This window comes from Trachypithecus francoisi, unplaced genomic scaffold (assembly GCF_009764315.1).
Source record: "Trachypithecus francoisi isolate TF-2019V2 unplaced genomic scaffold, Tfra_2.0 Lachesis_group0, whole genome shotgun sequence".
NCBI classification, from domain to species: domain Eukaryota; kingdom Metazoa; phylum Chordata; class Mammalia; order Primates; family Cercopithecidae; genus Trachypithecus; species Trachypithecus francoisi.
This window is the reverse complement of record NW_022681453.1, coordinates 53,793,871-53,895,002: the sequence shown is the minus strand read 5'-3', so window position 1 is coordinate 53,895,002 and position 101,132 is coordinate 53,793,871. Positions and strand designations below refer to the sequence as shown.

Below are 101,132 nucleotides of genomic sequence, written 5' to 3'. Positions count from 1 at the left end.
ACCTTCTATATCACTTAATTCTGCCCAGCGAAAATCAGTGACCCTGAGGCACTGCCAGATTCTAAAGTGCCTTTGGGATCATCAGAGACCGGCCATAAATAATGCAAAATCTTGATCTGGATGTCAGTATGTGAAATCTTATCAAATCCATTGACAAATCGGTGCGATACTGGAAATGGCTACTCCTTTGGGTGAAGGACCTCACTTCCCAGTTGCTGGGAACGAAGGAGAATTTACATATTGCTGCAAGAAGGGAGAGACGGCAGTTGTTGGTAGACACGTGGATAAGGGGCCCAAGAATAATTCCGTCTGGATTAAAGGTCCCAGGGAAGTGACAGGGTGCCATTGCTGTACCAAGAGGTGAATATAATTTGCATGTTGAGTGCAGTCATGAAGAACATCTTGACTCCACAAATTAAACCATCCTGTTTTCTTTGCCTATGAAAATGTTGCCTCTGTAAGTCACTGACAACCTTCTGCCGACAGTGAGGACTGTCTATCTTGGGCCAGTGTAAGTCACTGACAACCTCCTGCCGACAGTTAGGACTGTCTATCTTGGACCAGTGCAAGTCACTGACAGCCTTCTGCCGACAGTTAGGACTGTCTATCTTGGACCAGTGCGGGGAGTCTAAGATGAAAGAGATGTGAACCTTGCCCTCAGCTCACAAGAGAGAGACACATAAGAGCTTTTTAAAATTTTTTTATTATTTTTTTAGAGATGGTACCTCACTATGTTGCCCAGACTGGTCTTGAACTTGTGAGCTCAAGCTGTCCTCCTGCCTCAGCCTCCCAAAGTGCTGGGATTACAGGCATGAGCTACCATGCCTGGCTAAAAGAGACCTTTTTTTGAGGTCACTGAATCTGAGAATCTGGAATCTCTGACCCTGGCCTCCAGAGCAACATATGTGGGCATAGACACGCACACGTCCCTCTAAAGCTTATTCATAATGACCCGCAGACCCAAGTTAAGAAACCCTGACCTTTAACAATAGTTAAAATGGCTGCTTACACCAGATATAAAAGGAACAAGTGTTCACAGGGGAGCTAACCTTTGACCTGGGTCTTGAAAGACTTCCCCTGTGTGGAGGGCATTCCAAGCAGAGAAAACAGAATCAGCAAAAGCCCATGGATTAAACTGTCTGCAATTCATTGCACCCCAAGGAAGTGGGGAGTGGTCCAGTATGCCCTGGAAAGGTCCAGGTTGGGTAGCATGCAAATGGTAATTGGTGATTGAGTGGTAGCCACCTCGTTCCTCTGCATCAGGAGCATTTGAGTCTGCCTCTTCACTCACACAAGGTTTTACCTTTTTCCCTTGTTAGCAAAGGTGGGTGGTTAAAATGTGTGTGACCAGCCTGGCCAACACGGTGAAACTCCGTCTCTACTAAATATACAAAAATTAGCCAGGCGTGGTGGTGTGCACCTGTAATCCCAGCTGCTTGGGAGGCTGAGGCAGGAGAATCACTTGAACCTGGGAGGCAGAGGTTGCAGTGAGCCGAGATAATGCCACTTTACTCCAGCCTAGACAACAAGAGTGAAACTCCATCTCAAAAAATAAAAAAAAAAAAACTGTGTGTGAGACTTTCCTGCCCCATTGTACTTGTAGCAAATGCACAGACCTGTCCTTGGCATCAGCAAGTCAAAAGGAAAAGCCAAGTTTGTTTTAGTAGGCTCTTTCCAGAACCACCGCACAGGTTTAGGGAGCAGTGCTTATTTGTGTGTATTTCTTGGAGTTTAATTTGGGCCAGGCTATAAATGAGAATTGCATCTCTTCATCCACCTGGACTTACCGCCTGATACCATTTAGGACACCGCAAATGTCTACTTGCTGATCACGGTATGGAACAGGGACGTCCAATCCTTTGGCTTCCCTGGGCCACATTGGAAGAAGAATTGTCTTGGGCCACACATAAAATACACTAACACTAATGATAGCTGATTAGAGCTAAAAAACAAATGAACAAAAAAACAATGTTTTAAGAAAGTTTATGAATTTGTATTAGGCTGCATACCAAGCTGCCCTGGGCCGCATGCGGCCCGCAAGCCAGACAAGCTTGGTATAGAAAGTACCATACAAGGAAAGCTAAATATTGACAGTCAAGCACAAAACAACTCAGAAAAATACAACTTAGATTTGAGGTGAGTAGGTAAACCCGTGCTTAGATACAAGCTTGATTCCTCTGTTTGGTCTGTAAGGTGTGTAATGGGTATGTGTGTATGTGGAAGAGTGTTACTAACTGGATGAGAAATATTGCAGTTGCAGGTGACAAGCTGAACTCAAGCAATTAAAAAGGGATGGAAATTGACTCAGTAACTGAAATGTAAACTGGTTGGCTTCAGGCACAGCTGGATCCAGGGCCTCTCAAGATGTCATCAGGACTCAGTTGCTTTCTCAAATCTGCTTCTCAGGCAGTTAGTTTTCTTATAGAGGCACGAGATTAGTAATCCCAGTGAAAAGAAAGCACCCCTATTTTAAAAATCTAGCAAAAGTTGGCCGGGCACGGTGGCTCACACCTGTAATCCCAGCACTTTGGGAGGCCGAGGTGGGCGGATCACGAGGTCAGGAGATCGAGACCATCCTGGCTAACATGGTAAAACCCTGTTTCTACTAAAAAATACAAAAAAATTAGCCGGGTGTGGTGGCAGGTGCCTGTAGTCCCAGCTACTCGGGAGGCTGAGGCAGGAGAATGGCATGAACCTGGGAGGCAGAGCTTGCAGTGAGTCTAGATCATGCCACTGCACTCCAGCCTGGGTGACAGAGCGAGACTCCATCTCAAAAAATAAAAAATAAAAAATCTAGCAAAAGTTAGGATTGCATCTAACTAATCTGCCTTGGGTCATGTGCAAATTCCAGGAATCGCTTAGCTTTTCATAAATATAAGAACTGAAGGTGTAATAGGAGTGATTCCCCAGAGGAAAACTGGGATGCTGTTGCCAGAAGTGGCATGGGTACCAGACAAAAAGTATCTTACCTTTAATGATCTAAACCATCTGGAATGTTCCCAACAGGAGGTGCTGTCCCTGTCCTTGGAGGTAATTGCATTCTGCAGACATTTGCAGGGTTTCTACAGTGTGCTCAGGGCCATGCTAGATATTTTCAGATCTTTTTGTTCATTCAACCAATAGTGAATTGAGTGTTGCCAGGCACCGCATATGAACAAGACACAGTCAAAGACCTTAGAAACTCAGACTACTATAGTACATGCTGTGACAGGGATGATCCTAGGGAGGCCGTGGGAACATCCTGCAGGTCATCCAATCAACCCAAATGGTCAGGGAAGCCTTCCCAGCAGGAACATCTCAACTAAGATGTGAAAGATCATGAAGAACTTGCCAGAAAAAAATTATACAGACTGTTCCAAACAGAGGAAACAGTGTGCACAAAGTTCCAGAAGCAAAGATGGTGTTTTCCTGGAACTGAAACAAGACCTGCGTGACCCTGCAGTGTAGAATATGAAAGGACACTGATAAACATTTGGATTGTACACTTAAAATGGGTGAATGGGGTGGGGTGTGAATTATAGCTCACTAAAGCTGCTTCAGAAAACGTGAGGAGGCAGCACTGGGGCCAGATGGCAGAGGAGTTCGTAAGTCATCCCTCAGACGCACAACTTCATCCCGATGGTGGCAGCAGGAAGCCTTTGTAGGGACTGGTGTGAAGGGATTTGCTGCTGGGCAAGGAATGGAATCGAGGGGCAGAAGTGGGTAAGGAGAACACTGGAGTGAGAGAGATGGTAGTGTGGTCAGAGGAGAAGGCACGGCATCGAAGTCATGTCCGTGATTAGCTCCTGCTTTCTCGCACTCACTGTGTTGCTTTGTAGAAGACAGTTTTCCTCTTTGGGCCTCAGTCTCCCCATCAGTCACAAGGGGATCATATGGTGCAGCTACTTTGGAAAAGTCTGACAGGTCCTCAGACGTTTAAATGTAAACTTTCCATGTGACCCAGCAGTTCCCCTCCTAAATAGATATATACCCAAGAGAAGTGAAAACATATTGGCTGGGCGCAGTGGCTCATGCCTGTAATTCCAGCACTTTGGGAGGCTGAGGCGGGCAGATCGCAAGGTCAGGAGTTCGAGACCAGCCTGACTGACATAGTGAAACCCCCGTCTCGACTTAAAATGGAAAAATTAGCCAGGTGTGATGGTGCGCACCTGTAATCCCAGCTACTCGGGAGGCTGAGGCAGGAGAATTGCATGAACCCGGGAGATGGAAGTTGCAGTGAGCCAGGATTGTGCCATTGCACTCCAGCCTAGGCAACAGGGCGAGACTCCATCTCAAAAATAGAAAAGAAAACATCCAGATCAGGTGCGTTGGCTCACGCCTGTAATTCCAGCACTTTGGGAGACCAAGGCGGGTGGATTGAGCGTCCTGTAGTCCCAGCTACTCAGGAGCCTGAGGCAGGAGAATTGCTTGAACCTGTGAGCCAGAGGTTGCAGTGAGCTGAGATCGCACCACTGCACTCCAGCCTGGGCTACCGACTGGGCAACAGAGCAAGACTCTGTCTCAAAAAAAAAAGAAAGAAAGAAAAACAAAAAAGAAAACATGTCTACACAAATACCTATACATGAATATTCATAGAGCATTATTCATAGTAGCCACAAGGGGAAACAACCCAAATGTCTATCAGCTAACAGATGGATAAATGAAATGTGGTATATCCATACAATGGCATATTATTCAGCAATAAAAAGAATGAAGTACTGCTCACGCCAGTAATCCCTGCACTTTAGGAGGCTGAGGGGGGAGGATTGATTGAGGCCAGGAGTTCAAGACCAGCCTGGCAACATAACAAGACCCTGTCTCTACAAAAAATAAAGTTATCTGGGCATGGTGGCGTATGCCTGTAGTCCCAGCTACTCAGGAGCCTGAGGCAGGAGGGTGGTTGCTTGAGCCCAGAAGTTGAAGATTAGAGTGAGCCATGACTGCACCAGTGCACTCCAGCCTGGGCAACAGATTGAGACCCTGTCTCTAAAACAGTAAAATAGGCTAGGCACAATGTCTCATGCCTGCATCCCAAGTACTTTGGGAGGCTGAGGCGGGAGGATCACTTGAGCCCAGGAGTTGGAGACCAGCTTAGGCAACATAGTGAGGCCTCATCTCTACAAGAAAATGAAAAACAGATCAGCCAGGCATGGCGGCACACGCCTGTGGTCCCAGCTACTGGGGAGGCTGAGGTGGAAGGACTGCTAGAGCCCAGGCGGTCAAGGCTGCAGTGAGCCATCATTGCACCACTGCACTCCAGCCTGGAAGACAGAGCGAGACCCTGTCTGGAAACAATAAATAGATAATAATAGGCCGGGCACGGTGGCTCACGCCTGTAATCCCAGCACTTTGGGAGGCTGAGACGGGCGAATCACGAGGTCAGGAGATCAAGACCATCCTGGCTAACACGGTGAAACCCCGTCTCTACTAAAAATACAAAAATTAGCTGGGCGAGGTGGCAGGCGCCTGTAGTCCCAGCTGCTTAGGAGGCTGAGGCAGGACAATGGCGTGACCCCAGGAGGCGGAGAGTGAGTGGAGATCGCGCCACTGCACTCCAGCCTGGGCGACAGAGCGAGACTCCATCTCAAAAAAAAATTAAATAAATAAATCTAAGTAATTATTACCATTTTACCAGTTTTTTTTTTTTTTTTTTTTTTTTTTTGAGACGGAGTCTCGCTCTGCCGCCCAGGCTGGAGTGCAGTGGCCGGATCTCAGCTCACTGCAAGCTCCGCCTCCCGGGTTCACGCCATTCTCCTGCCTCAGCCTCCTGAGTAGCTGGGACTACAGGCGCCCGCCACGTCGCCCGGCTAGTTTTTTGTATTTTTAGTAAAGACGGGGTTTCACCATGTTAGCCAGGATGGTCTCGATCTCCTGACCTCGTGATCCGCCCGTCTCGGCCTCCCAAAGTGCTGGGATTACAGGCTTGAGCCACCGCGCCCGGCCCTTTTTTTTTTTTTTTGAGACAGAATCTTGCTCTGTCACCCAGGCTGGCGTGCAGTGGCATGATCTTGGCTCACTGCAACCTCTGCCTCCCGGGTTCAAGCAGTTCTCGTGCCTCAGCCTCCCGAGTAGCTGGGATTACAGACACGCACCACTGCGTCTGGCTAATTTTTGTATTTTTAGTAGAGAAGGGGTTTTACCATGTTGGCCAGGCTGGTCTCGAACTCCTGACCTCAGGTGATTCATCTGCCTCGGCCTCCCAAAGTGCTGGGATTACAGGCTTGAGCCACTGCCCCCGGCCCAGAATTTTTTAATGTATCTCCCAAAATCACTTTTTTGTGGGAGGGGAGGGAGCAGGGGAGTTGGATATTTTAAAAGTAAATCACAAGTATGTTATTTCACACATAAGTAGTAGGTATCATAACATAACGGAATTTTTTTTTTTTTTTTTGAGACGCAGTCTCACTCTGTCACCCAGGATGGAGTGCTGTGGCCAGATCTCAGCTCACTGCAAGCTCCGCCTCCCAGGTTCACGCCATTCTCCTGCCTCAGCCTCCCAGGTAGCTGGGACTACAGGCGCTGCTACCTCGCCCGGCTAGTTTTTTGTAGTTTTTTTTAGTAGAGACGGGGTTTCACTGTGTTAGCCAGGATGGTCTCGATCTCCTGACCTCGTGATCCACCCGTCTCGGCCTCCCAAAGTGCTGGGATTACAGGCTTGAGCCACCACGCCCGGCCCATAACGGAATTTTTTACACATAACCCACAAGGCCATTATTTCACCCGATACAAACATGCTTATACTTTAATATGTCCTAAGGCGCAATCTGTGTTCGTATTTCCCTAATTGTCTTCGAATGTCTTTTCCACAGTGGATTTGTTGACTGAGGCTCCCAACGAGGCCCCCACATGGCATTTGGTTGCTATCTCTCTTAAATCTCTTATATAACAGGTTACCCTCCCTCCCTTTTTTTTCAAGATACTCATTTGTCAAAGAAACCATGTTGTTTGTTGTCTCTGTAGAATTCTGTGAATCTCTGAAAATGTTATCTGAATGGGAAATTAAATCTTCAGATTGTTTTTCACTTTAAGAAAAGATTAAGGGGAATGAATTAGTGATAGATGCATAGAAAATTAAGCAAATGAGGCTGGGCACGGTAGCTCACGCCTGTAATCCCAGCACTTTGGGAGGCCGAGGTGGGTGGATCACCTGAGGTCGGCAGTTCAAGACCAGCCTGACCAACATGGAGAAACCCTGTCTCTACTAAAAAAAAAAAACACACACAAAATTAGCCAGGCATGGTGGCACATGCCTGTAATCCCAGCTACTCGGGAGGCTGAGGCAGGAGAATCGCTTGAACCCGGAAGGCGGAGGTTGCGGTGAGCCGAGATCGTGCCATTGCACTCCAGCCTGGGCAAAAAGAGGGAAACTCTGTCTCAAAAAAAAAAGAAAAGAAAATTAAGCAAATGAAAAACCAAGCAGTACTTACTGCAGGAGAAACAGAATGTCTGGGGAGGGAATTACTATACTTACAGTACACTTCTTGAATCAGCTTGAATAATTGTTTCACAGTTCTAGTATTGTAAATGCAGAATAATGATATCAAAAAACTACAGAAAAATGTGGAAAGTAATAGAAGAGCTACATTTTCATATTATCTTCATAGTAGTCAATAGATTAACCCCCCAAACTGAAAATAATTAACATTAGCAGCATAAATCTGATGTGAAAATAGAATAAATACCAGAAGAAATAACCAGAAGTACCAGAAAGAGTTGAAAATAATTACTTTCAGCAAGTGGGAATTGAGAGTGAAAGGGAATGGGGTAAGGATCTGCTGATTTTAAAGTGGCATCAGATTTCACCAAAAAAAAAAAACAACTCTTGGCTGTGGGCGGTGGCTCCTGCCTGTAATCCCAGCACTTTGGGAGGACAAGGCAGGCAGATCACTTGAGGTCAGGAGTTCGAGACCAGCCTGGCCAACATGGTGAAACCCCGTCTCTACTAAAAATACAAAAATTAGCCAGGCGTGGTGGTGCGCGCCTGTAATACCGGTTACTGGGTAGCTGAGGCAGGAAAATGGCTTGAACTCAGGAGGCAGAGGTTACAGTGAGCTGAGATTGTGCCACTCCACTCTAGCCTGGGTGAAAGAGAGAGACTCTCTCTCAAAAAACAAACAAAAAATCTCTTTAAAAAGATCAGGTTTGTTTAGTTGGTGTTGGTGGAAGCTAAAATCTGAGAAGGAATAGGTTAAGACTCCAGGAACTCTTCAGGCTGCATTTGGCCAGTTTAGTAAAAGAGTATAACTCCCCTTGCCCTCAGAGTTCAGGACAGTGGGCAGAGCACAGAGAAGGTTCGCCAGCCTGCACTGTGTCCCACCTGTTCTCCCTTTTGTTTATTTGCTCATGCCTGCCAGAGCAACCAGCCTGAACGAAAATGCCAGGCAACTGTCCTGGGCTTTGTCTAAGCAGGAGATTTCATCATCGCCAGCCCCATCTTCTTTGCCTCTTCCTTCCCTCTCTTTCCTTGGGGAGTCACAACTTTCAGCTCTGTTGGTTTGAAGTCAACAGAGATCCAAACTGGAGGGCCTATTTTCATGGACTCAATTAACTCCTAACACAGTAGGGGCTGCCTGGAAGGCCTGGGGTTTCCATCTCCCCCACTTTCCTCTCTCAGGTTCTTCCAGAGGGGCAGGAGGGTGTCATTACTATTAAGAGCACTGGTTCTGGCCGGGGCGTAGTGACTCATGCCCGTAATCCTAGTACTTTGGGAGGGCGAGGCAGGCTGATCACCTGAGGCCAAGAGTTTGAGACCAGCCTGGCCAACATGGCGAAACCCTGCCTCTACTAAAAATACAAAAGCAAGACTCTGTCTCCAAACACAGAGCACTAGTTCTAAAGTCAGGCCTCTCCCTTCGTTGCTGTTTACCAAGTTATTGAACATCTCTGAGCTTCAGCTTGCCAGCTGTATAATGAAAAGCATAACACCTAGGGTTGTCATGAGGACTTAAAAAGAATAATGGTGTGTAGCATAGTTTTTGGTAGACCAAGTGCTTGGTAAACAGGAGATATTGACCACCTCTTGTATACTTGGAGTCATCTTTCACTTATCCCCGCCATCCCAGAGTCTCCAGAAGGATGCTGGGAGCTCCATCTGGAGCTGAGATACTCTCCATCCACACCTGCGTCTCGTGTTCCCCACTTAAACATTCACCTCCACCCCAGCCAGTCTCCTCTTTCCATAGGATCAGCTTTCGCCTTGCCTCTAGCCAAAGAGATCCTAATCTCTCTTGCATTTGTTTGGAATTTCAGAACCCCTGCCAGTTGGTGGTTTAGAAACGCGATGGGATTGGGGCCCCTGGTTCCAAAGAGGGCAGCCAGGAAGCAGCCAGATGGCCCTGCATGGACTGGGAGGTCAGGCAGTCACACACCTGCCCTCCTCAGGAGAAAGTGAGGAAGGGAACCGGGCCAGCTCTGAGCCTGCAGAGGGAATCTCAACATCTCCAAAGGAGGCTCCCAGCGAGTTCACAACGGGAAGTGAGAGGAAGGATCCAGACTCCTCAGCTTCTGTAGGGGGCCCTAGCACTGCCTTCTGGCCAATACTGCTCACAGGGGAAAAGATACAGGTCCCCCAGAGGAAGTTAGGATGCTGTCAGGAAGGGAAATGGTTATTGCACAACCCTCCAAAATGTCAATTAGCTATATGTAGAATCAGGATCCAGTTAACTTCCTACAAGATTGTAACAACTGGATAAATCTAACAAGATAAACAACAAACAAATGTAGAATCCTGCATTAAGCGTCAGTCAATAAACCAGTTGTACATGAAGAGATGGGAACACCTTACTACTAGATCAATTGGGTAACAACATGATGTGGCTGCTAGAAACATTAATTCAGTGTGAGGCCGTATGAATGGAGGAGAATCCTGGAAAGGAGAGGTGAAGGTTCAGCTTTACTCCCAACGAGGTTCATTTCCAAGAGTCCTACTTTAAGGGGGCCGTTGTTGAGCTGGTAAGAAGCAAACAGTGAAGAGATCCCACATGGTGAGAACCCAGAATGCTGTCCTGCAAGGAACAGCTGAAAAAGAGTGTTTATTCTGGAGAAAGAAGACTCTAGAGAAATGAGAGATGCCTTTACAATTCTGAAGGGGCTGTCCAACAAGGAAAACAGAGCTGGTTAGGTCATGTGGTGAAATGGGTAAGGCCTGCACTCTCTCCCAGAGTCAAACAGCTGAATGCAGGCCCCACCATTTACCAGCCATTAGGGATGGAATATTCTTCAAACCGCAACATGTCAGACACGACTGGGGGCTGAGTATTGCTTTTCTGTGAGAGCTAGAGGTAGGAAGCCTTTGGGAGGGGGATGTCAGCTCAGCCCTAGGAAGAATTTTTTCTTTTTCTTTTTTAAGTTAAATTTAACATTTTATTTGATACAGGGTCTCTTTTTGTCACCCAGGCTGGAGTGCAGTGGTGCGACCTTGGCTCACTGCAACCTCTAGCTCCTGGACTGAAGTGATCCTCCCACGTAACCCTCCTGAGTAGCCGGGATCCATGTGCGCACCACCACACTTGGCTAATTTTTTTTTTTTTTTTTTTTGGTAGAGATGGGGTTTTGCCATGTTGCCCAGGCTGGCCTCGAACTTCTGGGTTCAAGCAGTCCTCCAGCCTTGGCCTCCCAAAATGCTGGGAATATAGGCATGAGCCATTACACAGGCCAAATTTTCTTCTTTCTTTCTTTCTGTCTCTCTCTCTCTTTCCCTCCCTCCCTGCCTCTCTCTCTCTCTCTCTCTTTCTCTTTCTTTTCTTTTCTTTTTTTTTTTGTGACAGAGTCTCGCTCTATTGCCCAGGCTGGAGTGCAGTGGTCATTGCACTCCAGTGACACAGCTTGTGGTCAACGGACAGAGTGGTCAGTGCGCTCCAGTGACACTCCAGTGGCCATAGCTTACTGCAACCTTGACCTCTTGGGCTCAAATGATTCTCCTGCCTCAGCCTCTGGAGTAGGTAGGACTACAGGCATGTATCACAACGCCCAGCTAGTTTATTATTATTTATTTATTTATTTTTTAATTAAAAAAGTCTCACCATCTTGCCCATCTGGTCTTGAACTCCTGGGCTCAAAATGGTCCTCCTGTGTAGGCCTCCCAAAGTGCTGGGATTACAGGTGTGAGCCACCACACCCAGTCCTGTCTCTTTTTTGATAACCACATATATTTCCTGTGTGGATTTCCCTTAAAGAATTGAGCTTAATAGTGGGTGTTTAGTATATCAAGAGGTGTTCAAAGAAAGACCAGGAACATTTTGACAGTGTTTGCCAGCCCCATTATGCAGACCCATAGATTTTACTACCATGCCTCGGCTAGGCAATTATCTGGTAGGTGCACTAGTTCACGTGCACAATGATATGTTAAGCATTATCCCTGCTCCGTTATCCCTGCTAGCAAAAGGCTAGAAACAACCTGTGTCCAATCACAGGAGACAAGATAAAGAACAATAACTAGCTGACCATATGCTGGAATTCTGAACAGTAGATACAAGAAATGAGATAAATCTATAGATATTTACATGAAAAATGTGCCAGAATATATTGTAAAGTGAAAAAGGCCAATTACAGAAATGTGTACAGTGGCCGGGCACGGTTGGTCACCCCTATAATCCCAACACTTTGGGGGGCTGAGGTGGGCTGATCACCTGAGGTCAGGAGTTCGAGACCATCTTGGCCAACATGGTGAAACCCTGTATCTACTAAAAATATAAAAATTAGCCGGGCATGGTGTTGCATGCCTATAATCCCAGTTACTAGGGAGGCTGAGGCTGGAGAATCACTTGAACCTGGGAGGTGGAGGTTGCAGTGAGCCGAGATCACCACGCCACTGCACTCCAGCCTGGGCGACAGAGCAAGACTCCGTCTCAAAAAAAAAAAAAAATTGTACAGTATGACGTCATTTCTATTTAAGATATACATGTAATTGTGCATTGAAAATAATCTGAAGGATACATACCAAGCCGTAGGTAGGATTTACCTAAAAGGATATAGGGATACAAAGAGGAAGTGAGCTCCCCGTCCCATGAGGTATGCAAGCAGAGGCTAGCTGCCCCGTTTTCAGGGATGCTGCAGAAGGCATTTCCACATTCCTCAGAAATGACTTCAGTTCCACTCAGCCCTGAGAATCCCTGAGTGAGGGGAAGTCAGGGTTGGGAGAAGAGTCCACCCCTAAGGGGAAAGAGTTAAGCAGGGCTGCGCTCCTGTGGGCGGGCTCGCGATCTGCAGCGCCGGGCTCTGTTAGCCGAGTCTGAGCATCTCGGAGGATGCGGCGCGGCGAGCAGCTGCAGGGACGCGCGCAAGGTGAACGCGGGGGCTGCGGCGCGCAGGTGAGGAGCTGGCCCAGGGAGGGGGCGATGGCGGGGCCCCGGCGGGGAGCGTGGCCTGCTGCCCCCGTCGCGGGCGCAGGCGACAAGGCCTGCACGGCGCCCACCCCCATCCAGCACACTGCGGGAAGGCGCGGAGCCAGGGAGAGCGGAGACGGAGGACGAGAAGGAGGAGGAGGAGGAGAGGTAACCCGAGATGGACCAGCTCCGAGGCTGCCCTGCAGCGGCCTCGCCCTGCCCCCAGGCCGGCCTCTCCCCAGTCCCTGCGACAGAGAGATCCGCCACCCCCCACAGCCTCTCCAGCAGTGGGAGCCCAGGGCTGGGCAAGCGCCGGCCTTGTCCGCAGGTGCCCACATCTCTTGGGTTGGCGGTGGTAGGCAGATGGCATGTTTATCTTTGGAGGCCCCATTCAGCCGTCCAAAGGCAAAGCTTTTTGGACCTCATGTGGAAGATGAGCCTCCGAGGGTTTCACAACCCCGATTGTGTCCACTCAGCTGTGTGACCTTGGGGGAGTTGCTCACCCTCTCTGAACCCCCGTTTCTTCTTGTGAAATGGCTAGTCCCACACCTTGTATTGGGAGGGCGGAATGACATGTTGCTAAGCTTAGCACAGGAGCCTAACTGAGGAAGAACTAAACACAGGAGCACTGTTTTTAGCCAGTACCTGTGTTAGGGGCCTCTCAGCACACCCCTCCTCTCAACCCTGGAGCTAAGCCCTGTCTCTGGGCCCCCAGCACCTATCCTAGACCAGGAGCAGCCCACGGGGCTCCGTGAATGTTTGAGAAATGAACTAACAAGGCTTTAAGACAGAGTCTAAACTCGAGTTTGGAGGATGGGACTCAGAGGTCTTTGAACCCCTTGAAATTGTCCACAACTTTTGGTGAGCCTGGATCTTTCCCCGGGAGGGCATCAGGGATTTTCAGTGGCTTCTTAAGGTGTCTGTGAGCCACCACGGGTGAAGAGCCTGGAAGCTCTGGGGACAGCTGCTCCCCAGAGAGGAAAAGAGCAGGGCCTCTGCCCCTAAACACACCCAGGCTTCAGCTCTCACACCCTCCATGTACCCTCTCCTGGTGGTGCCTCCCTGGCCCACCGACAGGCTCTCAGGAACAGGAACTTTTAGGGGATATCCACCTGGGGCCAGGTATATACTGGAGGCTGCAGGTTTGAAATAAGAGATTATTACAGAATCAGACCAGGGTGACAAGTGTCCAGGAAGGTGAGGGAAGGAAGGCGGGAAGAGGCATGTCTAAGCTGAAACAAGCCACCATCCTATCTTACCTGGGTGTTTACACTGGCGTCTCTCTCCCCGTCTTTTTTTTTTTTTTTTTTTGAGATGGAGTCTCGCTCTGTCGCGCAGGTTGGAGTGCAGTGGTGCAATCTTGGCTCACTGCAACCTCCATCTCCTGGCTTTCAAGTGATTCTCCTGCCTCAGCCTTCCACGCAGCTGGGATTACAGGCACACACCACCATGCCTGGCTAATTTTTGTATTTTTAGTAGTGATGGGGTTTCACCATGTTGGATAGCCTGGTCTCGAACTTCTGACCTCAAGTGATCCGCCCACCTAGGCCTCCCAAAGTGCTGGGATTACAGGTGTGAGCCACAGCACTTGGCCTCTCTCCGTTTTTTAAAACACGAATAAGGCTTTGTCATCCCCGTGCTTCCCATCCCCACTAGCTGCCTGTGACATGTGGAATAAAATTCAGGTGCCGCGTCGTGGCCTACAAGACACCTGTGACCTCACCTCCGCCTTCCTGATTTTCATTTCCTGTGCTCCAGCCGCACTTGTGTTCTTTTTTTTTTAGACAGAGTCTGACTCTGTCGCCCAGGCTGGAGTGCAATGGTGCAATCTCAGCTCACTGCAACCTCTGCCTCCCGGGTTCAAGCGATTCTCCTGCCTCAGCCTCCCGAGTAGCTGGGATTACAGACACCCGCCACCATGCTTGGCTAATTTTTGTATTTTTAGTACAGATGGGGTTTTGCCACGTTGGCCAGGCTGGTCTCAAACTCTTGGCCTCAAACAATGTACCAGCCTCAGCCTCCCAAAGTGCTGGGATTACAGGCCTGAGTCATTGTGCCCTGCCCACGCTCCTATTCTTGGTCTGCAGTCCAATGCTCTAACCCTGAGCTATACCCCTCCTTCCTATTCTTATTTCTGGAACTCACCCAGCTCATTCCTGCCTCAGAGCCTCTGTACTTGCTGTTCCTTCTGCTAAATGCCTTTTCCCCAAATCTTCAAAGAGCTGACTCTTTCTTTTTTTTTTTTTTTTTTTTTTTTTTTTTTTTTTGAGGCGGAGTCTCGCTCTGTCGCCCGGGCTGCAGTGCAGTGGCCGATCTCAGCTCACTGCAAGCTCCGCCTCCCGGGTTTACGCCATTCTCCTGCCTCAGCCTCCCGAGTAGCTGGGACTACAGGCGCCCGCCACCTCGCCCGGCTAGTTTTTGTATTTTTAGTAGAGACGGGGTTTCACTGTGTTAGCCAGGATGGTCTCGATCTCTTGACCTCGTGATCCGCCCGTCTCGGCCTCCCAAAGTGCTGGGATTACAGGCTTGAGCCACCGCGCCCGGCCAGCTGACTCTTTCTTATTCAGCATTTAGCTTAAACGTCACCTCAGAGAGGACATTCTGGTACCCCCTGTGTAAATGGCCTCTCATCCATCTCTTAGCCCTCTTTTATTTTCTTCATAGCTCATCTTATTTAAAAGTATGTATCATCTGTCTCTCCCCTAGAATGCCGTTCGCGAGGGCAGTCTCATCAGTCTTTTCACTGCTTTATCATCAGGGCCTGGCACATAGTGTGTGTGCAAATTATTTGTTGAAATAGTTAAGGGGAATGGAGAGACAGAAAGCTTTCTGGACAGAGGGAAAAGTGAAAGGGTTCTAATGCATTTCAAGCATCAGGTATGAACCTCACTCATATGTGTTTGGTTATTTAAGTCTTATAAGAGCCGCCTCAAGTTAGACAGGCTTATTATCCCCCATTTTACTGATGCAGAGAGGTCAAATGACTCCCCCAGGAAATGAAGATGCTGGGATTCAAACTCAGGCCCCTCCCCAAAGGCAGGTGCATATTCCTCTCCTCTCCCTCTCCATCTCTCTCATTTTTGAAATGGGCTTTAGGAATAACATTTCAGGCTGGGCGCAGTGGCTCATGCTTGTAATCCCAGCACTTTAGGGGGCCAAGATGGGCAGATCACCTGAGGTCAGGAGTTCAAGACTAGCCTGGCCAACATGGCGAAACCCCATCTCTTAAAAATATAAAAATTAGCCAGGTGTGGTGGCACATGTCTGTAACCCCAGCTACTCAGGAGGCTGAGGCAGGAGAATCACTTGAACCCTGGAGGCGGAGGTTGCAGCAGTGAGCCAAGATCACGCCACTGTACTCCAGCCTGAGCATCAGAGTGAGACTATGTCTCAAAAAAAAAAAAAAAAAAAAAAAAAGAACAGGATTTCAGCAAGTGAAGGAGAAGGGAGAGAACATTTCCGCAGAAGCAAAGGCATGGGAGTCACACAGTCCAGTGGATGTTGGAGGACAGATGAACAGCCTGTGGTGGCCAGGGTCTTGGAAGGCCAGGAGAGGAGCTTATGTTCTTTCCTGAGGGAAATGGGGAGCCACTGAAGGTTTTAAAGCAGGCAAGTGCCACATCCAGCAGTTTTAAAAGCAGAGAAGCTGCTGCCTTGCATTGTTTTTCTTTCCTGCCAGCCCCTTGAGGAAGGCATGGGGGCCCCCAGCCCTCACATGTCATTCCCCCTGTTTTTTTTTTTTTAGGCTCATCCAGTGAGGACTGGAAGGTGGGGGCTTTAGGCCCAGGCATCGGAGTAGACCATGGCCTCCAGCCCATGGGGCTGTGTATGTGGCTTCCTGCTGTTGTTGCTGCTGCCACTCCTGGGGACTGGCCCTGCCCTGGGGAGAGGCTTTCCCAGGCCACTTGAAAACTCCAAAACCCCTATGATTCCTGGAGCCCACCCTAAGGGCTCTCTGGGCTCAGAGCCCCACTCGTTTGACATCTACCCGGACAACCTCAGAGCTGAGAGTCACAGGAACTCTGATGTCCGCCATGCCCCTGCTGACGAGATGCCTGAGAAGCCTGTAGCCTCTCCCCTTGGGCCAGCCCTGTACGGGCCCAAAGCAGCCCAAGGGGCTCAGAGAGAACGACCCCCAGTAACTGATGACCTCCAGATGGCTCGAGGACAAAGCTCCCACGGCTGGACAGGACCTCTGGATTCACAAGAGCTTCTGGAGCAAGAAGCAGTGGCTCCGCACCCAGTGGGCCACCCTCATCTCACTTTCATCCCCACAACTCCCAGACTTCAACTCAGGGTAGCCACAGTTCCTCCCTCCCTGCAGCACGGAGGCCAACAGGGACAGCAGCCACCTAGAGATAAGGGTCTGAAGGCCAAAACCAAGAGCAGGGTCCCACCCACTTCTCCCTCAGACTACCAGGGCCCACCCCACACCCTTGTTCCCCACTCAGGTACTGTCAAGAGGCCAGTCCTGGAAGGACAGGGTGGGTTTGAGGAACACTTCCAGGAGGCAGCTCAAGGCCCCCTCTTCACCCAGCAGGATCCAGCAGCCTCTGATGTTGGCTCAGTACCCTCAGTTGAGGTGGTGTACTCTCAGGAGCCAGGGGCCCAGCCAGACTTGGCATTGGCCAGAAGCCTTCCTCCTGCTGAGGAGCTGCCGGTTGAGACCCCCAACAGGGCTGGAGCTGAGGTGTCCTGGGAAGTCAGCTCCCCAAGTCCGCTGCCCAAGCAGGTTGACCTCCCTGGTGCTAAGGATTCACCAGGACTCCAGCCCATGGATCCACCTGCCTCAGAGGCTCCTGATGGGCCGTCCAAGCCAGGTTGGTATCAGTGAGCGTGCTGAGTGATGTTCCGGGACAGCTGGATGCCTCAATTCTGTTTGACCCTGGGTCCCTCTAGGTCTCATTTTCCTCTCTGTGGCAAATGAAGGTGATTGTGACTCAATCCTGAGGGATTAGGAGCACCATAGGAGGGTCAGGTAACTACTGCTTAGTTATAGTCAGATGACTACTTTGTCATTTCAGAGACAGCAGCAATGAATGGAGCAGACCCCATCTCCCCCCAGCGGGTGAGAGGAGCCGTGGAGGCCCCAGGCACCCCCAAGCCCCTCATCCCTGGTCCCTCAGACCCTGGCCCAGCTGCAAACCACACAGAGAGCCCCATGGGGGCCCTGCAGCCAGGTGAGGGCATGGCTGGTGTGTGGGGAGAGGGAGTGCTCTGTCCAGTAACTGAGAACCTCTGTTGGGGGTGTGTGAGGGGTGGCGGGCAGGGAATGAATGGAGACAATCACCTGCTTAAAGGAGTTGCCCAGGGCCTCCTTCAAACAACCTAGAATAATAAATTCATACTCACCGGGAAATCTGGGAGAAGTCATTTGCCCTTTTGGGGCTAGAATGTTCTAATATGTAACATGGGTATGTTTTAGAACAACAACAAAAAAATACAACAATTAGCTAGATGTGGTTGTGCATGCCTGTAGTCCCAGCTATTCTGGAGGTTGAGGTGGGAGATCGCTTGACCTGGAGGTCAAAGCTGCAGTGAGCCCTCATTGCACCACTGCACACCAGCCTGAATGACAGAGTGAGAACCTGTCTCAAAAAAAAAGAAAAAGAAAGAAAGAAATTTCATTGTCCAAGCCACGTTCCAAGAAATTCTTATTCCTTGGCCTCCAGACGATTTTAATATGCAGCCCATGTGTCGAACTGCTGGGGTACTGATAGTACCCTCAATAAAAACGATAGGTGACATCCATTTAGCACTTACTGGGTGTTGGGCACCATGCTAAACATTCCATCTTCTTCATAACCCAGTGAGGCAGGTGCTGTTATCTCCATTTTGCAGATTTGCTTGGAAAAGTTAAATGACTTGCCAACCACACTAGAGGGTGATGGAAAATCAAAAGCACTTTTCAAAAGGCGGTTTTAATATTGTTATCATTGCAGATGACGCCGAGGAGTGGCCGGGGCGCCCCCAAAGCCATCCCCCAGCACCCCCAGTCCAGGCCCCCTCGACGTCACGCCGGGGCCTCATTCGAGTCACCACACAGCGAGCCCTGGGCCAGCCTCCCCCTCCGGAGCCCTCAGCCAGCTCCATGGCTTCAGCCCCAGCCTCCAGCCCCCCAGCCAATGCCACTGCACCCCCGCTACGCTGGGGCCCCCTGCGGCGGGTCCTGAGCTTCTCCTGGGAGCTGCACGTCTACGGGGTGGGGGTGCTCTTTCTGCTGCCCGCGTTGTTGGCGCTGGCTGCGCTGGCAGCCGCCCCAGCAGGGCCCCGGCTGACATTGGTGGCCGCGGTGCTGGTGCTCGTGGCTTCGGGGCTGCGATCCGCCTACATGCTTACAGACCCTTATGGCTCGCAGGCGCGGCTGGGCGTTCGCGGGGGCTTGGTGCTCTACAACCTGCCCTTCCCCTTGCTGCTCACGGCGCTGGCAGCCCTGACTCTGCTCGGCCTGGGCGCAGGGCTGCCGCCACCGCTGCAAAAGCCACTCCTGCTGGGAGCAGTGGCGTTGGTGCATGGTGTGGGGTTGCTCGCAACAGACCTGCTGTCCACATGGTCTGTGCTCAACCTCCTGACGCAAGGCTTGTCGTGCGCCTGGGGCGCGGCCGTGGCTTTAGGCACACTCTGCCTGTGCCGTCGCCGCCTGCTGGACGGCCCACGGGGCTGGGATGCAAGCCCGGGCCCTCGGCTGTTGGCCGTGGCGGGCGCGCTGGGGCTGCTGGCCAGCGGCTTGCAGCTGGCGGCTGCGCTCTGGCTGTACCCGGGCCCAGGTCGCGTGGGCCGCTTCTCGTGGGCCTGGTGGGGTGTCCACTTCTGGCTGCGCCTCCTGGAGCTGACATGGGCGCTCGCCCTGTCGCTGGCCGCGGTGGCTGCCGCGAGACCCAGGCCGCCCACGGAGCACGCTTGCTGGGCTAAGCTGATGCGTCTGGCGTGCCCGGCGCCGTCGGGCAAGAGCGAGGTGCCGGAGCGACCCAATAACTGCTATACGCGGCCCAGCAGCGTTGGTGCAGGCAGCTTGGACATCAGCAAGAGCCTCATCCGCAACCCGGCGGAGAGTGGGCAGCTGGCCACGCCCAGCTCAGGCGCCTGGGGCTCGGCTGCGTCGCTGGGTCGCGGACCCCAGGGTGGCCCAGGACTGTCCCACAACGGTGTGGGACCGGCGCCATCGCTGAGCGAGCTGGATCTGCGGCCGCCATCGCCCATCAACCTGAGCCGTAGCATCGACGCCGCGCTCTTCCGCGAGCACCTGGTGCGAGACAGTGTGTTCAAGCGCTGCGGCCTCCGCGGCGTGGCCTCCCCGCCGCCTGGAGGCGCTCTGCGGCCGCGTCGGGGCAGCCATCCCAAAGCCGAGCTCGGCGACGCTGGCTCCTCGCTCCTCCGCGGCCGCTGCAGGTCACTCAGCGACGTGCGCGTGCGCGGGCCGGTCCCACAACACGTAGTGGAAGATCCCGACGGGGCAGCCGCGGCGGCTTCTGGCAGCTCCCTGGACAGCTTCTCCAGGGGCTCACTCAAGATCAGTTGGAACCCCTGGCGCCACGGGCTGTCATCAGTGGACAGTCTGCCCCTAGATGAGTTGCCCAGCACAGTACAGCTACTGCCTGCCCCGACCCCAGCCCCTGACTCTACCGCTGCTCGGCCGGGGAACGGCCAGGGAGAGGTCCAGCCGCGCAGCAAGCCTGGGGAATCCCGCAGCGCCTCCAGTGATACCATCGAGCTTTGAGGAGCGGTCCTGACGCAGGGTTAGGACCCTGGCCGATGCCCACATGGCATGGCCGACTGGGACAGTTTAGCCTTTAAAAAATGGGCATCCTGGCCGGGCGCGGTGGCTCACGCCTGTTATCCCAGCACTTTGGGAGGCCAAGGTGGGCGGATCACGAGGTCACGAGTTCGAGACCAGCCTCTTAGTGTCGAACATAGTGAAACCCTCGTCTCTACTAAACATACAAAAAAATAGCCAGGTGGCACACGCCTGTAGTCCCAGCTACTCGGGAGGCTGAGGCGGGAGAACTGCTTGAACGGGAAGACGGAGGTTGCAGTGAGCCGAGACCACGCCATTGCACTCCAGCCTGGGTGACAGAGTGAGACTCCGTCTCAAAAAAAAAAAAACAAAAAGACATCCCCAGGCCTCCACCTGACGACAGCCCCCCGGGGGACAGCCAGGTTTGAACTCACCCCACCCCCACGCCCTGTTTTTTGCTTTTAATATTTCTGGTTTTTTTCAGCCGGTATTTTGCACAGAGGCCGTGTCTTATGCGGAATACAGGGTGGGTATGCATGGATTTGGGCATGAAGAACAGGGAGCAGGTGCCCCAGACTCCCCAACATGGAGTGATGAGCCTCGCTTGTCTAGATTGTCCTCTTTGTGCCAAAGAAATAAACCCTTAGGACTTGGCTCATGCTTCCCACTGGCCATGCCAGGATCCTGTATTCATAGGAGGAAGGAGAGACTGGAGGCCCTGCCTCCCAGTCATTCTAAGTCCTGTGTATTGGACAGAGGGGAAGAGTTCGAGGAAAGGTTGCTTGAGGCTTGGAGGCCCTGGTCATAATGGCGACCACACTTATTGAACATCTCTTGTGTACTGTCCAGGTCTTCACATTTATCACCTAATTCTCATGTTAAGTCTTGAGTGGAAAGCATTATGAAGCCCATTTGAGGAAAGAGAAGAGTGAAGTTCAGAGGCAAAAGTCATCTGTCCAGGGTCCTTTGCCAAATGACAGCTGGCATGGAACCATCCTAAGGCTGGTTCCTCTACCCTCCTTCTCCTAACAGCACTTCAGGGGCAACCTTCTCCTCTATCTTTTCTCCACTCACCATCAGGGAATCCCTCAATTTCCCAGGATTCTAGGAAATTTCCCTAACGTGGGGGTGGTGGAACAGGTAGTAAGACTGAAGCCTTTTAACTTTCCAAGACCTTTCTTTATTTCCTGAGATGAATAAATAAATGGCAATGAGGGGTGGGGATGTGGTGAACACAGAACGAGCTGGCAGCATGCAGCTGGCAAGAGGGGGCTGTGACGGCCCCACCACTGTGAGGACCCCCTCATCCTGAGCAGGGGCCAAAGCTCACTAGCAGCCACCATTAAGGAAAAACTTCTGAAATTCACACATTGTGAAGCCTGCCAGTCCCTGCCAGGTGAAGAAGTCATGGTATCCACCTTCAGGGCTACTTTTTACCCTAGGGGCCTTGTCTGCCCAGACCTGGGTACCTGGGCTGCTCTGTAAGGCAGGTAGGGTTGCTTACCCCACTCTCAAAAATAAACCAAGCTGTCCTGAGTGTCCAGCAGGAGGGCAGCCCAAGCTCTGGGGGCAGCGTAGGTGGGAGGAGATCCTACAAGTGGTGGCCGAGATTATCTGCCCTTGATGAAGCCCTCCAGCACACGGTCACTGCGCTCTGACAACCAGTAGCCAGTCATGGCCGCCACAGCCCCAATGAAAATGGCAGTGAACACCAAGTCGCCCTTAGCAGCCAGCGTGGCCAGTGCACAGATGATGACGCCAAAGAACATCTGCTGCAGCACCACCAACTCGTCCTCTGTCATCTCTGAGAAGAAGCCCGCCGACTCTGCAGAGGAGCGAGAGATGCAGCCTGGCACTCGTATCCCTGTTCCTGGCAGTTCTTGGAGCCTCCCCAGAACTCCCATGCACCTGATCATCATGGCCACCAGGCCTGCCCAGCAAGCCAGGCACACAACATTTACTGCTCAAAACCACTCTGCAAGAGGCAGTTATACCATCCCTGTCTCACTAAATGGGAAAGTGAGGCTCAGAGAGGTAAAGGGGTTGGACTGGCCAAGGCCATGTGGTAGACAAGTTGGGGGCAGAGCACTTATTACATGTATGAGTCTCGTTCCACGGTCAGACTGTCTGGATTGGGATCCCAGCTCTGCAACTTGCTTGCCATATAGCCCTGGGAAAGTAGCTTCATCTCTCTGCATCTTAGTTTTTACATAGTTAGAATGCGGATGAGAACCCGACCTCCAGCGTCGGGCTGTTTCAGGGGTTAAATAAGTTAAGATGAGGAATGCACCTAGAACAGCATCTCACACAGTAATTGCTGGGGAAATGGTCCCTGCCATCATTGTTGTGATTACCCTGCATCTCACCACACCCCCGGCCTAGGACAGCTCTCAGCAGGCCAGGGCAAACACTGATCCCATTGCATAGATGAGGAAACAGGTTAGGGAGGCAGACTGATTTGATGCCAAGTCTGATTCCCTTTGTACCCTGGAAAGTGTAAGGCTGCTGAGAGCCAACCTGGAGATCAGACGTACAGTCTGGTCTCAGTGCAGTCTCCAGGGGGCTGGGTGGCAGTAGGGGTGGGGCAGGACTCGAGCTGCCACTGCTACCTGGGGAAGGGGCTTGCCTGCCCTCCCTCTGAATGAGGACCTCCCCTCTCCCACCCTAGGGCTCACCTGGGATCTGCTCCTTCACACAGATGCCTTCTATCTGCTTGTAGCCCTCGGCACAGATGCAGCGATAACCGCCCTCGGTGTTTTCACACTGCTCATTCTCTCCTGGACACACCTCTGTCTCACACTCATCCACGTCTTGGGGGAAAAGGAGGGGTCAGAGTCCTGCTAGGGCCCCCCACCCAGCACCTCGACTCCATCTTGTCCATCTCTCAACACTACCCTCTGCCCTTGCAGAGGCAACATTCCACCCTTCCTTCCCCATATTCCAGCCCCTTCACCATTCATGCTGGGTGAGGCACTCCCAGGTGCCTGTGTCCCATCAGCAGGAGACTCACCGAGACACTTGGAGCCCACCTGCTGGTAGCCAGGGCTACACTTCTTACAGCGACCTGGCCCTGCCCCCATGCAGCCTAGGCAGGCCTTGGCACAGTCTGGAGAGAGGAGAGAGATGAGGGTGAGATGTGCTTCTAGGCCCAGGAGAGCCATGCTCCAGAAGAGGAGGCCTGGGGGTGCTCTGAAGCCTGAGAAGGGGAAGGTTTGGAGGGACAGGTGTGGAGCAGCTCCTCCTCCCCTCCTCACATCCCCACTGCAGAAGCAGACACTGACCTCGGCACTCATAGGAGCCCTCAGTGTTCACGCAGAATTGGTCGGCTCCACAGTTGGCTCCCTCTGTGCCACACTCATCAATGTCTGCAGAGAGGTGAGCAGGGTGAGAATTCTGATCCCTATTTAGTAGGGAAGCTGAGGCCAGAGCCATTGGGGAATGGTCTTGCCTGGGATTAAATGGTATGGCAGGGACTGCAAGCTGTCTACCAACACAGAAGCAGACGTGCAGCTGGACCTCAGGCTGCCCAGCCAGAGACCACATTTTCCAACCTGTCTTGAAGCTAAGTGTGTCCCTGTGATTGAGTTGTGGCCAACAGGATGTAAACAGGAGTGGTGAGCTCCACTGTTAGCTTGGTCTTAAAACAATGCTTGGACTCCTCAATGCACTTTCTTTCCCTTCTCCCTTCCTGAGTGCTGAGACATGGGACACGGAGATGCCCAGGACTCAGCTTCCACCATGCAGACAATGCCCAAGGGGATGATTGTACAGGAAGTTACAGGAATGATCTGGGTACTGGAATGATTGTGACCAGCAGAGCTCCCTGCCAGCCTGGACTACTCACGTTGGGACTGTAATATGAGGAAAAAAAATAAACCTCTACCCTCTAGATTCTTTTTTTTTTTTTTTTTTTTGAGATGGAGTTTCGCTCTTGTCACCCACGCTAGAGTGCAATGGTGTGATCTCGGCTCACTGTAACCTCTGCCTCCTGGGTTCAAGCAATTCTCCTGCCTCTGCCTCCCGAGTAGCTGCGATTACAGGCACCTGCCACCACGGCTCGCTAATTTTTATATTTTTAGTAGAGACTGGCTGGTCAGGTCTTAGTAGAGAATGGCCAGGCTGGTCTTGAACTCCTGATCTCAGGTGATCCACCCCCCTTCGGCCTCCCAAAGTACTGAGATTAGAGGCGTGAGTGAGCCACCATGCCCGGCCAACCTGTATATTCTTTAAGCCACAGTCTTTTGAGGATTTTTGTTATAACAGCTTAGCCTCTACTCTAGTCTAAGTAAGTGGCTAGGCTGGGACCAAACCAAGTCCTGAACCCAGGTTTCCTGACGCCAAGTTCAGGGTCCTCATTCTCCTGGCCAACCCTTCCTCAATTTTTTTTTTTTTTTTTTGAAACGGAGTTTTGCTCTGTTGCGCAGGCTGGAGTGCAGTGGCACGATCTTGGCTCACTGCAAGCTCCGCCTCCCAGGTTCATGCCATTCTTCTGCCTCAGCCTCCCGAGTAGCTAATTTTTTCTATTTTTAGTAGAGACAGGGTTTCACCGCATTAGCTAGGATGGTCTCGATCTCCTGACTTCGTGATCTGCCCTCTTTGGCCTCCCAAAGTGCTGGGATTACACGCGTGAACCACCGCGCCTAGCCCCTTCCTCAATTTTTAAGACTTGGCCAAAGTAGCACCTCCTCCAAGAAGCCTTTCCTGATTCCCCATCACGACTTCCACTGAACTAGATCAGAGGCATCTCTCACTGTACACAGGGACTATACTACACAGTACCTGTGTACTGGACTGTAAGTATCTGGTTACTTGTCTGCTTTCCCAGCCAGGTTGAGATGTCCATGAAGGTAGGGCCTAGGCTAGTTTAGCCCAGGCTTGTGTTGAGAGAATGAGGGACCAAGCCCAGGCCCCTGCCCATCTTCCCCAGACCTAGCTAGAGCCCCACTTACCTACACACTTGAGGTGGTGCAGGGCCCAGCCCTTCTTGCATTGCAAACAGTTTGATTCCTCAGGTCCTGAGCATCGGGCACAGGGGCCAAAACAAGCTGGGTAGAATGGGAGCAGCATGAGGATGGGCAGGCAGATACCCCATCTGCCCCTGCCCAGTGCCACACCTTTTGGCTACCTACCCGAACATACCAGATGGCTGGCGTTGCGTTCTGCCTCGAAGTAGCCGAGGCCACACTGGCCACAGGCCTCACCCCCGTAGCCGGCTTGGCAGTCACACTGCCCGCTGCCCCCTCGTGTCCCTTCCCCTTCACACTGCCCGTAGCCACCACAGGGCCTCTCTGTGCCCCCAGGACAGGCTGTGGGAAGACACCGAACCAGGTGAGGTCGTCTATACAACCTTGATATACAAGAGAATATTTTCTGCTCTGCATATCAGTAACATTTTTGGAGAAGAAAATTAATTTTAGTGACATAATATTTTGTCATAAAAGTGAAATTTACTTAACCAATTTCCTCTTGTGGAACCATCAGATTTTACAAACCTTTTATTTATTTATTTATTTATTTATTTATTTATTTTTAGTGACAGGGTCTTGCTCTGTTTCCCAGGCAATGACATGATCATAGCTCACTGCAGCCTCGAACTCCTGGGCTCAAGCAATCCTCCCACCTCAGCCTAGGGGGACTACAGGCTGCACTACCATGCCCCACTTTCTTTTTTTTTTTTTTTTTTTTTTTTTTTAAGAGACAGGGTCTTGCTATGTACCCAGGCTGGTCTCTCAAACTCCTGGCCTCAAGTGATCCTCCTGCCGCAGCCTCCCAAAGTGCTGGGTTTATAGGCACGAGCCACTGCACCAAATATTTTCTTTCTTTTTTTTTTTTTTTTGAGACAGAGTCTCGCTCTGTCGCCCAGGCTGGAGTGTAGTGGCGTGATCTTGGCTCACTGCAAGCTCCGCCTCCCAGGTTTACACCATTCTCCTGCCTAAGCCTCCCGAGTAGCTGGGACTACAGGCGCCCACCACCACACCCAGCTAATTTTTTGTATTTTTTAGTAGAGACAGGGTTTCACTGTGTTAGCTAGGATGGTCTCGATCTCCTGACCTCATGATCCGCCTGCCTCGGCCTCCCAAAGTGCTGGGATTACAGGCGTGAGCCACTGCGCCCGGCCAATATTTTCTTTTACAAAGACTGAATTTGCCATCTTTGCAGCTATCTCTTTATCTGTAGCTTCAGGAAAGACTGTTCTAAAAGAGGCTGGTAGTAAGTTTGGCTCTTGTGCCAGGACTGTGTGTAAGGATAGATGGTGACCATGGAGGCTCCAGGGCAACACCCGCCTCTCCCCAGGAAGATACCATAATCCGATCTGGCATGGGAAATGAAGGGGCTGGGGGGGTCTATCATTTCTTTAATACATGATGATAACCATACTGCATCTGACTCAGTGTAGCCCCTGTACTTTCTCCAAGCCTTTCCCCACTGATTTGCCCATCTCCCCAACCCTGTGAGGCGGGCAAGAACTGAGGTCCAGAGAAATTATCTGAGTAGCCTGAGTTCACACAGCTAGCTAGGGACAGAGCCAGGACTGGATACCTGGACTCGGCGGTCCCCTCCCATCCCCAAGAGCAACTTAAAAACTCACGAAGGCAGGAGGGCCCAAAGGTGCCTGCGGGGCAGCAGAGCTTCAGGGAATCTGAGCACAGCCACTGGAACAGGTCCGGGGCCTCCTGCTGCCTGAAGCAGGGGCAGGGTGGAGGGAAGTGGGGAGGAGGCGCTGAGATAGTGTCAGAAGTGCTGTTCCCATTCCCCCATGCCTGAATCTGTGATTCAACCCCGCTTGGACGTAAGACCCAAAAGGCCATCTGACCAATGCCCTTTCCCCATTTGGCAGAGGGGTAAACTGAGGCTCAAAGTGGTGCACAAGTCCCCCTGCAAGTCCTTAGCAGATCTGGGTTTGGAAGGAGCAGAACCAGGACATGGCCCCCACCATGCAACCCCCTGCTTCTTGGCCAAGTCAAGGCCTTATCACCAGGCCCCACCTGTGACCCACTCCCAGGGAAGGCCCCCTTGCCACTCACTTGTGAAACCACCAGCTCTCCACCAGCTCCTCACTCAGCTCCAGCAGGCGGTGGCACTCGAAGTCCGACTTGCTGCACACGCCCTCCAGCACCTCTACCAGGCGGGTTTCACTGACCGGACAGGGCAGGGCTGGTGGGAAACACGCCCCATCCCGCCCACCACCCTCCTCAGGTCTCTCTCTACCCTTCCTCGTGCCGTGACAATATGAAAGGAGAGGCCATGAGGTACAATAGAAGGGATCATGGTTCTGGGAAGCAGACGGACCTGGGTTCAAATCTAGTGGTAGGACCTTGGGCAAGTCACTTAACCTCTTTGAACCTCTTTGTTTTGTCATCTGTAAAATGGGGACAACAATACCTTCCCTGCAGGTTTGTTGTAACATACATTAGTTCCTGCATCTGAGCAATGGAATATAATACCCTTGCTGGGTAGATATAGCTAAAAATACATCCTATAACAAGTGTTGGCAGGGATGTGGAGAAATTAGAATCCTCCCACACTGCAGGTGGGAATAAAAAGTGGCATCACCACTGTGGAAAAGCAGTTCTCAATAAGTTAAACATGGAATTGCCATAGAACCTGCCAATTCCGGCCGGGCGCGGTGGCTCAAGCCTGTAATCCCAGCACTTTGGGAGGCCGAGACGGGCGGATCACGAGGTCAGGAGATCGAGACCATCCTGGCAAACACGGTGAAACCCCGTCTCTACTAAAAAATACAAAAAACTAGCCGGGCGAGGTGGCGGGCGCCTGTAGTCCCAGCTACTCGGGAGGCTGAGGCAGGAGAATGGCGTAAACCCGGGAGGCGGAGCTTGCAGTGAGCTGAGATCCGGCCACTGTACTCCAGCCTGGGCAGCAGAGCGAGACTCCGTCTCAAAAAAAAAAAAAAGAACCTGCCAATTCCACTACTGGATATAGACTCAAAAGAATGGAAAACAGGTGTTCAATGAAAACTTGTACACAATGTTCATAGCACCACTACTCACAACAGCCAAAAGGTAGAAACAATGCAGATGTCCATCAACTGATGCATGGATAAACAAAATGTGGTACAGCCAAACGAGAATATTATTCAGCCATAAAAAGGAATAAGTATTGATATATGCTACAGTATGGGTGAATCTTGAAAACATTATGTTAAGTGAAACTAGCCAGACACAAAAGGCCACATATTTTATGATTCCAATGAAATCAGCAAATCCATAATTTCTGCTTGACTAACACAAATTAGTGATTGCCAAGAGCCAGAGGAAGAGGAGAATGGGGAGTGGCTGTGTAACAGGTATAGGATTTTTTGGGGGGTAATGAAAATGTTCTGGAACTACATAGTGGTGATGGTTGCACAACATTGTAAATGTTATTAAATGTCCTTAATGGGAAATTTTTTATGTGTATTTTACCACAATTAAAAATATATATATATATATTTGATGCCTTATATCCTGTATTTAAAGGGTCTTACACAGTGCCTGGCATATAGGAAGTGATTTTAAAAAGCAAGTAACGCAGGAGCCATTACAAAGCTGGAAGTGCCTCTGGGGTTGTCTTAGCCAATGCCCTCATTCCTGAATGAGGAAACTCATGCCCGGCAAAGGAAAAGAGAAAATGACCAATGTTACATAATAACAAAACCTTTATTTCTAGTGGGCATCCCAGTTAAGCCCTTTCCACACTCCTATGAAATAGGCAAAGCAGGTATTAATATCCCCATTTTACAGGCGAAGAAACTGTGGCTCTGAGAGGGTAAGAACCGACAACCAGGTCTAACTCTGAGCCTTTGCTGACTTCTCTTCCATTTGACTTTGAAAAGCTGGAGGGCTCAGGACTCAGGGCTCAGGGCTGGGCTTTCTGTATCCTTCCCATGCCTTTCTTTACATACTGACTATATAATGGCTTTCTGTATTATATATACTGACTATATAATGGCTCTCCTCATAATGACTTTCTTTACATACTGACTATATAATGATGACTCTCAAATTTCTGTTTCCAATTCCTACTCTTTTCAGAATTCCAGATTTGGATGGAGTCTACCTGGATGTCTAATGGACATTTCATTTCAGCCCAATACGTTCAAAAAACACCACATCCCACCCCTCCCCTAAACCTTCTCAGTTTCCCATCTCACCATCTTAGAAAACAGCTGCACTATTCACCCAGTTGGTCAGGCCCAAAAATCTAGTAAGCATCTTTTATTCTACTGTTTCTCTATACCCATAATGAATCTATCACCAGGTCCTATTGTTCTCTCTGCAAAATATACCCAGACTGTGACCCCTTCACCATGTCGTCCACTAGATACCACACTAGCTCGTATTGCCTTCATACCTAGATGATGCACTTGCCTCCCAAACTGGTCTCCCTGCTTCCTCCACCCTTGCCCCTTACAGTCTGTTTGCTACATAGCAGTGTGAGTAATCTTTAAAGGTATAAAGAAGACAATATCACTTTTTCTGCTCATAATCTTCCAAGAGCTTCCCATTACACTCCGAAAAAAAATCTAAACTCTTTTCTGTAGCCTTTGAGGCCTAAGCCTCCGCCTTCACCTTCTACCACTCTCCCCTTTGCTCACTCCACTCCAGCCACTTCTTGAATACACCAAGCTCAGTCCCATCGTCTGCCCAATTTCCTTCCTGTCACATAGCTCGCTTCTTCACTTCAGGTCTCTCTGTTCAAATGCCACATCTTGAACACGCTGCCTCCCACCATCCTGCAGTCTACCGTGCTTCACTGTTTGTTCTTTCATCTGACATAATATTATTCACTTACTTATTCATTGCTTGTCTTCTCTACTAGAATGTGAGCTCCAGGAAGGTGGGATTTTGCTTGCCTTGTTTACTGCTATACTATAGATGTTTAGTGCTATTTGTTGAATGAATAAGTGCTCCCCAAGAGTTCCTAGCCCTCCACCAGTAGAGCAGAGATTTGGCAGAGAGGGGAATATACACCCGTTCCCCCAGCAGCCCCTTACCTGTCTTTGTATTTGGACAACTTCTCTTCCTCCCAGGCAGTGTTTCCACCTCCAAAGTTGTCCCGGATGGTTCTCTCCAGGCCCTGGAAACAGAAAATTAATAATAGCTAAGTACAGTGCTTGGCACATGCTAGCACTTCACTGTTCTACTGACCAGGAAACTGAGGCACAGAAAGGCAACCTGCCTAGGGCCATACAACTAGTAAGAGACCAAGATGAAACTTGAATCCACGCAGATTTGCATCCCAGAGTTCCCCACTCTAAATCGCTGTGTTCCCCTCCAAAGAGGCTGCCGGTGCACCCACCTTGTTGAAGCTGTCAACCAGTCCCCGGCAGGTATGACACGGATGGGGCTGAGGCGGGGGAGAAGACTGGGGAGGTGGAGAGGGCTGGAGCCAGATGGGGCCTGGGAGGCTGAGGAAGAGGCTCAGGCCCCAGAGCACAGCTGGGACCAGGCCCTTCGGGAGCCATGGGGCCATCTTTACCCAGGCTGGGGACCTGCAGATAGAGGGCGTGGAGAGGCTTCACTGAAGGAGTCAGGCCCCACGCGAGAAAGAAAAAGGTCTGTTCTGAGGTGCCGTGGCGTTGGGATCTGCGTTATTACAAGCAAAAGAGGCCAAACTGGGTACTGCAGGGGCTGTAGGGATGGGTGGGGAAAGGCGCATAAGATGCAGTTCCCGAAGAGAAATAAGTTATCCCCGTTAGCATGGGTTGGGGAGAGGAAAGTGGCCTCGCTCCTTGGCAAGGGGGCAGAAGTCAGCCTCTTGTTTGAGGGTCTGATAAAGGCTATTAGGGGCCGGATCCGCAGAATTAGGGAGAAGAGATCAGATTCCAAGTACTGAAGGAGAGGAGGCCAGAGGGGTTGTTTTGGGGGAGGTGTCCGGAACCCCGGGCTTTGGGGGAGGAGCCCGGATCCGGATATGAAGGGAAGGGGTCAGATTCAGGGCCTCGCAGAAGGGCAAAGGCACGGCCCACGAGCCGGCAGAGAAGGATCCAGACCCTCGTAGGCCACGGAGGAGGAAGAACCGACCGCCCCAGCTCACGGGCGCCGTGAGCCGTCTCCTCACCGCGTAGCTGCCACAGCCTGCGTAAAACGGACAACCCCCACCCGCGCTGCAGTCCCGGGGGCGGAGCGTGCCGCACAGCCAATGGCAACGGGCCATGTGCCATTACGTCACCCCATGCCAGCCAACCACAGGCGGTACCTAGCTGCACCTGTCCGGGCTTTAAAGGGCCGCGGGGCTAGGGGACGACGTGTGCCAGCCCAGTCGCGGAGACGGAGATGCGTGTGGGCCACATGGGTAGAAAAACAGCGTCTGCCTTTATTCAAGTCCCATCCCCCGCCCCAGGTCCCACCCCGCGTCCAGGCGCGGGAGTCCCCGGGGGATGGAAGTAGCTATCCAGGGCTGGCTGAAGGGCCCGGGACACTTGCTCCGCCCTCTCTTGGAGCCGCCTGGGACGCGGGGCGCGGGGCTGCTGCAGGGCCCCTAGGAAGTCCGGCAGTTGGGAGGGCAGTGAGAAGACGGGCACGGTGCGGAAAAGGGCGGGTACGGAGTCTGGGTGGAGCAGCCTGTCGAAGCAGGCCCCCACGTAGCGGCCGGGCGCCCGGCCCTGCAAGAAGTCGGGCAGCACGCAGCTGAGCGAGGCACGAAAGGCGTCGTGCGGGCCGTGCGCCCCGGGCGCGGACATCCCGTCCTGTAGCCACTCACTGCACAGCGCCACCGCCCCGGGCGAGAAGAGCAGGACCACCACGCCGCCCTCCTGCAGGGTCTGGCGCCGCTGCGCGTGGAACCAGGCCACGGGCCCCTGCGCGCTCATTTCACGACGGCTCCACAGGTCTACGGCCACGCGCAGCGGCAGCTGGCACAGCGCCGACGCCAGGGCGCCCACCAGGCGCTCGAAGCCCGAGTCATCGGCTGAGTAGAGGAGCAGAGCCGCGCGGCCCCTGGCGGCCGCTGCCGGAGAAAACAGATGGGGAGGGAAGAGGTGAGCTGGCAGAGGCCTGGCCCCCCGGGGCGGCCCCCCGCCCAGCGCGTGCTCCCACTCACCCCCCGAGCGGACGTCCTGTTTCAAGAGCCTCAGCCACCCTGTTAGGGGAGAGGGGCGGAGGCAGCCTGTGAGCTCGGCCGCCACCTTCCCTCGGAGAACTCCCACAGCCACTCTGGTCCTGCCCCTGGGGAATGGGGAGCCGGGAAGCGCTCACCTTTCGCGTGATCCTTTTTGAGAAGGAGGATGAGGGAAAGCGCAGCGGCAAAGAGTAGGCAGGCCAGCCACAAGAGGGCCCAGCGCTTGTGGATGTCTGGGAGACCCAGGGAAGAAGAGTTAGAAACTTACACTCACCTTCCACAGAGGAGAAAAACTGAGACTTGAGAAATGATTTGACCGCCGCGCGCGGTGGGTCACGCCTGTAATCCCAGCACTTTGGGAGGCCAAGGCGGGCGGATCACGAGGTCAGGAGTTCAAGACCAGCCTGGCCAACATGGTGAAACCCCGTCTCTACTAAAGATACAAAAAATTAGCCGGGTGTGGTGGCGCACGCCTGTAATCCCAGCTACTCGGGAGGCTGAGGCAGGAGAATCGCTGGAGCTCGGGAGGCAGAGGTTGCAGTGAGCAGAGATCGTGCCATTGCACTCTAGCCTGGCCGACAGGTTGAGACTCCTCTCAAAAAAAAAAAAAACATGATTTGTCCAAAGTCCACAGCACAGTGTCAGAGCCAGTGGATGAATATATAGCTCCATCTGTTTAGGGGTCTTTGAATAAGTAATGTCACCTTCTGCCTCAGTTTTCTCCTCTGTAAAATTGTAGCTATGTCACAGGGTTGGTATGAGGACTAAATATATTAATATATATAAAGCACTTAACACAATGCCGAGCATCTTAAGTGCTAAAATGTCAGCTCGTATTATTCTCCTCTAAGCTAGGGTTGCTGGGCCCTTGATCTTGCTGTCCTGGGTGTCTGCCACTATCTGGTGTCCCTGCCCTGTCTTTTTTTTTTGCCTCCAATCGATTTGCCTTGAATTAATTCATGCCAGCCTCAGAAATCTTTTAAAAATGTAAATTTGGGCCAGGCACGGTGGCTCATGACTATAATCCCAGCACTTTGGGAGGCCAAGGCGGGCGGATCACGAGGTCAGGAGTTCAAGACCAGCCTGACCAAGACGGTGAAACCCCATCTCTACTAAAAATACAAAAATTAGCCAGGCATGGTGGCGGGTGTCTATTAATCCACACTACCTGGGAGGCTGAGGTAGAGAATTGCTTGAATCTGGGAGGCAGGGGTTGCAGTTAGCTGAGATCGTGCCATTGCACTCCAGCCTGGGCGACAGAGCGAGACTCTGTCTCAAAAATAAATAATTAAAAAATATATATATATAATATATTATATATTATATATATATATATATTATATATATATATATATATATATTATATATATATTTGATTGTAACTCCTGCTGCTCTCAACATAAGATCCAAATCCCCTACATGGCTCCTGCATCTTTATCTCATGACAGAAACCTGCCTGTCCAAGACCCTCTATCTCTACCCCCTTCCCCTAGCTCAGTCTTCAGAGTTTTGCTGAAACCTTCCCCCTGAGCCCTTCACCCCACCCAGGTCAGGTCCACATTGTATGCATTTACAGCACTGAACACTGGTGGTGCTTCAGTAGCTCACACTTTAAATATAAGTGACTGGCTCATGTCTTGCTAGTCGTCTAGGGGTGGGGGGCAGTTATTTATCTTTTTGGTGTTCCTGGGATCCCTGCAAGCTCTCATCATATTTTTTGAGTGAGTGAAGGAATGACCCTCTGTTTATCTGATCTCAGGGAAGGACAAGGCCATTGCATGTGCTGTGCCCAAGAGTGGTCCCTGTCAAGATCCGCGCTCCTGGTACAGAAAGGAAAGGCAGTTCTTACAATACTCACATTTGTCCATGGAGCAGGCCCATAGTGCTCCCAAGTCATTATCCCATAGCTGTAAGATACAAACAGAACCAAATCCAGGGCACCAGCCAGGTGTTTAACATTCACTAAGCTCTGGTGGCCTGATCTGCAAATTCCCAGCATCAACTATGCATATCTCCCGGCTAAGGTTCCTGCAGCTGCTCTGCCTTTGTTTATGCTGTGCCCACTGTCTATGGTATGACTTCTTCCATACCAAATCTGGCATATAGGAAGAAATTCTTCCCGGAAGCTCTCCCTGGAACCCAAAACTTAGCACCTCTAGGTGTGGTCATCTGTTTACGGGTGTCTAGCCAACAGTGTGCTCCTTGGGGATAGGAACTATGCTTCGTCTACTCTTAACTTTCCCAGGGCTGAACATAAAATAAGCCTAAATAGACAGGAGGTGAGTGCTAGTTTTAGGCCTGTTGCCCCTGGGCATTGAAGTGGGGCCCTTCTGCCACCAGCTCACCTGCAGACATTGGCCTGACTGCAGGTCTTGTAGTAAGTACTCTCCAAGGCGAGCTGCCCTCTGCCAAGCCAAAGGATGGGGGCACTGTTACCTGGAGGTAGCACCCTTAGGGCAGCACCTACCAGGCTACAGCTGGGTAGAATGGGGTAGAGGGGATTGGGAGACTTTGGTGATGCCGCCGAATATGGCCGTGGTCTGAGTCACCCCCGTGTTCCCAGAGACCGGCACAGGGTGGATGGAGTGAAAATTTGAGACCAGGTGTGAGATGCATTTGGAGAGATCTGTGGAGGAGGGTCACCCAGTCCTAACCGTGGAGGCTTTGCTGGGTAGTGAAGTACAGCCACTGGGTTCCAAGGCACAGAGGGATCTGTTGTCCTGGGGGCCTCGTGTCTCCAACAGTAGCACATCGTCTTTGAGAGGCCCCAGGGAGTCTGGAAGGGGTGAGAGGCCACTCTGACCAAGACCCAATCTTGCTGGGATTGGTCACTTGCCCACCTCCCATGCCCTGACTTTCACCCCTAGGAGGTGGCCCTATCCCAGCCACCCCCAGGCCCAACTCACCAGCCCACAAGCACTCCTGCAGCTGCAGCTTCTCCCAGCTGTTCACCTGCTGGGAAGAGACCATGGTTAGGGCCACTAAGAAAAGCAAAAGCCAAAGGCAGAAAGACCAGAACAGGGCAGGCAACAAAAGGCCTGTTGAGTTGGGAATCTGCACTCAATCTGACCTTAGGCAGATGTGGATTCAAGGCTGGGTGATTAGGAGTCACTACATCTTTCTCTGCCCCAGCCTTGTGAGGTCATCTGTGTAAAGTGTCTTCTGACCCTAAAGCTGTTTTTATGTCTTACAAAGCATATTTTCCCCTCTCATCTAACCTTCTCAAAGAGATTCCCTTCTCACATGACCATTGTGCTAAAAATTGCAACCCCAGTCCCACCTTATCCCTTTCCCATAGTATTTGTATGCAATTTTAAGATATTATATAATTTATTTACAATGTCTGTTGGCTGCCTTTGTCCGTTACAATATAAGTTCTATGAGGGTAGAGATGTTAGGATCTATTACAAGTGCCTAAAACGGTGACTCGCACTGCTAAAAACATCTCGAATGAGTGAATATTCTTATAATCACCCTTTGAAACTGTAGAGTAACCCATTCTACATGTATGGAAATAGAATAAGGATAGCAATAACAAAAGTGGCTACATTGATTGAGCATTTAGTCTGTACGGATTCCTAAGGGGAAGCACTTCTCTTATTTCATCATCACAACCACTCCATGAGGCAGTTACTGTATTATCATCTGCATTAAACAGATGAGGAGACTGATGTTCAGAGAGGTGAAGTGACTTGCCCAGGGTCCCACGCACTGCTAAAGTAAATAGTGGAACTCCCAAAGAGGAAGCTGGCAACCACTATGCTTTAGCGGCCCAAGAACTAAGACCCCCTTGGCTAGGGGGTCTGCCCAGGTCCAGCCCCCAGCCCAGCACTCGGCACCCCTTTCTGACCTGAACACAGAGGTTAGGGTGGCCTTTCAGCAATGGGAACTCGAGAACCTTCTGTGGAAAGAGAGGAATGGGTGGGATCACAAAAGGGGGACCCTGGTTCCCACTCTCCCCTCACCACAGGAGGTGTCCTCTGCTTCACTTACGTCCACAGTGACATTCTCCCAGGAAAGCGGCGGGACCAGCGGCTGGCAGGGGTCCCCACCTGGAGCCTGCCAGCACAGTGCAGCTTCTGCGGGCAGTGAGCACGGCGCATCCAGCAGCCAGCTCTGCAGGGTCAGCAGTCGCAGCCGGGCTGCTCGCCAGAGGTTCTGGTGTGCGCGGGGGTCTGCAAGGAAAGGGCGCAGTCACCGCACGCTAGGCACCCATCGCTTGCAATGCCCCAGCCCCAACCCCAGCCCCAGGCCGGTCAGCTCACCCTCCCTGAAGGGGCAGATGTTTGTCCTAACGGAGTCAGGTTCCAGAGGCCACACCTGGAAAGGAAACGGGGGTCTGCTCAGGTCCCCTCCATGGGCATGTGCCTGGCCCTCTGCTAGACACTGGGGACACACTCATTCAGCAGATATTTCGCAAGTACGTGCTGGGTCTTCTTGCCTTTTACGAAACCTGGGGATGCTCACATCTATTCTCCCAGCAAACATAATGCTGGGCACTGGCAACATTTTCATTCAACAAACTTTTTTTTAATCTTATTTTTCTGAGATAGAGTCTCACTCTTGTCGCCTAGGCTGGAGTGTAGTGGTGCAATCTTGGCTCACTACAACCTCCGCCTCCCAGGTTCAAGCGATTCTCCCATCTCAGCCTCCTGAGGAGCTGGGATTATAGGCGTATGCCACAACGGCAGGCTAACTGGTTAATTTTTGTATTTTTAGTGGAGATGGGGTTTCACCACGTTGATCAGGCTGGTTTCGAACTCCTGACCTCAAGTGATCAAGTGATCTACCCGTCTCGGCCTCCCAAAGTGTTGAGATTACAAGTGTGAGCCACCACACCTGGCCCATTCAACAGACTTTTAATGGGTGCCTATCATTGTGTCTTAGCGGTATGACAGGCACAAGGGACCTTGGATACTTAAATATTTATTTATTTATTTATTTATTGAGACCAAGTCTCACTCTGTTGCCTAGGCTGGAGTGCAGTGGTGTGATCTCAGTTCACCACAACCTCCGCCTCCTGGGTTCAAGTGATTCTCCTGCCTCACCCTCCCGAGTAGCTGGGACTGCAGGCGTGCATCACCACGCCTGGCTTATTTTTGTACTTTTGGTAGAGACTGGGTTTCACTATGGTGGCCAGGCTGGTCTCAAACTCCTGACCTCGTGATCCACCCACCTTGGCCTCCCAAAGTGCTGGGATTACAGGTGTGAGCCACCACGCCTGGCGGATAATTAATTTTAATTCATTCCACAGTCACTTTGTGAGTACCTGGTATGTGTCGGGGAATGTGCTAAGTTCTAAGGACACATTCATTTATTCTTTCAACAGACGTTTTAAGAGTGCCTATTACGTGCATAACTCTGTGCTAAGCACTAGAGGTAATATATAAATTTATTCATCAAGCCTTTAGTTAGGAACACCGACTATGTGGCAGGCATTGTGTTTGGCAATGAAGACATTTAAATCACAGCATACATCTCATGAACATCTGCTGCGTCCTGTGGCTGTGCGAGGCAGTAAGATTTATTCACTCATTCAACAGTGAGGACCCTCATACTGTTACTTTGTTTAAAAACAAAACAAAACAATGAGTAGGTGCTATATGCCAGGCACCATGCAAGGCTCTTGCAAAGCTATTACATTTGAATTAGATATGATTTGCTTGCCTTCAAGGAAATCACAAACTCACACTTGTAGTAAGGATAAAATATTTATATAAATTAGTAAAGCACTCACTCATTTCATAATATTTATTGAGCATCTGTTGTGTACAAGAAGAAATTAGATGCCCAAATAAAAAAGGAAGTGATTGAGCTGGGTGTGGTGGCCCATCGCCACAAAACATTAAAAAATGAAAACAAGCTGGGCACGGTGGCTCATGCCTGTAATCCCAGCACTTTGGGAGGCCGAGGCGGGCAGATAATGAGATCAGGAATTTGAGACCAGCCTGACCAACATGGTGAAAACCCGTCTCTACTAAAAATACGAAAATTAGCCAGGTGTGGTGGCGTGTGCCTGTAATTCCAGCTACTTAGGAGGCTGAGGCAGGAGAATGGCTTGAACCTGGGAGGCAGAGGTTGCAGTGAGCCGAGATCACGCCACTGTACTCGCCACAGCACTCCAGCCTGGGCAAAAGAGTAAAACTCAATATCAAAAAGCAACAACACAAAAAAGGAAACAATTAGCCAGGCATGGTGGCCCATGCCTGCAGTCCCAGCTGCTCAGAGGCTGAGGCAGGAGGATCCCTTGAGCCTGGGAGGTTGAGGCTGCAATGAACTGTGTTCATGCCACTGCACTCTAGCATGGGTGACAGAGCAAGATGCTGTCTCTAAAAAAAACAAAAGAAAAAATTTTAAGAAAATAAAAGAAATGGCCGGGCGCGGTGGCTCAAGCCTGTAATCCCAGCACTTTGGGAGGCCGAGACGGGCGGATCACGAGGTCAGGAGATCGAGACCATCCTGGCTAATACGGTGAAACCCTGTCTCTACTTAAAAATACAAAAAACTAGCCGGGCGACGAGGCGGGCGCCTGTAGTCCCAGCTACTCGGGAGGCTGAGGCAGGAGAATGGCGTAAACCCGGGAGGCGGAGCTTGCAGTGAGCTGAGATCCGGCCACTGCACTCCAGCCTGGGTGGCAGAGCAAGACTCCGTCTCAAAAAAAAAGAAAAAAAGAAAATAAAAGAAATGAAGTGATAAATGGACAAGGAAAGATAGAAGTGCAAGGGGATTTGGAACTAGGAGAGGCTGGGTGGTTGGGGAAAAGCTTTGGGAAAGAGGTGAGGGTATTTGAAGTAATGGGAACCACCTGAGAAAAGGCAGGGAGATGGGTGTATCTTGGTAAGTAGCTCCACTGGATGTAACAGTGTTCTCATGAAGGGGAATCATGGGGAAAATACAGTGAAAAGGCACCACTGGGGGCAGAATATGGGCCCAGAAGGCCAGGAAAGTGATGGGAAGGGAGGGGAGCTTGGAAGTATTGAAACAGTCTAGAAAAGAGATGATAGAGCCCCAAGCTGGACTGAGATGGAGAGGAGGGGGAAAGAGAATGAGAGACATTAATGTCAGAGGTAAGATGGATGAGACCTGATGACCAATTAAATGTGCAATCAGGGGCCAGTCATGGTGGCTCATGCCTGTAATCCTAGTACTTTGGGAGGCCGAGGCGGGTGGATCATGAGGTCGAGAGATCGAGACCATCCTGGCTAACAAGGTGAAACCCTGTCTCTACTGAAAATACAAAAAAATTAGCTGGGCGTGGTCACAGGCACCTGTAGTTCCAGCTACTCAGGAGGCAGAGGCAGGAGAATGGCGTGAACCCGGGAGGCGGAGCTTGCAGTGAGCCAAGATCGCGCCACTGCACTTCAGCCTGGGTGACAGAGCAAGACTCCGTCTCAAAAAAAAAAAAAAGTGCAATCAGGGCCAGCCACAGTGGCTCATGCTTATAATCCCAGCACTTGGTGGGAGGCTGAGGTGGGAGGATAACGTAAGCCCAGGAATTCAGAACAGCCTGGGTAACATAGCAAGACCGCATTTCTACACAAAACAAAAAAACTAGCTGAGTATGGTAGTGCTCACCAGTAGTTCCAGCTACTTGGGAGGCTGAGGCAGGAGGATCACTTGAACCCAGGGGGCTGAGGCTGCACTGTGCCATGATTGTGCCACTGCACTCCAGCCTGGGCAACAGAGTGAGACCTTGTCTAAAAAAATAAATAAATGTGCAGAGGAAGAGGAAAGAGCCAGCATATTTAAGCCTGGATGTGGCACACATTCTTATAACAGCCCCAAGAGGCTGTTACTATTATTATTCCCATTTTATAGACGAGAAACAGGCTCACAGAGGTGAAGTGACTTGCCCAAGGTTACACAACTAGCAAATGGCAAGAGCCAAGATTTAAACCAGTCCAAGTTCATAGCACATGCTCTGCCCTCCAGGGGAACATAAAGACAGAACTGGAGGAGTAGGGAAAGGCTTCAAGGAGAAGGTGACATTTGAATGGGGCCATGAAGTGTCAGTAGGAGTTCTGTGGAGGATCAGGGAGAGCATTCAGGGAATGTAATAGAAGAGCATAGGACAGCAAGGGTCAAGGGAGGGCCAGCCACCCCAGGGAGCCATAGTCTCCACCTCAATGAAGGGTTTGAAGAATGGTGAGACCAGGAAGGCAGGGATCACCCCCATCATCATCTTCCCACTCCTCTTCTGGCACCCAGCTACACTCTGCTCCTACCTGAATACAGAGGCAGGGAACCAGGTCTGTGTGGTTCAAGGTAATAATCTGCGGTCCAGTCTGTGGAACAAATAAAGGAAGGAGGTTGGAGAAGATAAGGAGGAAGAGGAGGAGGCCAAAGTCAAGGAAACCAGGAAGGCAGAAGTTCCCCCACCAGTGTTCCCTTGCTTGGGGTGAGTCCTCTTCAAGGGTCCTCTTTGATAAGGCACTGCATCCTTTGCACAGGCATTGGCCTACAGTGGGAATGGACTTGGGAAGGGGGAGGCCTCACCAGGTTTTTGTGCCACCGGGGTTTTGGGGGGCCCTGGACCTGATTCCAGTACAGGGAGAGGCCAAAGTGCTGCTCCTCAGAGACATTCAGAACTAGATGCACATTGTCACCATCTGCTGACACGTTGAGCCAGGGCAGGGCTGGTGGGAGAGGCAAAGAGAGAGAGCACAGCTTAGACTTCCTCACCTCTTCTGCATACCTGACTGACTCTTTGGAGTTTCTTTCAAACCCCTTAGACTGGGAGGCTCTTGGAGGACAGAGTGTGTGTCCTCACCTCAGACCAGACTTTGCCCCTAGCAGCTGCCCAGAGCTAAGCCTGTGGAGGCCCTAATGTGTGGTCTGAGGACACCTATTTTCCCTCTGCAGCCAGAAAGATCTGTAACTTCTTTTTTTTTTTTTTTTTTTTTGAGACGGAGTCTCGCTCTGTCACCCAGGCTGGAGTACAGTGGCCGGATCTCAGCTCACTGCAAGCTCCGCCTCCCGGGTTCACGCCATTCTCCTGCCTCAGCCTCCCGAGTAGCTGGGATTACAGGCGCCCGCCACGTCGCCCGACTAGTTTTTTGTATTTTTAGTAGAGACGGGGTTTCACCGCGTTAGCCAGGATGGTCTCGATCTCCTGACCTCGTGATTCACCCGTCTCGGCCTCCCAAAGTGCTGGGATTACAGGCTTGAGCCACCGCGCCCGGCCAGATCTGTAACCTCTTTAAAACAAGTCATTTTCCTCTGCTCAGAACTGTGACCTTTCTGATCTCACCTCTTGACACTTGTGTCCTTTTTTTTTTTTTTTTTTGAGGGGCAGTCTCACTCTGTTGCCCAGGCTGGAGTGTAGTGGTGCAATAGCTCACTGCAACCTCCACCTCCTGGATTCAAGCGATTCTCTTGCCTCAGCCACTTGAGTAGCTGGGATTACGGGCATGCATCACCATGCCCGGCTAATTTTTGTATTTTTAGTAGAGATGGGGTTTCGTTCATGTTGGACAGGCTGGTCTTGAACTCCTGACCTCAAGCAATCCTCTTGCCTCAGCTTCCCAAAGTGCTGGAATTGCAGACGTGAGCCACCATGTGCAGCCTATGGCACTTGTGTCCTTAATAACTCTGCTGCAGTGTTATTAGGGACCTCCTTACTATTTCTCTCTCTTTTTTTTTTTCTTGAGACAGTGTCTCACTCTGTCACCCAGGCTAGAGTGCAGTGGTGCAATCTTGGCTCACTGCAAGCTCTGCCTCCCGGGGTTCACGCCATTCTCCTGCCTCAGGCTCCCGAGTAGCTGGGACAACAGGCACCCACCACCACGCCCAGCTAACTTTTTTGTATTTTTTGTAGAGACAGGGTTTCACCGTGTTAGCCAGGATGGTCTCGATCTCCTGACCTCATGATCTGCCCGCCTTGGCCTCCCAAAGTGCTGGGATTACAGGCGTGAGCTGCCACGCCTGGCCCCCTCCTTGCTATTTCTTAAACACCCCTGACATACTCCCACCCCAGGCCCTTTGTGCTGGCTATTCTCTCTTACCTCAGATATATGGCTCCTCTCTCACCTCTTTCAGGTCTCTGCTCACCAGACTGAGACCATCCCTGACCTCTGCCACTCCCAACCTTCCCCACCCCTTCCACAAATGTTCTCCTTAGCGCTAATCACCGTCTAACTTACTGCATTCTTCACATTTCCATGTGTTTGTTGTGTCCTTCCTCACCGCCCCCCCAACCCTGACACCAGTTCCATAGGGTCGGGGTTTTTTGTCATCTTGATTTATTGATTTATTAATATTTCCAGTGTCCAGGGATTTGCCTGGTACACAGAAATTACTCAATAAATATCTGTTGAATAAATGAATCAATGTCTACTTAATGAAGGAAGAAATGAAATGCATGATATATGTCTGTGTTTTCTTTTTTTTTTTTTTTTCTGAGTCTGGCTCTGTCGCCCAGGCTGGAGCGCAGTGGCCGGATCTCAGCTCACTGCAAACTCCGCCTCCCAGGTTCACGCCATTCTCCTGCCTCAGCCTCCTGAGTAGCTGGGATTACAGGCGCCCACCACCTCGCCCGGCTAGTTTTTTGTATTTTTTAGTAGAGACGGGGTTTCACCGTGTTAGCCAGCATGGTCTCGATCTCCTGACCTCGTGATCCACCCGTCTCGGCCTCCCAAAGTGCTGGAATTACAGGCTTGAGCCACCGCGCCCGGCCTATATGTCTGTGTTTTCAAAACTCTGGTGTTGAATAGTCTTTAATTAGAGTTGTCAAAGAGGCATGCCAACTTTAATTTTAAGAAGCCAAAAAGAGGCCGGGCGCGGTGGCTCAAGCCTGTAATCCAGCACTTTGGGAGGCCGAGACGGGTGGATCACGAGGTCAGGAGATCGAGACCATCCTGGCTAACACGGTGAAACCCCGTCTCTACTAAAAATACAAAAAATTAGCCGGGCGATGTGGCGGGCGCCTTAGTCCCAGCTACTCGGGAGGCTGAGGCAGGAGAATGGCGAGAACCCGGGAGGCGGAGTTTGCAGTGAGCTGAGATCCGGCACTGCACTCCAGCCTGGGCGACAGAGCGAGACTCCGTCTCAAAAAAAAAAAAAAAAAAAAAAAGAAGCCAAAAAGAAAATGAAGTTGAAAAAATTTAGTAATTCAGAAAACATCACAGTATTTATGTATTGATCTGGGTGCTAGTTATGCAAGTGTATACATACATAAAAATGAATTGGCTGGAGGCCACGACTCACGACTGTAATCCCAGCACTTTGGGAGGTCGAGGCGGGAGGATCACGAGGTCAGGAGTTCAAGACCAGCCTGGCCAACATGGTGAAACCCCACCTCTACTAAAAATACAAAAATTAGCTGTGTATGGTGGTGCATGTCTGTAATTCAGCTACTTGGGAGGCTGAGGCAGAAGAATCACTTGAACCCAGGAGGCGGAGGTTGCAGTGAGCTGAGGTCGTACCACTACACTACAGCCTGGGTGACAGAGAAAGACTCTGCCAAAAAAAAAAAAAAAAAAAAAGAACTGGACATGAAAATCAGTACCCTTTACATACTTTCATGTATGTATGTTATACGCAATAAAAAAGAAAATATAAAACCAAAGCAAAATCCAAATAGTACATGGGAAAAAAGTCAGACCTTTGACTTTCTTAGCTTTTATTTCAAGTTTTTTGTTTTTTGTTTTTTGTCTTTTGAGACAAGAGTCTTGTTCTGTCACCCAGGCTGTAGTGCAATGGTGCAGTCTCGGCTTACTGCAGCCTCTGCCTCCCAGGCTCAAGTGATTCTCCTGCCTCGGCTTCGCAAGTAGCTGGGACCACAAATGCACACCACGATGCCCTGTTAATTTTTGTGTTTTTGGTAGAGACGGGGTTTTGCCATGTTGCCCAGGCTGGTCTCGAACTTTTGAGCTCAAGTGATCCTCCCACCTCCCAAAGTGCTGGAATTATAGGCGTGAGCCACTGAGCCTGACCCAAGATTCATCTTTCTATTCCCAGTGCTTAGCACAGAGGAGCAGATACTGCAATTAATGTGTTATGAATGAATGAATGAATGAATGAATGAATGAATGTGTTCTGTGAGCTTCTGAGATGTGGCACCCCATATCAGAAGTGGACTCCAAGGGTCTCTCATACTCTAGACCCTGCCCCTCCCTCCTCCCAGCCCACTGGCCCTAGCCCCTACCCCAGCAGCTCGGGATGCTGTTCCGGACTTCGAGCCCCCTGCAGTCTGGGGAGAGATCACAGAAGAGCCTCCAGTGGGGCTGGGGGCCGAGGAAAGAAGTGGGGGCAATCTGACTCCCAGGAGGGCATTAAGAATGGCTCCCCATCCCCTGCATACCACCCACATCTATCCAATGCTCAAAGCACCTTCCCCAGGGGCTGGAAAGCCACGTCACCCAGGGAGAGAAGGTCCAAGGGACTGACTCTGGGAAGGATTAGAGCTCAGACCCCTGCCAGAGAGTGGATGGAGGTAGAAGAGGGTGAAAGCAGGAGGGGGAGTGACCAGAGGGGACAGAGGCTATGGGGCCAGGACTTGGGGGTCCACTTACCAGGCAGCTGCTGTGTGAGGTTGAGCTCCTTCTCGTACCTGGGCTGAGTATAGGACCAGATTCGTACCTCACTCCCTAGGGCAGCCTCGAAGCAGTCATATACTACAGAGCCCTGTGAGGAGAGGGGTGGGGAAGGCTGGTGGTGCAGGGCTCAGATCCAGGCCAAGGGCTGTGGGATCATCTGCAGGGACCACTGTGCTCACTGCCCTTCTCCCACAACCAATGACTGTATTTATACTGTATAGCCTGAAATCTACCATTCACCTTTCCTTCAAGAGGCCTCAATTCTAAAGCAAATGTCCTCAGTAAGAGTGTCACCAGGACGGGAAAAGGCCCTAGACATTTAAACCCCTGCCCCCACCCTGCTGTGCTAGATCACCTGGCCAAAGCTAAGGAGATGAGATACCCCAGCGCCATGTGGGATGCCCCTCCCCACAGAAGTGGTTCTCCCATTCAACCCAGTGCCTCAGTGTTCCTTACAACTACTTGTGACATGGACCAAGCAGATGTTCTCCCAATCTACAGTTCTCCAGATAAAAGGATATTGGCTGGCGGCTGGAGGTTGGAGGGTTTGAGTGATTTGACCCCAGTGGAAATAGATCTTCCAAGCACATGTGGCCTCCTGAGGCAGGGAGAAGCCCCAACACCCTGCCCCATGGTACTTACACCATGGTAAATATATCATGGTATGTATGGTAGGACTCTTCTTTTGGTCCAAGAGTACAGAGAAGTGCATCCAGCCCACAGACCTCCCCTTTTCAAGCCTCACTTTCTCTATCTGGAAAATGAGGATAATAATAATGCCTAGTTCATCAGGTAGCTTTGAGGATTACAAAAGAATTAAATTTATCGAAATTCTTCAGTGCCAGGCATTACATCCAGTGTTTTACAGGTATCAACTTAGTTTATTTTCATAACAGTCATATGAGGTGGGACTATTCTTTTTTTTTTTTTTTTTTTTTTTTGAGACGGAGTCTCTCTCTGTCTCCCAGGCTGGAGTGCAGCGGCGGGATCTCGGCTCACTGCAAGCTCCGCCTCCTGGGTTCACGCCATTTTCCGGCCTCAGCCTCCTGAGTAGCTGGGACTACAGGCACCCACCACTATGCCCGGCTAATTTTTTGTATTTTTTTAGTGGAGATGGGGTTTCACCGTGTTAGCCAGGATGGTCTCGATCTCCTGACCTCGTGATCTGCCCGCCTCGGCCTCCCAAAGTGCTGGGATTACAGGTGTGAACCACCATGCCCAGCCGGGACTATTCTTTTTTTATGTGGCAAAAAAAAAAAAAAAACTTTAAGAGATGTTTCACAAGGAAGTTACACAAATAGCCAATAAGCATGTGAAAAAAGTGCTCAACTTCATCAGTCATTGGGAGATACAAATTAAAACCACAATGATAAACTGCTACATATGCAGTAAAATTATTACAATTACAACACCTATGCTTGTTTTGGCACCGCATATACTACAACTGGAACAATACAGAAAAGATTAGCATGGCCCCTGCCTGAGGATGACATGCAAATTCATGGAAGGTTCCGTATATTTAAAATTCAAATATATTTAATTTAAAAATAAAATAAAATTACACCATCAAGTGCTGGCAAAGATGGGAAGCAACTAGAACTCCCATACACTGCTGGTGGGAGGGTAAAATAGTAGAAGCACCCAGGAAAACTGCTTGGTGGTTTCTCATAGTCAAGCATATGAAGTACAACTATTCTTATCCCCATTTTACAGGCATAAAAGCTGAGGCATAACAGGCTGAAGGGACTTGGCCACAGCGCTGATCAGAATCAAAAGAATAGTCCCACCTCACATGGCTGTTGTGAGAAATAAGTTGATACCTGTAAAATACTGACTGTAATGCCTGGTACTGAAGGGTTTCAATAAATTTAATAAATAAATTTAATTATTTTGCATACCACAGACTGACCAAACTGCACAAGGGCAGCAGGCACTTGCACCTCCAGCAGGACGCAGCGGGTAGTAGGGTAGGCCTGGAAGGAGAGCACGACTTGGGCCTGGAGAGAGGCTGTGGGCAACAGGGCAGGGGTCGGTCAGGCCCAGGAGCAGCAGGCCAGGCCTTGGCATGGGGCACTTGGGCCAGCCAGGTTCTCCTCACCATTCCTAGGTTCCTCCACCCCTGGATCAGCCGCTCCTCCAAACTTTTCCTCATCTTCAGGTTCTTCCCAGTGCCCTAGAAGGACCCAAGAGCAAGGCCCTGGGTGAGGCCCCCTGCTCTGGGCTGACTGGCTTTGGGGTTGGCTTCCTTCTGGAAAGCCCAGTGCTGGGAAGCAGAGGCTGGGGAGACCACACTGGCCTGGAGTCCTTCTGCTGGTGTCCTCCAGGAGAACACTGAGGATGCCCAGCGCTGCCTGAGAGATTCCCTGGCTCTCATGCCCACCCCAGACACACTCAAATGCACTGTCACAGGATGACTTGCTCACCATGCACGGCCAAGTGGACAGCCACACGCACACAGAGGTCACAGTAGGTCTCCTTGCGGCACCTCAGCACCAGCTCTGTCTGCAGGTGCGTAGGCGACAGCACGGGGCCCGGAGCAGGCACGATGTCCCCAGGCAGGCAGAGTATGTCACTGTCTGTGTGTGGAGGGGTGGGTGGGAGCTGAAGCTGTTCCAAGCCCAGAATTTGGTGGCACCTGACATACCCAGAGAGCCAAAGAACTTGGCTCACCGGGGCTGAGGTGGGCATGGAGGGCATGGACCTGAGGCACAGCTCTGCTCCCTTCAGCCAACCTGGGAAATTCTTTTTAAAAGTAGGGATACTTACCCCAGAGGTGGCAGGAGAGGCCCTGGGAAGGAAGGAAAGGAGAGTCAGAATTTGTGCCCCCACCTTCTAGGCACTGTTCTCTGCCTAAGACCTCCACCTACCTTTTTCTGGGGCTCCGTATTCCCAGACCCTCCCAGAGGAAGACAGACCCAGCTCTTGCCCCTTCCCCATTCTTCTCTTCTCCCATCAGCACCAGACAGACCAGACAGGGCAGTTCTGGCGGTGGCAGCAGTGACAGGAGCCAGGCTAGGGCTTTGCTGAGCCAAAAACTGAACTCTGAGCCTTCCCCCATCTCCCCAGGGTTCCAGACTCACCGGAGAGCAGTGGGTAGCATCCTGAGGCCCCACAAGCCTCTCCAGAGAAAGGACAATGGGGCTTCGACCCAGTGCCAAGGACAGCAAGAACCAGGGCACAGGCATCTTCTAGATGCCAGGCAGCACCCAGGCCTGAGGCCCTGTGCTGCCCCCCCTAAGGGGGGCAGACACCCTACCCCTGACCCTAGTCAGCCCGTGTCTGTGGGTGGCAGGGGCTGGAATCCCTCCCCAGCCTCCAGAGGGGGCAGAGGGGGCTGTGCTGGATAGTTTGTGCACTCCCTGTCCTGCGAGTTCCAACTCTCGTCCTACTTCCAGTCCGGAGTGGTTTCGTTTTGGCTCCCGGCAGGCAGCCGACTGTTCCCGCCCCTCTCTGTCCCTCCCACCAACACCAGGCTTGGGAGCCAGCAGCCTTGGACTAGGGTGGTGGCCCCACCTCCTCCTTCTTTGGCTCTCCTCTCCCTCTGCTGATACCTGGCTGGGAGGGGCCCCGAAGAAGACAGCAAATGCATCATGGCTGAGTAAGGGAGCTCTTACTCACTCCAGCAGCCCTAAGGAGGACACAGCCCTGGAGTCCTGGGCCCACTAGGTCTCCCCTTACTAGGCACACTCGGTCGCCTCACACACTCTTTGGGCCTCAGTAATCCTTTGTGGGACAGGAGCTCTAAAAGCACCGCCAAAGGGCACCACAAAGTGGGCTTTTCACCACTGCCTGCTCAAATGCTGTATAGAGAGTAGAAGGAACCCAGGACCCAGGGCCTGGCAGAAAGGGGTCCCATCTGTGCTGTTGCTGTGGGCCGGTTCTGTGATGATGGACACACCAGCTGGCGAAACCTCTGTTTTTCTCTCTCCTCTTGTAAGAATCACTAGGGGGATCAAGGAGATTGCCCCGTCCTCCTTTGCTTTCGGAGGCATTGCTTGTAGGAATGTGATGGATGCCACACGGTGTGGACGCGGAGGATTTGGGCCAGCGCACTGACACATACCCCCCAGGCAGGCTCCTCAGCCATACTAGAGAAGCACACTGTGTTTTTTAGTTTGTCATGTTTGTCTTTATTCATCTTTCCGGATCTTGGTCCCCACCGCTAGCAACCACCCATCCCACCCCCAACTCCCATTGTCCTGAACACCCAGAGCCAAAAGCCTCTTTTCCTAGGTCCAGAGTCCTCTCTCCCACTGGGCAGAGCCTCAGTGTGGGAAAGGGAATCCCTGGCCCCCAAGGAGGTTTTCTCTCAGCCGCCCCCCGCCCCCCCACACTCCCTCACCCTCCTTCAGAACTGCCATGGCTCCTGCCTCCCTACCCCGGCCCCAGCCTCTCCAGCCTGGACTGGAGCATAAGCACACTGCTCTTTCTGGAGTTCTGGAGAGGAAGTGGGAAGACCGCCCTCCTCCATCAGAACAGGGGTTAGAGGAGCTCTCAGTCAAGGGAAAGTATGAGGAGGAAGAGGGACGCGCGGGGACTGGGCTGGGACTTCCGGTCTGTGAGGCAGGGAATAAGGCTTTTCGGCCAGTCGTCCTCGAGGCACCCCAAGGATTCCAGGGTCTAAGGTTCATTCCGGGGTTCTATCCAGTGTCCGTTGCACTGCGGCCGCAGACACCCGGGACTGCGGTGGAGCTCTGCTCAACCTAGGTCTAGTCGGGCGGCCTCTCGTTCCAGCAGGCTGCACAGCTCTAGGCGGCTCCGCCTGCGCTGCCGCGCACCGAGGCGGCCCCAGCTGGTGGCCTCTGCGGAAGGCTGCGCGTCCAGCGCCCGCAGCAGGCGCGGCAGGTCGCGCAACAGGCGGTAGCGAGGCAGGGCGCGCAGCGGCGGGGGGATGTCGCCCTTGGTGCAGAGGCGACTGAAGTAAGCGAGCAGCAGCGGGCGCGGGGCAGCGTGGAGCAGGGCGAGCAGGGGCGTGGCGCGGGGGTCGGGGCCGCGGGCCGAGCGAAGGCAGGCGCTGCTCCACAGCAGCAGCACCGTGCCCTGCTCACGCGCTACGCGCGCCCGTGCGGCCCAGAGCCACGGCAGTGGGCCCACGCGCGCCACGTGCCTCCCCTCCCACAGGTCCACGATCACGTCGCGCCCGTCGCCCAGCGCTGCCCTCAGCAGTTCAGCCAGCGCTCCCACCAGGCGCCGCTGCGCCTCCGAGTCCGCCGCGTGCAGGAGGAGCACTGGCCGCGCTGGGCCCGGGCCTAGTGGCGGGGAGCAACAGATGAAGGGGTGGGGGCGAGAGACTACTCAGCCCTCTCCTCCCCAGTCTCTCCGGATAACGAAGGGTGCTCGCCTCTCCGCCCCCGCCCCTTGTTTGCTCTGGGGGTTGGTACCAAAAGCAGCCCTAGCCTATGGGCTAATTAGATAAAGGCACCCCTTCTGAAAAGAGGGCTAGGGCTCCAGGCTGGGCGAGTACAGCGCAGGCTGGATTTCTGCCCCACTAGCCTTTTGTCCAGAGACTTAGTACAGTGACAATCTGCTCAGAGGGCCCTTTGCCCTGCCTTACCATTCCTGCCCACTTGGGGGCCTGAGGATCCCTGCCTGGGTAACAGAGACTGGGTGCAGTGCAAAGAGCTCCGACAGGGGAGGTGAGGGGGCAGCTAGCCTCGGAGCTGGGCAGGTCTGACTACTCAGGTTACCCCCAGGTGAGCTTACCTGACTGTGGGCGCCGGCAGATGAGGGCCAGAACAACACCCAGTAGGGTAAGGAGGGCCAGCAGTGTCAGGATCAAGAGCCCCAGGCGTCTGTAAGAGACTGAGTCAAGCAGGGTGAGGCCAAGCCCAGTTCCTCAGTGCCCAGCCTCCCTCTTACCTCCCCCTCCCCCAAGAACTCACCATTGGACACAAGAGGTGCTTCCAGGCAAACTGGACATCTGACCGCCACACCTGAGGGCACAGAGTCCCCCAGCCCTATGAGCCAGGCATATTCTCCTCCCTGGGGAGCTGAGTGAAGTATGGAGCTGGGGGAGAGGGGAGTTCCCACTGGCTAGGGAATTCTTCCCAGGTGGGTTTGTGTCTGCTCCAGCTCCTGGCCTGGCACAGCACAGGTCAATGGTGGCAAACTCAAGTGTGACAGGGACCAAACTCGAAAAGTAAACTCAAAGTTGACCAGGGCTGCTGTGAGCACCTGGAGAGCACAGGCCCTGACTGAAACAATCAGACGGCGCTGAGCTCCAGGCCATTGTCACCATGCCAGAGTGTGGACACCTGGCACTAGGTTTTTCTGATTTTTCAACAGAAGTCAGAAATCCAGCTTCGTTTATATATGTAAATGGTGGTAAGTAATTTCGATTCAAAACACTGTGCTGGCCAAACCAAACATTTTTGCAGAATGGATTTTCCACGGATGAGTGCTACCAGGGGAGTAGATGCCAGGGCTCTGTGTGTAGAGTGAGAGTAGGTTTCCTTACCAGGACACAGTGCCCTGGCCTCAGGAAGGGAATGATGAGGTCTAGTGTCACTGGGCTTGAGCCCCGGGCCTGTAGAAATAAAGAGCAGAAAGGCTCTCCTGAGGGAGGTGAATCTGGCCCTGTCTGGCCTTGAGTCTTTGCCCCTGCTATTCCTCCCCACCATACCCCCAGTCCTACGAGGTTTAGGCCAAGTGCCACCTCTGACAAGAAGGCTTCCTCAGCCACTCCGGCTCCCACTGATCTTTCCCAGAGCTCAGTTCCTGCTGCAGTCAGGTATTTGTCAAACAGACAGACTCTGAGTGTGTCCTCTGTGCCAAGCCCTGAGGAAAGAAGGCGGGTGCGGACATTGTCTCTGTTCTCTAGCAGCTCACAAACCAGGGAGGCTGCCTCACTTTACTCTCCTGCACAGCTGAAGAGGTATCACAACATGTCATTGAAAAGAATGTAAGTTTTAGGGTCAGGAGACCTGGGTTCAAGCTTACCTGTTGCCTTTGTAGTCCCTAACTGTATGGTCTTTGCATGGAGGCAGGTTACCTCTCTTTCCTAAGCCTCGCTTTCCTCATTTTTACTTTTATTTTTTTATGTTTATTTATTTATTTTTTGAGATAGAGTCTCACTCTGTTGTGCAGGCTGGAGTGCACTGGCGCAATCTTGGCTCACTGCAACCTCCACCTCCTGGGTTCAAGCGATTCTCCTGCCTCAGCCTCCTGAGTAGCTGGGATTACAGGTGCACGCCACCATGCCCAGCTAATTTTTGTATTTTTAGTAGAGACGGGTTTTGCAATGTTGGTGAGGCTGGTCTTAAACGCCTGACCTCAGGTGATCTGCCTGCCTCAGCCTCCCAAAATGCTGGAATTACAGGCGTGAGCCACTGCGCCTGGCTTACTTTCTTTGTTTTTATGTGGGGGATAATAATCTTTATTTTACTGGGTTATTGAGAGCATCAAATGGGTATATGCACATGAATATCTTTTTAAATAAACTGCAATGTATATTCATTTATTGGTAACAGCTATTATTAGTCTGTGAACTCCTTAACTGTGTTATATACTTTTCTTGTATCTCCCAGAGCCTGCTACAGGGTGGGAACAATGCATACTAAATTGGACAGAATTTTAATTAAAAACTTTTTTTTTTAGAGTCCGAGTCTCATGCTGTCACCCAGGCTGGAGTGCAGTGGCATGATCATAGCTCACTGCAGCCTTGACTCCTGAGCTCACACAGTTCTCCTGCCTCAGCGGGGACTACAAGTGTGAGACACTGCACCTGGCCATCTTAAGCGTGACTTGGTCTTACATACTGTGTTACTATCACCTGTCTGCTTGGGAGCCCTCATACAATGCGAAACAAACGTATAAGCTGCAAGTGAGCATTTAGGAAATAACTGTTTGAAAGTGCTAGTCATGCTTAGTCAGGTTGGTGCTGTGGTATTAAGGGTGTATTTGACTGTGGTTTTTATATCAGATACATGGAAGATAGTCTGATAAAGTGCTCCTAGTCACGTAACAGGTGAAATTTGTCAGTGGTTTACAGGATTGTGCAGAGCCTGTCAGCTGCATGGGCTCTGCCTCCTGGGATAGATAACTTCTGCACAGGTGCCTCGTGGAGGCAGGAGAGTAGTGGTAGTGGACAGCTGGGTTCAAGGGAAGGCATCAGTATAAAATGTTTTGTTAGGCTAGAGCAGTGGTCCCCAACCTTTTTGGCACCAGGGACTGGTTTCATGGAAGAAAAGTTTTACACAGAGGTTGAAGGGGTTGGGGTTGGGGGAATGGTTTCAGAATGAAACCACCTGAGATCCTCAGGCATTAGATTCTCATAAGTAGCTCACAACCTAGATCCCTCACATGCACAGTTCACAATAGGGTTTGCTCTTTTTTTTTTTGAGACGGAGTCTCGCTCTGTCGCCGGGGCTGGAGTGCAGTGGCTAGTTCTCAGCTCACTGCAAGCTCCGCCTCCCGGGTTTACGCCATTCTCCTGCCTCAGGCTCCGAGTAGCTGGGACTACAGGCGCCCGCCACCTCGCCTGGCTAGTTTTTTGTATTTTTTTTTAGTAGAGTCGGGGTTTACACCGTGTTAGCCAGGATGGTCTCGATCTCCCGACCTCGTGATCCGCCCGTCTCGGCCTCCCAAAGTGCTGGGATTACAGGCTTGAGCCACCGCGCCCGGCCAGGGTTTGCTCTTATAAGAATCTAATGCAGCCACTGGTCTGACAGGAGGTGAAGCTCAGGCAGTAATGCTTGCTCACCCTCCACTCACCTCCTGCTGTGTGGCCTGGTTTCTCACAAGCCACCAGGTGGGTACTGGTCTGCAGCTCAGAGATTGGGACCCCTGGGCTAGACAACACCTGAATGTGGGAGGGCCAGTCCCTTGCCTCTGTTATTCCTGTAAATTCAGAAACTGAAAGGATTAGAAAATGCTCCCTTAACTTGCAGTGAGCCGAGATTGTGCCACTGCACTCCAGCCTGGGTGACAGAGCGAGACTCCGTCTCAAAAGAAAAAAAAAAAGGAAAATGCTCCCTTAAGTAATCTACTGTCAGCAAGTCAGCTGAACAAAGGCTGATCACGTAAATAAAGTAAACCAGATGGTAGAAGTCAGGGATTTGTTTGTTTCTGCCTTCCCAGGGTCTATCTCAATGAGGTGACAAGGAAATTGAGGGCTGTGCTCTGAGCAATAGGACCTAGTGGGGGCGAGGCCATACCTGGCTGACAGTGTACACAGGGGGCACCAAAGTGTCCTGCCCCAAGCCTGGGAGGCTCCAGGCAGCACTGAAGGTGGCATGCATTCTTGAGGAGAAGTGAAGAATCAGCTGCTGGGCCTGGGTATCCATGCTCACATTCCAGGATGTGAGAGACCCTGTTTGGGGCAGGGTGGGGGTGTTAATAGGAGTTAGGCTTTGGGTGATGAATTCAGGGTTGGGCTGGGGTTTAGCTTGGTCACAGTTGGGTGAGGATGAAATGGGGCAGGGGTTCCCAGCAGAGTTTACTTATTGGCTCACCAGTCTGGTGGGGGCATTCAACATGGCTGCTGTTTCCAAAAGAGAACTGAGAAATACAGGAATGCAGGTTAGCAAGCTCCAGGCAATACCCACTACCCCACATCTCTTCTCACCCATGGTTGTACCTTGAAGCAGAGCTGGGGGTGCAGATCCACCTTCTCCAAAACATACCACTGTGGGAGGAGAGAAGAGTTCATCAGGGAGAAAATTCCTGGGCCCCAGCCCTGCCCACCCTGGTCCTGGGGGAACCTGTCCTCACCCCGTCTGACTCTCGAGCCGTGGCATTTGGGAGGTCTTTGCAAAGGGTATGCCAGTCTTGCTTCTGGCAGAGGGCAGCTTCCAGCTTCAGTGGGCAGCGGAGTGTCAGGGCCATGACCATCTGAGTGTGCTGGCTGTAGTCAGTGAAGTGCACTGACTTCCAGAAGTCTGAGCCATCTGGGCAGGTGGCAGGGTCAGTGGGTGAGGGTCAGCCCTGCTTCAGCCCCACCTTGCCACCCACATCCTGGGGGCAGCAGGAGATGATGTTTGTAAAAGTAACCAGTACTGTTCCTGGCCTGAACAGGTACTCAATCAATGAGCATCCCTTTCATTATCTTTCTTTTTCTTTTCTTTTTTGAGACAGAGTCTTACTCTGTCTCCCAGGCTGGAGTGCAGTGGTGCGATCTCGGCTCACTGCAACCTCTGCCTCCTGGGTTCAAGTGATTCTCATGCCTCAGTAGCTGGGATTACAGGTGTCAGCCACCAAGCCCAGATGATTTTTGTATTTTTAGTAGAGATGGGTTTTCACCATGTTGGCCAGGCTGGTCTCCTGACCTCATGAACTCCTGACCTTGTGACTCACCCACCTCGGCCTCCCAAAGTGCTGAGATTACAGGTGTGAGCCACCACGCCCAGCCCCCTTTCATTACCTTTCTGTTTTTTGTTTTTGTTTTTTGAGATGGAGTCTCATTCTGTCACCCAGGCTGGAGTGCAGTGGTGTGATCTCGGCTCACTGCAACCTCCGCCTCCCAAGCTCAAGTAATTCTCCTGTCTTGACCCCCTGAGTAGCTGGGACTACAGGCGTGCACCACCATGCCTGGCTAATTTTTTGTATTTTTAGTAGAGACAGGGTTTCACCATGTTGGCCAGGTTGTTCTCAAACTCCTGACCTCAGGTGATCTGCCCGCTTCGGCCTCCCAAAGTGCTGGGATTATAGGCGTGAGCCACTGTGCCTGGCTTCATTATCTTTCTATCTAGGGTCTCTCTTCTCTCCTTCCCAGGCCTCCATTCTGGCCAGCTCCTTGCTTCTCCCCCAACTCAAAATCTGCTTAGGGTTCTCTCAGAACCAGGAATGTCTTCCCCTCCTATCTCTCCTGTCTAAATCCTGCCTTTTTTCTGACCCCAGCTCAGATGCCACTTCCTCTAAGAGGCCTTCTCTGCTTACAATGGCCCTTCTCGAGCTTCTCCCTTTCCGGAGTTCTTGCCCTACAGCCTAGTCCTTAACTATAACCCTGCCCTATAAGTTCTGTAGGCTGCTTTATGCGATTCACTTGTGTCTGAGTGTCCTGCCTCTCCTTGAGAACAACAATGTGCATACAGCACTTCAGCACCAGCCACTTTCACATGTAATATTTAACTCAGGCTTCACAAATGCTTTGAAGGCAGAGCAGGTATTGAGATTTTACAGATGAGGAAAGTGAGGCTCCGAGAAGAACAACTGACAGAGCTGGGATGGGAACTTCGTCTTCTGGCCCATCGTCTTAGGACACCATCTCCTAGGCTTCATATTTCTGAACTTCTCACAGTGCTTCAGTGCTCAGTGCTCTCTGATCTATTGGCAAGCTGACTGGTAGACTTGGCAGCCCTTTTCCCCCACTGACTCCAGGGAAAGTACCTGTATGCCTTCTGGGGGCTTCCCCCAGCAAACGTGTGAAGTGTGGTGTGTGTGTGTTTGTGTGTGTGCGCGCGTGCATGTGTGTGTGGGAGACAGAAAGAGAAAGGGAATGTGTGTGCACAAGGGTGCATGTCAGCAGCACTCACAGGCTTCCGGCCAGCTCTGGAAGGGACATTTTTTGCGCCTCACAGTGTCCTCTTGCAGGTAGGATGCCTAGGGGGACAGGGGAGCAGGTGGGGAGGGTCAGAGGAATGGCTTTTCCAATCTCACTCAGACCTAAAACTCATTCTGGCTTTACCTTACTGTGACGCAAGCTGCCTGAGCTGGCCAGGCACCGAGCAGGAGGGGGCAATGTGGGGTGGGGCAACGGTAGGGAGGAACTCCAGAGCATAGGAGAGGGATAAGCAAGTGAGGGGCTAATTCCTTTCCTCCTAAAGAGAACTATCCCCAGAAAGAAGTAAATCCTGAGGCCGCATTCCTGTTTTGGTCTTCTCTGGCCTCCACTCTCAGCCATCCCCAAGGCACCCAGTGCTCTGTGTTGGCTCCTGACTCTGGAATGCCAACATGCCCACCTGCTGTCCACCCTGGCAATTGCTCGTGGCTCTAGGTCTCTGCCATCATCCTCCCTTAGGTCTCCCAGGTGACAATTTCCCTTGCCTTTTCTGTCTAGTCCAAAGAAAACTTTCTGATATGTTCCTTAGACTTGTAAAGAGAAAAGGAGGACTGCCACAGAGGCCTAGAGGGGGCAAGACTTTTGGGGGCATATGGAACCCTGCAGTGGCCATGTACACACTCCTTCCTCGACTCCTCAGAACACACAGCGATGACAGCTGCCTATTCTGGCTCTGTGGGCTGAGGCCAGGTCTGGGCCAGGGAAAGCTGGGTTTGGATGGGGCTGAGGTTGGAATCACCCTAAGAAGGTCCAATGTTCAGCAAAACCCTTCCACCTCTGACCCTATGTGTGGCTCACAGCCAAACTGATGCCACTCTCCCTAAGCATGCCAGTAACACCCAGTCCTTTTTAAACCCAGTTTACTGGAGATATACTTGACCAACTGTGCCACCTTGGCGACTTAGGAGCAGAGCCATGGACAGCCCACACCTTTTCCTTTGCTCACCTCTATGCACAGACAGGGCAGAAGGAATTCATAAGGCAGCTCTACAGTGTGGCCCCCAGACACAATTTTCTGTGGATGAAACAGCAAAGGAAGACAAAAGATGCCTGAGAAAGAGCATAGGCACATAGACAAGGGAAGGACAGCGCTGGGATCTTGGCCAACACATCCTGTTTTTCCTCTTATATGAGATACCTCTTCTCCGGATAAATCTCTCAAAGGTTGTCTGCTTAGTAATCTAAGCATTAGCTCTATGCGCTCTAGGTAGAGTTGCGGGGAAGGAGACAGGGAATACATTCCTTTATTGTGGCCCTATTGTATGCCAGGGTGTGTGGTGAGTGCTAGAAGCATTAAATCAATTCACTCCATGCTAGCATCACAGTGAACTTATGAGGTATCCTCACCATTATAAAAATGATGAGCTGAGGGTCTCAGGGGTACAGCAGCAGTCCCTGCAAATGGTACCAACTGTATACAATGGCATCCATGACAAAGGGAGGTTGAGGTGGGATGTTGGGGCCCAGGTTGGGAGAATGGGGGACATATCATTCTCTGAGTGGCAGGAACAAAGGGAGGGAGATGGAAGGGTACCAAGACAGATGTGACCATTTTGTTATGTTCTCAAACAGTACAACGTCTTAGGGGAACTGAAAAGGGTTTTTAAATTTTTAATTAACAATTATTTTCTCTTACTTGTCACTAACTTAAAGCTCAAGAAAAGGCTTCTTAATGCCTGAATCACACTGAGGATCCTCTCATTGGGGGTAAATACCACACTAATTTCTCTGCTCATTCATGGTTATTCAGGTCTGCTCCAGTTCTCTGCCTGCCTTTCCTGTTCTTCCAGGTGACAAGGCCCTCTGCCCTTTCTGTCTAGTCCAAAGAAGTCTTTCTTTTAATTTTTTTTTTTTTTTTTTTTAGCAGCAGGGTTTCACTATGTTGCTCAAGCTGGTTGTACACTCCTGGCTTCAAGCAATCCTCCTGCCTTGGCCTCCCAAAGTGCTGGGACCACAGGTGTGAGCCACCATGCCATGCCCAAAGAAGTCTTAATGATAGACTCTGCAGCTTGTAAGGAGGTCCTGGACAGTTACCATCCCTTTCTGGGCCTCAGTTTCCCCATGTGTACAATGGGTGGCCTCTGTTGCTAGCACTGTGTGATTGGGCTTTTTACAGGGGATGACACGCCATACCTGGATATCATAGGGACTGCTCAGCTCCTCACACTCCAGTGCCCACTGGTGACAAAGACGCACACTGACCTCAGGGCCTGAAGGTATGTTCACCCGAATAGCCCGGGCCTCAGGCAGCAAATCAAAGGAGAACTCGGGCCCTGGGGAGAGGAAGGACTCAGTGGCCTTGTCTCTTGGCCTTAGCACCTCACCACTCAACTGAACCCATCTCCTGTTGTACCCAGTGCCCACCTCCATGCCTTTGAGAGTCCAATCTGGGAAGACTTTCCCATGCCTCTGGATCCGAAGGTTGGGTCCTTTTAGAGCGAAGTCCCTTGTGGGAGATGTCTGGGGAGGGGATGGAAATGTGATGGCTCTTCTCAGACAGGCGACGACTAGGCCGCGGCTTCCTCTAAAGGCAGAGAACAAGGTTGGCCTCGGGCCAGGAATCAGGAAACCTGGCTTCTGTTTCTGCCTCTGGAACCTGAGGTACTGTGGCAGTTGCTCAAACTCTTTTGGCCTCCCTAGCTGTGTAACAGACAGAATACTTCATCTCCACACTTTCTGTCTCACGTGGCTGGAAAACCAAATGAGAGGCCAGAAAGCAAAGGTCTGTCGGGCATCGGGTAGGGCCGGAACTGAAAGGGAGAGTACCTGAGCAGGTGCTGGCATCTTGTGTCTCCTACAGAAATTGAATGTGGAAGACTTTTTGCATTTCTGTACCAGGAGGTGGAAGAAGCCCCACTGAAGAACTGTGCAGGTGGGGACATACTTACTATCTAGCCTTCATTACCCGCTCCCCTACCTGGAGATATGGCCCAGTGTTAGATAGTAAGTCATTTTATTTTATTTTGTTTTATTTATTTATTTATTTTGAGACAGAGTTTCGCTCTTTGTTGCCCAGGCTGAAGTGCAATGGCACGATCTCGCCTCACTGCAGCCTCCGCCTCCCGAGTTCAAGTGATTCTCCTGCCTCAGCCTCCCGAGTGGCTGGGATTACAGGCATGTGCCACCATGCCCGGCTAATTTTGTATTTTTAGTGGAGATGGGGTTTCTCCATGTTGGTCAGGCTGGTCTCGAACTCCAGACCTCAGGTGATCCGCCCACCTTGGCTTGGTGGGATTACACGTGTAATCCCAAAGCGCTGGGATTACACGTGTGAGCCACCGCGCCCGGCCTGATAGTAAGTCATCTTAAATCAAGGAGGGTAAGGATGTCAAACTTCTTTAGTCTTGAAAATTACAATGCAATCAAGAAAGGATTAATTTCTTAAGCAGAGAAAAAGCTATATATACAAAGATACTCATTTTAGCATTCTTTTATTTGTCTCGCTCTGTTGCACAGGCTGGAGTGCAGCGGCGCGATCTTGGCTCACTACAGTCTCTGCCTCCCTGCTTCAAGCGATTCTCCTGCCTCGCCCCCTGAGTAGCTGGGACTACAGGCACCTGCCACCACGCCCAGCTAATTTTTTGTATAATTAGTAGAGATGGGATTTCACCATGTTAGCCAGGATGGTCTGGATCTCCTGATCTTGTGATCCGCCTGCCTCGGCCTCCCAAAGTGCTGGGATTACAGGCATGAGCCACCACACCAGCCTCTGCCTCTCTCTCTTTCCTTCTTTCTTTCTCCCCTTCCTTCCTTCCCTCCTTCCTTCCTTGACAGGGTTTTGCTCTGTCACGCAGGCTGGAGTGCAGTGGCACAATCACTGCTCACTGCAGTCTTGAACTCTTGGGCTTAAGCAATCCTCTCACCTCAGCCTCCTGAGTAGCTGGGATTACAGGCATCCGCCATCACGCCTGGCTAATTTTTGTATTTTTAGTAGAGATGGGGTTTCACCATGTTGACCAGGCTGGTCTCAAACTCCTGACCTCAGGTGATCTGCCTGCCTCGGCCTCCCAAAGTACTGGGATTACAGGCATGAGCCACTGCACCCAGCCCTGTGGCATTATTTCTAACAGCAAACATTTAGAAAAATTAGACACTGCCAGTTCTTTTTTTTTTTAAGACAGGGACTCACACTGTCATCCAGGCTGGAGTGTAGTAGCGCTATCTTAACTGACTGCAACCTCCACCTCCTGAATTCACGTGATCCTCCCACCTCAGCCTCCCAAGTAGCTGGGACTTCAGGTATGCACCACCATATCCAGCTAATTTTTGTATTTTTTTTTTTGTAGAGATGGGGTTTTGCCATGTTGGCCAGGCTGGTCTCAAACTCCTGGACTCAAGCGATCCACCCACCTCAGCCTCCCAAAGTGCTGGGATTACAGGTGTGAACCATCACACCTGGCCCAGAAACTGCCTTTTTTTTTTTTTTTTTTTTTGGAGACGGAGTTTTGCTCTTGTCGCCCAGGCTGGAGTGCAATGACACAATCTCGGCTCACTGCAACCTCTGCCTCCTAGGTTCAAGTGATTCTCCTGCCTCAGCCTCCTGAGCAGCTAGGATTACAGGTGCCCACCACCACGCCCTGCTAATTTTTTGTATCTTTAGTAGAGACGGGGTTTCACCATGTTGACCTGGCTGGTCTCGAACTCCTGACCTCAGGTGATCAGCCTGCCTCAGCCTCCCAAAGTGTTGGGATTACAGGCGTGAGCCACTGCGCCTGGCCTAGAAACTGCCAATTCTTAAGCAATGTAAGGGCATTCAGTATGTACCAGGCACTGAGCTGAGCAATTAAAATATAGAGTAAGAAAGAAGATCCGGCTTTACAAATAAATGGTAATAACAATAAATCCATAGCTTTTAATTCCAAGAATCTCAGCTGAAAAAAATACCATCATAAAACTGTACAATTGGATTCATGAATATCAGTCATAGAGTGCTATTTTAGGATAATCCAAGTCCCCGTTGAGGTTACAACAAGACAAATACCTGTTCTAGTGAGTCCCACTTGCTCAGCCTAGGCGGTCGCTCAAAATGTTCTCTTTACTGAGAATGGCCCAAGGGCCTGTTTCTCATACCTGAGCGACCTGACAGCAGATGTTGGCACAAACAGCGGGAACAGTGCCAGACTCGCACACACCAAGGCTTTGTGGAGAAGAGGGCCCACCAGGTGCGGCAAGGGATATGGGCAGAACTTCCTGGGAAAGATGGAAGGGAAAGCAAATGATAGGGTCTAAGAAGGTCCCTCCTACCTCAGACAAGCTGGATTTGAGGCCAAGCTCTGTCACTTACATCCTGGAAGTATGACTTTGGGGATTATAGGACCTGTCTAAGGATCAGTTTCCTCATTCATAAAGCGGGTCTGTTATAAAAATCAAAATAGTAGTGCATGGGAAAATGTCTTGTGAAGTAGAACATACCATAAAATAGGAAGGATTACTGATAGAAGTATCAGTAATATTACTGATAGAAGTGAGGGATCAGTTAAGGGGAGGAACCAACATATACGGAGCACCTGGAGATTTACCCATGTTTCTCATCTAATCCTCCTTACAGATCAGAAGCAACATTGCCTTTAGTGTACAATCATTTCTACTGTGCTACTACCCCTCAGAAACTGAGGGTCAGTTGGAGGGGTTAGGTGCACAGTCTGAGGCCACACGGGAGTCTGGCAGAACTGCAACGTGAATCCAGGCTTGTCATGATTCCAAACTTTTTCCTTGATATTGTGCTACTTCCCAGGTTGGGAACCGAAAATTCGAATGGAGGGCTTGCTGGGCATCTGGAGAAATAGTGGGCGTGGGGAGGAGCAATGGGGCAGGAAATGCGACTCACCAGTGAAACTGTCATCCTGAGGCACAGGGCCCAGTAGGGAAAAGAAAGGAGAGAGCTATTATTAGGACGGACTCCCATAAGGAGCATTCTTGGGGTCTTCGCTTCAAATCAGCGAATTCTGAGTCCCATAGCTAATAGCCCATACCCTCTGGCTCTTACCTTCCCAGCTCCACCCTGTCCAGGCCCTCAACACAAACGACCTTGGCTACCCCTTTGAGATTATGTAGAGGACACATCGAAGCTGCCACTAGAGCACAGGGACTGCAGAGGTAGCACAGGGCGGGCAGGGGAGTGGGGAGCTTTATGGCTGTGCTAGGCAGGTGTCCCTACCTGGCAGCAGCACCTTACCATGTGGGAGGCCAGAGGACAGCGGATGTTCCAGTGGGGCAGGTGGGGACAGCCAATCCCAGCAGAGTCAGAGAGGTCGATGACTACCAGGAGGAGAGGTAGGAGCAGGGCTGCCGGTCTGAAGCTCCCCATGGGCTTCTGTACAATTAGGGCTCCCAGAACATGGCTGCATGGCCTGAAGGTGGGTGGCAGGGCCTTGCTGTGCAGCAGCGAAGAACACAGTACCAGCAGGAGCCCTCGCCCCAGCCTGCCCTGGCCCCGCCCTGCCTGAAAGCTCCTCCTTGATCCCAACCAGCCAGCCAGGCCACATTCCTTCCCCTCCAAGTGGAGGGACTGAGGAAAGCTTGTGCCCCCCAAAACCCTATTGCCCCCCACCTGAAAGACAAGGGGCTCCTGCTGTGACTGAGAAGTAACAGGAAAGGGACTAGCATCAGGTTGGGGGACGCACCCATTTCTTAGCACCTCCTACTCCTGAAACACACTGCAGATCTGACCCACCCATCAGCACACTGTTAAACTTGTGTCTCCCAAAGACATGTGCTTCACCCCCTCACTTAGAGAATTAGCCGAGCTCTTAAGCACTACTCAGCACTGGGTGATGGAGATACAGAGGTGACTGAGGCACCATTTAGAGTGGGGAGGAAAAAAGCACTCTAGGATGCACGTGAAACCCATATGTACCCTGGCTTCCCACCTGGCTAACTCTCAGGACTATAGCCAAGTTCTCTCTACCCATGAGCCTGGTCCAGCTCTTCTAGGCAAAGGGCTCCATACCAAAGGGGCCTCTAGCTTCAAGGACCCACTAGTCAGTACAGCCTGCTCAGGAAGCCCCAGAGCTCATAGCTGAGCCCTGGAGTGGAGGGAGTGGGCCCCACACACTGACCTGATTTCCTGTGGTTTCCGGTGCTGGAGAAAGGCTGACGAGGCTCCATCTTTGTGGGAACCCTCCCCATCATCCCACAGCTTCCTCCCACTCATGGAGCATTTGAGCAGCTTCAGCCCTCACCTTGGTAACACACACACTGGAAAGAAAGTTGGGGGCACATTTACCAGGTCAAGGATCTTTTTTTTTGAGACCAAGTCTCACTCTCTCGAGAGTATTTTTAGGCTGGAGTGCCGTGGCGCAATCTCTGCTCACTGCAACCTTCCACCTCCAGGGTTCAAGCAATTCACCTGCCTCAGCCTCCCGAGTAGCTGGGAGTACAGGCACCTGCCCCATGCCTGGCTAATTTTTGTATTTTAGTAGAGACAGGGTTTCACCATATTGGCCAGGCTGGTCTTGAACTCCTGACCATGTGATCCTCCCACCTTGGCCTCCCAAAGTGCTGGGATTACAGGCGTGAGCCACTGTGTCTGGCAAAGGCATCTTGAGATTGTTATTGTCCTCCTGCAACTCAATCTAGACCACCTTTCAGTGGCCTAACCACAGCCTGCTTTCGACCAATTCTATTCTAGTGTTTAGGTTCATTGTCTGAAGGCTGCATCCTACTCATTATCCTAAAAGTACCCTCTAGCTTTTTGAGTTCATGAAAAGATAAAAACTCTTATCCTTTATGTTTCTCCAAGCCTAGTAAGGAAGGAGACCACTACTACTCCTGCTGCCCTCCTCCCCCAACCTTGCCTAGTTCACAAGATAGGAGTAAAGACAGAAAGAAACAAAAGTAAGATAAATAGCCAGACAACCTTGGCACCACCACCCGGCCCTAGGAGTTAAACAAAGTAATAATAATAACATCAACCCCTGGCCTAAACGACTTGTGTTATCTGTAAATTCCAGACACTGTATGAAAAAAGCATTGTAAAACTTTTTGTTCTGTTAGCTGATGCATGTAGCCCCCCGTCACGTCACATTTCCCACACTTGCTCGATTTATCACGACCCTTTCACGTGGACACATTAAAGTTGTAAGCCTTTAAAAAGACCAAGTATTTCTCTCTCGAGGAGCTCGGCTCTTAAGACGCGAGTCTGCCGACACTACCGGCCGAATAAAAAACCTCTTCCTTCTTTAATCTGGCGTCGGAGGAGTTTTGTCTGCAGCTCGTCCTGCTACACTAGCAGTAGGAGAAACATAGGGGGAAGTATGTGCTGTGTAATTGAATAGATCTCATGATATATTTCATCTATATAGTTTATCTGTTTCACACTTCACAAAACACTTTCATATTTAATCCTCCTAACCCTGTGAGACAGGTAAGTGATAATTATTGTTTTCATTTCATTAAAAGAGAGATAAGAAAGCAGAGGGATAATGACTTGGACAAGGTCAAAGTCTATAGCCCAGGGAGCTGCACTTTTGCTAGGCCCTCGCAACTCAATTCTCTCTCTTTTTTTTTTTTTTGAGACAGACTCTCACTCTGCCACCGAAGCTGAAGTGCAAATGGTGCAATCTCAGGTCACTGCAACCTCCACTTCCCAGGTTCAAATGATTCTCCCACCTCAGCCTCCCAGCCTGGCCTCCCAAAGTGCTGGGATTACAGGCATGAACCACAGCACCTGGCTTTTTTTTTTTTTTTTTTTTTTTTTAGTCTTGCTCTGTTGCCCAGGCCGGAGTGCAGTGGCATATTCTTCGCTCACTGCAAACTCCGCCTCCTGGGTACAAGAGATTCTTGTGCCTCAGGCTCCCAAGTAGCTGGGATTACAGCTGTACACCACTATGCCTGGCTAATTTTTGCATTTTTAGTAGAGACAGGGTTTTGCCACGTTGGCCAGGCTGGTCCTGAACTCTTGGCCTCAAGTGATCCACCTGCTTCCACCTTCCAAAGTGCTAGGATTATGGGCATGAGCCACTGGCCACTGTGCCTGGTCCCAATTCTCTATCATCCAATGGTCTTCCCTCCCGCAGCCTCATCTTCCTCTGTTCTTGGAACCCAAAAGGGTCTGCCTGACACAGACCCTAACACAGTATGCCTTTTGGCCTTGAAGCCCTTCTCTGCAAACAAACAGTAAGATCTGAAAAGAGGAAAGGGTGGTTTGGCCATACTAACAATAGGTTAGAGAACCTTCCCCCAAATTCTACCTAATAGTGGTTTAGATCTATATGAATAATGAGGTCTTTTTTTTCTTTTCTTTCTTTTTTTTTGAGACAGAGTCTCACTCTATCACCCAAGCTGGAGGACAATGGTGCAGTCACCACTTACTGCAGCCTCAACCTCCTGGACTCAAGTGAATCCTCCCTTCACAGGCACATGCCATTTTGCCTGGCTACATACAGGGTCTGGCTATGGTGCTCAGGCTGGTCTCAAACTCCTGGCCTCTAGCAATTATCCTGCCTCAGCTTCCCAAGGTGCTGAGATTACAGGTGTGAGCCACTGAGCCTGGCCAATAATGAGTTTTCTTTTATTATTATTATTATTTTTTCTGAGACGGAGCCTTGGTCTGTCGCCCAGGCTGGGGTGCAGTGGTGCAATCTCGGCTCACTGCAAGCTCCGCCTCCTGGGTTCATGCCATTCTCCTGCCTCAACCTTCCGAGCAGCTAGGACTATAGGCGCCCGCCACCTTGCCCGAATAACTTTTTGTATTTTTAGTAGAGACGGGGTTTCACCCTGTTAGCCAGGATGGTCTTGATCTGCTGACCTCGTGATCCGCCCACCTCGGCCTCCCAAAGTGCTGGGATTACAGGCGTGAGCCATCGCGCCCTGCCCAATAACGAGTTTTCTAATGCTGGAGGCATGAAGTGAGAAACTTGGTTCTATTCTAAAACAATCCTTCTTCTTTACCCTTATCTTCTGATCTCTCACAGATAAAATATTGGTTAATTGCTCCTGGTTAAGGTATGGGAGGAGAAGCAGAAAAGAAATGGAGGCGGGGCGCGGTGGCTCACGCCTGTAATCCCAGCACTTTGGGAGGCCGAGACGGGAGGATCACGAGGTCAGGAGATCGAGACCATCCTGGCTAACACGGTGAAACCCCGTCTCTACTAAAAATACAAAAAAATTAGCCTGGCGTAGTGGCGGGAGCCTGTAGTCCAGCTACTCAGGAGGCTGAGACAGGAGAATGGTGGGAACCCAGGAGGCGGAGCTTGCAGTGAACTGAGATCGCGGGCACTGCACTCCAGCCTGGGCGACAACTGAGCAAGACTCCGTCTCAAAAAAAAAAAAAAGAAAAGAAAAAGAAAGAAATGGAGATAGGCAGGAAGGAAGGGAGGGAGGGAGGAGGGGAGGGAGGAAGAGAAGAAGGAAGGAAAGGAGGATGGGAGGAGAGAAGAGAGGGAAAGAGGGAAGAAACGGAAGTAAAACAGCATTCCAGAACCTGCTGGAAAAGTAAAAGGAATAAAGGTGAGGAAGAAAGGGGGAAAAAGAAAAGGAGGTATGCATTTTATTTATTGTCTTGCTAGTTTACTTATTTATTGTAAAGACTGTTCCAAAAAGTATTTAAAGCAAGAAGCACAGGGTGAATTCTGGCACAACCTAGGGAGGGGGAGAGATGGGATCAACATTTGCTGAAATCCTACTATCAGGCTCTGAGTCATGCATTTTGCCAGTTTATTTGTACTACAACCCTTGAGTTGAGTCCCATTACCCCATTTTACAGACTGTGAAACACTCAGGAAGATTAGGTAAAGTCTAAACACACACACCTAAGAGCTGAAGTCAGTCCCTCACTTGCTGATCTCTCTCCTAGGATTACACTGTGGAGTTCCTCCCCACCCTTGCCCCCACCCCACATTGCCTCCCCCTGCTCGATGCCTGGCCAGTTCAGGCAGCTTGCATCACTAAGGTAAAGCCAGAATGAGTTTTAGGTCTGAGTGAGATTGGAAACGCCATTCCTCTGACCCTCCCCACCTGCTCCCCTCCCTCCAGGCATCCTACCTGCAAGACGACACTGTGAGGGGCAAAAAATGTCCTTTCCAGAGCTGGCCAGAAGCCTGTGAGTGCTGCTGACATGGACCCTTGTGCACACACATCCCCTTTCTCTGTCTCCTACACACACATGCACACACACAACACACTTCACACGTGTGCTGGGGGAAGCCCCCAGAAGGCATACAGGTACTTTCCCTGGAGTCAGTGGGGGAAAAGGGCTGCCAAGTCTACCAGTCAGCTTGCCAATAGATCAGAGAGTGCTGAGCACCGTAGCACTGTGAGAAGTTCAGACATATGAGGCCTAGGAGATGGTGTCCTAACAGGATGGGCCAGAAGACCTGGGTTCCCATCTCTGCCAATTACTCCTCTCTGAGCCTCACTTTTCTCATCTGGGACTCACCGCTACGTCTTCCTGGCTCTTTCTGCCAGAACACACTACTTGGGGAGATCAGAGGGTTTCTGGACCCTGTAGTTCACAGAAGGTACTAAACTTAGCAGTGTGATACAAATTGGCAGGGTTAACAATATAAAGGAAGAAATGAAATTGTTGGAAAGAAAGGAAAGTAGATCTTATAATGAGTTACCAGTGGTCAGACTCGTAGGAGAGTTGGGATTGTTTGGCAAGTGTCAACAAGAGAGGAGTAACTGTGGCTGGAATAGGAGGTAGCCAACTGGAGTAAAGGCAATAAAGGTGTGTTGTAGGGCTTCAGCACAGAGGCCCTGTCTTCTTGGCAGGTGGCTAAGGCCTGTTTCACCTGTGGTTTGTGTCAAAATGAGCTGACCAAGACTTCATGATTAATAGCCTTTACTTGGGGACAAAGCCAGGAGCTCAGGAAGTCCTGGCAGGCCCCTGCACGTTTAGAGTGCACTGTGGGGACCTTGGGCAGCCATTTTTCTTGTCACTGCCTTATCTGTGCATGAACTCTGGTCAGACCACGGAGCAGCAGCACCAGGTTCTTCCTGTAATGGCAAATTCCTAATGTCTACTGGGGCAACTCTGCTTACTGATAGGGAACCCTGGGCAGGAAGGCTCACCAATTAGATCAATGTAAAACAAGAGTGGGCAAGTATCCCTTCTTTACATCTGCTCTTCCAGAAGGATCTACCTCCAGAATTCTGAGGCAAGAAATTATTGCTGAGAGGTAGAGACTCCCAATCTCAGTGAGGAAGCCAACACTGCTCATCAAGGGAAGGCATTCTGTTACTCATTAAACCCCTACTATGTAGCCTGTTCATACATATTATCTAAGCCTCACAACCACCCTGGGAGTACCTAAAATGATGCCCATGTGTCAGATCAAGAACAGAGGCTCAGGAATCTTGCACAAGGCAAAAGTTAGTAAAATGCCTGGCTGGAATTCCCACCTATGGCTGTGTAATATAAGAAACTATTGGCCAGGCACGGTGGCTCACGCCTGTAATCCCAGCACTTTGGGAGGCCGAGGTGGGTAGATCACTTGAGGTCAGGAGTTCGAGACCAGTGTGGCCAACATGGTGAAACCCCATCTCTACAAAAATACAAAAATTAACCGACTGTGAGCAGAGGTTGCAGTGAGCTGAGACTGTGCCACTGCACTGCAGCACAGGCGACAGAGTGAGTCTCAAAAAAAAAAAAGAAGAAGAAACCGTTCATTCCATTATACCACATTGCCTTTCTCATGGCTTAGATGATCTCTAATAGTCCCTTCAACTCCTATATTCTCTAATCTTGTAAAGATCAGGAAATAAGTAACCATCTTTCACATTTATATAATGATACCTAGTTTATAAAGCACTTTCACAATATTTCAAGCTTTTTTTTTTTGAGACAGAGTCTCATTCTGTCGCTCAGGCTGGAGTGCAATGGTGCTATCTCGGCCGACTGCAACCTCCGCCTCCCGGGTTCAAGCAATTCTCCTGCCTCAGGCTCCCAAGTAGCTGGAATTACAGGCAACCACCACCATGCCCATTTGTATTTTTAGTGGAGACGGGGTTTCACCATGTTGGCTAGACTGGTCTCAAACCCTGACCTCAGGTGCTTTGCCTGCCTCGGCCTCCCAAAGTGCTGAGATTACAGGTATGAGCCACTGCGCCTGGCTACCTTATTTGATCTTTAAAACAATCTGTGAAATAGGGAGGGTTGATTTTAGTCCTGACTGGTAGACGCATTGGTACTTGAACATATCTTCTGATTCAAATAATGTTCTTTCTACTAAATCAAGATACAACAAGGGAATCTTGTTTGCTTCAGGGAACACAACCATGAGGCAGGAAAAGGTGATAGGAAAGGTCCACAAAAGCAAAATTCCAACAACCTAACAAGTAGAAAACTAACATAAACCAAATAGTTTTGGTTTGCATTGTTGACAATAATTTTCACACTGGGTCTTTGACAGTACTCTAAGTCCATAAAGTACCATTCCAATAACCAAAGAAATTTCAAACCATTTGCATCCCAATTCTTTAAAAATGAGCAATCTGTGTCTGGTGCACATACTAACCCCATTATTCATACATTTCCATCTACTACTGCTCTCCAAATTCTATCTCTACTTCAGTTTGGTTCTATCCTCTGTGAAATACACCTTGACTTTAGTTTACAATAATTGTCTCAAGAATTGCATGTGAGGCTGGGTACAGTGACTCACATCTGTAATCCCAGCACTTTGGGAGGCCAAGGCAGGATGATCACCTGAGGTCAGGAGTTTGAGACCAATCTGGCCAACATGGTGAGACCCTGTCTCTACTAAGAATACAAAAATTAGCCAGGCATCGTGTCACACGCCCGTAATTCCAGCTACTCAGGAGGCTGAGGCAGGAGAATCACTTGAACCTGGAAGGGAAAGTTGCAATGAGCCCAGATTGAGCCACTGTACTTCAGCCTAGGTAACAGGGCAAGACTCTGCCTCAAGAAAAAAATTAGGCTGGGCACGGTGGCAGGCTCCTGTAATCCCAGCTACTAGGGAGGCTGAGGCAGGAAAATCACTTGAACCCGGGAGGCGGAGGTTGCAGTGAGACGAGATTGTGTCATTGCACTCCAGCCTGGGTGACAGAGTAAGACCTTGTCTCAAAAAAAAAAAAAAATATTAAAAGAATTGCATGTTTTTCACTTCCTATGCAGTACCTAAAAGCAGTAAAACAATAACTCAGAGAAAGAATTCATGTTCCTTGAAGGAACCAGAAAGCTCATGAATTACCATATTAACTGGGCCTTAAAGGATAATAAAGCAGTATAAAAATAGAAAAGGGGGCCGGGCGCGGTGGCTCAAGCCTGTAATCCCAGCACTTTGGGAGGCCGAGACGGGCGGATCACGAGGTCAGGAGATCGAGACCATCCTGGCTAACACGGTGAAACCCCGTCTCTACTAAAAAATACAAAAAACTAGCCGGGCGACGTGGCGGGCTCCTGTAGTCCCAGCTACTTGGGAGGCTGAGGCAGGAGAATGGCGTAAACCCAGGAGGCGGAGCTTGCAGTGAGCCGAGATCGCGCCACTGCACTCCAGCCTGGGCGACAGAGCTAGACTCCGTCTCAAAAAAAAAAAAAAAAAAAATAGAAAAGGGAAATTTTTAAGCAAAGGAAACTGGGAAACCATGAAACCTATATAGGATCTGTAAGAGGTTTAGTTGACTAAGTGTGAGACTGGGAATATTGGGAGATAATGCAGGACTGGTGGATTGGGACAACTTTGGAAACCTCAGAGCTTAAGGCATTTAAGTTGCACCAAAGATCATAGTAGGGACTTAATGATCATGGAACAGATGATCCAGAGCTGTACTCTTGGTATACTCACCTGAACAAAGGGATGCAGGAAGAGGAATGGGTATAAGGCAGAAAGGCAAAGGTCTGTTTGGGACATATTTATTTCGAGATAAGTAGGACATCTAGAGGAAGAGGTTTTAGAGTGGTAAGTAATGCCAGCCAGGCACGATGGCTCACACCTGTAATCCAAGCACTTTGAGAGGCTGAGGCAGGAGAATTGCTTGAGCCTGGTAGGTAGAGGTGAGCCAAGATGGCACCACTGTACTCCAGCCTGGGTGAGGGAAATGAAACCCTGCCTTAAAAAAAAAAAAAGGGCCAGGCACGGTGGCTCAAGCCTGTAATCCCAGCACTTTGGGAGGCCGAGACGGGCAGATCATGAGGTCAGGAGATCGAGACCATCCTGGCTAACACGGTGAAACCCCGTCTCTACTAAAAAATACAAAAACTAGCTGGGCGAGGTGGCAGGCGCCTGTAGTCCCAGCTACTTGGGAGGCTGAGGCAGGAGAATGGCATGAACCCGGGAGGCGGAGCTTGCAGTGAGCCGAGATCGCACCACTGCACTCCAGCCACTGCACTCCAGCCTGGGTGATAGAGTGAGACTCCATCTCAATTAAAAAAAAAAAAAAGTGACTCAGTAATAATGACTAAGTACATACACAATGTTTATAGAACAAAATAATGACTACAACTCTGGAAAGGGCAGAGCTCTGCACTTACAGATCTGGGCATCATCCAGAGACAATAAAATCAAGTGCAAAGAGACATATTATCTTTCATGCAATAAATACTGTGTCAGAATTTCAGGTGTGAAAGGGCCTTTAATTTAATCACAGATCTCTCCCTTCCTGTTTTTAATGTATTTGCTCCACATCATTAGATAGTATGTTCACTGGTTGTTTCACATGAATAACAAGTTTCTACTAGATTGTAAACTCCCTATAAACAGAGGTACTTTAAAATTCTTTTGGATGCCATTATACAGTAGTGGACTCATAATTGATACCCAGTTAACACTGAATGATAAATGTGAATATCCAACTAAAAGAGCCCATAACCTAAGCTAGATAAATGAGAATGGACTATTTCATAGAGGGAGAGATTAAATGTCTGGCCCATACTTCTTACCAATCAGCTGTAGGTTAGAACTATGACTTAGGTTCCCCATACCCAGTCTACTTCTCTATGGCCACTGCTAGGTTTCTCAAGGAGCTTCTATCCATCATCTCCTAGTGTCTAAGGCCACCCCTTTCAAGCAACACACCTTTCACACTCTATCAAGCCCCAAACACAAGGCACAGTGTGGGCAGGGTTATTGAGGTTTTTAATTAAAATGCTTTGCAGAAGAGACCACAGCCTGCCGAGGGAGCAGCTTCCCAAATGTTTCCTGACCCATGACCTACAGATGAAGTAATTTGATTTATTCCCTATTTTCTTCAGTCTCAATGGCTAAGAGGTAATGGATGGAAATGGGGAGAATGACCGAGAGGAGGCAAGGATGAAGCTCATTCTTAAAGAAAAACCTCAAAGTTCAACTTCAAACAGCTGAAGTTTGTTTCATAGCTGTTGGTCACCCAGTTCTAGCCAACCAGGAATAAATTATAGTTTTGCCACCACAGCAGATGGCAACAGGAGCTTTCCAGACCTTTGGCCTGGTCTGCACCAGGTACCAACATCACAGCTGCTAAAATCACCAGAAGGAATTTAGAACCGCTGTACTACTGTCTTTTCATTCAATGGGAGGTCCAGGCTTCACCCCAAAGAGCAGTCCGACACGCTTCATTTATGCTTCTTCTCCTGTGTACTGGTGAACCAAGAGTCTAGGAGCTTCTTGCTGTAGTACAACTGCCAGGCATGAACTTGGACTGCCAACACCAACACCAGGTACATGACGGAAACAGCAGAAAAACCAAAGAGGAAACGATAGGCCTTGCCATGGCGGTAGAGCTGCTGTGCAGCAGGGAACATCTCCATGCTGCCATAAATGAGTGGAGCGATGGAAAAGAGTCCCATGCTGATCATGGAGAGCACCAGGTAGCTAATGTTGTTGCGGGGAAAGGAGAGAAGGCCCAAGAGAGAGGGCAAAATGCTAAGCAAATACGGGTATTCCCACTGATAGGGCATGGCCACCTGATCATGTGACAAGAGCCTCAGGTGTCCCACGCTCATCTTGGCAACCAGCAGCAGCCATAAGACCAGATGTACGTAGATCAGCTTCTTGATTTCATACTTGAGGGTCACACTGTGGGGCAGAGCAGAGGGAGAAGTACCTTTCAAATTTTTCTTACCACCAACTATATGCCAGGCAACTATACTGGACACTGGGATACAAATTTGAATAAAACAGCCTAGAAGCCTGGCACAAAGAGCAGAGGAGGAAAAAATAATTAGAAAATGAAGTGAAAAAGTTCTAGTAAATATATGTTCCCAGGTATATGAGATCACAGGAAGGAGGAATCGACTCTGCCTGGCATGGAATGTCAGAGATGACTATCTAGAGGCAGGTGATATTTGAACTAGCCTCAGGAATGAGTGAAGATGGGCATCCCATGCAGGAGCATGCAGGCAAAAAGGCCCAAGTATTTGTGTTCCAAGAAAGCAACTGGTTACATGTGGCAGGAACATATTATTAGGGGGAAAGGAGTAGTGGGATATGAAGTCACAAAGGCTATGAGAGTTAAAGGCAGAAGAGGCTGGGCATGGTGGCTCACAACTGTAATCCAAGCACTTTGGGAGGCTGAGGCAGGAGGACTGCTTGAGCCCAGGAGTTTGAGACCAGCCTGACAACAAAATGAGACCTCATCTCTATTAAAAATAATAATAATAATAATAATAGTAATAAAAAGGCAGAGCCCAGCGTGGTGGCTCACGCCTGTAATCCCAGCATTTTGGGAGGCCAAGGCGGGCAGATCAGGAGGTCAGGAGATCGAGACCATCCTGGCTAACGCGGTGAAACTCCGTCTCTACTAAAAATACAAAAAAATTAGCCAGGCATGGTGGCAGGCGCCTGTAGTCCCAGCTACTTGGGAGGTTGAGGCTGAGAATGGCGTGAACCCGGGAGGTGGAGTGAGCTGAGATCGCGCCACTGAACTCCAGCCTGGGCGACACAGCCTGACTCTGTCTCAAAAATAAATAAATTGGCCAGGCGTGGTGGCTCACGCCTGTAATTCCAGCATTTTGGGAGGCCGAGGCGGGCAGATCACAAGGTCAGGAGATCGAGACCACAGTGAAACCCCATCTCTACTAAAAATACAAAAAATTAGCCGGGCGCGGTGGCGGGCGCCTGTAGTCCCAGCTACTCAGGAGGCTGAGGCAGGAGAATGGCGTGAACCCGGGAGGCGGAGCTTGCAGTGAGCCGAGATCGCGCCACTGCACTCCAGCCTGGGCGACAGACCGAGACTCCGTCTCAAAAAAAAAAAATAAAAATAAAAAATAAATTAATTAATAATATAATAATAATAATAAGGCAGAAGGGTAACTCAGAGCTGTGTTTAGCAAGAGGACTCTGACTGCACCACAGGATTAAAGCCTGGAGGGGAAGGTATTGGCAGAGAGGAAAGGTACTCAGGCTGCCCATACTTCTCCAGCCAGATTTTTCATCTAAAGGAAGTTATCTTATTCTTCGAATTCTCTCAGGTCCCAAATGTATCCTCCTCATATCCCTAAGGGCAATGTTTCTACTCTAGGCCGTCATGAAAACACCTGCTTAAGTTGTGAGGCCCCCTTCAGCCGGGGCCTAGAGATGTGAAAGAAATGAGGGTTCAAAGAGCTTGTCCTTCTTCAAAACTCTGGAGAGAAAGATATGAAGAACATTCTGGGAGAGGTCAATGGGTTTAAGGAAGTAAACATTTTTAAATTTTTATTTAAAAATATTTATTGTAGAAAATGTGGAAAGGTTGGGGAAAAAAAAAGCAGTCACCTCTAGACTTCAAGCTCCATGAAGGCAGGGAACAGTTTTTCTTTTTCTTTTTTTTTTTTTAATTGTTTATTGAAGGTATAGCATGCATACAAAGACCATGTCTGCTTTTGCTCACTATTATAACCTAGTGTCTAGCAGTGTATGATGGTTGGAAGTTCAGTATTTGTCGAACTAGTAATCGAATGTAGAAATACTCCTTACGTGGGAGTGTTTATAGAATTCATTTTAGGCAAGGCATCCTTAGGAGAGGCTGCCTTTCACTGTCTATATTCTCCCAAACGGCCCAAAATATAACACCTACCATATATTACGCGGTAGGCCTTATGCTACTTCCTTTACACGAATTACTGATTAATCTTTCACCAAAACCTAAAAGGCAGATTATTCTCTTCCTCTACAGATAAGGAAGCTGAAGCTCAGAAATTCGGTTTCGAAGGTGACACAGCAGGGCCAGCATCGACGTGACTCAGGAGTCCACGCGGGGCTGGATCCCCTCAAGGCACCGGGCGGATCAAGGGGTGGAGCTCGCGGGGGCGACGGGGCTTTCCAGGATGGGGGACAGGCCTGAAGCCGTTACGGGAGGAGGGGACTTGGCAGGTGCGCGGGGGCTGGCTGGGGAGCAAGACCCTGAGGCCGGGCCAGCGTCGCTCCCCAAGCTCCGCAGGCTCCGGCCGGGGAGAAAACCTCCTTGCTCCTCGCCTCACTTCATACCTCATCTGGTAGTGCATGGCGACGCGCTCTCGGTGCTGAAAGTCGCTGCCGTCGGTGCCGGCCGCTCGCGGGCCTGCTCGAGACGCCATTGTGCCTGCCCAGAACCCTCGAACCCCTCACAGACCTGCTACCGCAACGACAGCGCCAAGTGGCCACGGACCCTATTTGCGCCGCCGCAGCGCCACCACCACAGCCGCGCGACTCTGTGAAGAGAACTTCCGGCCCCTCTGTCTCAGGAGGACCGACTCTGTGGTCACTCCTCTCAGCGCAGGCGCCCTTGTTCCCTCTCGCCCCCGCCCCACCCAGCCCCGCCTCTCGTGGAGCGCGGAGGAAATTAATCCGCAGGCTCTGCGTGTTTTTGCTGGCGCTCAGAGGCCGCTTGAACACTTTTACTTAAACTGTAATATCAGTTTAGGATACCTCTGTCCACACTTTACAGAGGGTTAAACGGATACATTCTGTGACTTTCCCCGGAGCACACATCATTCACACAGTCTCATGGCTGTAATCCCAGCACTTTGGGAGGCCGAGGTGGGTGGATCACTTGAGGTCAGGAGTTCAAGACCAGCCTGGGCAAAATGGTGAAATACCGTCTCTACTAAAAATACAAAAATTAGCCGGGTGTGGTGGCGGGTTCCTGTAATCCCAGCTACTTGGGTGGCTGAGGCAGGAGGATCGCTTGAACCAGGGAGGCAGAGGTTGCAGTAAGTCGAGAATGTGCCCCTGCACTCCAGCTTGGGAGACAGAGTGCAAAGTGAGACTCCGTCTCATAATAAGTTTCTCACATTTAATAATTGCAAAGAGAAAACGGGAACCTCTCAGGAAATCTGGCTTGTCCCCCTTAACCAAATAATTAATTTGATCAATAATGAGATAAACTGATATCTTGTGCCTCTTTTAATATTCTGAGGACACAGCATCACTTCTTTGGCCAGATCTCAGCTCACTGCAAGCACCGCCTCCCGGGTTTACGCCATTCTCCTGCCTCAGCCTCCCAAGTAGCTGGGACTACAGGCGCCCGCCACCTCGCTCGGCTAGTTTTTGTATTTTTAGTAGAGACGGGGTTTCACCGTGTTAGCCAGGATGGTCTCGATCTCCTGACCTCATGATCCGCCCGTCTCGGCCTCCCAAAGTGCTGGGATTACAGGCTTGAGCCACCGCGCCCGGCCAGCATCACTTCTATGATGTTTCTCCGAAGAATACCTAACTGAATCTAATCATGAAGAAATGATATAAATCCAGACGGAGGGACATTCTAGAAGAGAGCTGGACTGTACTCTTCAAAAATGTCAAGGCCATGAAAGAAAAATTATTTCCAAATAAACTTTATCTGTAGAGACAAAGTAGAACGACCATTGCCAGAAGCTTGAGGGGTGGACAGGGAATGGGGAGTTAGTGTTTAATGGGTACAGAGTTTCAGTTTGGGAAGATGAAAAATGTTCTGGAGATGGATGGTGGTGTTGATTGTACAACTATATGTGTGTGCTTAATGCCACTGAACCGTACACTTAAAAATGATTAACTTTGGCCGGGCGCGGTGGCTCAAGCCTGTAATCCCAGCACTTTGGGAGGCCGAGACGGGCGGATCACGAGGTCAGGAGATCGAGACCATCCTGGCTAACACAGTGAAACCCCGTCTCTACTAAAAAATACAAAAACTAGCTGGGCGAGGTGGCGGGCGCCTGTAGTCCCAGCTACTCGGGAGGCTGAGGCAGGAGAATGGCGTAAACCCGGGAGGCGGAGCTTGCAGTGAGCTGAGATCCGGCCACTGCACTCCAGCCTGGGCGACAGAGCGAGACTCCGTATCAAAAAAAAAAAAAAATGATTAACTTAGTAAGTTTTATATTATGTGCATTTTACCGCAACAACAATATACTAAGCAAAACTTTAAAGAAAGAAGTTATGTTATCCGAATAAAGAAAAAAAGAAAGAAAAAAACATGTATACTGAGCATCCACCATGCACCAGGATACTGTGCAGACACAGAAATAAACTTAGTCCATTTCTCCTGAGGGATCACAGCCCAGTCGGGGGAAGAACTTGTACCCATGAAGCTAAGAAATACAAGAAAACACAGGAGGCTGAGGGAGGAAAAATGAGGCCTCTCTCCCTGACCTGGAGAGTTAGGAAAGTCTCTCTGGAGTGGCAGCAATTAAGCTGAGGTCTGAAGCCTGAGTGGGAATTAGCTAAAGAGGTGGGGAGCGGAGCTTTTCAGGCAGAGGGAACAGCACGTGAGAAGGCCCCAAATCCAGAGAGCACTTGGCTGTTCAAAGAACTAAGGAACTTAAGAGTGACTGGAGCATTTGGAGAGTTCAGTAAAGAGTTAAGTCTTTATCCCAGGGGGTTTGGGGAACCACTGAAAGGTTTAACCAGGAAAATGACACAATTTTGCATTTTTAAAAGATAGATCTAGGTGGGGGCACAGTGCCTCAAGGCTGTAATCTCAGCATTTTGGGAGGCCAAGGCAGGAGATCAGCCTGGGCAACATAGTGAGACTCCTGTCTCTACAAAAATAAAAAATAAAATAGCTGGGATGGTGGTGCGTGCCTATAGTCCAGGCTACTCGGGAGGATGAGGTGGGAGAATCATTTGAGACCAGGAGTTCAAGGTTACAGTGAGCCATGATTATGCACTGCACTCCATTCTGGGCAACAGAGTAAGACACTGTCTGTGAATAACTAAAGACAGATAGATCTAGTTGCTGTGTAGAGAATGGCTTACAGGGGCCAAGGGTGAAGCAGAGGAATCACTTGAAGGCTACTGCAGTAATTCAGGCAATCCTAGGGGTGGCTTGGGTTAAGAGGTGGCAATGGACAGACAGGAACAGAGTTGAGTTCCTTGGGATTTAACATCCGTAGGTGGGTAACAAGAGCACATATGACCAGCAAGGGGCTCACATTAGGAAGGGATTCTGTGTGGCTGGGATCTGAGAAAGACAAGCAAGAAATCAGCAACATTGGCCTGGCATGGCTCACACCTGTAATCCCAGCACTTTGGGAGGCCGAGGTCATGGGTCACTTGAGGTCAGGAGTTCAAGACTAGCCTGGTCAAAATGGTGAAACCATGTCTCTAGCAAAAGAAATACAAAAATTATCAGGGTGTGGTAGCTCATGCCTGTAGTCCCAGCTAACTCGGGAAGCTGAGGCAGGAGAATCACTTGAACCCAGGAGGCGGAGGTTGCAGTGACCCAAAATCACACCACTGCACTCCAGCCTGAGCAACAGAGTGAGACCCTGTCCGAAATTTAAAAAAATAAGAAAAAAGGCCGGGCACAGTGGCTCACGCCTGTAATCCCAGCACTTTGGGAGGCCGAGGTGGGCGGATCACGAGGTCAGGAGATCGAGACCATCCTGGCTAACACGGTGAAACTCCGTCTCTACTAAAAATACAAAAAATTATCCGGGCTTGGTGGCATGTGCCTGTAGTCCCAGCTACTCAGGAGGCTGAGGCAGGACAATCGCTTGAACCCGGGAGACGGAGGTTGCAGTGAGCCGAGATCATACCATTGCACTCCAGCCTGGGTGATAGAGTGAGACAAAAGAAATCAGCAATATTTATTGAGTACCTACTCTATGCTAGGCATATTCACACACGTGAACTCATTCTCTTTTTCTGTTACCCTTGGAGATAATTACTTTTGTTATCATTATCTTACACAAGGGAAAACTAAGGCTCAGAAAGGGGAAGTGACTTGCCCAGGATCACACAGCAATAGCACTATAAGAACTCAGACCAAAGTGACCCTAGGGCTGGAGGATTTTTCTGCCAGATCTGTTACTGTCCTGTTTAAGGGATAACTAACAAGGTTCAGGACCCATTGAGGGATAACTAAGAGGGTTCAGGACCTCTGGGGAAATGGGCCAGCAATATTTGTCACCTCCCCCCAGGCTCTCTAGAATGTCTTTCTTTGTCCTGTGGAAATTCTGCTGACCCTTTAGGACCCATCTTACTGCACCAAGAATCACCTGCTTCCACGTTAGTTCTCATCGTTTTTGCTGTCTGTGAAGCCTGGTCTAGAACCATCTGTGATAGACTCATCCAGGATGCTTGTTAAAAACACAGATTTCTGGGCCCCACCGTTACCCAAATGAATCATTCCCCAAAGTTGGGCCTAAGAATATCTTTTTAATTTAAAATGTTGACTAGATAATGTGTTTACATGGTTCAAAAACCAAACAATAAGCTGGCTGCGGTGGCATGTAGCTGTAGTCCCAGCTACTCATGAGGCTGAGGTGGGAAGATTGCTTGAGTTCAGGAGCTTGAGGCCAGTCTGGGCAACATGATGAGACCCTGAGCATGGTGGTTTATGCCTATAATCCCAGTACTTTGGGAGGCTGAGGCAGGAGGATTGCTTGTGTCCACGAATTTGAGATCAGCCTGGGCGACATAGCAAGAACCTATCTCTAAAAAAAAAAAATTAGCCAGGCAAGATGGCATATGTCTGTAGTCTCAGCTACTCAGGAGGCTGAGATGGGAGGATCACTTGAGCCCAGCAGGTTGAGGCTTCAGTGAGCCATGATTACACCATTGCACTCCAACCTGGGCAACAGAGCAAGACCCTGTCTCAAAAAGAAAATACAAATGGTCATACGGAAAGGATGTTAATGCAAAGGCATGGCTGTTTAGAGCAGAGGTTCATAGCTGGTTTTGTGCCATGAATTTCCTTGGCAGCCTGGGGAAGCTACAGACTCTCAGAATATTTTTATTTTTTATTTAATTAATTATTTTTTTTTTGAGACAGGGTCTTGCTCTGTTGCCCAGGCTGGAGTGCAGTGGTACCATCATGGCTCACTGAGCCTTGACCTCCTGGGCTCAAGTGAACCTCCTGCCTCAGCCATGCGAGTAGCTTGGATTACAGGCATGCACTACTATGCCTGGCTTATTTTACATTTTTTGTAGAGATGGGGGTCTTGCTATGTTGCCCAGGCTGGTCTCAAATTCTTGGCCTCAAGCAAACCTCCTGCCTTAGCCTCCCAAAGTGCTAGGATTACAGGCATGAGCCACCACACCTGGCCTCATTTTATTTATATTTTTAGAGATAGGGTCTTGCTCAGACTGAAGTGCAGTGGTACAATCGTGGCTCACTACAACCTTGAACTCCTGGGCTCAAGGGGCCCTCCCACCTCCGCCTCCTGAGTAGCTGGGACGTGTTTCACCACACCCGGCTAATTTTTGTGTTTTTTGTAGAGACAAGGTCTTACCATGTTGTCCAGGCTGGTCTTGAACTCCTGGCCTCAAGCAATACTCCTGCCTCAGCCTCACGGACTGCTAGGATTACAGGTGTGAGCCACTGTGCCCCGACCCTGCCTTGTTTTGACTGAACAATATATCTTGACTGTTTTCTCCAGATCAGTACATAAAGAAACTCTTTTGTTGTTTTGTTTTGTTTTTGTTTTTTGTGTTTTTGAGACGGAGTTTCACTCTTGTTGCTCAGGCCAGAGTGCAGTGGCACATTCTCAGCTCACTGCAACCTCTGCTTCTCGGGTTCAAGCAATTCTCCTGCCTCAGCCTCCCGAGTAGCTGGGATTACAGAAGCATGCCACCACGCCTGGCTAATTTTTGTATTTTTTGAGTAGAGACAGGGTTTCACCATGTTGACCAGGCTGGTCTCCAACTCCTGACCTCAGATGATCCGCCTGCCTCGGTCTCCCAAAGTGCTGGGACTACAGGCGTGCGCCACCGTGCCTGGCCCTCTTTTTTCTTAGTGCCATTTCATTATATGACTATAACATAATTTACTTGACGTACCCCCTCTTGTTGGACATTTGTGTTTCCAATATTTTGCTATTACAAATATAGCTTCAGAGAATAACCTTGTACATATATAATTTCACTCATGGTCAAGTAGATCTGTAGTCGGGAATCCCAGAGGTGGTATTGCTGGATCAAAGAATATATTGTGCTTGAAATTTTGATAGATCTTGTCAGAATGCCTTCCATAGTGTTTATACCAATTATATTCTCACCAGCAATATATGAGTCTGTCTGAGTCCCAGCTCTAGCAACAACTTGGTAGTCTGTTGGCCAGACTGGTCTCGAACTCCTGACCTCAGGCAATCCACCTGCCTCGGCCTCCCAAAGTGCTGGGCGTGGTGGGAGCCACCACGCCCAGCTCAGTCTTCTTCTTCTTTTTTTTTTGAGACAGAGTCTCTCTCTGTCGCCCAGGTTGGGGTGCAGTGGCACAATCTCGGCTCACTACAAGCTCCACCTCCCAGGTTCACACCATTCTCCTGGCTCAGCTTCCCAGTAGCTGGGACTACAGGCCCCCGCCACCACGCCCGGCTAATTTTTTTGTATTTTTTTTAGTAAAGACGGGGTTTCACCGTGTTAACCCAGATGGTCTCCCTCGATCTCCTGACCTCGTGATCTGCCTGCCTCCGCCTCCCAAAGTACTGAGATTACAGGTGTGAGCCACCGCCCCGGCCCTTAATTATATGTAGATAGAGTAGGGAGGAAAGAATGAGAAAGAGAGAGACTAGCTTCTTGTCTGTGATATTAGTTCGAATATACAGTATTTTCCCTATTTATTTTATGTCTTTTGACTTTTTGTTCATGGTGTTATAAATTTAACATGAGGAATATATTTTTAAATTTAGTGGCTTCTCAATTTTGACTTGTAGCTACAGACCTTTTCCGATCCAAGTTGTCCCAGATGATTTTCATGCACTATAGAGTTTAAGAACCATGCTCAGACATTGCCTTTCTCACTGGAATGTGAATTCCCCAAAGGCAGGGATAAGAACTAAGTCATCCATGTCCCCAGCAGTTCATAGTGTCTGGCATAGTGTAAACATTTCAATGCCTGTAATCCCAGCACTTTGGGAGCTCGAGGCAGGAGGATCGCTTGAGCCCAGGAGTTCGAGATCAGCCTGGGCAATATGGCAAAACTCCATCTCTATTAAAAGAAAAAAGAAAAACGAAAAAAACTTAAAAAGAAAGAAATGCTGGTTGAATAGATAAATTCCAATGGAGTCAAAACCATCTCCCTCTCCTAATCGCTGTGAAAAATCCCCCGGTTTATCCTTCACCCTCATACAGTGCTCTCTGGCTTTAGCTCGTGGTCATCTTTGTCTTTCTGTGTCTGGTTTTCTGTCAGAGATGACTCTCCTGAGTCATCTATTGGCCTGTCTGTCTCGAGACACCAAGTACACAGTGAAGTAATAAATATTTGAGCCATGACTGTTGAAGGGAGGGGCCCCGATTCTCTCCAGAACCTCTTCCCTAAAGGGTTTTGCTTGTACCTTTCTCCTGGCTTGTGGTCTGTCCTTAAGTTTAAGTTATTTGTGTTCCTGTCTCCTCACTCTCTCTTCATGCTCCCTTCTCAAATCCTTTGCAATGATGTTTCCTTTGTCTTGATCATCCCCCAAGATTTAGGATTTACCTCAAAACTCACCTCCTTGGAGGCATTTCTTGAACGCACAGGCCAATCTAACTCTCCAGCTGTTGTTATTATATCACCTTGTTTTGTTTTCTTCCTAGAACATCGTTATCTGAAATTATTTTGTTTATTTGCATATCTTTTCATGGTCTGAGTTCACACCTTCCTCAGGAATGTCAGCTCCTTAAAGTGTGGGACAAGGCTGTCTTCTTTCCTGTTGTGTTCTTAGCCCCAGAAGGACTGGCATATAGTAACTGCTTAATAAATATTTGCTGAATAAATGAATGATGGTTGCCTGAGAGCCCCTCCAGAGAAGGATTTAGATCTAAATAATAATAATAATTGCCATTTATTGAGCTCTAAGGATGCACTAGACTCTGTAGCAAGTTAATCTTCATGGAAACCAGATTCTATAGAGCTATTTTTACCCCCAGTCGTTGGATCAAACTGAAGCTTAGAGAAGTTAGCTCACATAGCTAGCACTAGACCACTGGTTCTCAAAGTGGGTTCCCTGAGCAGCCATGGCTTCTGAATCACCTGGGAACCTTTAGTAATGCAAATTCCTAGGCACCACCCCAGACTTACTGAGACATTCTGGGGTGGGGCCTAGCAATCTGAATTTTAACAAACCTGCCAGGTGATTCTGATGCACCAAAGTGTGAAAAACCCTGTGTTAAAAGAAAGATGAGGTTAAACTTTTTAAAAAAAACACAGCTTTATTGACACAGAATTCACATCACCCACTCAAGTGTACAGGTCAATGATTTTTAGTATATTTACAGGGTTGTACATCCATCACCGAAATAGTTTGTAATTAATAGGTTAAAGAAAAAAAAAAAAAAGAAACCTGGCCAGGCGCAGTAGTTCATGCCTGTAATCTCAGCACTTTGGGAGGCAAAGGCAGGCAGATCACTTGAGGTCAAGAATTGGAGACCAGCCTGGGCAACATGGTGAAACCTTGTCTCTACTAAAAATACAAAAATTAGCTAGGTGTGGTGGCACCCGCCTGTGGGAGGCGGAGGTTGCCCTAAGCTGAGATCGCACCATTGCACTCCAGCCTGGGTGACATAGCAAGACTCCAAGACACCCTATCAAAAAAAAAAAAAAACAGAAGGCCGGGAGGCGGAGCTTGCAGTGAGCCTAGATCGGGCCACTGCACTCCAGCCTGGGTGACAGAGCAAGGGTCTGTCTCAAAAAGAAAAGAAAAGGCTGGGTGTGGTGGCTCACACCTGTAATCCCAGCACTTTGGGAGGCAGAGGCGGGTGGCTCACGAGGTCAGGAGATCGAGACCATCCTGGCTAACACGGTGAAACCCCATCTCTACTAAAAATACAAAAAAGGAGCTGGGCGTGGTGTCCGGTGCCTGTAATCCCAGCTACTCGGCAGGCTGAGGCAGGAGAATGGCGTGAACCCCGGGGGCGGAGCTTGCAGTGAGCTGAGATGGAGCCACCGCACTCCAGCCTGGGCGACAGAGCAAGACTCCGTCTCAAAAAAAGCAAAAAGAAAAAAAGAAAAGAACCCTAAAAGAAACCCTGTACCAATTAGCAGCCACTCCCCGTTACCCTCCCATCCCCTACTCCCAGCCGGAAGCAACCTATTTTGTCTTTTTTTTTTTTTTTTTGAGACAGAGTCTCTCTCTGTCGCCCAGGCTGGAGTTCAGTGGCGCGATCTCGGCTCACTGCAAGCTCCGCCTCCTGGGTTCACACCGTTCTCCTGCCTCAGCCTCCCGAGTAGCTGGGACTACAGGCGCCCGCCACCATGCCCGGCTAATTTTTTGTGTTTTCAGTAGAGACGGGGTTTCACCATGTTAGCCAGGATGGTCTCGATATCCTGACCTCATGATCCGCCTGCCTCGGCCTCCCAAAGTGCTGGGATTACAGGCATGAGCCACGGCATCCGGCCCTATAGATTTGCCTATTGTAAACATTTCATATAAGTGGAATCATACAACATGTATATGATTCCTGTGACTGGCTTTGTCTACTTTCTGTGCTGTTTGCAAGGTTCCTCCATGTGGTAGCATGGATCCTTTTTGACAAATAATATACCATGTATGGATATGCACATTTAAAAAATTGATTTATCAATTGAACATTCATGTGTTTCTACCTTTTGGCTATTATGAATAATCTTATGAATATTCACATACAAGTTTTTGTGTAGACATATATTTTCATTTCTTTTGGATATATGTGTGTATATATATATGTGTGTGTGTGTGTATATACACACACATATATATGTAATTTGGTTTTGGTTTTCTTTCTTTTCTTTTGTAAATACAGGGTCTCCCTATATTACTCAGGCTAAATTTGAATTCCTGGGCTCAAGTGATCCTCCTGCTTCAGCCTCCTGAGCAGCTGGGACAACAGGTGTGCTCTATATGACACACACCACACACACACACACACACAGAAGTGGAACTGCCGGGTCACAGATCTTACACTCTTAAGCACTCCACATTTCAGCTTGTCTTACTCTCTGCTATGATTTAATATGTACATTATCAAATTGAGAAAAATACAAAAAAATTTAAAAATAATAACATATATTATCAGTAATAGTAATAATCACTTGGATCTATTGAGTGTTTATGTTTGCAAAGCCTTTACTTTTTTTTTTTTTTGAGACAGAGTCTTGCTCTGTCACCCAGGCTGGAGTGCAGTGGTGTGAGCTTAGCTCACTGCATCCTCCACCTCCTGGGTTCAAGTGATTCTCCTGCCTCAGCCTCCTGAGTAGTTGGGCTACAGGCACCCACCACCACGCCCAGCTAATTTTTGTATTTTTAGTAGAGACGGGGTTTCACCATATTGGCCAGGCTGGTCTCGAACTTTTGACCTTGTGATCTGCCTGCCTCGGCCTCCCAAAGTGCTGGGATTAGGGGTGTGAGCTACCGCGCCCGGCCTTTCTTTCTTTTTTTTTTTTTTAGACAAGGTCTCACTCTGTTGCCCAGAATGGAGTGCAGTGGTATGATCTAGGCTCACCCAAACCTCTGCCTCCCAGGCTCAAGCAATTCTCCTGCCTCAGCCTCCCAGGTAGCTAGGATTACAGGTGCACACCATCACACCTGGCTCATTTTTGTATTTTTAGTAGAGACGGGGTTTCACCATATTGGCCATGCTGGTCTCAAACTCCTGACCTCAAGTGACTCACCCGCTCGGCCTCCCAAAGTACTGGGATTACAGGCATGAGCCACTGCACCCAGGCTACTTTTTTCTTTCTTCCTTTCTTTCTTTTCAGAGATAGGGTCTCACTCTGTTGCCCAGGTTGTCCTCCAACCCCTCCCCTGTCCTCAAGCAATCCTCCCATCTCAGCCTCCCAAAACACTGGGATTACAGGCATAAGCCACTGTGCCCCTTTACTTTTATTGTCACTAATCCTCACCACTACCCTGTAAAACAGGACTCATTATCCTCGTTATACAGAGAAGAGAAACTGGGGCTCACAGAAGTCAGGTGACCTGTCTAAGCTCAAGCAAGCTGATATGGGGTAGAGTTGGGACCACAACCCACATCTGCCTGCTTTCTGTGCCCTCTGTGCTTGATCTCATGTCATGGACCATCCCTTTTGCCAAAGCTTTCGAAACGTGGCTTCTCCCCTCCTTTTAGGCCTTTTCTGGAAGTCAGGCTGGCTTGCAGCTCTCACGCCAAGCTCTTTTCCCCAGCTGGGGCTGAAGGCTGGGGAGGAGCTTCATGGGGGCTGGAAATAAATGAAGGGAGGGCTGGGCGGGACAGGGCAGTATTTCCAGGAGGCTGTGAGGGGGAGGTAAGGAGTTTGTTATTGTTCTGGGTTTGGGGATTTTTTTTTTTTTTTCTTTGCTCCTGGAGAGCAGGTTAGGTAGCTCCTGGCAGAGTTTTGCTAGGGATAAGAAGTGGGTGAGGCTGAGGCAAGCAGAATCCTCCTGCCTCAGCCTCCCAAGTAGCTAGGACTAGAACTACTGTAGCGTTAAGTGGGGAAGAGGGCTTTCTGCCTCTGTGGGGCCTGGTCTGGAAAGTCCCCCAAATTGTTTTTTTTTTTTTTTTTTTTTGAGACGGAGTCTTGCTCTGTCGCCCAGGCTGGAGTGCAGTGGCCGGATCTCGGCTCACTGCAAACTCTGCCTCCCGGGTTCACGCCATTCTCCTGCCTCAGCCTCCGGAGTAGCTGGGACTACAGGCGCCCGCCACCTCGCCCGGCTAGTTTTTTGTATTTTTAGTAGAGACGGGTTTTCACCGTGTTAGCCAGGATGGTCTCGATCTCCTGACCTCGTGATCCGCCCGTCTCGGCCTCCCAAAGTGCTGGGATTACAAGCTTGAGCCACCGCGCCCAGCCAACCCCAAATTGTTAAAAGGAGAGAGTGATTGTCCCCAACTGGCAAGGGGGCTTTTATGTCCACCCCTTGTGCCCCTTGCTCTGTGTGAAGCCCTACCTGTGCTGGGGGCTTCGAATAGGAAGAGGACCTCAGGGCCAGGCACCCAGGGACTGAGGGGCTACAGCAGAAACAGATCCAGAGACACACTTGGCTAGGAACAGCAGGATGAAGGGGTAATAATTTTGTGAGTGGTCTAAGAAGACTTTCCTTTTAAAGAGTGGAAAGCAATGAAACTGAGTCTTCAAGGCTGCAAAAGTTTCGCCCTGGATCAGAGAAAGGCACTACAGGTGGAGGGAACTATCTGTGCAAAGGGTTGGGGCCTTCAAGAGCTGGAGCACAGAGGTTTAAGAGAAAAAGTGGTGACAGATGAGCCCAGGGCTATCTGCTTAGACCTGTGATCTAATATGGATGCCAGGAGCCACATGGCAACATGGCTATTTAAATTTAAATTAGTTAAAATTCAATAAAGTAAAAAATACAGCTCCTGTGCTGGGTGCAGTGGCTCACGCCTGTAATCCCCGCACTTTGGGAGGCCGAGGCAGGGAGATCACCTGAGGTCAGGAGTTCAAGACCAACCTAGCCAACATGATGAATCCCAATCTCTACTAAAAAAAAAAAACGCGGTGGCTCAAGCCTGTAATCCCAGCACTTTGGGAGGGCGAGACGCGCGGATCACGAGGTCAGGAGATCGAGACCATCCTGGCTAACACGGTGAAACCCTGTCTCTACTAAAAATACAAAAACTAGCCGGGCGAGGTGGCAGGCGCCTGTAGTCCCAGCTACTCGGGAGGCTGAGGCAGGAGAATGGCGTAAACCCGGGAGGCAGAGCTTGCAGTGAGCTGAGATCTGGCCACTGCACTCCAGTCCAGGTGACAGAGCGAGACTCCGCCTCAAAAAAAAAAAAAAAAAAAAAAATTAGCTGGGTGTGGTGGCAAATGCCTCTGTAATCCCAGCTACCAGGGAGGCTGAGGCAGGATAATTGCTTAAACCCGGGAGGTGAAGGTTGTAGTGAGCGAGATCGCCCCATATGCACTCCAGCCTGGGTGACAAGAGTGAAACTCAAAAAAAAAAAAAAAAAAATCCAGCTCCTGAATCACAATAGTTATGTTTCAAATATTCAATAGCCACATGGGGCTGGTAGCAATGGTATTGGAGAGTATGTACAAGGCATGCCTGTATCATCACAGAATGTTCTTTGGGCCCACGGGAAGCCTCAGGAAGGAGTTCGGATTGCTCAAGGACCCATGGGAGAGAGCAGGCTTTGACTGGGCTGCCTGCCTGTGAGGTCTCTGGACTAGAGGTGAGGGAACGGTCCCCAGAAGTGTGAGGTGGTGTGACTCACCTCCTGCCAGCGTAAAGTGGACTCTGTCCCCAAGGACAGGAAAATATCGGGCAAGGCTTCTTCAGCCCTGACTTGGGATATCTGCTTAGTGTGACCAGAGCCAGGGGCTGAGAAACATGGAGTGAGTGGGACTGGGGCAAGAGCAGTAGCTGCTGAGTGAGGCTGAGCCTGAGCACCCGGTGGGGAGAGGGGTGGGGTCTCCAGCTTGGTCTTGGTTGGCATGCCTGGGACCGGACAGGAGAAGGGCTGGGGGAGGTATGTGTGAGTTGGGATAGACGAGGGAGGAGGGTTGCTGAACAGGTGTTGGGTTGCACCATGGTCTAACAATGAGAGAGATGGGAACCCTCTCATCTCACACTGATGAGTTGTTTCTGCCTCTTTCCCAGGTCCAACGCAGTCCAGCTGACAAGGATGGAATACGCCATGAAGTCCCTTAGCCTTCTCTACCCCAAGTCCCTTTCCAGGTGAGGAAAGCCATGGGCAGAATGGAAAGGGAGCCACCTATGAGCTGTAAGCCAGAACTTCTCAAACTTTAATGGGTATATAGGTCACGGGGGACCTTGTTCAAGTGCAGATTCTGATTCAGGAGGTCTGGAGTGGGACCTGAGATTCTGCACTGCCAAGAAGTCCCTGGGTGATATTAATGCTGCTGCCTACACTACCACCACACCGTGCATAGAAAGGAGTAGACACGATGCTTGGTGCTTTTACTCCTGATCTCATGTAAGCCTCACAACAACTTTGGGAAGTGGGGGTTATTATACCAAATTAATAGGTGAGAGAACTGAGGCACATAGTGGGTGCTCTCAATCACCCAGCAAATCCATGAGGGAGCCAAAATTCTAAATTGGGACTGCCTGACTGTAAAATCCAGGTCCTTTCCATTCCTTTGGTTCTAAATTGAGTGCTTCAGTTAAAAAAAACCTTATATTGACTTCAGGTTTCCCCTACTTCCTCCAACTTTACAGGTGAGGAGAGTGAAGCCGAGAGAGGTGGTAATTGGGGGAACGTGAGGTGGGTCTTTTATTACTTTGCTACTTACTCCTCATGGTCTGAGAACCAGCATATCAACATCACTTGGGAACTTGTGAAACATTTGAAATCTCAGGCCTCACCCAGGTCTACTCAATCAGAATCTGCATTTGAACAGATGCCCTGGTGACTTACGTGCCCTTCGAAGTTTGAGATGCACTGCTCTAGCAGGCTTTTTTCTTTCTTTCTTTTTTTTTAAGTCAAGGTCTCACGCTGTTGCCCAGACTGGAGTGCAGTGGTGCTATCATAGCTCACTGCAACCTCTGCTGCCTCCCAGGGTTCAAGCAATTCCTGTGTCCCAGCCTACAGAGCTGTGATTACAGGCATATGCCACCACGCTGGCTAATCTTTGTATTTTTAGTAGAGATGGGGTTTCACCATGTTAGCCAGGGTGGTCTTGAACTCCTGACTTCAAGTGATCTGCCCACCTCAGCCTTCCAAAGTGCGGGATTACAGGCATGAGCCACCATTCCTGGCCTCTAGCAGGCTTTTGAGTAAGACTAGAGCAGGATTAGCAGGCGATGGGGGCTTGGCTGATCATGAGCCTGGTCTGGAGGGGTGGGGAGGTGGCTCCCCTGTGTGATGGGCAAGGGTTGGGCAAAGTGGGCGGCTCACCCTGATGCTTCAACTGCCCCCAGGCGCATGTCAGTGCATACCTCTGTGGTGACCCAGCAGCTGCTGTCGGAGCCCAGCCCCAAGGCCCCCAGGGCCCGGCCCTGCCGCGTAAGCACTGCGGATCGAAGCATGAGGAAGGGCATCATGGCTTATAGTCTTGAGGACCTCCTCCTGAAGGTGAGAGTGCCCTGCACGTTGCACAGTCCAGCTGTGAGCTGAGATTCAGGGCTTAGAAGGTGGCAGTTTCCTTTCTGATACCTACCAGCACCTACATATGGTAATGCCCACCTGGACAGCGTCCAGCTGATTAGCAATGACTGATGTCTGTTTGGTAATGGCAGGTGGGCGGGACAGTATGTTACCATCCTACGCTATCAGTAGGTCAGTAGTATTTTCAGTGCACATTTTTCTTGCTAGAAAATCTCTTGCTTCCCACTTCCATTTTTGTTTTTGTTTTTGTTTTTGTTTTTGTTTTTTTGAGACGAAGTCTTGCTCTTGTCACCCAGGCTGGAGTGCAATGGCGCAATCTCGGCTCACTGCAACCTCTGCCTCCCAGGATCAAGCGATTCTCCTGCCTCAGCCTCCTGAGTAGCTGGGACGACCGGCACACACCACCACACCCAGCTAATTTTTTGTACTTTAGTAGAGACAGGGTTTCACCGTGTTGCCCAGGCTGGTCTCGAACTCCTGAGCTCAGGCAATCTACCCACCTCGGCCTCCCAAAGTGTTGGGATTACAGGTGTGAGCTACCACGCCCAGCCTGAGATGGAGTCTTGCTATGTCACCCAAGCTGTAGTGCAGTGGCATGATCTCGACTCACTGAAGCCTCCGCCTCCAAGGTTCAAGTGATTCTCATGCCTCAGCCTCCCAAGAAGCTGGGACTATAGGCATGTACCACCACGCCCAGTTAATTTGTTGTATTTTTAGTAGAGACGGTGTTTCGTCATGTTGACCAGGCTGGTCTCAAACTCCCGACCTCAGGAAATCCACCTGCCTCTGCCTCCCAAAGTGCTAGGATTACAGGCATGAGCCACCACGCCCGTCCTCAGTGATCATCTCTATAGCGGTGGGACCTGCAATCCCAGGTGCCTGGTACAGGTCAAATGTTTGGATTAGGCTTCCAAGTACCAGGCTCTATTTAACATACATAAATCATAGCTCACCTCTTTATTCTAAGATTCCTTCCCTATTTCTATGTATTAGTTCTATTCTTCCGGGGAGCAAATTTCCCCTCCTTTGTAAGGCTTCTGGCTGTGCAGACTACATTTCTTGTGCTTTCGATCAAAAGGACCTATTCATACTCTAGTCTGGACTTGGTGCTGCTTTTTTGCCCTGAGGCCTGGGCACCCCCGGCATCAAAATGTCCTTGTTATAGATGGCTTCCTCTGGAGGAAGCAATTACAAACTAACAAAAGTTACACAGTACAAATATAGTACAAAACTTTTCCTGAATCATTTGAGAGTAAGTTGCCAACTTGCTGCCTATTACTCTTGAATACTTCAATGTGCATTTTCTACAAACAAGGATATTCTCCTATGTAGCCATCATACAACTATTACAATCAGGAAACAGTATTACATTACTGTAATTGAATCCTGAGACTCAAGCATTGCCAGTTGTCCCAATAATATCCTTTGTAGTGAAAGGATCCAGGTCAGGATCAAGTGTTTATTTAATTGTATGGCTCTTTAGTTTCCTTTAGTCTGGAACAGTTTTTCAGTATTTCCTTGACTTTCATGACCTTGACCATTTTGAAGATTGTGAGCCAGCTATTTTTGTTTACTGTCCCTTGGTTTGGAACTATCTATTTTTTTCTTTCTTTTTACTTTTTTTTGAGACGGAGTCTTGCTCTGTTGCCCAGGCTGGAGTGCAGTGGTGTGATCTCGGCTCACTGCAAGCTCCACCTCCCAGGTTCCCACCATCCTCCTGCCTCAGCCTCCCGAGTAGCTGGGACTATGGGCACCTGCCACCACGCCTGGCTAATTTTTTTTTTGTATTTTTAGTAGAGACGTGGTTTCACCATGTTAGCCAGGATGGTCTCGATCTCCTGACCTTGTGATCTACCTGCCTCGGCCTCCCAAAGTGCTGGGATTACAGGCATGAGCCACTGCACCCGGCCCCATCCATTTCTTTAATTCAGGTTTATATCTTTGGCAGGAATATGATAAAAATAAGTTGCAGGCCAGGCATAGTGGCTCACACCTGTAATCCTAACACTTTGGGAGGCCAAGGCAGGAGGATTCCTTGAGCCCAGGAGTTCAAAACCAGCCTGGGCAACATGGTGAGACCCCATCTATACAAAAAGAATGCAGGAATTAGCTGGACATGGTGGTGTGCACCTGTAGTTCCAGTTACTCAGGAGGCTGAGGCAGGATGATCACTTGAGCCTAGGAATTTGAGGCTTCAGTAAACTGTGAATGCACCACTGCACTCCAGCCTGTGTGACAGAGTTAGACCCTGTCTAAAAAATTTTTTAAAAGATTGTCAGTGCAAAATTATATGCAATTTTTATCACCTTACTGTTCTGATTATTTGAATAAAGTGGTAGGTACAGTCAAGCTTCTCTATGTAACATTTTCCCCTCTGTTATTTATTTTCTAGGTCAGTATTTTGTACTAAGTAGACATTGAATTCTGCATCTGTCACTGTATTCACTTATTATTATTATTATTTTTTTTTTTTAGAGAAAGGGTCTCACTCCATTGCCCAGGCTAGGATGCAGTGGTGTGATGATGGCTCACTGCAGCCTCAAACTCCTAGGTTCAAGTGATCCTGCCACCTCAGCCTCCTGACTCACTAGGACTATAGATACACAACCTCACACCTAATTTTTAATTAAAAAAAAAAATAGCGATGGGGTCTAGCTATGTTTCGCAGCCTGATCTCAAACTCCTGGCCTCAAGTGATCCTCCCACCTCGGCCTCCCAACATGCTGGGATTAAAGGCATGAGCCACTGCACCTGGCCTATTTATTTATTTATATCAAAAGGGACACAGGTATTCCTATTTTAGTAGGATATATGAATGGCAACAGATTATTTATTGATGCTCAAGTTGTCCCAGACTTCTGTGTCTTTTTATCCTGTCCCCATCATTCTTTGCATGCTTTTTTACTTTCTGGTGCTTTTTTTTATCCTGTCCCCATCATTCTTTGCATGCTTTTTTACTTTCTGGTGCTTCTTTTTATCCTGTCCCCATCATTCTTTGCATGCTTTCTTACTTTCTGGTGCTTTTCTTTATCCTGTCCCCATCATTCTTTGCATGCTTTCTTACTTTCTGGTGCTTTTTTTTTATCCTGTCCCCATCATTCTTTGTATGCTTTCTTACTTTCTGGTGCAGCAAGGTATTACAGGCTCATCTTGTATTTTCCCTGCCCTAATTCTTGGCCATTTTTTTCTAAGGAGGTCTGTTTCATTTTAGTGGAGAATGGTATTCAGAAACCGAGATCAGGGAGCTAGGTATGTTCATTGCTATTGGTGTGTTGCTGATCCCAGGCCCTTATTGAAAGATTTTTAAGTAGCAAAATATGTTCCTTATTGAATCCAAGCAAGAAAAGTGAAGTGAGAATTCCATCATTCCAAAATAACTAATGATGTGGTTGTAAATGTCCTGAGGAGCCTACTCTTATTATGGACCATGTATTCTGCCAGGTGACTTGCAGCATTTCTTCTGATGAGAGCCTTATTACCACTATTTCCATTCTCCAGAGGCAGAAGCCAAGTGCATTCACTGGGATTGAAACCCAGGCAGTTAACCTAAGTGTCATGATACTTATTTTTTTTGAGATGGAGTCTCACTCTGTTGCCCAGGCTGGAGTGCAGTGGTGCGATCTCAGCTCACTGCAAGCTCTGCCTCCTGGGTTCAAGCCATTCTCCTGCCTCAGCCTCCCAAGTAGCTGGGACTACAGGCGCCTGCCACCACACCCAGCTAATTTTTTGTAATTTTAGTAGAGACGGGGTTTCACCGTGCTGGCTAGGCTGGTCTCGAACTCTTGACCTCAGGTGATCCTCCTGACTCTGCCTCCCAAAGTTGCTGGGATTACAGGGGTGAGCCACCGCACCCAGCCTAAATCTTTTGTATATCAAGGGACACTATCAAGAAAGTAAAAAAAATGGCCGGGTGCGGTGGCTCATGCCTGTAATCCCAGCACTTTGGGAGGCTGAGGCAGGCAGATCGTGAGGTCAGAAGATCAAGACCACGGTGAAACCCCATCTCTACTAAAAATACAAAAAAAAAAAAAATTAGTCAGGTGCAGTGGTAGGTGCCTGTAGTCCCAGATACTCAGGAAGCTGAGGCAGGAGAATGGCATGAACCTGGGAGGCAGAGCTTGCAGTGAGCCAAGATCGCACCACTGCACTCCAGCCTGGTGACAGAGTGAGACTCCGTCTCAAAAAAAAAAAAAAAAAAAGTAAAAAATACAACCCACAAAATGGGAGAAAATACTTGCAAATCATATAGCTGATAAGGGTCTAATATCAAGAATATATAGCGTTTACAAGAACAAGAAAAAGACAACCCAATTAAAAATGGGCAAAGGATTTGAATAGATATTTCTCCAAAGAAGATAACACAGTGGCCAATGAACACATGAAAAGATGCTTGGCCGAGTGCATTGGCTCATGCCTCTAATTTTAGCACTTTGGGAGGTGGAGGCCAGCAGATTGCTTGAGTCCAGGAGTTCAAGAGTAGCCTGGGTAACATGGCAAAAACCCACTTCTACAAAAAAAGCAAAAATTAGCTGGGAATGGTGGCACGTGCCTGTTGTCCCAGCTACTTGGGAGACTGAGGTGGGAGGATCACTTGAGCCTAGAAGGCTGATGCTGCAGTGAATCATGATGGCACCACTACACTCCAGCCTGGGTTAGAGAGCAAGACCCTGTTTCAAAAAAAAAAAAAAAAAAAAAGGCTCAGCATCATTAATCACTAGGGGAATGCAAAACAAAATCACTTCATCCACCAAAAAGTGGATATATGGCTGGGTGTTGTGCCTCATGTCTGTAATCCAAGCACTTTAGGAGGCCGAGGTGGGAGGACTGCCTGAGCACCCAGGAGTTTGAGAACAGCCTTGGCAACATGGTGAGATCCTGTCTCTATTTAAAAGAAAAAAGAAAAAAATTGATATGAAAGTAAAAATAAAAAGGATTTTTGGGCCACATGTGGTGACTCACGCCTGCAATCCCAGCACTTTGGGAGGCCGAGGTGGGTGGATCATCTGAGGTCGGGAGTTCAAGACCAGCCTGATCAACATGGAGAAACCTCGTCTCTACTAAAAATACAAAATTAGCCGGGCGTGGCGGCGCATGCCTGTAATCCTAGCTACTCAGGGAGGCTGAGGCAGGAGAATCACCTGAACCCAGGAGGTGGAGGTTGCAGTGAGTCGAGATTATGCCACTGCACTCCAGTCTGGGCAACAAGAGCAAAACTCAGTCTCAAAAAAAAAAAAAAAAAGGATTTTTGGCTAAAATACAGACAATAAAAGCATCAGTGAGGATGTCAGGAGACTGGAGTTCTCATACATTGCTAGAGGGGATGTAAAATGACTCAGCCACTTTGGAAAACAGTTTGGCACCTCCTCAAAGTTAAACATAGTCCCATTGTGGTGGCTCATGCTTGTAATCCCAGCATTTTGGGAGGCTGAGGTGGGAGTATTCTTTGAGCACAGGAGTTTGAGACCAGCCTGGGCAACAAAGCAGTACCCTGTCTCCACCTCCCCCCGCAGAAAAAAATTAGCTGGACAACAGGGCACAAGCCTGTAATCTCAGCTACTTGGGAGGCTAACGTGGAAGGATCATTGAGCCCAGGAGGTTGAGGCTGCAGTGAGCTGTGATTATACCACTGCATTCCAACCTGGATTAAAGAGCAAAGCCTTCTCTCCAAAAAAAAAAAAAAAAAAAATTAAACATAGAGTTAATGTATGACTCAGCAATTCTACTCCTAGGTATATGCCCAGGAGAATTGAAAACCTGTGTTCATATAAAAACGTGTACACAAAAACTCATAGCAGCATTATTCATAATAGTCAAAAAGAAACAATCCAAGTGTTCATCCATTGATAGATTTTAAAATCTAGTATATCTATATAGTAGAATATTATTAGCTAAAAAAAAAAAAAAGAATCATGTCTGGGCATGATAGTACACACCTGTAATCCCAGCACTTTGGAAGGTCAAGGTAGGAGGATCCCTTGAGGCCAGGAGTTTGAGACCAGTCTGAGCAACATAGCCAGACACCATCTTTAAAAAAACATAAAAATTAGGCAGGTGTAATGCATGCGCCTGTAGTCCCCGCTACTCGGGAGGCTGAAGCAGGAAGACTGCTTGTGCCCAAGAGTTGCAGGCTGCAACGAGCTACAATTATGTCACATGCTCTCTACTTATGCTTATGATATGCTTATGATTACTACATTCCAGCCTAGTAATCACTGCACTATTAGATAGTGGTGATTGTTGCACAACTTTGTGAATATACTAAAAAACCCTGAATTGTACACTTTTAGAGGGTAACTTTTAGGTATGTAGACTATATCACAATTAAAAATTATATGTGACTTACATTATATTTTATTGGACAATATTATTCTAGACTATGAACCCTGAAGCCAGGAACCAAGAGGTACCATGATAAAGTCTCTGGGTAGTGATTCCACAGCAGAGGGCCTGGGCTCCAGTTCCACCTCATAGACCCCAGCCCCCTAGTTCTGGGATGGCAGAAGCATCACTGACCTTATTCCCCAGGTCCGGGACACTCTGATGCTGGCAGACAAGCCCTTCTTTCTGGTGCTGGAGGAAGATGGCACAACTGTAGAGACAGAAGAGTACTTCCAAGCCCTGGCAGGGGATATAGTGTTCATGGTCCTCCAGAAGGGGCAGAAATGGCAGCCCCCATCAGAACAGGTGAGGTTCCACCTGTCGGGGGAGAAAATCGGGACCCTGGGAGATGTCTTCAAGGGGTGTTAACCATTTGCTTGTCTCAATGCAGGGGACGAGGCACCCACAGTCCCTCTCCCATAAGCCTGCCAAGAAGATTGATGTGGCCCGTGTAACCTTTGACCTGTACAAGCTGAACCCACAGGACTTCATTGGCTGCCTGAATGTGAAGGCGACTTTTTATGATACATACTCCCTTTCCTACGATCTGCACTGCTGTGGGGCCAAACGCATCGTGAAGTGAGTGAAGTGGGATTTCCTGGGGACAGGGTGGGTACAGGCAATGGGAGAGCCCCTGTCTGTTCACATGGACTCAGCCTTCTCAGTGCCTGGGTCTGGCATTAGTGCTGACAAAGTATAGCCTGTATCAGACAACATGGAGCCTGATGGGCTCTGGAAGTGCTGCTGTGGACGACACTGGCGTGTGCCTAGGGGTGCATGTGTTCCTCCTGGTGGAACCTGGATGCATTTTGCTTTTATGACTACTTTCCACTCTAGCAACTACACATTTTTTTTATTGAAATAGGGAGTTTTCCTAAGTAGTCTTCTAGTCAATTTTTAAAAATGAACATGTGTTGGCCAAGTGCGGTGGCTCACACCTGTAATCCCAGCACTCTGGGAGGCCAAGGTGGGTGGATCACTTGAAGTCAGGCGTTTAAGACCAGCCTGGCCACCATGGCAAAACCCAATCTATACAAAAATACAAAAATTAGCTGGACATTGTGGTGCATGCCTGTAATCCCAACTACTCAGGAGGCTGAAGCAGGAGAATTGCTTGAACCTGGGAGGTGGAGGTTGCAGTGAGCCAAGATTCCGCCACTGCACTCCAGCCTGGGCGAAAGAGCAAGACTGTGTCGGACAAAAAAAAAAAAAAGCATGTGTCAAAGATTTAATTGAATTCATTAATTAATGAGAGAAGTAGCAAGAAGTTACAATCAGTTCAAAGGAGAATTCAAAATCTCACACATATATAGGTCCAGCAAGAATGATGAGATAGGCTGGGTGCGGTGGCTCTCACTTGGAATCCCAGCATTTTGGGAGGTCAAGGCGGGAGGATCTGTTGCACCCAGGAATTTGAGACCAGCTTGGGCAACATAGTGAGAGCCAGTCTCTACCACATGCGTGTGTGCTGCAGTTTGAGCTGCAGTGAGAAATGACCATACCACTGGGTACTCCAGCCTGGGCAACAGCATGACACCTTGTCTCTAAAAAGAAGAAAAAAAGAGATAAATGTATACATACAAAGTTGGATTTTCCCCCCGTGCGAATGGGAGGGATGAAATAATCTTCCTCCATAGGACAGAATTAATTTGCAAGTCTTATGGACCAGAGTCATTTGTACTATACAATGAACTTTTCTTAAAACTTATTTTTGAAAGTCTAACCAAATGTCTCAGGAAGCATGAGAATATGTGAAGTTAGAACCTGCTCCCACTTTCCCATTTCCCCTACTTTCCAAACATCCAACCCCATGTTAATTGCTTTATGCTATTTCAGCCTTATGACCCTGGGCGGCAGGTGCAATCCCATTTTACCCATGAGGGAGTTGAAGCTCAAAGCTAGAGCAGTTTGCTAAAGTTCACCCAGCTAACAAGACTGGATTAGGACTTAGGCCTGCCTAATTCAGGTTCTGTTCTCAGTACATGCTCATGCCAGGCATGGATGTCTTCATGTCCAGCACTCTGAACATCAGTTAGACTGCAGGTGACTTGGAAAGGCCTCAGAGTCTAGAACAGAGTGTCTCAAGGGGCAGAGCCATGTTATGGAGATTAATCTGGTCCAAAGTAGTAGCAGAAAAACAGAAAGCCCTATGAAATGAGCTGGAGTTTCACATGAGAAAGTAGGGAGGTTCCGGGCATCTCAGTTAAGGTGGAATTGCAAGTCCTCGCCCTAATCCTGACCTCATCTGCAGCATCTGTTCCTGTTTGCACATCGCTGTAGAATTGATGAAGTGCTTTTAGTGCTACCACCTCAGTGGTATTCAAATGTTATTAATGAAGAAAACAAACATAATGAAACCAATCCCTTTCAGGCCAGCATGGGAATAAGGGGATGCAGGGAGGGGGTACACTCTTGTTTTTTATTTATTATTTATATATTTATTTATTTTTGAGACAGAGACTCACTCTGTCACCCAGGCTGGAGTGCAGTGGTACAATCTCAGCTCACTACAACCTCTGTCTCCTGGGTTCAAGCAATTCTCGTGCCTCAGCCTCCTGAGTAACTGAGATTACAGGTGTCTGCCACCATGACTGGCTAATTTTTTGTATTTTTTAGTAGAGACAGGGTTTCACCATGTTGACCAGGCTGGTCTCAAACTCCTGACCTCAAATGATCCACCCGCCTTGGCCACCTAAAGTGATAGAATTACAGGTATGAGCCACTGAGCCCAGCCTCATGTTTCTTGTTGGTTTGTTTTTTAAGATAGAATCTTGCTCTATCACCCAGGCTGGAGTGCAGTGGTGCCATCTCAGCTCACTGCAACCTCCACCTCCTGGGTTCAAGCAATTCTCTTGCCTCAGGCTCTGGAGTAGCTGGGATTACAAGCACCCACCACTATGCCTGGCTAATTTTTGTATTTTTAGTAGAGACAGAGATTCGCCATGTTGGCCATGCTGGTCTCAAACTCCTGACCTCAGGTGACCCACCCACCATGGCCTCCCAAAGTGCTAGGATTACAGGCGTGAGCACCATGCCCAGCCTACTTTGTAGTTTTGATTTACATGCCCTCTCATTCCACCCAGGGAAGCTCTCCGCTGGGCCCTCTTCAGCATGCAGGCCACGGGCCACGTGATGCTTGGCACCTCCTGTTACCTGCAGCAGCTCCTCGATGCTACGGAGGAAGGGCAGCCCCCCAAGGGCAAGGCCTCATCCCTCATCCCGACCTGTCTGAGGATACTGCAGTGAAAGCCTAAGTCCTTGGAAGATTTCCCCAGTGAAAGAATAGACTAGGGGCCCCACGCTTAACTGGTAGTGCCCACAAGCCTGGCAGCTGTAGAGCCGCTAACCTCCCTCCCCACACCTCCCTCACTGCGTAGGACCTGAGTGAGGAGAAGGGGCTGGAAACCTGGGGTGGGTTGGCCAAAGGAGAACCTCAGGCTCCTGGCCTGGCCCAGCTCCTTCCTGCCCAAGGCAGCTTAGCCCACCCAGACTTGTCCCGAAGTGTACCCCTCCATTGGCATGAAGTCTGTCCCTCAGCAATCCGGCCTCGCAGGTTGCACTTTCATGGTGCTGTCTACCTTCTGGCCCCCATCCCAGAACATTCCTGAGTGAATCCTCAAGCACATCAGCATGTGATATTAGGGAGTTTGCAATAAATTATTAAGGCTGATGTTTCTTCTTTGCTTGTGTTCTTTGGGGGCAGGGTTCTATCTGGAAGGTTGGAGGGGGCTAAAGGAAGAGAAAAATCTATTGTCAAAGTATTCTCTTTAACGTAGGATTACAGAAAATAGCACTTTTTCTACCAAAGGAGAAAAAAAAAAAAAAAAGAGCTGGGCACAGTGACAGGTGCCTGCTGTCCCAGCTACTCAGCAGACTGGGGTGGGTCTCTTTTAAAGACCCCAGTCTCTTCAAAGAAACAAAATTGCAGTTGATTTTGAAACTAAAGTCGGCTGAATTTGAGGCTTAAGCTGACCATGTAATTGATACCATATGTAACAATTTCCTAATTAAATTCACCTATAAGAAGAGCTGCAATTAAGCAGGCGGATTAAGTCACTCTTCTAATTTCTCAGTGTCCTATTTTATAATAACCATTTAAGTGGTTAGGTGAAAAAGTACTACACAAGCTGTAAGGCATTTCTCCATCAATGCCCATCCTAACTTGCCAGACAGCTTATCTTTGATGTTCAGGACTTTCAACCTCGGGATTTCAAAGTGGGCTCATAGGTAGCCCCAAAGAGTAGGAGCTTCTCATCAGTGTGAGCTGGCATTTTCCAATATTGGACAACTCAAGAGAAGCATGAAAGGCTGAACTTAGGTCTGGCATAGTGGCTCATGCCTGTAACCCCAGCACTT

The 101,132-nt window shown here is 49.7% G+C and overlaps 6 protein-coding genes and 1 non-coding gene across 29 annotated transcripts; 3 read left to right on the top strand and 4 right to left on the bottom strand.

Annotated features, from left to right (window-relative positions):
* Positions 1-11,875: 11,875 nt before the first annotated feature.
* PRRT3 (proline rich transmembrane protein 3) lies at positions 11,876-20,691 on the top strand. The gene is made up of 4 exons (XM_033210608.1): positions 11,876-12,287; positions 16,048-17,122; positions 17,327-17,482; positions 18,245-20,691. Exons 2-4 carry the CDS (start codon positions 16,105-16,107, stop codon positions 20,017-20,019), a joined length of 2,949 nt encoding a protein of 982 aa, XP_033066499.1. The 5' UTR covers positions 11,876-12,287; positions 16,048-16,104; the 3' UTR covers positions 20,020-20,691.
* A 148-nt stretch (positions 20,692-20,839) lies between these two features.
* On the bottom strand, positions 20,840-31,171 carry CRELD1 (cysteine rich with EGF like domains 1). Of its 3 annotated transcripts, none has more exons than XM_033210629.1 (11): positions 31,031-31,171; positions 30,337-30,529; positions 30,032-30,114; positions 27,063-27,173; positions 26,627-26,718; positions 25,167-25,343; positions 24,987-25,082; positions 23,319-23,402; positions 23,048-23,143; positions 22,713-22,847; positions 20,840-21,862 (listed from the first exon to the last, which is right to left on the bottom strand). In XM_033210629.1, the coding sequence occupies exons 2-11, from the start codon at positions 30,508-30,510 to the stop codon at positions 21,648-21,650; spliced, it is 1,263 nt and encodes a 420-aa protein (XP_033066520.1). In that variant the 5' UTR covers positions 30,511-30,529; positions 31,031-31,171; the 3' UTR covers positions 20,840-21,647. The 3 variants fall into 3 exon arrangements, with proteins under 3 accessions (XP_033066520.1, XP_033066521.1, XP_033066522.1); XM_033210630.1 differs by having other exon boundaries at positions 31,099-31,163; XM_033210631.1 differs by having other exon boundaries at positions 31,075-31,148.
* Positions 31,172-31,329: 158 nt separating this feature from the next.
* Positions 31,330-48,067, bottom strand: IL17RC (interleukin 17 receptor C). 20 transcript variants are annotated; one of them, XM_033210613.1, is made up of 19 exons: positions 47,501-48,067; positions 47,400-47,421; positions 47,057-47,209; positions 46,732-46,806; positions 46,532-46,641; positions 44,610-44,721; positions 44,243-44,287; positions 40,594-40,733; positions 40,323-40,382; positions 36,363-36,417; positions 36,091-36,272; positions 35,948-35,998; positions 35,004-35,052; positions 34,752-34,873; positions 34,443-34,502; positions 33,956-34,004; positions 32,235-32,330; positions 32,080-32,118; positions 31,330-31,986 (listed from the first exon to the last, which is right to left on the bottom strand). In XM_033210613.1, the coding sequence occupies exons 1-19, from the start codon at positions 47,816-47,818 to the stop codon at positions 31,358-31,360; spliced, it is 2,367 nt and encodes a 788-aa protein (XP_033066504.1). In that variant the 5' UTR covers positions 47,819-48,067; the 3' UTR covers positions 31,330-31,357. The 20 variants fall into 20 exon arrangements, with proteins under 20 accessions (XP_033066504.1, XP_033066505.1, XP_033066511.1 ...); XM_033210614.1 differs by having other exon boundaries at positions 35,004-35,049; XM_033210620.1 differs by having other exon boundaries at positions 35,004-35,049; positions 47,714-48,067.
* LOC117084596 lies at positions 46,050-46,154 on the top strand. The gene has a single exon (XR_004437526.1). It is a non-coding gene; the product is annotated as a U6 spliceosomal RNA (small nuclear RNA).
* Positions 48,068-48,735: 668 nt separating the features above from the next.
* On the bottom strand, positions 48,736-63,473 carry IL17RE (interleukin 17 receptor E). The gene is made up of 17 exons (XM_033210607.1): positions 62,681-63,473; positions 62,306-62,480; positions 61,958-61,973; positions 61,201-61,320; positions 58,897-58,994; positions 58,495-58,654; positions 58,264-58,403; positions 57,077-57,145; positions 56,105-56,171; positions 54,345-54,520; positions 54,211-54,258; positions 54,086-54,131; positions 53,789-53,943; positions 51,091-51,159; positions 50,519-50,566; positions 50,337-50,439; positions 48,736-49,882 (listed from the first exon to the last, which is right to left on the bottom strand). Exons 1-17 carry the CDS (start codon positions 62,755-62,757, stop codon positions 49,332-49,334), a joined length of 2,118 nt encoding a protein of 705 aa, XP_033066498.1. The 5' UTR covers positions 62,758-63,473; the 3' UTR covers positions 48,736-49,331.
* Positions 63,474-72,139: 8,666 nt separating this feature from the next.
* Positions 72,140-75,717, bottom strand: JAGN1 (jagunal homolog 1). Its single transcript, XM_033210606.1, has 2 exons — positions 75,474-75,717; positions 72,140-73,085 (listed from the first exon to the last, which is right to left on the bottom strand). Exons 1-2 carry the CDS (start codon positions 75,560-75,562, stop codon positions 72,623-72,625), a joined length of 552 nt encoding a protein of 183 aa, XP_033066497.1. The 5' UTR covers positions 75,563-75,717; the 3' UTR covers positions 72,140-72,622.
* A 12,864-nt stretch (positions 75,718-88,581) lies between these two features.
* CIDEC (cell death inducing DFFA like effector c) lies at positions 88,582-100,449 on the top strand. Of its 2 annotated transcripts, none has more exons than XM_033210604.1 (6): positions 88,582-88,662; positions 88,928-89,005; positions 90,212-90,365; positions 96,924-97,082; positions 97,168-97,355; positions 99,860-100,449. In XM_033210604.1, exons 1-6 carry the CDS (start codon positions 88,658-88,660, stop codon positions 100,020-100,022), a joined length of 747 nt encoding a protein of 248 aa, XP_033066495.1. In that variant the 5' UTR covers positions 88,582-88,657; the 3' UTR covers positions 100,023-100,449. The 2 variants fall into 2 exon arrangements, with proteins under 2 accessions (XP_033066495.1, XP_033066496.1); XM_033210605.1 differs by lacking the exon at positions 88,582-88,662 and adding an exon at positions 89,510-89,555.
* The last annotated feature ends 683 nt before the right edge of the window (positions 100,450-101,132 follow it).

Bases quoted from the DNA above. Each gene is read 5' to 3' on its own strand.
- CRELD1 (XM_033210629.1), bottom strand. From the start codon at position 30,510: ATGGCCCCATGGCTCCCGAAGGGCCTGGTCCCAGCTGTGCTCTGGGGC. The intron at 27,174-30,031 runs GTAAGGGGCTGC...CTGTCCGGTCAG, and splicing joins TTGTCCAAATACAAAGACAG to TGAAACCCGCCTGGTAGAGG. The intron at 25,344-26,626 runs GTGAGTTTTTAA...GTCTTCCCACAG, and splicing joins CTTTGGGCCCTCCTGCCTTC to CCTGTCCTGGGGGCACAGAG.
- IL17RE (XM_033210607.1), bottom strand. From the start codon at position 62,757: ATGGGTGCGTCCCCCAACCTGATGCTAGTCCCTTTCCTGTTACTTCTC. The intron at 62,481-62,680 runs GTGGGGGGCAAT...ACCCACCTTCAG, and splicing joins AGGAGCCCCTTGTCTTTCAG to GCCATGCAGCCATGTTCTGG. The intron at 54,259-54,344 runs GTGAGGACAGGT...CTCCTCCCACAG, and splicing joins CGGCTCGAGAGTCAGACGGG to TGGTATGTTTTGGAGAAGGT.
- PRRT3 (XM_033210608.1), top strand. From the start codon at position 16,105: ATGGCCTCCAGCCCATGGGGCTGTGTATGTGGCTTCCTGCTGTTGTTG. The intron at 17,123-17,326 runs GTTGGTATCAGT...TTGTCATTTCAG, and splicing joins TGATGGGCCGTCCAAGCCAG to AGACAGCAGCAATGAATGGA. The intron at 17,483-18,244 runs GTGAGGGCATGG...TTATCATTGCAG, and splicing joins CATGGGGGCCCTGCAGCCAG to ATGACGCCGAGGAGTGGCCG.
- IL17RC (XM_033210609.1), bottom strand. From the start codon at position 47,818: ATGCCTGTGCCCTGGTTCTTGCTGTCCTTGGCACTGGGTCGAAGCCCC. The intron at 32,331-33,955 runs GTGAGTATTGTA...TGGGTCTCCCAG, and splicing joins GGCCTGCTCCATGGACAAAT to ACATCCACAAGCGCTGGGCC. The intron at 32,119-32,234 runs GTGAGCGCTTCC...CTCCCCTAACAG, and splicing joins CAAAAAGGATCACGCGAAAG to GGTGGCTGAGGCTCTTGAAA.
- CIDEC (XM_033210604.1), top strand. The intron at 90,366-96,923 runs GTGAGAGTGCCC...CTTATTCCCCAG, and splicing joins TTGAGGACCTCCTCCTGAAG to GTCCGGGACACTCTGATGCT. The intron at 97,356-99,859 runs GTGAGTGAAGTG...CATTCCACCCAG, and splicing joins GGGGCCAAACGCATCGTGAA to GGAAGCTCTCCGCTGGGCCC.
- JAGN1 (XM_033210606.1), bottom strand. From the start codon at position 75,562: ATGGCGTCTCGAGCAGGCCCGCGAGCGGCCGGCACCGACGGCAGCGAC. The intron at 73,086-75,473 runs GTATGAAGTGAG...TCTGCCCCACAG, and splicing joins GCCATGCACTACCAGATGAG to TGTGACCCTCAAGTATGAAA.